The sequence below is a fragment of the Plectropomus leopardus genome, chromosome 18 (genome assembly GCF_026936395.1).
Source record: "Plectropomus leopardus strain MGB_pleo_1.0 chromosome 18, ASM2693639v1, whole genome shotgun sequence".
Taxonomy (NCBI): Eukaryota; Metazoa; Chordata; class Actinopteri; order Perciformes; family Serranidae; genus Plectropomus; species Plectropomus leopardus.
In genome coordinates, this window is record NC_142193.1 from 15,247,585 (window position 1) to 15,383,595 (window position 136,011).

General features: G+C 40.1%; 10 protein-coding genes across 16 annotated transcripts in view; 3 read left to right on the forward strand and 7 right to left on the reverse strand.

Moving 5' to 3' along the window:
- Nucleotides 1-5,928, reverse strand: part of LOC121957085 (medium-chain acyl-CoA ligase ACSF2, mitochondrial-like) — a 7,582-nt gene extending 1,654 nt beyond the window's left edge. Inside the window, exons 1-13 of one of the 2 annotated variants that reach the window (XM_088069108.1) lie at nucleotides 5,900-5,928; nucleotides 4,965-5,024; nucleotides 3,427-3,622; nucleotides 2,843-2,971; nucleotides 2,504-2,557; nucleotides 1,855-1,973; nucleotides 1,547-1,709; nucleotides 1,336-1,431; nucleotides 1,104-1,255; nucleotides 939-1,030; nucleotides 778-854; nucleotides 573-680; nucleotides 345-496 (exon numbers count right to left, since the gene is read on the reverse strand). In XM_088069108.1, coding sequence (XP_087925234.1) covers nucleotides 345-496; nucleotides 573-680; nucleotides 778-854; nucleotides 939-1,030; nucleotides 1,104-1,255; nucleotides 1,336-1,431; nucleotides 1,547-1,709; nucleotides 1,855-1,973; nucleotides 2,504-2,557; nucleotides 2,843-2,971; nucleotides 3,427-3,622; nucleotides 4,965-5,024; nucleotides 5,900-5,913 — 1,412 coding nt within the window. In that variant the 5' untranslated portion in view covers nucleotides 5,914-5,928. Of the gene's footprint in view, nucleotides 1-344; nucleotides 497-572; nucleotides 681-777; nucleotides 855-938; nucleotides 1,031-1,103; nucleotides 1,256-1,335; nucleotides 1,432-1,546; nucleotides 1,710-1,854; nucleotides 1,974-2,503; nucleotides 2,558-2,842; nucleotides 2,972-3,426; nucleotides 3,623-4,964; nucleotides 5,098-5,899 lie in introns of those variants that run through there. The other variant, XM_042505596.2, reaches the window with a different exon arrangement.
- Nucleotides 5,842-11,665, reverse strand: LOC121957086 (medium-chain acyl-CoA ligase ACSF2, mitochondrial-like). Its single transcript, XM_088069107.1, has 16 exons — nucleotides 11,471-11,665; nucleotides 10,357-10,552; nucleotides 9,733-9,861; nucleotides 9,425-9,478; nucleotides 9,016-9,134; nucleotides 8,708-8,870; nucleotides 8,497-8,592; nucleotides 8,265-8,416; nucleotides 8,094-8,185; nucleotides 7,912-7,988; nucleotides 7,717-7,824; nucleotides 7,495-7,646; nucleotides 6,566-6,707; nucleotides 6,236-6,346; nucleotides 6,087-6,155; nucleotides 5,842-5,980 (listed from the first exon to the last, which is right to left on the reverse strand). The coding sequence occupies exons 1-16, from the start codon at nucleotides 11,575-11,577 to the stop codon at nucleotides 5,930-5,932; spliced, it is 1,818 nt and encodes a 605-aa protein (XP_087925233.1). The 5' UTR covers nucleotides 11,578-11,665; the 3' UTR covers nucleotides 5,842-5,929.
- A 13,457-nt stretch (nucleotides 11,666-25,122) lies between these two features.
- On the reverse strand, nucleotides 25,123-33,631 carry metrnla (meteorin like, glial cell differentiation regulator a). Its single transcript, XM_042505775.2, has 4 exons — nucleotides 33,235-33,631; nucleotides 30,715-31,103; nucleotides 26,150-26,209; nucleotides 25,123-26,022 (listed from the first exon to the last, which is right to left on the reverse strand). Exons 1-4 carry the CDS (start codon nucleotides 33,333-33,335, stop codon nucleotides 25,709-25,711), a joined length of 864 nt encoding a protein of 287 aa, XP_042361709.2. The 5' UTR covers nucleotides 33,336-33,631; the 3' UTR covers nucleotides 25,123-25,708.
- Nucleotides 33,632-70,062: 36,431 nt separating this feature from the next.
- On the reverse strand, nucleotides 70,063-99,764 carry tbcd (tubulin folding cofactor D). Of its 3 annotated transcripts, none has more exons than XM_088091249.1 (39): nucleotides 99,260-99,764; nucleotides 98,891-98,941; nucleotides 98,699-98,796; nucleotides 98,407-98,508; nucleotides 98,160-98,306; nucleotides 97,718-97,773; nucleotides 96,551-96,683; nucleotides 95,376-95,421; nucleotides 94,646-94,778; nucleotides 93,696-93,838; nucleotides 93,549-93,609; nucleotides 93,324-93,398; nucleotides 93,055-93,149; nucleotides 88,230-88,386; nucleotides 83,778-83,835; nucleotides 83,668-83,697; nucleotides 83,260-83,345; nucleotides 82,237-82,317; nucleotides 82,061-82,134; nucleotides 81,806-81,923; nucleotides 81,151-81,211; nucleotides 81,037-81,059; nucleotides 80,913-80,944; nucleotides 80,714-80,776; nucleotides 80,540-80,616; nucleotides 80,312-80,393; nucleotides 80,067-80,182; nucleotides 79,855-79,946; nucleotides 78,392-78,532; nucleotides 77,554-77,637; nucleotides 76,096-76,254; nucleotides 75,783-75,921; nucleotides 72,751-72,872; nucleotides 72,250-72,327; nucleotides 72,078-72,164; nucleotides 71,901-71,988; nucleotides 70,528-70,637; nucleotides 70,349-70,433; nucleotides 70,063-70,272 (listed from the first exon to the last, which is right to left on the reverse strand). In XM_088091249.1, the coding sequence occupies exons 1-39, from the start codon at nucleotides 99,435-99,437 to the stop codon at nucleotides 70,249-70,251; spliced, it is 3,585 nt and encodes a 1,194-aa protein (XP_087947375.1). In that variant the 5' UTR covers nucleotides 99,438-99,764; the 3' UTR covers nucleotides 70,063-70,248. The 3 variants fall into 3 exon arrangements, with proteins under 3 accessions (XP_087947375.1, XP_042361024.2, XP_042361023.2); XM_042505090.2 differs by having other exon boundaries at nucleotides 70,063-70,269; nucleotides 80,067-80,185; nucleotides 99,260-99,763; XM_042505089.2 differs by having other exon boundaries at nucleotides 80,067-80,185; nucleotides 99,260-99,763.
- znf750 (zinc finger protein 750) lies at nucleotides 89,104-92,997 on the forward strand. The gene is made up of 3 exons (XM_042505092.2): nucleotides 89,104-89,263; nucleotides 90,717-92,005; nucleotides 92,118-92,997. The coding sequence occupies exons 2-3, from the start codon at nucleotides 90,738-90,740 to the stop codon at nucleotides 92,698-92,700; spliced, it is 1,851 nt and encodes a 616-aa protein (XP_042361026.2). The 5' UTR covers nucleotides 89,104-89,263; nucleotides 90,717-90,737; the 3' UTR covers nucleotides 92,701-92,997.
- Nucleotides 99,765-100,600: 836 nt separating the features above from the next.
- fn3krp (fructosamine 3 kinase related protein) lies at nucleotides 100,601-103,382 on the reverse strand. The gene is made up of 6 exons (XM_042504422.2): nucleotides 103,149-103,382; nucleotides 102,743-102,894; nucleotides 102,543-102,634; nucleotides 102,312-102,388; nucleotides 102,035-102,157; nucleotides 100,601-101,939 (listed from the first exon to the last, which is right to left on the reverse strand). The coding sequence occupies exons 1-6, from the start codon at nucleotides 103,287-103,289 to the stop codon at nucleotides 101,601-101,603; spliced, it is 924 nt and encodes a 307-aa protein (XP_042360356.2). The 5' UTR covers nucleotides 103,290-103,382; the 3' UTR covers nucleotides 100,601-101,600.
- Nucleotides 103,383-103,519: 137 nt separating this feature from the next.
- Nucleotides 103,520-105,860, forward strand: arl16 (ARF like GTPase 16). The gene is made up of 5 exons (XM_042504423.2): nucleotides 103,520-103,660; nucleotides 104,347-104,402; nucleotides 104,502-104,618; nucleotides 104,724-104,839; nucleotides 105,008-105,860. Exons 1-5 carry the CDS (start codon nucleotides 103,585-103,587, stop codon nucleotides 105,171-105,173), a joined length of 531 nt encoding a protein of 176 aa, XP_042360357.1. The 5' UTR covers nucleotides 103,520-103,584; the 3' UTR covers nucleotides 105,174-105,860.
- Nucleotides 105,861-105,866: 6 nt separating this feature from the next.
- epn3a (epsin 3a) lies at nucleotides 105,867-120,421 on the reverse strand. 4 transcript variants are annotated; one of them, XM_042504420.2, is made up of 11 exons: nucleotides 120,121-120,421; nucleotides 116,037-116,784; nucleotides 113,307-113,425; nucleotides 112,630-112,707; nucleotides 112,080-112,169; nucleotides 110,766-110,849; nucleotides 109,823-109,952; nucleotides 109,387-109,542; nucleotides 109,189-109,266; nucleotides 107,587-107,823; nucleotides 105,867-106,976 (listed from the first exon to the last, which is right to left on the reverse strand). In XM_042504420.2, exons 2-11 carry the CDS (start codon nucleotides 116,623-116,625, stop codon nucleotides 106,681-106,683), a joined length of 1,857 nt encoding a protein of 618 aa, XP_042360354.2. In that variant the 5' UTR covers nucleotides 116,626-116,784; nucleotides 120,121-120,421; the 3' UTR covers nucleotides 105,867-106,680. The 4 variants fall into 4 exon arrangements, with proteins under 4 accessions (XP_042360354.2, XP_042360353.2, XP_042360352.2 ...); XM_042504419.2 differs by having other exon boundaries at nucleotides 109,387-109,545; nucleotides 116,037-116,781; nucleotides 120,121-120,420; XM_042504418.2 differs by having other exon boundaries at nucleotides 109,387-109,545; nucleotides 120,121-120,420.
- A 7,316-nt stretch (nucleotides 120,422-127,737) lies between these two features.
- Nucleotides 127,738-136,011, reverse strand: part of rsad1 (radical S-adenosyl methionine domain containing 1) — an 8,946-nt gene continuing 672 nt past the window's right edge. The window contains exons 3-9 of the mRNA XM_042505764.2: nucleotides 135,347-135,551; nucleotides 134,906-135,271; nucleotides 133,605-133,668; nucleotides 133,245-133,392; nucleotides 132,899-132,953; nucleotides 132,656-132,759; nucleotides 127,738-132,299 (exon numbers count right to left, since the gene is read on the reverse strand). Of these exons, the coding sequence (XP_042361698.2) occupies nucleotides 132,149-132,299; nucleotides 132,656-132,759; nucleotides 132,899-132,953; nucleotides 133,245-133,392; nucleotides 133,605-133,668; nucleotides 134,906-135,271; nucleotides 135,347-135,551 (1,093 nt within the window). The 3' untranslated portion in view covers nucleotides 127,738-132,148. The remainder of the gene's footprint in view (nucleotides 132,300-132,655; nucleotides 132,760-132,898; nucleotides 132,954-133,244; nucleotides 133,393-133,604; nucleotides 133,669-134,905; nucleotides 135,272-135,346; nucleotides 135,552-136,011) is intronic.
- Nucleotides 128,607-129,969, forward strand: rasd2a (RASD family member 2a). Its single transcript, XM_042505766.2, has 2 exons — nucleotides 128,607-129,198; nucleotides 129,337-129,969. Exons 1-2 carry the CDS (start codon nucleotides 128,670-128,672, stop codon nucleotides 129,843-129,845), a joined length of 1,038 nt encoding a protein of 345 aa, XP_042361700.2. The 5' UTR covers nucleotides 128,607-128,669; the 3' UTR covers nucleotides 129,846-129,969.

Consider the following 136,011-nt stretch of genomic DNA (forward strand, 5'->3'; position numbering starts at 1 on the left):
TGCCAGACACCATAAAACACAGAAGTAGGCCCCCCCGTGGATCAGATTTGGCTCTGACCTGTTGAGGCATGGACATGCAGGAGCTCTGGGGTTCCAGCACATCCCACAGATGCTCGATTAGATTAGTATCTGAGGAGTTTGGAGGCCAGGCTGATGCCCTGAGCTCTTTGTCACCTTGGTCTGAATGGTGTTTTGGTGGGTTTTGCTTCTCAAGTGATGTCTACATGAATGCTAAGACCCAAGGTCTCCTGGCAGAATACTGCATTGTAATTGTATGATCAATGTTGCTAACTTCACTTGTCAGAGGTTTAAATGTTATGGCTGATCAGTGATTAGTATCTTACCCAGTCCGGTACCAGCGGTCTTGGGAGATTACTTCACTGGTTTTCTCAGGGTCATCCCAGTATCCATGCATCACACAGCTGCCTCTGATCATCAGCTCTCCTGAGGCCCCCAGAGGAACGAGCTCCCCAGTAGTAGGGTCCACCACTTTAGCCTATAGTGAAATTGTGCAGGTATTATCCACAGTGTTGTATGGTTTTGATGAAAATTGTGCAAAAAATGAAGCATACCTCAGTATGGCTCATGATACACCCAACAGTGTTTATCTTCAGCTCTTCATTGTCTTGTGGGAATCCAAGAAATGTAATGGGGCTGTTCTCAGTGGTTCCATAGCCTAACTATTAAAAAATGATACACACATGTTTTTATATGCTGGAGAAACTATACTCAACAACAAAGTGTTATTTGACAAGTGAAGGACATGTAACCTCTCACCACTATCTCTTTCATGTTCATGTTTGTTATCAGTTTTCTCACAATCTCAGGAGGGCACGGAGAACCTGCCATGATACCTAAAATACAGCAGCATATAAACAAAGATGCCTCAAATGCCTAAAATAGGCATTAATTGGGTTTTACTTTTCAAAATCCCTTACCAGCTTCAACTGATGACATATCATACTTGTGTATCTCTTGTTGGCTGAGCATGTCGGCGTACATTGTAGGCGTACCATAGATAGAATTGCACCTTGAGTGAAAAAAACAAAAATCAATTAAAGTGCTTTTTTTAAGTCAGTTAGGTAATGAGCAGCATGACATACCTTTCACTCTGAATGGCCTCTAGGTTGGCTTGGCTGTTGTAGCCAGTGGAAGGGAAGACCAGCGTGATGCCATGGACTGCCATACACATCCCACCCAGCACAGAGCCAAAGCAGTGGTACATGGGTACGGGCACACAAACTCGCACCTGAGGCTGATAGAAATATAAAGAATAATATTATTACATTTCACTTTCTGTGTTTTTTTCAAACTAAGAGTCGAATATGGACTTACCCTCCGTTCATAACCAATTCGGAGACCCATAAAGTAAGCATTGTTTACGATATTGTGGTGGGAAAGACAGGCTGCCTTTGGACTTCCTGTAGTCCCCTGGAACAAATAAACAAGTATCATGGCTGGATCTGAAAAACTGCTCCATCATAATGTCAGTCCAAGATATGTAATATGTCTGTGACAGTGGTAAAGATGCAATACTGAAGGTTACTGATGTGAACTGGATGTTGATGGGCTCATCGAAGGACAGTTTGCTGTGCAGATCCATCAGCTCTTTGTGGTGTCGACTCTCTCCTGCTTGCATCACATCCTCTACGTGAAGCATCCCTGGCTGTCTGCTGTCCGTCACAATCACCATACGCAAGTCTGGCAACCTGCAGAACAAAAAAAAGTTTTTATGTCACATCCACAAAACCATTAATTGCATAAAGTGTGTGAGGTATTTCGATTGTCCTGCTCTTAATGTTATTAGAGTATGTAACGTGTTAGATGTGACACTTTTCACTGGCTCTGTCAAACCTGGAGCTTTTGATCACGCCCTCTGTGGTTTTGTCGATCTCTGGGCAGAGCTCCCTCAGCATCTCGCAGAAATGTTGGGTTTTAAACTGGGTAGGGCAGACCACAGCTTTACACTGGACCTGCATATTGACAAAACAGTCCTGTTCAATTTGTGTTCTTACAATGTTAAAGAATGATTTTTACGATGAATACAATAAACTGTCAGAAGTCATAGTTTTGTATTTTACTTTGCTGTATGTGATTATTAGTGGTGGAAAAAGTACTTAGATTGTTGCTTCAGTAAAAGTAGCAGTGCCAGAGTGAAGATACTAGTTATGCATTCAAACTCTTACTTAAGTAAAAGTATACAAGCATCCAAATATATTAGAAGTACAAAATGCAAAAGTTATCCTGCTGTATGGCCAATTTTATAACAATGTTTGTAATGTTAGTTAACTATGATCATTGATGCATTGATATTAATATGTATATTTCTTCTGTGCCTCAGCTGGTAGAGGTAGGACTTGTTATTTATTTATTTAATTATTTATTTTATTTTATTTTTTTTTTACTATATATACACTGCTACCACGTGTATCTTTTGAATTGAACCAAAGGGGACACCACCACTGGTGGTTATGTAAGTACGCTGTTAGGTAACTCATCTCACCTTCTTTAGAGTAAACTCCACTTCCTTCACCTGATAAGCTGGGTTCAATGACACCTGCACACATAACAACAGTGTAAAGTCAAGTTTATGTGTAAAACCCCTCACCACACATTTTTCACGGGCTTTTTACCATAACATACATATGATATATTCTGAACTACATGGCTGAATACCCTATTACATTATACAGTGTATGGATACCTATTTACATTTTAGATAACAGAATAGCTTTCCAGGGGCCTTGAGAGGGTTCAGTGACACTTGACAGCAGAGTGTTTGGTAACACAGCAGATTTTGTGAGCAGTACTAGAGTGACAATATTTGAAACAGGTGACTGACCAGTACAATTCCAGCTTTGGCTGAAGCAAACTGGAAAAGGATCCACTCATATGTGTTTGGTCCCCAAACTCCTAGTCTGTCACCTCGCTTCAGGCCCAAAGCAAGCAGACCTGCAGCCGCCTTGTCAACCTGCACCAACAAATTCCACAAAATTAGTGAGTTTTTCTCCAGCAGCTGTAGAAATTCTGACATTTTCCTTTCTAGCTGTGATAGAGCTTGATCATTTTTTGTGATTTCTGAGAATTCATTTTAATTCATGTTTAAAAATATCTGACTGGTACTGCTTCATTGACAAACCACACTGATAGTTTTTAGAAGGTAAATTTTGTATCTCAGGATGACCATGTGTGATTACATTGGTGGTTAAAAGGTCAAAAAAAATATTTTATCAATCTAAAAAGTTTACAATGAAAGAAAATAAAAAATAAATAAAAAGTTACACTTAGCAGTGATATGACAACTTCATCTCACTCATTGTTTCAAGGTGTTCCTTATTGAAACAGGAGTCCCACTGGTACAAAATATACCTTGTTTAAGGGTTGATACTGAATGCAGAAGCTGAGGACCCCGAATTCAAAACTCACATCCTGCTGAAACTGTGCAAAGGTTTTCCTGATCCCGTCTTGCAGGAACACAACAGCTTCACGCTCAGGCCAGCGCTCAACTGTGGAGTCCAGGCTCTGGCCCACAGTCAGGGGGAGCAGAGAGAAGGTGGAGGTGCCATGGACATAGCTGCTGCTCAGAGAGGGATTGAGAGGAGGACTGTCCACATGGAGGGACCTGGCATACAAACATTTAGGAAACAGCACAACGGTCAAATATACAACACGGATTATGATTTCAGATTAATTTCGGATAATGATTGAATTAATTTCCAGACACTTTGTAAAGTATGTCAAAAAATGTCATATTATAGCAAGTTGAGAGATTTCACAGTATATTATGCCATAAAAAAGTCATAGTATGGTGTTTTGAAAAATGTCATTTATAGTATATCATAGAAAATGTCATAGTATGTCATAAACAATGTCATAAACACCTCAACATAATGTCAAAAATGTTATTGTATGTCAAAAAATGTCTCAGTAGTGTCATGAAAATTTCCATAGCTGTAGTGTCCTGAAAAATGTCATAGTATGGTGTGTCATACAGTCATAGTGTGATATATAAAAAGTCAGAGTATAGCATGTCCTAAAATGTTATTTAAAAAGTAATAAAAGTCATTGTATAGTGTTTCATAAAAAAATCATATTATAGTATGTTAAAAAATGTTATAGCATGGTGTGCCATATAAAAATGTCATAAAAATATATTATTTTGTCAAATAATCATTTGTCAAAAATGTCCTTGTATACTATGATGAAAAATTTCATTTTATAGTGTCACAGAAAAATCAGTAGTATGTCTTAAAATAAAGTAACAATAGATTCAACAAGTATTGTGCAATAATTAGGTAAAGCAAAGTATAAAAGAGATGAACACACACATTGTGGCTAATTTACACAGGAATTAACAAAGGGAGAAAAGCCTCTATCAGCTAAACTGATTGCACTTGTGAGAGCTGGCCTTTTCCCAGCAGGAGTGTTTGATATATCCACCCTGCCTCTGGTGGGTCAGACGATCTCTCTCTGGGACTTTTAACAGAATACAACATTCAGAGTATTTCTATGATGCTGAGTCTAAATTGAGATTGTCTTTACATAGTTCTCAACATAGAGGTGGCCACCAGCTAGCAGCTACACAAACCAACATCACAAAATATTCAAGAAAATTCAATCCAGTAAGATGCGATTATTAACATGCCAGCAATCAGAAAATGAACAACACAGGCAGTCAAAGGCACACTGAAGGTTAAAAGGTTAAATGGTCTTTGATAACCAGTTTTTAAATTTAACTGTCTCTGGGCTACAGGTAAATAATTCACAGAGACAGAAACTGACCATTATACTGTTCTCTTTGTTTTTTTTTCAATCAATTCCATCAATTTTTCATTGAAAAAATTGATGGAAATCTCACCAAGATCTTTCAATTAATTTTAAAGCAATGTTTTTCTATATTTACAGGAAAACATTACAGACTTGAATGTAACACAAACATTGACCACCGAGGAGTATAAACTTACCGACACCACTGACGCAAACTTGTGCTGCATAATTTCCAAGCCTTGAGTCCATCTGCAGATCTGAGATTGTGAGCACAGGATCTTAGCAGTGCTGACATTGCTCTTAAATATCCCAGTCTGTTTCTGCTGGATCTAAACACTGACTGGTTAGACGTTAAACAAGCCGGGTCTTGCCTGCCTATCTGTGAGTAATGTTTAACCTCCAGTCATCCTGGCTGTGTGAGAGCCAACCTGCCCTTTCAAAAAGATTTTATCACAAGAAAATGTTACCTATGAAGAAACAATATGAATCATTTACCAGTACAGACAAAAACAGACATAAAAGAGTTCCAGCAAGGTGTCACACCAGTCTTTTTCCTGACACATTGCTGGGGTACGCACATAAGATTTATAATGTCTGCACTCAAAAAGCAAGAGACAAGGAGCTGCTGATAAACATGAGCCACCGGAAAAGAAAAAAAAGTTGACATTACAATTGCTTTATATAAATATGTCGATATATTTTACTTATGAAAACTTAATAATCATATTGGAACTGTTAACACTGTCTTGGAGAGTAGTTAAACTTTGTCCCTTACCTACAAGCTAGGGAAGAAGTAACAGAAATATCCCATAATTCCCCACTTCTTTTTCAAAAGCAGAAAAAGAAAATGTGTTGTAGTAGGCCTATATTAAAAAAAATGTCATCCTACTTAAATATTAGATGTTATTCAGTTGAAATGCTGTTTTTAATGTAACTGCCAAAAGATTTACATCAAACGGATTTTAACAATTTTGGTAAAATAAAATGAAATAAAATAAGGATAAAATGTGCACATTTTTGCATACTCAACAAAATAATGGTTTGAATGATTACAGCTTCACATAATGGAGCCTGTGGTGCCACCTAAAGGCTATGAAATACTTTTTACTATAAATAAACAAGGGGAAAACACCTTTTATAACTCATAATTTTTTACTCAAATTTAAAGGCCCAATTTCTTCTCCATGTCCTCCCTCAATATGTTCTTCTTGATCTAGAAAACAGAAAGTAGCAGCCATTTGATTATAGTAACCAAACATAAGTCAGCACTGCCCTCTTGACTGTTCAGTAATGTTGGTGTCAGAGCAGAAGTCTTGTACCTTTCCAGAGGCTGTCAGAGGGTAGCTGTCCACAAAGATCACATAGTGTGGGATCTTGAAGTGAGAAATCTAGAAGAGAGACAACACAAACTGTACAGATGTGCTTTGATTGTGAGCATAATTAGACATATCAAATCACCTACTCTCACCTGGCCTTTGCAGAAGTCTCTTATCTCCTCTGAACTGGAGATCTGGCCCTCTTTCAGTTTGACGCAGGCACACACCTGCTCGCCCAGCCTCTCATCTTTCACTCCGACCACCTGGGAAACACACAGAAATACAACAAGAATGTAGATCTAACATTTCAGCCCATCAGTAAAACTGAAACATATCCTCAAAAAATGCACAATTAACAGAACACTGACAGTTGTCCCTACATTTAGAGACATAAGTTATGGCTTCAAGGTGTATCTTTGCTGTCATTCGTTTGAAGTCAATGTGTCTGATCTTTGCTGCCCTCTAGTGGTTCTGAGTCTCACCTGCACCTCCTGGACTTTGGGATGTGTGAAGAGAAATTGCTCGATCTCTGCAGGGTAAATGTTCTCCCCTCCTCGGATGATCATGTCTTTTAAGCGTCCATCAATGCGGCAGTATCCCAGACTGTTTAGACTGCCGATGTCGCTGTTTAAAACAAAGATCGCACTGCATATTATGTGGTGCTGAACGTAAAAATATGGCTACAATTTTTCAGCTGATATATATTGAATATTTAGCTCTTTTTTCTCATATTTACCTCATTTTTCTCACATTTAAGACAGAAATCAATTTGAATCTAAATGTTAAATATTTATGTTGAATCTAAATCTAAATAGTACATTTAAATATTAAATGTAAATCAAAATGTTAATGTTAAATGTTACATATAAAATGTAGAAGTTCAATTTAAATCTCAATGTAAAATCTTAATATCGAATCTACATCTAAGTATAAGATCTAAATCTACAGGGGAAATCTTACCCTTAGTATTAAATCTTAATATAAAATCAAATTAAGTTTAAATGCTAAATATAAATCTGTGGTGTGGGTTCATTCTAAATAGGTTGGAAAAAATTAAAGATGCAGTGTGGGGTATTTGCATAATTTCCAAGCATTTTAACTTAATATTTATATTTAACATTTATTTCTTAAACATAAGCACATTGTTAACAATTACATTATACATATATTACTTTTACATTCTCGTATTTCTGTCTAATGTGTGAGGAAAAATTGATAAATGTGAAGTGAGTGATCTAAAGATTCAAAAATGTCAGCTAGTAAATTGTAACCTCTAAATTTGGCACTCTTTGGCACTATTGGCATAATATGCCAGATAGCCTAAAATATCTCCCCTGTAAGCATCAGGCTCTGTATTTTCTCTTGTACAGAACAATTCAGTGTAGCCTACATGGTAAATATAGTATCTTACCCAGTCCTGTACCAGCCACCGTGGGAGATAACCTCTCTGGTTTTCTCAGGGTCGTCCCAGTATCCATGCATCACACAGCTGCCTCTGATCATAAACTCTCCTGAGGCCCCCAGAGGGATGATCTCCCCACTAGTAGGGTCCACCACTTTAGCCTATAACCAAGACACAAAGGCATGAGTCACACTGTTCTTATGAGGATGTGCAGATAAAAATGAGGCATACCTCAGTGTGGCTCATGATACATCCAACAGTGTTTATCTTTAGCTCCTCGATATCTTGTGGGAATCCCAGAAATGTAAGAGGGCTGTTCTCAGTTGTTCCATAGCCTAACTATAAAAAAACATTACACACACATGTTGTTATATGCTGGAGAGGATATACTTGTGTAAGTTTAATTCAGCACATGTGACCTCTTACCACTATCTCTTTCATGTTCATGTCTGTTATCAGTTTTCTCACAACCTCAGGAGCACAAGAAGAACCTCCCATTAGGCCTAAAACACAGCAGCACTTAGCCAAGGATGGCTCAAATAGTTGCTGAACATCGCACCAATTTAAATACAACAAAGTAATCATGTTTTAGTCTTCAAATCCCTTACCAGCTTCAACTGATGACAAATCATACTTGTTTATCTCTTGCTGGCTGAGCATGTCAGTGTACATTGTGGGAGTGCCATAGACAAAATTGCACCTTGAGTTAAAAACAAGAATTAAGTCAAAGGCATGATGTTTATTTAAAAGTCAGTTAGGCATTGAGCAGCATGACATACCTTTCACTCTGAATGGCCTCTAGGTTGGCTTGGCTGTTGTAGCCAGTGGAAGGGAAGACCAGCGTGATGCCATGGACTGCCATACACATCCCACCCGCCACAGAGCCAAAGCAGTGGTACATGGGTACGGGCACACAAACCCGCACCTGAGGCTGATAGAAATATAAAGAATAAAATTATTACATTTCACTTTCTGTGTTTTTTTCAAACTATGAGACGAATATGGACTTACCCTCCGTTCATAACCAATTCGAAGACCCATAAAGTAAGCATTGTTTACGATATTGTGGTGGGAAAGACAGGCTGCCTTTGGACTTCCTGTAGTCCCCTGGAACAAATAAACAAGTATCATGGCTGGATCTGAAAAACTGCTCCATCATAATGTCAGTCCAAGATATGTAATATGTCTGTGACAGTGTTAAAGATGCAATACTGAAGGTTACTGATGTGAACTGGATGTTGATGGGCTCATCAAAGGACAGTTTGCTGTGCAGATCCATCAGCTCTTTGTGGTGTCGACTCTCTCCTGCTTGCATCACATCCTCTACGTGAAGCATCCCTGGCTGTCTGCTGTCCATCACAATCACCATACGCAAGTCTGGCAACCTGTAGAACAAAAAAAAAAAGATTTTATGTCACATCCACAAAACCATTAATTGCATAAAGTGTGTGAGGTATTTAGATTGTCCTGCATGTTATTAGAGTATGTAACATGTGTTAGATGTGACACTTTTCACTGGCTCTGTCAAACCTGGAGCTTTTGATCACGCCCTCTGTGGTTTTGTCGATCTCAGAGCAGAGCTCCCTCAGCATCTCGCAGAAATGTTGGGTTTTAAAGCGGGTAGGGCAGACCACAGCTTTACACTGGACCTGCATATTGACAAATCATGTTAATGCTTTAGGACTCATTATATTAGTGATTTAAAATTGTTTGTTTATAATACGTCAAAAATTTGATATTTTATGTTATTAATCCTAACCTGAAAAGTAACTAGAAAATAAAGGTAACAAATATATATAGTAAACAGTACAATATTGTCCTCTGAATTATAATGTGGTAAAAGTATAAAGTAGCAGAAAATTGAAATAATGAAGTACAGTACTAGTACCTCAATATATTATTGATGTACAGTACTTGAGTAAATGTACTTAGTTACTACCTTCTTTAGAGTAAACTCCACTTCCTTCACCTGATAGGCTGGGTTCAATGACACCTGCACACATAGCAACAGTTTAACATCAAGTGTATGAATACAGCCCCTAACTACACATTCATAAGATAATGTATTTATGTAAATGAATGTCCATCAACAGTGTTAAGGTACAACAACAGAAAAACTCTCCAGGGCCCCTGAAAGGGTTCAATGTCCTGCTCACTGACACTTGACAGCAGATATACAGTAGTCTATTTAACTACAAGGCTACATTGCAATGTAATTTTAAAGGGGTTAACAACTCCCAAACTGACCAGTATAATTCCAGCTTTGGCTGAAGCAAACTGGAAAAGGATCCACTCATACGTGTTTGGTCCCCAAACTCCCAGTCTGTCGCCTCGCTTCAGGCCCAAAGCAAGCAGACCTGCAGCCGCCTTGTCAACCTGCACCAACAAATGTCACATGTAAACAATTCCTCACCACCAGTCATAGAAATTCTGAGATAGAAAATAGATCAATACAAAAAAGTTTCATAGCTTTAATTCCTTTCCTAGCATTTAATCAGTTAAGGGGATTTTTGAGAAGGCTGACAACAATTTCTCCCAAAGAATAAAATTAATGTTTAACAAACTCTAATGGGTATTTTTTCATGTCGAATCACAGACACATCAGACTAAAAGCTTTTAGGAGGCACATTTTGTGTCTCAGGGCAGCCATATAGGATTTTGGTCAGGTGTCAAAAGGTCAAATAAATATAACCCTAATCACTTAACATTAAAACAAAAGGTACAAACCATTTACATTTAGCAGAGTTTTGATGATTTTATCTCACTAGTTGTGTCAAAGTGCTCATTATTGAAACAGGAGACTCATTAGTATATCATTAATAGTTTTTTTAGGGTTGATGAATGCATGAAGGCACAAAATGTAAAACTCACATCCTGCTGAAACTGTGCAAAGGTTTTCCTGATGCCGTCCTGCAGGAACACAACAGCTTCACGCTCAGGCCAGCGCTCAACTGTGGAGTCCAGGCTCTGGCCCACAGTCAGGGGGAGCAGAGAGAAGGTGGAGGTGCCATGGACATAGCTGCTGCTCAGAGAGGGTTTGAGAGGAGGACTGTCCACATGGAGGGACCTGGCATACAAAGATTTAGGGAAAAGGACAGGTGTTGCATACCAAGAAAAGTAGGCTTAGTCTTAATGTCCAAGAAAAGTCAAAACATTAGTAGAACAATGTATTGTGAGGAGACTTTTTTAAGTGCACTGGTAGTGACCCTTAAACCTAACAAGCATCATATGGAGAAACAATCAGGTATTCTTGAGATATTATGTTCAAGAGAATGTGGCAAGTTACCCTGACTTTTTTCCACCAAAATCTAATCACTTCATCGGATATTTGTGCCGAATTTTAAGAAATTCCCTCAAGGTGTTCTTGAGATATCGCATTCACGAGAATGGATGAACCTTTAAGTCACAGTGACCTTCAACCACCATAATCCAGTCACTTAGTTGAGTCCTTGTGGACATTTGTGCTAAATTTAATGAAAATTCCTTGAAGGTGTTCTCGAGATATCACACTGAATGGGACAGATGGACTAACGTACAGACAGAAAGCCCGAAAGCAAAATGTCTCCGGCTACAGCTTTTGTTGGCCTGGTGGCATAAAAACTATCCATTGTGAGTCAGTCAGTGTTATAGAACACGATCACTGAATTTCTTGTCAATTAAAAATAGATTGCTTCAATGCAAAATCACTTCAAAATACTTGGTTCTGGAGGATGCATTTTACACCCCTGAAGAGAGAAATTCATTTTGTTAAAATGTTGAATGATAACCAGGTTTTTAGTTTGACCACCTCGAGGCAAAAAGTGAAGGACCCAGTGAGATTAATATTGTCTGTAATACTGTCATTATGTTTTTTGAAATCAGTGACTTAAAACCGATTTTATATCTAACAAAGATCTTTGTAATTTGATTTGAAAGCCTCCTCAATGTTTTTGAAGTAAAACAATGTTGCCATTTGACCAATTAAGGTATAGAGCATTAAACTTACTGACACCACTGGAGCAAACTCGTGCTGCATAATTTCCAAGCCTTTCTGTGTTTGAGTCCATCCACAGATCTGAAACTGTGAGCGCAGGACCTTAGCAGTGCTGACATTTCTCCTAAGTATCACACAGTCTGTTTCAACTTGATCTTAACGGTGACTGCTGAGAAGACACTTGGTCCTGACACCAAATTAGCTGGCTCTTACCTGCCCTTCTCCGCATAAGCTGAAATTTACAATCCATGTATAATCTTTAACTTTGACTCATTCTCAATTGCTAATAGCAAATTGATCCTTTCCTTTCCTTTCTCAAAAAGCAAGAGAAAAGGAGCTGCTAACAAACAAGAGTCACCTGAAGAGAAAAAAATGGCATAACACTCGTTTTACAGTAGCAAATTATATATAAAATCTCAATTATATGTCTAAGACATTGTTTAACCCTACTACAATGTTTAACCCAGGTCAGTATGACCTGGGTTAAACCTGTGTTGTAAATTACAGTTAATGATTACAGCTTCACATGACGGAGCCTGCAGTGCCACCTAAAGGCTATGAGTTACTTCAATCCAAGTCTCAAATATCCAGTCATGTCAGTACTTCCCAAACACAAACTTTGACACTGAGATGAAAATGTAACTAATCTATGCACTCTTTCAGCCAGACAGAATTTTACAAAATTACATGTGTTTGGGAAATACTGAGCATGAATATACGAGACTTGGATCATACTACACGAGTTATATTACAGTTTGTAAGCTTTACTGCTAAACTGTAAATTTTTATATAGTTTTGCTGTTGTTAAAGGCGGTTCCCAATCAATCAGTTAATCAATATGTTCATCTTTTTCCATGGAGAACCTGACCATATTCTATAGTGTATCTTCCACAAAGGAAAACCTCCATCCAGGAGTTTTTAAAAAATGACTAAAATGTTTTTTTCTACCGTAACAACTTCATGAGTAGAGGGCCAAATATGAAATTAGACTTAAATGGTTCCTGGAAGTTAATCATAAAAATGTGGTGCAACTTTCATGCTTTTTGCAATCAGTAAAACAAATTAAAGGTTGTCAGTGTTCACAGGCCTATTATAAACAACCTCGCAGACCCCTCGCAGGCAAACAACTATTATTTTATTACTGAATTTCTTCCCAGGCGTCATGAACTGAACTTGATCTGTTGGGACTTTGTTTTCTTTCTAAATTTGGTATGAAACATCCTCCAACACTCACTGAAAACCCACCCCTGTGGAAACACTGATGACTTTTTAAGTATACACTCTGCCAAATCACTCTCAGCTGAAAGCAGAGTACGGTTTCCCTCACTCACTGGGTCACTGTTGTCTTTGGGACAGTGACTATAGCTGTCAGTTTTCTGCATCAGCAGGGCAGCATCGCTCCTCTCTTTGTTTATTTTCACATATCCGCAGGTAGGCATGGCTTTACTGTGTTGGACGCATCCAGTGTTGCATTAGACAGATTCAAGCCATCCATCAGTGTGTGGACGACCTGTCTGCAGTACAAATGATCATAGCTGCAGCCCTTTGATTATGCAGTGTCAGTCTTGTTCAGGCTTTGTTATGACTACAGCATAAATCTACATTTCACCACTGCTGGAAATATGAGCGGTCTCTTGGGGATTGGAGAGAGATTTTAAACATAAAGCGTACTTTCTGTGCTCTCATTACACTGCTATTATGGGTTTGGTTTGTGGGCTAATACTGTACATAACTCCGTCCAACGGTGCAGACATGATGGTGATGAAGTAGAGGGACATACTCTGGCCTCAAATTTGTCATTGTCTCAGGACTGATAGTATACATCAGTGGGAAGAGACTGTCTTCCTCCAGGGGGCAGCATCTGTCCTTTTGAACGAGAACCTTATTTTTCAACCTGACTGGGACATTCGCCTGAGTTCTTACTACCATCAACTCATTTTTTAAAAATCCATTTATGAAAGGAAAGTGTTTTTCTAAGCAGTTTACATTAAGCTGCTTTTCAATGTGAAAAAATCTGATAAATTGACACCAGACATTTTTAAAACAAACAGGTAAATTTGTAGGTGTTTACTTTTCTTCTTTAAGAAAAATTAGCCTGAGAGGTCATATCTTATATCAGCAGCACGTATTACACAGATGGATAAAGGAAATAAGTTAAATAATATTGTTCCGTCATTTTTTTTCATACATGCAAAAAGCTAAAATAACCCATCTCTATTCACAAAATACTGAAGAAAAACAATATAAAAGAACTCAATAAATGTTGCACATGTGTGTGTGACTTTCATTCCACCCACTGTGGTTTCTCATGTTTTACTTATTGAAATCTTGGATGAAACTGGTACACCAGTATTGTACTTCCACAAAGTTTGGCAATTTTCTAGAATCAGCTTTAAAAAATAAATAGCGGTCAAAATCATAGCAGCAGATATCCTGGTTCAAGCTCCAAAAAACATTGAATCTTACAGTTTCCATAATGCAAATTGACAGTGTGTTTCATGAGACGCTCCTCGCCTGCTGATTGCTCATGTCTTTCAAACTGCACAGCCCTAGTTTTACAAAAAACAAATTGCAGCCTTTAAGCCTAAACCTAGATGACTGTGATGGGATCATGAGGGTTACTTCTTCAGCCAAGGCAAAGGTCATCCAGAGGAGACATAATACAACTGTCTCCACAATCACAGCAGCAGGAGTGGTGGCGTATAAAATATTTCTCTCAGCAGTCTCACATTTTTTAGATGCAAAATCTAACTGTCAGCACATGGTGAGGCTCCTCATCGCAACTTTCTATCTGATTTCTCCACTCAGGCATGCTATGCATTCCACAGTAGAGCAGTGATAATCCCCCCAAAATCTACACATTATGTCATGCCAGCAAGCGCCTGTCTCTTCAGTCTGCAACTGGGTAAGCCTGACGTGACTGTGGTGCAACATGAGCACAGAGCTCCACAACAGCTTCCTCTAAGCACGATACTCTAGATTAAGATGTTAAAAAACTGCAAGTGGGCTGAAACTGGCTGCAAGGTGAAGGGAAGCGATAAAAAGTCTTTATGTTAAAGTGATTTCTCATATTTGTGGTCTAATTTATCAAAAAATGACTTTTTTTTATTCTCTTCATATCCTGTTAAGTCTTTATTCACATACATTCCTATAGCAAAACTGTAATTTGCCTTCAGTTTTTCTTTAGCACTTTGCAGTTGTGGATTACAAACTCAGGGCTAATTAATCAGGCTGACCTTTGACCTTTAGGAGTGCAGGCAGGTTTCTAGCAACATTACAGGGTCCTGAACTCTGATTAAGGGTCACTGACTGTCACCTGTGCCGAGCTATACGTGAAACAGCTTCATGCATGCAGGCAACTGTGTGTGTGTGTGTGTGTGTGTGTGTGTGTGTGTGTGTGTGTGTGTGTGTGTGTGTGTGTGTGTGTGTGTGTGTGTGTGACCCCCTACAGCTATACTTTCCCTGGGCTCAGCCATTCTTTTCCCAGCTGACCATTCAGCTGTTGCCAACACTTGTCCACTTGATAACTGTTGCCGTAACTCAGAACTCAGCACGCTAGTTTACAGCCGATAATGATTTTATCAAACTCCTGTGTGATTTAAACCCAGGATCAATAATTCAACAGAATATCTTATTCTGATGATTGTACAGTGAGACATTAAAAGTTGTTTTTTTTTAAACCAAACCAAAAAATTGGAGGAGTTATAATTCAGATTGATCTTTGTTCAACACTGGGTCGCGTGCTGAGCTGCGCTGTGTGTGACAGACCCTAAATTCCTCTGATGTATCCTGAATTAGGCGATGCTGTTGTTGGGTTGAGTTTCGATTTAGAATGTGCTCGCAATGTTAAAGAAGCACGCTCAATTGATGATTTATTGATCTTGATGTTTTGTTTTTTTTTGGTAAGAAAAAGCCACAAAATGATTGATTCTTTAACAGGAGTTCAGATTTATTCCTCATTATACTGTATGTAGTTGAATTCATTTCAAACTGTAAATAATAAGAGTTGATTTAATAAAATGCTCCTGGTATGATACACAGTCTTCACTGGTACAAAAGTATGGATTTTGTTGGAATCTCCCATAATTATGAGTCAGTTTTGCCCATAAAGAAAGTTTATAATCTGTGTTGTATGCTTGCAGTGTCTCAAGTAACAGTACAACATCTGTAATTTTTTAAATATTTAAATTTGGTCATAGTGGTTGCTGGCTCGTGTCTTTAAACTGTGTTATTTGTGAAACCACTGACAACAAAAACGGAAATAATCTAAAAGCTAAACAGCAGAACGATTTATTTATTTCTTGGTTTGCCGAGTCCTCCTCCCTCAGGAATCGATCCATCATTCTCCGTCCCAAAGGCTAACAACTCACATCCGCTCCTGTGTGAAAATCTAAGTGTTCCCTTCCTACCTATCCATCACACAAGCTATTATGCTCCTCATTTAGACATCCATCAAACGTCACATGTTCCATTACACAATCCATCACGCTCTGCACTTGTCTCGCCATTGGCTGATGATCTTTGTCATCCCACAATGCCCAAAGATGTGTGTTTCCTTTAGAGGCTAGAGGGCACGCCCCCGCCTCCTCCAGATTCTAATGACTGAATTTAGACAGGAACTTTTTTTTACTCTTCTCATCCAAAGGCCATAACCCAGGCCAGAGGTCAGAGGGGGTTGGCCTGGTTGCCAGGGAAGAGTCCACCAACAGGGCAAAGCCACTGGTGCTCATTGGACTGTGCAAACAGCAGATCTGCTAAGTCTGATAGGCCTGAGAGCAGAGGAGCCGGAGCAAATCACATTATCACAAACTGACAAGAAGCAAGCGTTGATGAGTGAGAGGTTGTATAGAGCGCGCAACAAGACGCTCATTCAAAGCCAAGATTAAGTCAAGAGAGCTCTGGTGATGAAACTAGCTTTTGTTATTGTGATCAGTGAACATTTCTGTGATGGTCCGTCCACAACGCACTGAATCACTTAGGGTTGGGTCATGCTGGGAAATCAGTTTGTACAATGTGTTTACAAAAGTGTTTATAGCTGCCAGACTCGAAGGTGGAGTGAAGAGCTAGTTGTCTTTTAGGGCTCAACGTTACATACTGAGACAGAGATGGGTAAAGCCTTCTGTCAGTACTCTGTGTTCATTTCGTCCATCTTTGCGCACCTTTTCTGAAATCTTATGGATACTGATGAAACGAAGCAGTACCACTGGAGATCATGGAGGCAGTGTAGCGTACTCCAGGAGATAGGACCGTAATGATGCTGCAACTAATTTGTAATATATAATATATTGTGAAAAAGTTAAAAGGATTCTCCCTCCACATGTTGCAATGTATTTAATGTCCTCACTGCCGTCTACAACACTGCCTCTGATTAAAGGTACAATGTTACGACCTCCTCTACCATTACCTAATTTGTTTTTGTGTCAAATTTTAACTCTAGTGCCATTTCTTATATGTATCTATGCCAACACAGAGGATACATTCAAGTATGAGGGCAGTGATGCTGATTTGACATGGATGTATCTATTTTGGTATGTAGTGACGCCTCATATACAGAGGATGTATCCTCGCCGCAGCAGCCGTGGGTTCGATTCCGGCCTCGACCCTTTGCTGCATGCCCCCCCCCCTTCCCTTTAACGCTTAAGTGTCCTGTCCATTAAAGGCAATAAAAGCCGAAAATCATAATCTTTAAAACAATAAATAAAAATCCATGTCTTTACTACCACAGTTCAAGGTCAGGCCTTTATGCCAAAATCCAAAATTAATGTGTTTGTAAAAAGAAAATATCAGTTTCATTGGGATCCTTACATCTCAGAGCTTCATCTCTTTGCAACAGACCAATAACCATGACATGGTGACATCATGAGAAAGTTGTCCCCCCGTTGACAAGGCCGACTGTTGCCATGGGGCTCCTGGAAATGGCACTGCGGATCCCAGTAAATGAAGGCTGTTGGGGGCGGGGACGTGAAGGCAAGTAAATAAAAGTGCCATTTGCAGTGTGTTTGCTTGACGTCCACAGAGCCAAATTCTGCTCTGCTCAGTTATTGGGCTGCTGAGCATCGGGGGGCTCCCAGTGGCTCTGTGCAGCAGGACCCCCCACTCCGGAGGACATTGGCGTGTTTACTGAACGAACAGGGCACCCCGACGTGGCCTCTGGGAGCCATGTGAGCCGACAGCAGCCGCGCACATTCATCCATTAAGAAAAGAGGACGATGAGGGGACAAAAGGAAGAAGGAGACAGTCTTGTAGGAGCAGACTGCAGCAGCAAATCACCATTCACAACCAGAAATAATTATTTATAATACAGACATCAGCCAAGAAAGAGGAATTTGCATGATAAAGCTCAGCAGAGTGGAGCTTTCTATTACATGCATGGGGAGTAGTTTCATCAGCAGACTTTGGCTGTTGCTACTGTATGTTCCTGACTGGATGTGATCCCAAGTTTTCTGCCAAAGCAACCCTGATCTCCAAACCATCTGATGAAGACAGTGCCTGGTCTGCTTCATGCACACTACCCATTTACTCAGCCAGAGCACACAATTCCCAGATCCCCTTTGATACCTGATATTTAGACATGCAAGTCCATGCTGTGACCCCGCAATCACTTTTTGCGAGAGACACCCAACACCCGCGTCTTTAATCCTGCCATACCATTGCAGTGCAAGAGGCAGGGCGACAGAGGCGGCTGCAAGGCATTTCATGAGTGGGAAACTCATGACCCACTGGGGATTAATGAGCATTCTGTGAGGGGCCTTATTGGCTTGTTGACCCTCGCTCTCTGATGTGCTCATCACTATCTGGGAATCGCATACATGAGATTGTGACAATACTTTTACATTTATTGTTCAATCAAAATAAAAAATGCCTATATGGCATCTGTCAGTTGGTGTTCCACTTTTATTTAAAGGAGTTCAAAAGAGGAAGTACAAACAATGTCAAAATTCATGTGTTATTCCTGTGGTGCAAAATTATTTGTCAACATTAACAACTTTCTTTCAAGTCCAAAAACTAAAGGGCTAAAACACAAATTTGTGATGTTGCACAGTATAAAGTCTGGAGCTGCTCCACAGACAATGAATTGGGAAAGATGTTGTAGATGACACTCGGAGCACCCAGGGGACGGCCAGCCTGTTCTCATTCTGAAGTTGTCAAATACCACCGCTTTGCCAGTGATTTCAGCGTAAGATACCAAAGCCAAAAGCCACATTTCATGGGCGTTGTCACTTTGTAACACAGCCGGATGGATCCTGTCACAGCCTTATGATATGCTGCCGGTCGGCTGGAGGGCTCCTGACATGGCAATAACATACATGAACAGGCGGTGTCAGTTGTTAACATGGCTGTACGGAACCTGTCGCAGCTGTACGATACACCTCTGGACGGCATCAGGTTGAAATGATGCCAGTGACAAAGCGATATAAGGAGCTAGAAGGCCTCTATATGGCAGGCATTCAAGAGGGGCAGACATAATCAAACTCCAGACTTTCACCTGGGAGCCTGGTGTTTGCTTCCCGTATGAATGTAGAGCTGAGCCATGACGTTTTTTCTAAACCTTACCATGCACTTTTCTTGCCTAAACCTAACCATCTGTGACTTTTTTTACCTAATCCTAACCACATATTTGCCTGTTAATGTTAACAAATAGCTCAAAGTATCACTGTCCTACTCCTACACAGAGCTGCTAACATGACTTTAAAGCCAATTTTGCATAGCGGCCAAACCGTGAAATTACATGTCCATCATGTGATGCCATGAGGCCCAGACAGACTTCTGCCCATAGGCTTAGATTGTGAAAGAGGTGTCTAAGTGGATAATTTCTTGATTTAGCATCCAAACCTCTGAAAAAATGATTTGTTTCACTATCAGGATTTGATCCACTTGTTCCAATAACATTGCGAAAGTCAAGAAGAGTCCCATAATTAAATCATTTTATCCCTTTTTAAGAAGTGTCCAGTGTGCTTACTTTATAAGCGTATGGACTGGGTTTATGCACCGCTGAGCAGCTTTTACAGGAACTAAAAAGGCCCCACATCCAATGCAGTGTCCAGTATTTTGTAACTGGACTTATTTAACTGGTGAAAATGAAATTAATCAGAAATTACTGTAAGATTTTAGGACAGAGACTCCCGAGTAGTGTGATTTGACAAACAAACAGTTAGAGGGAAGCCTGCAATCCTAAACTGAAGTGGGTTGTTGTTAAATAAAATACGTATCACCATAAGAAAAAGAATAATATTGCACATGATTATTTGGTGGAAAAGGTCAGATTTTAAACCTGAAATGTGAGCATGTCAGGGCTGCAACACAGAAGTGTCAGATCGGAGGTGTTGGGACTGCAGCTGCAGGGTGAGCTGCGGCTGAGTGTGGGTGGCAGCTATCTTACTGCTGAGGCGGTGTGTTTATGTGTGCTGGGGTTAGGGCCACGCGCACACTGCAGGCATACACCCTAACACACACACACACACACACAGACACACACAGAAAAACCACAGAGACTCTATTGATTCCAGCTAATCAAGGCAGCAGCGCTGGGGGAAGCTGTGCACGCGTGTGTGTGAAGTCAACACATTCCCCACATTCCAGCACTTCCCAAAGACGCATAAAATATTAGCCACTGACTGCACTGAGCTCGCAGGCCTCTTCGCACTGCTGCGGACCTCCTGCTCTTTCACTACCCGTCTTTCTGCTCAGTCACTGTTGCTGTAGTTTTCAAACATACTTTTTTTTTCTTTCTCTTTTTTAATTCCAGCCACCGTATGACCATGAAGTGACTTCTGGCTGAATCACTCTGACAAAGGCTTCACATATTTATGTCTGGTCCTTTGAAACTGGCAAATTATTCCAATGAAATCTGACCTTGCCTGTAAAGTTGCAGTTGACTGCATGTGCATATATATCAGATTAGTCACATTAATTGAACTACACTCAGTGAAACTAAATCCTTCAGAAAGAAAATTTGATGGTGTGATTCATATATGGAAAACAAATATAATTTAATTCAGAGAGTGTTAATAAACACTTTTTGAATTAAATTAATTTTTTTTTTTTTGTTATCCTGCTTTTCCTGCAATTCAAAGACGGGTCCATTATGTCCAGTTAACAGTTGGTATTGTTTCACCTTGTGACTCTTTAATTGTGTGTGTGTGTGTGTGTATGTGTCATCATGGCAAAATGCGGTCCTCCTGGTGACACCTATTGTAGGAGCAGTGGCATATGTTAGTAATGTTGGTGTAAGCTATTATGACAGGCCCTTGAGCTCCTTAGGTAGGAAGCACACAAGCACACACACACGCACAGACTTGGATATGCACACACAGTCAGGCTCATAAACTACCGGTCACGTGTTTGGGATTTTACATTCGAAATGTTACCTAGGTTAGTGTATTTGCAAAATAAACAGGTCGAAGATAAAATTATAAGACCCGTGGACAGTGCTTTGACATTCAAAGTTCTGAAACATGGCAACAACAGGGATGATAACAATTAATCGACAATCGATTAGTCGGTTGTATGTGAAATCTAATCGATAAACTGATAGGCTATGCAATACTTTCAGAGTATATGCAATATTTTGCTGTGGGCTTTGAGGAAAAATGCATTTGATATAGTTTGAAAAAGGCAAAATTTAGGTTTTTTTTCTTTTTTCAAATAATGATTAATCGATCGTTCATTTTTCCAATGATCAATTGAGGAAGCAAGCACCCCAGAGCAGAGGAACTGTCCATTTCACTCTGGTGCTAAAATGACCGTGGACTTTTTGGGCATGCAAGTACAACTACAAAAAACTACTAAAAACTGGCCAGCCACAGCTGTACGCCATCAGTTTACCCACAAACATACATACACACAATGAAACCGTTGCTCGGTGGCAACCTGACTCCAAAATAATAACCTTTCACACAGGGGCCCGGCAGCCCAAATCCCCTTGAAAGGGCACTTGTACTCACCAATTTGAATGGTTCTGACCCTGTCTCTGACTAGTAACGCCTGCAATGCAAAATATGTAAATATAACATTTAGGGAAGCAGGATAATATTGGCACATCATCTGTATCAGCCGATACACTGACATCTGTCAATATCACAAACCAACATTTTTTTAAATAACTGACAAAGTGAACATGTACAAAACATCAGCCTTAGTTAAACTATTTGTCTTACACTGAGCACTTAATAAATATAAAATTCATTGAATTTTTGGATTTTACGTTTTTATTTTATTTAATGTCGCCGTCTGCTGGTGCACCATCGCGATAAGGGTATGCATAATATGATGTTAATGCCACTAAAGAAGAGACTTAATGATCACTAAAAGTAGGCGGGGGATAAAAGTGGATATATGGTTTTTGGTCAAATGCATTGTTATACATCAGCACATCAGATGGCAAAACATCCTCGTGCATCCATAGTAACGGTTGTCTATTGCCCATAGACTGTATGCTAATGCCAGGTGTAGCTAGCATCGACTTGGCTACTAATTTGCTTATCATAATAATTTATAGGCTGCTATATACCTGCTAGAGACATTAATTTACTAGTAGCACATAACTTAGCCTGCATAATATATTGCCTTGTCTTACAATTTACAAATAATTTTTAGACCAACGTTATCTGCTCGCTCCTCACATTAACCTACCTGCGGCATGTTTGTTGACACGCACTGACGGCAACGGCGAAGGGCTCGTCCGTGGGGTGGCGACTGTTTGTAAAATAATAATAATAACAATAATGATAACAATATTTTTTTAAAATCTAACATAGGCAGTTTTTCTTGCTTTCCTGTCTTGCCTTGCAACCGCTTCTGTGTCTGAACGCTCGCTCGACTCGGCTAGGTGTCCGCAGTTTGACAGTGTTGACAGATTTTGCGTATCAACTACAGGAAGTCGTTTTGTCTTGTCACGTGATCATATAGAGATTTAGGATTGGACATCAGCGTACAGACAATACCCTGAAATCATCACTTTATCTATAAAAGATGTAATTGCAATCTAAATTCCATTATTTCAATAGTTTATTTATGAGGGGTTTGCATGCTTGAGTGTATATATACTAAATGTTTCCCATATGCTCTAGTGAACTTCTATTGTTTATATAAAGTTACGTAAATATTATTATTTATTTATTTATTTATTTATTATCTGAAGAGGTAGTACTTTTGGCTATTTTGCCAAATGGGAACATCTGCTGACAATAACACACTTTCAGTTATTATTATTACATTAGTACTCAAATCTTTTTTGTCCCTGCATTTTGCTGATGGCTGAATGAGCGTTTTTATTTGAGAAACCCTGAAATGAATGCACGAGTCAACTTTTAAACACAGAAAGAAAGTGCTGTATCAATGACAATAGCTTGAAAACAGCGAAAAATGTACATCACAGTTTCCTACAGTTCAAGGAAATGTTATAAAATGTTACCATTTGAGAAGCTGGATCAAATGTTTTCCATTTTTGTTTAAAAAATGAATTAATGTGGTTGCGATGCAGGTATTGATTATGTTGCAGGGGTCACCTGAAGACTTGGTGTATCTGTTAGGAGCAGCTGTTGGTGGCAACATGGTACAAGAGCAAGCCTGGCTGTCCAGAGCGGAAGGAGAGAGGGAGGTCTGACAACCAGGACAGCTGGACCAGAAAAGAACTCACCAGCCAAGTAATGCCCACTGGCCCTCCTCTTCTTCCTCCTCCTCCTCCTCCGAGGCTCCTGGTCTTAAAGCCAGAGCAAAAAGGTTCACAGTAAGGCATCGTTACCATGGAAACTCTGTTTGCATTTCCCAGTGAGCAATTCAGTGACCACTGGCTTTCAGCTGGAATTCTGACATTCAACTCAATGCGCAGTGCTGTCTGGAAAACCAATTGTCTATGTAGGGCAAATTAGTAAAAGACACTCTAGGTGCATTTCCGATTTAAGTGAAAAGGCAGACAGAAAGAGCCTTGGCCATGAGCTTGATGTCATCTCAGGCCTATGTCACAGGTTGCATCCAGTGGTGTGGCACCAGTAACCTCCGTGTTTGATTTGAGGAGATGAAAATGAAAGGCCTTCATTTAAACAGGAAGCCTGAGAAGGACTGTACATGCCAATCAAAATTTGGAGTGCGGTTGGAGAGTGCCGTTTTCTGCTGCGTGCCCAGTCACAGGGCTGTATTCAGGTCTGTCTTCAGTCGTCTCTCTCATACCAGGCTGCTGTGCTGGAACAAAGAGGCCTTTCACGTTGACCTTGACACACGGCCACCCCCATCACCACAGGAACCAACGCAGAGGAATCCACTCCAACTCTCTGATATCAATCTCTCTGTACCCTGGCAGACGGTCCCAGCGCAAGGCTGAGGTGAACCTCGGAGAGGAGGCTAATGCACATGTGGGTGCGTTTTTATTCCAGTGGAGAATATAGAAAAAAAGAACCTGTTAGCACCACTGAGAATATTATTTCTGATCTGAAATTACCCACAATGTCCATCTACGGCCAAATATAAAATACCAAGTTAGGCTTTACAGTGTTGGTGTGTCAAAATAAATCAGATTTAATACGATTAATGCTGCAACCAACTATTTTTTCTGACAATTATTTTCTGAATTTGTTTGGAGTAGATTGTTGAAAAAAAAATGTAAAGCACCCATCAGTTTCCCACAGCCCAAGGACAGTCCAGAACTCCAAAATATTTAATTTACAATGTCATAGAACAGAAAAAGTAGTTATACGCCTAAATCAATAGCTGATAAATTTTCTGTTTATCAACAAATCAGCTTATCCCCAGCCAACATTTTTATGTGGGGCCCATGTAAGTAGTAAATGGGCTGAAAAATGGCCTCTATGAGGCATTGTCAATGGGTTCCATAATGACCCCATGTCAATTGCCTACATGAGTGGGTTTATCCAAGTGGGCCCAGTGTGGGTTATTGTAGGGGTGCCTGGGTAACAAGTGTGTTTGGGCCAAAAATGGGTATCACATCTGGGGCCCTTGAGTAAACTCACCCATTTGGGCAACTGGCATAGGGCCAACAATCTGCCAGTTATTTTCTAAATTATTCAATTGTTTGCAATAAAATGTCAAAAAACTGTTAAATGCACCCATCAGTTTCCCATAGTCCAAGGAGATGTTTTCAAATGTGTTTCTGTCCAACTAACAGTTCAAAATGCCAAAATATTTAGTTTACAATGACATAAAACAGAAAAAAAAGTTGTTTCAGGCTTAATTAATAACCAAGTAGTTTTCTTTTTATCAACTGAGCAACATCTATAATCCCTTGCTATTAGGACTGCGACTAACAATTGTTTTAATTGTAAATAAATCTGCCAATGATTTTCTCAATTAGTTGTTTGGTCTATAAAATGTCAGAAAATGTTTTTTTAAAAAATTCAAACCGTGTTTTACGTACTCAAACATCTTATCACAACCTAAAGATATTCAGTTTGTCATAAAAAGGTAAAATTTGACTCTTATCATCTGTAAAAGAATCACTCAAACCAAATAGTGGATTATCAAATCAGTTTACGATTCCTTTCATAGTCGAAATCTAATCGATAAATCACTGCAGCTCTACTTTCTCTTATACATACTGCATCACAAGTCAAAATCCCGCAAAATGGTCTGCTAAAGTTAAAAATCTGGGGACTGGAGATTTTGCTAATAATTTTTTTAACGTGTAAACACCACAGACATTAACGCTCATCCAGAGAAATAAAAGCTTTTATTCTCAATGGCAAAAAACATTTAGCTTTTTTTTGTTTTTTGGTTCGTTTTTCCTTTACAATTGTTCGGCCTGAAAAAACGTGTGAATTCAGGCATTAAAATTGCGAATCATTTTTTAATCAAAATAAAAATAAAAGGCTTTCACTTTATACATTTCTGTCATAAGAAATAACTTCAAAACTGTACATCAAACTTTTTTTTTTTTTACAAAAGCAGGCAGAGCTTCAAAATATACAATGTTCATTCACATTTTATACAAATAAAAACCAAATGGGGGTTTTGCTACATTTTAAACCTGGGAGTTCCTTGTCTGCGAGAAAGGCAGTCCGGACACATTCCACGTTGCATCATGTTCGACTTTGAGAGCCAAGTCGATCCAGCATGCTGCTTGGCAACATTCAGGAGCTCCAGTCTTTGTCTCCAAAGAGTCACAAGACAGCAGGAGAGGACAGAGGCTCGGGGCCAGTCTGTCAGCCTCTGTCTCTCTTTTGCATGAACTCTTGGTTCAGTGCTCCTCCCCACCCAATGAGGACTTGTCATATTTCCAAGCGTGGGCAGGTAACGCACTCAGTCAGTGTCCACCTGACAGGGGTTTGTCCCCTGCTGCTGCGCCTCATGATACAGCCGCAGGAAGTCTTTGTAGCGTGGGGCGCAACCCATCCAGGCCTCCCCAAACCTCACTGTCCCACTGAAGAGGAACTCGCCCTCCCCAGACTTCACCCCACACTGCAGGGGCATCTTAATGTGACCAGTCCACCTCCGTACTCTCACACCCCCAGATACAAAGACCTGGATCTTCTGTCTGTAGAGGTGGCTGATCTCCACACTGACAGACGAGTGCTCCTCCTCCTGCTCCACTTTCTTAATACTGCCTCGCGCCACTGAAAACACCAAACAGGAAGGCAAGATTTAGATGCTGGTAATGGCTGTATTTCATGCTACACATAATGGTGTTTTCATTGGACATTTCTGCACACCATACAGCAGCAGGAAGGCTGTGATTCTTACCAAAGTCGTTGGTGCAGACTGCTAGAAGCATCTCAGTGTCGCTGCAGGGCTGACAGGGTGCTGAATGGAAATAAAGAGAGAAGGCGGATGAGTTTGGTAGAGCAACAGAAACAGGAAAAGTCTGCTATTTCTTTGGCACCTACACTCTTGCAGCATGATAAAAATCTCCAACGGGTCCACAAATTTCCCAGTTAAGTACCACTTACACAAACACACAACTGTGGTTGGGCCAGGAGTGTGTTCCTCAAACACACACACACGTACAGTTAGGGTCACGGTCATTTCTTTCCCCACAGATTATTATTTATTTACAAAGACAGCAGATCTGGGTTCAGCTGTCGTGAGCTTCTTGTTTGAACACCAAACAGAGCAGAGCATGCTGCTAATGGTAAAGAAAAAGGAAAAAAAGTTGATCACAGTCGTCGAGTTTTTAATGCTCGAGGGGGCTGTTTGCTTCACTGCCTCGAGAGGAACCCCTTGACACTCCATGACAAACAGGGACCAGATGAAAAGGATAAGGAGAGTGCAGGCACGAGGAAAGGCTGCATCTCTGACCCGAGATCTGTTAGCACTTCAGCAGGCCTACTGAGACTGAAACTGTGAGCACAGTCTCAACTATAACATCTAGAAGAGTCAGGGCTCCTACAGCTAAAGGCAAGTTAAGACTTTATATGCTTTTTAAATGCCATTTTGAATGAAATTCAATTTACAAATAACCACAACTGAAAAAAACATGACCCGATGTTAATTACTTAGGTTTAAAGGCAATTTGGCACAAATGTTTACTGTAAAATGTTTTTTGTTTTGTGGTGCAGACAAGGGTATCTAGGAAATACCTGATGTTTACTGACCATTTTTGAGGCTATTTTGTGTGTTTCTCATTCTGCATGTGGGATTTCACTTCCTTATTACCATTGTATGGAGTTTGAAAAACATTTATACAAAGTGCCTCATGATTATGCCTTGTACTGGTTAGAGCTAGGCCACAAAATCTTGGTTTAATAGCCACTTTTCATTGAATTTGCACTTCCCTGCGCAGTTTTGCAATGCAGGCAATTTTGTTTTACTTCAGCAATTGTCAGAGGAGTTTTGAGTCACAGGGCGGATACTTGATCAGTTGATCTGATCGGATTGATAGATGAGAGGACAAGCAGCTTGTGAGTGAAAGCAAACTTTTAGACTCAGCACAAAGACTGGTTAAGTTTCACTTTCACAGCACCTGATGTTTTGCAAGCAAGAGGTTTTTTTTTTTAGATAGATGTAGATTTAACATACTATGTCAGAAACAAATCTTCCGATATCTCACCATGACCACCAAGACATTTGATAGATTGATTAATGAATTCATGCCTTTTAAGAGTTTTTAAGGATCCTCAGGAACTCTTGTTTGTTTGTTGTTGTTTTTAACAAAGGACTTAAGAAAGGAGGCAGATTAGAAAACAAAGCCATCCCACTTTACCATATCTTTTCTTGACCCATAAAAGCAGGCCTTATGAGGGCATGCTCTCATAAGTGGAGGGCAAATTATTGGGTCTAAAAAAAGTGAAATAACCAGAATTTTTAAAGCCTGCCCCAGGCTACATTTCACCTCTGACTGATGGCTGCAGACCAGCAACTCAGCTGGCCCGCCTTCAGAGTGTTTTATAGCAGGAGAAAGGGCCCTAAATGAGAGCAGTCAAGTCAATGATTAGTTGACTCAGGTGGTCCTGTGGCTGGCCTGACCAAAACGCCTTTATTAGCCTTAGATCTGCTGTGGTTTTCCTTTGCGGCAGAGGGGCACACGGGGGCAGGTGGGGAGAGGGAAGGGTGTCGAGTCAGCAAAGGGCTGAGGGTGGGGCAGCAGTGGGTGTCCATCCATTAAATTACAGAAAGAATGATTAAAATGCTTAAATCAGGTGGGTTTTGTGCATTGGAAACCACCCTAGATTACACAGACTGGTCATAAATCTGAAACTTAATCTGGTTTCAGAAATGGAGAAAAAGACGCAGACCATTACCCCGAATTCAGTCCAAAAACAGAGATGTGTGCCCCCAGTCATCTGTAGGAGCTTAATTTTAGCTGGCTTGTCTGAAGTTGAGAGTATGGGGGTGAGGGGTGAGCATGTCTTAGGTCAGCGTGTGTAGCAACACGAGGCGCTGCCGCATTACCAGAGGGATCAGAGGTCAAACAGCCACAAACTCGGACGGCTTAAGAACAGCTGGAGAGCCGGGGGACTTCAGAGCGGCCGACCTCGCCCAGAGCAGAGTGCAAAGGCCCTTTGAAGTGAGCCTGCGTGCTGCCATCACATCAGACAGAGCAGCCCAGAGCCGAGGCCTAAACCCAGGCGTGTTTTTTCTTTCCTCCAAAGCAGAGCCGAGCGGGGCTCACATGTCAGACATGAAACAGAACCACAGGAATGGGCTAAGAGCCGAGTCAGCATCTCTCTCTGGCACGTGCACATGCAGCGCCACTCTGATCAGAACCACTTCACAGGAGAAGAGAGGGATGAGGGATGGGACGCGTGGTTAAAGGAGGGGTGGAGGGGCACGATATGGTGTCCCTGCAACATCTGGGCCCAGATGCATTCCACTGTAATGGAGCACAACTCACTAATACTGCTCGGCACAGACGAAAACCACTTCAAACAGCCAGGAAGAGAGAGGGGGAAGATATATGAAGGGGAGAGGAATGAAGAAGGAAAATACTAGAATGATAAATAGACAAGAAAGAAATTAAGTAGGTAGGAAATAGAGAGAAAAAGGAGTAATTTAAGTGAGCTGAAAGGGAGGCTGAGGGAGTGACAGCAAGAAAAGGAGGAGTGCGGGGAAAAATAAGCCTATATGCTCCGTAAAGTTCCTCCCAACATCTGGTTGGAGATACATTCCAGCTTGACGGTGAGCAACTCAATCCCAGCACAGTGGGTCAGAGAGGAGAGGAAAGAAGGGAAGAGACAGGGAAAAAAAAAGAAGATGAGAGGACACGAAGCAGCAATCAATCCACCAGTCTGGGCTTCAAATGACACGAGACCACTGTCTTTGTGAATCATCCCAGTGCTATCTCAGGCCACATCACACGACCAGATTATACTGCAGAGCCGAGCGCAGCACACGAATGTGGCCAAAACAACTCCACGCTCTCTGCATTTAACCCTCTCCGCTGTGCCAGATAATGACGCAGGATGTGGATATGTGAGCACAGAGAGCCGTAAAAACAGATGTGGGCTCGATACCGCTCATATTTTGCTTCAGGCGGAGAAAAAAAACACAGTTGCTCGCACAGTTGCGCAGCTTGAAACTGTGCAGGTTTGGCAGGTACGCGGCGTGAAAATAGACGGCTGTTTTTCAATGGAGGCCCCCTGTTTGGCTGCGCCTCTCCACACACACACACACACACACAAAAAAAACAATTACAGCTTAGGGCCAAGTCAAATCAAGCGTGAATGCTTGTGAAACGAGCTGAACACTTCATCCTAAAAAAGCTCCATAAAGACTTAAAGGCTCGGGATTTTGACGTCTTGATACTCACAGCGAGAGTTTGATTTTGACAAGAAATTTATTCCCCCCAAAACCAAAATGTACAGACAATGCTACCAGAAAAATAGACTTTGGCTTCAGTATCAGCAGAGTGCTGGAGCAAATGTTGAGTTTCCAACTATTAGAGTCCAACTTAATAAAAGTTTCCACCAGTAGATGGCTGCATTTAGTGCACAGCACACACCACAGCGACAAAGCACAAAGGAAGCCAGGCCTAGAGGGAATCAATAAGAAGTGAGTCTGCAGACCTTTATAATTAGGGCTGGGCAATATGTCAATAGTGTATCAGTATCACTAGATATCGGCTTAGATTTTGGTTATCCTAAGTGTTGCCTTTTCCTGGTTATCTCCGAATTACAGTAAAGTGTTTAAATTTTCTAAACTAACCAGACTGTTCATGCTGTTTTATTATTCTCTTTTACCCACTTTTTATCCAGATTACTGATGATTATTTTTCAAAAACCATACATTTTAGGAAAGCATTAACCCACACATCTGTCCCAATATAAAATTGGTCGGGGTGAGAATCAACAGAGGCCCCATGATATAATATGATCATAATATTTAAGTCACAATGCAAAACTACTGTGATTTTGAACATTTTGCAATATGCTGGGTATTGCTATAACATAATGACATCCCGAAAGAAAAAAGTTCTTAACAGTCTGATTTATCTAATAAGATAAAGTTTTCAGTCTGTTCATCCCACTTCAGAGATTTTTATTGCTGTAGATTGTATCTAGTGTACTGTAAAAGCTACTGATTTTATTATTCTAAACAGCTAACAAAAGTTTTATTTGTAAATGTAATATTAATAACTTTTATAATAAAAAAAAGATACTTGCCATTTTTGTGTATCAATACGATATTGGCACACAAAAATATTGCAATTCTGCTGTATCAATTCCTTCCTAACCCCGAGTATTCTGTAAAAATTATATGATTTTCTCTAAATCGCCCCTTTTAAAGGAAACTTCAGACGAAATTAATTTATCTTCAAGTTTACCATTAATACTGTGCTGTAAAAGTGTCATAATAGAGCTGTATCTTACCACCCACTGAGTGTGCCTCTGGTCCCAGCCTGTCGCTGACCAGCTCATACTGGAACGCCGTGATCCGTCTGCTGATGTCCATGTGCGGGACAGCCTCGATGAAGAGCGCCCCCTCCTGGATACTGAAGCAATGCACCTTGCTTTGAGCTTGGTCCTGTTCACGCAGCAGTAACCGCAGCTTGCCATTACGGTCCAGGTAGATGTTGGTGCCACTGGAGTCTGCGTAGGGTTTGATGCAGACGGAGAGCCGTGCGGCGGCGGGGGAGACCGTGTTGGGTCGGAGGTTGACGATGATGGCCCCCGTGGGATACAGCCACTCCAGGAAGCCTTGGGAGCAACGTAGGTACACCTGCTCCACGTCCCTGGCGTGGCCTTCATGTGTCAGACCGCTGGAAGAAAATAAAGAAAAGTATAAGCAAGTACTCAAGACTCAAAGTGGCAGGCAGTGGTAGGAATTTCTGAAAGTGTGTACAGCTACAAAAAAAGAAACAAGAATTTATCTTTGTGGAGTTGTGTTTCAATGTTGTTTTTCTTTAATTCAGCATAAAGGGATTATTCGGCGCTCTGAAAATGATTTTCTGGTCGTTTATAGCCTGAGTTAACTGACCAGGGTGAAGACCTCTGGCAGACTGTAAGGACATTAGACCACATTCCTCGTGAAGCATTAATGGCCGTCTGTGCGCAAGACTGGCTGCATGACCAGTCACGAGCCGGAGCAGCCAAAATGACCTCAGCTCCAACACACACTCTCACCCATACCGCATTGTTCCTCCCAGAGCTTTGGCAAAATGCACGACTGGCAGGCTGCCTTTGGGAAGAGTTTGGAGGCAGAAATGGATGAATGGAGGGACACAGGGGCTTCTGGGCAGACAACGGCAGCAACAGTAGCTGGGCCTGCTGCATGCAAGTGCAAATGCAGGTCACGCACTGAACCTCCCCTTGCTTTCAAGCCACCAAAGAGACTGGAAGAGACTTGTCCGGGCAGCACTTCGGACTCTGGCGCCAGCATGACCAAATGACTCCCTCCAGAACTTAATGCCTGGTCAGGGTTTGAAAACTTCAGTCTGTCAGTCATTCTGTGGCAAAGCCAGAGGCAGGAAGCCATCAGCAGTCCACCAGCATGCACATGCCAAGCTAGCGGTTTGACTCTGGGGGAGAAACGCCCAGTTTCCTGAAAATGAGATGCTGAAATTCAAATTTGCAATAGATCTTAAGTAACCCATGGCACATGCTGAGCATATGCAGCTGAAGCTCCATAACCAGGCTCTCCTCAGTACGCCTCTAATTAAGTCCTTTCTAACTTCATCACTTCTGCATGCAATTAAAGGAGATTAGTCAAGAGTCGCACTAATGAACAACAGATTATTGGTTAAGGGCTCAAAGTGCTGAATATCGCCTACCCCTCCTGACTAGAGGATGAAAAACAAAACCACACTATTTGAGGCACAGCCTCTCAAGTGCAAAACAGATTTCAGCAGATGTTTGATGGGAGGTGAAATTTTCCAGTATATGCTGCCTGAGGTTTTTCAATCTATATAAACAAAATACTTAAAGGCTCTTTGGAGATCTGAACATGTAATCCTCTAAATATTTCAGTCTGTTGCAGTTTGGAATGTTAACTCTTAAACAAAAGCATGAACTAATGTTAAATTACTTACATCAGAATAATATTTTAACCCCTTGAGACCTGTACAGTGGTTACAGGTTACAAGAGTTACAAGAAAGCTACCTGAAATTTAACAACGAGAGAGAGAGAGAGAGAGAGAGAGAGAGAGAGAAGGGTAAAAACAAGAAAGAAAAATGATATAAAAAAAGAGTAAAATAAATTTAAAAAGTAAATAATTAATCAATGATGAAATCAAAATATCAATGATAAAATAATAATAAATAAAATAAAATAATTAATTATAATAATACAAAATCTAAAAGTATAGTTTTTGGACACTTTCCCATATTTTTAAATAATTAATAACGTAAAAGAATTTCTCCCTTTTTTAAAGTTATACACAAGTAATTTTCTTGTCACATTTTCCTTATTTCTTGTAAAGAAATCAGACCAATTTGTTCATGATTAAATGCATGTGAAAGGCGTCTGAACGCTGCATTTGACACTTAACGTCGTCCCAGATTTCAAAGGGTTAATATGTCATTATGCACTATTGTTATACTCCCAAGTAAGTCATGATAGTGATCTCAAAAGAGAGTAATAACGCTGTCGATTAGTCATTCATAAATTCAGCACCACCCAGACCAAAACTCAAGTGTCTTACATACTTTACATGTCCTTTTACATCCCCAAATTATTTCCTCTATAAGCCGAGGGCAGCCATTCGTTCTGTATTTGTAGTTTGTCTTAATTTATGGCTATTTTTCGTTAAAGTCTGCTGCATTATTTCACATAGCCGCGATTTAAGCCCGAGTTTCGGTTTCTTGAACTTCAGGTCGCTGCAGCTCACTTTAAACTCTTTTTATAATCACGTATTTAACTTAAAATTTAATAAACAGGTTCGTAATCCTCACCTGCCCTTCCAGCTGCACTGGTCGCTTGAATATTGGCAAAAAGAAATCCGACAGAGAAGGAGAAGAGGCAGCAGCAAGGAGGCCAGCATCGGGGTGAGCATGTTTATCTCGCGGCTCACTTCGCCTCCTCTCGAGTGAAACTATGAAGAAGTCCTCCGCCGTGTTTCCAGCGACATTTCGTTTCCATGTGCCCCCGGTCCGCTCCGTGCTGCTCCGTGCTGCTCCCCGGGAATTGCCCTCTGACTCTCGAGAAGCTCAGTTCGGTGACGGCGCCAATTCAGACTGGCTCTGTGGCATCCAGCACCGACAGCCCTCCGGGAAAACTGAGGAGTGAGTTCAGCTCCGACTCCGCTCCTGCAGCCCTGATTGCTCTCCACGTCACACCCCATCCACAGCAGTTTATCACGGGTGGTGCCTTCAGGTGCTCAGCCCAGGCTCCGACATCCGAGCTTCTCAGTATGAAAACGTGCGTGTGTAGCATTAGAGTTTGTTTATTGTGCAGAAAATTGGTTAAAGTTGTAGACCAAGATCACTTTTGTACTCTGTAATGCATTGTTGAAAGAAAAAAGTTGTTTTTTTTTTATCGTTTTAATGATTTTATACAGAAAACATACGTGACAAACAATACAGCTGCATGAGTTCAAATGCTAAAAGAAAGTTTAACAGATTATTCATTGCCTATACAAAAACGACTGGTTGTCATGGTTGCTTGTCTGGTTTTTGTATTGTCTTTGCGGCCTGATTATGACAGTTATGTAGGCAATATACGAACTGTGTCAACTATGTATTATTTATTGTCTTTTATTCTACTTGTTAACCCACAAGAATAGCCTATTTGTTTTGTGATCACACTATCACATTAAAACAAATTCAAGTAATTTCATTAGAAAATTCCAATTTTACAGCTACTCAGTCGAAGACTTTCCTTCATCAGGAGAATGGATATTGACACATTTTACTTGGCTGATACTTGTGGGCCTACATGTAAAAAAAATCAGTATCCATACAAGATACTTGTTTCATCCAAGTATTTTACTCAATCCTAATGGAGAAGTTATGGAAAAGTTTGAAAATTCATCGGTAAAATGTGTTGGAACCCTTGTGTGTTATTGTCAGTAACCCTGATAACCACCACAGATTTATGTAGTGTTGATTCAGTTATTTGTTATGTTTGAATGATGCATGAGAAACATGGATCAAGACATGCCACAGATGCTGTCGAAAGTTAATTTACCATCTTGGAGCATATTGGTTCGTTTATTTATGTTCAGAGGATTTCTAAGCTGGAGAGAAGAAACGACTGAAATTGGAAATCATGGTTTGGGGCTCTGGTTGAACAGCCCCACAAACATCGGCAAATATTGGCCACATCAAGGCATAAATGAATGAAAGTCCTAAGTATTGGTCAAGTAAACACAACTTTCCATATTGTTTTTAAGTGAAATAATGGTGACTCTAGAATAACATCTGAATAATGTCACAGTGGCTCAGAGAATTAAATTTATTCTGCTATAGTTCATTTATAAGATGAGTGGGAGACTGAAAAACCACATTGAGCATTCCAGACAGCTCTCAGGTCAAAGAGTCATGTCAGAACATCCAATGAAAATAATAATCATCATTAATCCCTTAACAATAGATCCTTAACTTTATGACACACAAGTCCCAACCACACTCCTGAGTTTTATGCTTAAGCTCTGTTTCCAAGTGCAACAAAAGCTGCAGGGACTTGTAGAGTGGCGGGGTCCGTTAACCACTGGGTGCATCTGTAAACATAAACTACTCATCACTCAAGTCTTGTATCCTGGGTTACGTTTCCTTATGAAACAAGATATTTTATGTGTGGACGGTGTTTGGCTTGGGAAAGAAACCTGTCTGACGAGGAAAACCAGAGCTGTTTGTAACTGCTACTTTTCCTCTCTGGCTTCTGAGGACTTTAGATAGGTTGGTGAATGACATGTCTGTATCACTGACCTGACACGCAGGGTACATGTCCAAACATGGGTCACATGCCACCAAAGAGCCCCACAAACCTCAGATACATATGTAGATACATTTTTGATTTGATTCTCCTTCTCTGATAAAATTGCTCAACCTCTAGCCATCTTCCAGACTTCACATTGAGAAACTTTTTGGTATCGTTTGTGTAATCTTGTCAGTGGATTAGAAGTCTGGTTTCTGTATGAGCCTTGTTATATTGCAGGCGGTCTGACAACCTCTTGATAAAGTAACAGGCGTGTTCAAACATGATGTCTGAGGAGCCGTCATGATGACACCTGCACTGTTACACTAAAGCTACACCTGTAAGAGTTTCTCAGTTATGTCTGTGAATTACACAATTTCCCTGGTATATTCTTAATTATAGGGGAACTTGTAATTAAAGGGCAAAAACTGTATAAAGCTGTTTATGACTCCTCAATCTAAAATGATGGACGACATGATGGCTCCCCATAAGTGAAGCCAGAACAGCTTGCTCGTCCCCTGATGGCTGGCTGCAGTATAGGTCATAAACCCCGTCTTCTCCATGATAGCGGATTGGATATAGGATAAACTAAAAAAAAGCAGACTTCAAATACATTTTTTCTAAAGATGGTTTCTCTCTTGGTAGTTCTTATCACGCCGCTGTATGTTCAAGTGTTTGTTTTTCTGATAAGTTATAACTAAGTGGTTATAACGAGTTATTTAATGTAAATAAAAGGGCGTGTGACATGACTGATAGCTGTAGGCCTGTGTGTCAATCACCGTGCGATCAATGGCCCTGCTCATAATTGATCATATGGCGAGGATTTGATATTGTGCGGACTCTGTCTCCACATGGAGTCACCACCAGTGCAAGATGGCAGCAGCCAGAATATTTTGGCTTGCCCATCATTATGTACAGTAGTTGGTATGAACAGTTAAGTAGCCCTTATTTTCATTATTACATCCTAAAGGTTGTAAAATTCACTAACAGCCAAATCATGAGAAATTAACTGCCACTCATGTGAGCACAAGACTGAGCTGACAGGCACATTAATGCAGAAAATCCAGGTAATTTTATACTTGGAAATGAACTTTTTTGGCTTTATGCAACACTTTATGGTCTCTTTACACATCCAAGATATTGGGTATTTTGGCTGCTTTTGTTTAACCATCCATGTTGAGTCTGACAGTGTTATCGGAGTGCAATGCTGAATCAATGGTGTACTTAAGAAGAACAGTATATATTTATATTTATAATGGCAGGCAGCATTTTAACAGCCAGAATTCAAGAAATGCACTTCACTGCATTGTACTAGGAAAACATGATTCAACGTGCACTGATGGCCACCAATCAACCTGAGTTTAAAGGAGCTAACTTCACAAATAATGGCCATCAACACAGCAATGGCACCAGCCAAATACTTCACTTTTTCACAGCTTTTATTATTGTATTTTTATCTGTATGAACAAATTTTTTTATTAAGTTCAAGTGAGTTTACTGCATACTCAAAACAAAAATTTTGATATCCTATCGATTGTTTAAATCAAAGCCAAACCAATAAGATTTGAATATTTGCAGCTTTTCTATGTTTCACAACATAGTAAAAGGAAAATTTTGACTTTTGAAGGGCTGACAAGACAAAACATGCCATCTTAAAACCCTGAGCTCTGGGAAATTCACTTATTATTATGATTATTATTATTATTATTGTTATTATTATTATTACTATTATTTTTTACATGTTATAGACTCAACAATTAACCAACAAATATGAGTAGATTAGACTATCATGAAATTAATATGTAGTTTCAGCCTTACTTAAAGCCTTGATAGAATGACTATATATGACCAACATGTTATAATATCACATAAGTAGGACTTAATCTCTTCTAGGACTAGAAATCTATCTTCTCCAAAAGGAGGGAGTCTCTTCCCTCTTCTTGTTTTTCCAGTTGCTTGATCACTGGCTGTCAGTGTTTGTTATTTTCCTCTCATTCTGCAGCCTAAAGGAAGCAGGTTCAGCTCTCACCCTCCACCTGTCAGAGGTTTCACTGGTGGTGGGAGTGCAGTGTGGGGCAGCGGGGTGGGAAAAAACAAATCGATGACAGATTGCAGGAGATTGAGAAACAGACAGTTAATCATACAGTGTGTTCCAGTCTTAGATTGAAACTTGGCAGAGGAATCATGACGTTCAACAGAGAAGCGGTTTGAACTCGAGGATTAGGTGGTAAATATATGTTATGTAGCCTGGGATAGTGGAGTTTAAGGAGTCAGGGAGGAGGAGGCTGCTGGAGTTGGTGGGGGATGGTAGGATTGTTTTCTTTGTCAGGCCTGTTGTCCCAAACTCATGCTGAGTGTGACTCACTTTTATGCCTCGAGCTATCCTCCAGGTGAAAAAGCAGTCATAAAGTAGATTAGGCTGCTGACAGGATGTGATTTTTATGTGTGTTTACGTGTGTGTGTCTTCACTGTCCCCTCTGTCTTCTACTCTTCTGTTTTTTCTTTGATTGATCAACTGTGGGAAATCTAGTGGCTTGTCAATGATTAAAAACCCTTGTTGAGAGAACTTTATTTAGAAGAACAGTGGACTGTGAACAAACACATTTTTTGCATTTCAACTCTTGGTTTTAAAAGATAGTTTTATTGATCCATTTGGCTGAAATATTTGCTGTGGGGGACTGAAAGCTTGTGCTAAATTGTTAACAACTATGTCGCCAGAAGAAAATGTTTACATTGAACATTTCTGCAAACCAGGGATATATTACATTTGTATGTAATTGAAGGGAAAGGGGGCAATGGACGACATGTCACCAAGGAGAGCAGCCTAATCTGTAAACCACTGTTCAAGGCCAACTAAAAATAAAACTTTTTTTTTTTAATTGCAATTTTTTAAATAGTGACCAGTCACTGTGTCACCAGGAATGCAAAAAATGTTGGGTTTTTTTTTGACTGAGACGTTGCATTTCCAGCATTAATTGTGCCACCAAAAGCATGTATTTTAAGCCAAACACAATCTTTCCCTAACCTTTACCAAGTGTTTCGGGGCCTCAACCTTACTACACATTAACCACATAATTGTTGAGATGTTAGGTTTTAACATATCTCTTACATAACATCATACAAATGTTACGTATCCATAGTTTTCAGAATTAACCAATATGTTATGAGAATCATTTTGATAAACGCATAAACCCCTGTTCTTTTTCAAAACCAAACTAGTCTCAACCTGTTTCTTTAAGTCTACTATCTTGGCCAGATAAACTGTAAACTGCAGTCACACAAGCATGTCCGATATCTTGTGGTATGCAAAGGCACATGCTGATATCATCGAGAGGCTGTCTGCCTGTCATCATCCCTCTCTGGCTCCTTTCCAGACTGTCAGAAATGCAGCTGAGCTCAAACCTGCATGAGCGTTTCTCTTTTAGTAAACAGGAACCCTGTCATTATGAAGTGCCTGCAGTATCTGAAGACAGACATGGTGTTTGTATCTCTTCTAACACCTACCATGACTTTGTCAGTCTTACTTAAACATTGTGGCGATGAACATAGTGTTCATTCCAGATCCAGTTTCTCAATCATCAGCATGGGCAACGGTTCTACTGCTGCTAGTAAAGTCCATACATCCAGTCAGTGTGAAAATATGTGGGAGGAAGTGATATATTTGAAGTATGCAGCAACTGGCGCATCTCACTCAAAATTCCCTGAAGTTTTCGCAAGCCTTGGGAAGACAAAGCCTGTCTTTTGTTTCAGCCCTAATGGTGATATGTTGCTTATGTGCATGTACTTGTGGAAAGAGAAAAAACATACTCAAATATGGAGAAAAGAGAGGCCAAAAGGGAAAAAGCCCCAAAAAATATGGTGCCATGCCATTATTCCAAGGGTCCCAAATCCTGGAGCCTCTATCAGTCCAAAAAAATGTTCCATTGGATTGAAAGTCCATTTCTGCAAAAGCCTGTTATATTAAAAAATAAATGTCCATTGCGCAGAAGTCCCGTTTTTCCAAAAACACCCACTCCCTGCAGTTAGTTTTGGTTCAGTGACCACCACCACCGATCCCAGATGTTTTGACTGACCCTTTGCAGCATTTCTCAGCAGTGTTTGAACCAACCATCCTGGGTGTTTTTACCAAAACTTTGCACCACTTTCCAGAGGCGTTTGATCCACCAAACTCGAATGTTTTTCACAGACACATCCCTGCTTTACCATTGTCTTTAGTGCCAACAAATATGGGAATTTTATATCATAACCAAGTGTTGTTTGTGTGGAAACCTAACCAAAAATTCACCAAAGCGTTGTTGACAAATGTAACCTATCTGTGGTTTACAGAGATTTAAAATGCACACAGTTTTTATTCTTGCAATCGGGCTGTCTGATTGCAGGGAGTCTGGATTTACGGATTTTGGAGCAATGGGCATTTGTTTTTGGGCTGTTGCAGAAATGTGCTTTCAGTCCAGTGGGACATTATTTTGGACTGATGGGGCTTCAGAATTTTGGGTAGTCCCTATGTTCCTTGCAGGCCATGCAAAGGGTGGCAGATAAGATTAGATGTTGCCAAGGCCTTGGCACAGAGACATGCTCAAGTCCATGCTGGATTAGCCCTTGATGCCTTCAAGCTGTTCCCAACACCATGCTATCAGCTTCTTCACATCCCTCTCTCAGCAGCACACAGAAATCTGAGGAACTACAGTGCCAAGAGGAATTTGGGTCAGAGCTCATTTTGACAAGGCAGGTGGGCACTCTTATGAAAGCAACATAATAAAAGTGAACCCCACTCTGCTTTGGAATTTCACAGAGATCAGATATGGATTAGTCCTGCAGGTCCAGGTGGCTCTGAGGCCCAAGGATTAGCCAATCAGGCGACCAAACAGGAACATAGCGATGCAACGGCAAAGGAAGACAGGGACCAGTATTGAAGGTAAAATCTGTCTCACTAAGGAAAAGCAGTTGCGCATCTATACAGCACCCTTTTCTCCAGGACGACTTCCGCTCTCTAGATTAGCCTCACTGATCTGATTCTCATGGCTTCCTGTGGAGAAAGAGCTCTGGCCCACGTCCCTCTTTTTTCTCCATGGCCCTGTGACATGAGATGGGTACACTCATTCTTTGATTCGCTCGATCAGTCCAGGATGCTGTACACAAAAAGCTTCAGCCATTAGGCTCCCTGATGCTGGGTGACAGCCATGATAGACTCAGAGACTGGGGGGGGTGGGAGGGAAGAAGCAGGAGCGCCCTCCTTTGTTAATGCCCAAGTTCTCTGGCTCGCACAGCGAGCTCCTATCTACCAAAAGAATCTGGCATCATTCCTGTGCAACACTCTGGCTCTATAAGTCTCTTGAACATTGCTGGAGAACATTTTAATATGTTACAATCCAAATGATATTGATTTCATATAAGCTGTGCCGATCTCTGAAACAAAGTGAAACAGCTTGTTGCAGAGTTTCAGCACTGCAGGAGATGTCGTCTGTCTTCAATCAGAGAAGCCGCGATCTGCCAGTGCTGATGAGGCTGAGTCAGACTCCCTGGGCTTTTTCAGTCTTTATACTTTGCGGAGATCTTTGTGGAGATATCTCTAAGTGTTCCCTGCGTGTGGTTTTCAAGGTTGAAAAGTGAACAAAGAACAATTACCTATACCCACACTTTTTTAGGCCATACATTCACAAAAAGAAAGACAGATACTTTTCATTTTCTACCACTATTTCTATATATCAGAGAGAAATATTGTACATTTTACTACACATTTGACTGGCAGCTTAAGGTACTTTATGGATAATGTGAAATGTCTGCTATTGAGTTCAAAAAGTCTCATTTTCTCAAAACGAGTTAAAAAAAATTCATAGTATGATGGAGTTTTTCCAATGTATCTGCATACAATGGTCTGTATGACATCTTAAAATAATAAATTAGTGCCTCAAAAATGGCATTGTCACGTTATTTACTTAATGTGAAGATATAGTTCACATGGTTTCACGTGCGACACAAACAATGGTCTGCTGGGTATTTGTTTGACCCATCAACCACCTCAATCTGCCTTGCTACATGGCCTTATGCTCATAACACACCTTTCAACGCTTTGGTCATGTGATCATGGCCTACAATAACAATGATTATGCACAAATTCTGGTGCATGGCTTTTCATAGTTAAACGAACAATGCATGAGAACAGCTTAAGTTTTTTTTTTTATAGTGCAAAACATACCAAGAACATCATCTGCTCCATCTTTACCAGCAGCAACAGTAAAATGCTGTTCATATTTATGCACAGGTGATCATGATCTAATAACATGTTGTATGTTAAAACACTCCATTGTGTATAATGAGGTATTTTACTTTTGATTCTTGAATTAGATAGACCTTATAATATATCTACACTTGTAGTTATGTAATGTGCTAATGCAGGATGTTTACTTGTTATGGAGTATTTTCACACTGTGGTAATGATACTTTTACTGAAGTAAAAGACCTGAACATTTCTTCCACCGCTGCACCGCTGACACAGCCAGCCAACAAGTACATCAATTCACATTGCAAGCTCATGTGTTTACACAGGGAGAGAACGAGAAAAGGAAATGCAGGAGAGGAGAACAGTTGGCCTATTGTGTCCATCCACATGCAAAGTTGTACATTAGCACATGGCTTGCCTGGAGAAACAACCAACAAACAATTTAGAACATAACCATCAGTCAAATATGGTATAAACTAACCACGGTGGCTCTTTATGGAAATTTTGACCCGGTGGTTTGGTTCTTGGAGCGCTGATACAGAGGGGTCTTTAAGATCCTCTGGCACCCCTCTGAATGGATCTCATTCTGCCTGTAACGAGAGCAGGATTTCGGAAACCCAGAGTTCTGAACCTGGTCGGTGTTGTGTTCTGCTTTGACGACAACACTCGGCTCATATGCTGATTCACAAGCTGGTGACAGACGTGGTCACAGGTGACGGGAGGTGGCATGTTCATGGGAAAGGTAAGGGTCAGCATAAACCACGAAAGGGTCAGTGAGTAAGAGAAAGAGTTCATGTTTGGGGTTCATACACACAAACTTACTCTGGGTTTTGTTTTTTTTTTGGTTTATTTAGCTCAGTGCTGCTACACAGGAAATCCTGGAACATTTTATTGTCTTTTTTAACATGTTCTGCTCCACTGAAGTGCATCAATATGCTTTGAGTGGCCATACAGCTGTTTAATAGCTTACAGTAAAGCCATGATGGAAACTAAGATAGGCTTATTATAAAGATACATTTCAATGTATAATAAAAAATTAATGATATAGTTATTTTGCTGTTGTAGTATTGTCTCCTAAATGAGGTTGCTGCACATACATGGTTTTATAATGATTCTTCTATTGCATATCCAATGTAGGGGTGTCAGATTTGTTCTATCTTCTTATACTGTCACAAGTGTACGCTCTGTTACCTTAAAATTTCATTGGGCAGACTTAAAGAAATACTTCATTTCCCAAATGACCATTTAATATTAGTTACTCACACAGTCCACATTTAACAACAGCAAAACTATATCATAACATCAGCTCACAAACTGTCACAAAATGTCTCTTAAAAGCCAGACTCCATTGAAAATAACAATAATTTTACCTTTGTAAACACAGGAGCTGCTGGTCTATAGCTGCCTAGACAAGTTAGTTAGTTTGTGTTATTGTGTGACATTGTTGAATCCGAACCCACCCTTTAAAACACAAAAGTCACACAATAACAAAAACAAACTGTTTAATGCAGCGGTAGATCACCTGTGTTCAGTGAGGTAAAATTCTTGTTAATGAGTCTGGCTTTTAAGAGAGAATAGATTCGTTTCACTTTTAGTTTAGTTTTAAGGTTTTAGTGACAATGGATGTTTTTGGGAAGCACTTAGCAGGCAATGAGGCTTGGGTTGTATATCACAAGTTGTGTGAGTTCATAAACGGAGGTTTTGATATAGTTTTTGTGTTTTAAAACACAGCCCCCTTTTGCTTCAATTCATCCAAGTTTTCATCACACATTCAACATTACACGAGGGGAGTAACTGTTATACAAATTGTCACTTTGGGTGAGAAAAGTTTTCTTTTTATTTTTAAGTTTCCTTTTATTTCAAGGTGTCAGAGCCTTATTCAATTTCAGGTGCAGATTTTTCTTTACTATGTCACAACAGCAAAGCTGAACCTTTCAGGTCTGTTTTAAAGGAACTGCCATTTACTAAATCTAACAGAGTGAAAAGGTAATAAATACTTAGCAGACACACTGGAGATCATGTGTTCAAACTTTTTGTAAAGTCTTTACTACAGCTATTCTAGCAGGGAGCGTGCTGTTTGTCCCAGGGTATAAAATGACCCTATTTCATCATCATGTTGTTCCTTGGTGTGCTGTTAAGGGATCGTCTTTTGTATGAGGAAGATTGAAGAAAAAAGCACTGCAGCACTCAGCGCCAAGTCCTTGCTAAATACATCTCTTCTCTATCTCTCTATCAAATCTCTTCTTTGTTTTGAGGTTGCATTTGAGAAAAACAATGCGGACATGCTGAGACACGATGCACGGCATTATTAGAGAATACAGAGTGACGCACAAATAACCTGTTAGGTTTGTATATTGCACTCATCCTGAGGTCACGTCGGGCAGTCCGCCAACAGTGCCTGTGGTGAAATGAAGCGCCATTTTAAGCCAAACAGGTATCCAGAGAGCGTTGATGGAAACAGCCTCTCAGTGGGTAACTAATCTCTGATGTTTACAAAAATACATCTATTTTGTTAAATACTGGAAGTGAGCCTTTAAATGAATCTCTGGGAGAATGAGGCTTGATATACCTTCCATGAAACCACCTGTATTATTACACTTACCCAAAGCGAATACGCTGAAAGATCAGGTCCACATCAGGAGATTATTTTAGGGTTTAAGCAGGTGGCGCTGAATTCAGAGCAAGTCTTAATATTTAGTAACCTGGACGAGGTTGAAAGCGGCTGATGTGCTGACTAAGTGGAACATGGAGGTCGTCGCTGCCAGATCAGCTGTGGGATCAGCTGAGGGATCATGGGAACTGAGCATGGAGGCTGTGCTCTGTGATCTTATTATTATGCTTTGTGTTATTCGGGCACTCTACTCCACACTTTGCCCGCTCAGCTTAGCCCAGCTAAGTAGCTCAGCGTCCGACACTCACAAACACACACCTTTAAGTTGAATCAGCAAGTTGTCTGGCCAATTTGTGTGGTGTCCAACACACACACACACACACACACACACACACACACACACACAGGGAACACTAATCCTCCCACATACTCAAGGCTGGCACACTCCTCACACACTCCCGTGGTCATATGCCCCAGTGTACTGACACGCTTCAGCAGGTCAAAAGTCATGCACAGCTGCACGTGGAAGTGTATTAGATATGCTCACGGCAAAGCACAGAAAGTTCACAATGTTGAGCACAAATGTATGATAGAAGTTACACTGATGGCACGTTTCAGACACAACCTCAACAGCATGTAATTATGGAGATAACAGATTTGGGAAAACAGTTGAAATGTACCCTGTGGTGAATGCTCTAGTTTAGCATGATCCTTTAAAGACTCTCTGTTGTTTGCTGAATATGCCCCCATGTGAAGGAGTTCATATTATTGTGCTGCCTGACACCTGTTGAAACACGGGAGACTCCATCATGACGAGACATGCGTCTATGCAGGTGAATCACAACCAGTTGAAAGATCTGCAGCAGGTGAAAGCACACACACACACACACACACACACACACACACACACACACACACACACACACACACACACACACACACACACACACACACACACACACACACACACACACACACACACATTCCCTTACAAAGGAGGCATGAGGAGAGCTCTGAGTAAAGTGTGTACAGTGTCTATTACAGATCTACAGTGCCGCATCAAGCAACATTCAGTGCCCAGGAAAGCTTCTGCTGCCCCGCACCACCTCCACCCATCCCCCCAATCCCAAAATTAATATTATTATCATGTAATTTTTACCATATTTAGTTCTAACAGGAACAAAAACTAATGAGAAAGTGGCACAAATAAACAACCTAGCTAGGAAACAATAATCACAAACAAACACTAAGAGAATTTGCCAATTTAATTTTTTTGTCTTTGTACTGTGGCCTGGATGGCTTTATGCTTTTTATTTTCGATTACTCTTATGCTCCTCAAATACACTCAAAATAACAATTATATAATACTAATACTACTAATAATAACAATAGTAATGATAATAATAAACGTTAATTTCTTTCACTTATTTTCAAAACTATAGATACTACATAAATAATGGATATAGCGACTGTGACGGCACCCTTTAATATGTGGACTGCCATTCTAAAGCCTAAAGGAGTTTGGCATTTCAGCCATCGCCATCTTGGTTTTTTTGGAGCCAGAAATGACCATATTTGGATGAGAGACTGGCGCTGTGGAGGAGTGAGGGGTGGATCTGACCTGAAGCTGAGGACACTACTGGCATACAGCACATCACCCAAGTGGTCCGCCCTTAATTATTCAAAACTTTGGGCCTTAATAAAATGTAAACGGGTGAGTTATAGAAAAATTCTTCCCCTGTACAGTTATCATGGATGTTGAAAATAGTTATAGAAACCCAAATCATTTGTTGTACCAGGATGTAAACATGTTTTTTCTGTGTAAAGTAGGGCATTCTAACATGAGGGTTTATGGGGATTTATTTAGTTTTGGAGCCAGCATCATGTGGCCATACAATGAACTGCGGTTTTTGGCACTTTTGCATTGGCTACATTTTTCAGCTGCTGCTTGATTACAATGTGCTTCAAATGCAAAAACTAAAGATATAAAGTAAAAAACAAACAAAGAAATCCAATAAAAACTGTGATTTCAAAAAGTGTGAAAAACATTGTGTAAGTGCCAGTCTGTACAGGTGGGATCCCAAAAGCTTTTTCAAAGGAGGCACTAAATGCATGTTGTGTGCCTAAATATAAATCCAGATGCTTTTACCACCAACATATCCACAATATTCATGGTGAGATTAAACATGCCTACACATGTGTGTGTGACAATGTGCAGCCCAGACTACAAGCAAAGCTAAGTAGCTTTGAGCCGCAGTCATTTCAACCGTATGATCAAAATCCCAGGATATGTCTGCAAACAAAGCCGGTGATTCAGTGGTGGACTCGCTCTGTACCTCCACCCCGTCCCGCTCTCTTCTCGCCAAGCCTCAGATCCACCAGCAGCCTGGGGAGTTGTAGGTTGCACAAAGGGCCCATTGTATGTGCTGAGGTAACACCATAATTGTTACAATCTTCCTATTCAGGTGAAAAACACACCCACTTTTGACTCCCAGTGACATTTTGAGAGGTTTGCGGCTTTCACTGATGTTGCATTAATCAGACATAATGGAGAAAAGCGTGGGTGGCTTGCGCACCTGAGGTTGCGGCCGGAGCTTCAATACAGTGAGCTCCTGTTTGTGTGTTCGCGTGTGTCTGTGTAAGCCAAGGTCCGAACCACAAGCTCTGTAGAGCTGGAGTGACAGATTTAATAACATCCTGATATTTCCACGAGGTGATCAGTGATCTGTGGCGACAGCACAGTCCACTGGAGAAGATTAATAACTCCTTGCTGCCAATCTGAAACCCCCAAATGAAAAATAATTTCTAGCACAAGCAGATACATAAAGAAACGTGCTGACAAGAGTACATCTATATTCTCCAAGATTGTGTTTCTCTTTTTTGGTTTTATTTATTTATCTTTCCCTGCACAGCTTCTTATCATGGGGCTTTGCATTTAACGATAGGGATGTCAGCCCCAGCGTCCTCCCCACGCGCCTTACACATCCTGCGGAGATAAATCACAACTATGGGCCTGCGTCTGGGAGGGGCCAGCAGGGAGGAAATAGTATGGAGGCGTGGGTGGTTCCAGCTGGTCGGCTTCCAACTCTTAGTTGAGTCTGATGCAGGCTTGCAAGGAGCTTCCCTGACTTTCATCCGTTTAGGAAACATCTGGAATCATCTGCCGGTTGAATGAGAGCATACTGTGTGTGTGTGTGTGTGTGTGTGTGTGTGTGTGTGTGTGTGTGTGTGTGTGTGTGTGTGTGTGTGTGTATTCCAGGAGGTTTGCCAGGAATGTTATCATTGTGTAAAAGATTAACCTCGCTGTCCAGCAAATAAATTAAGGAAACTCACTGGTGAATTGCCAATAGATATTTGGGCTTTGACATCATCGGCAATGAACAAATTTCTGCTGAAGATCAACAAGTAGTTTTCGATAAATCCCTTCCTTATTACTCATGGAAGAGCAGTTGACCACACAACTGATTGCATGTACAATCACCCAGTTTTCTGTTGCAAGTTACCCTTTAAAATGTGGAGCAACATCCCTTTCCTTGTGCTGTTTACAGACGTCTTTCACAAATATATAAACTTATGAACCCTGAGAAAACTAATGTAATTTCTTTCAAAAACAGGGGGAAAAGGCAAGGAGAATATTTACATATTTAATTTTAGAATAATGTTCAAAAAAATTCTAAATTTTGAGCACATATTCACAAAGTCTTTTTTTTTTGTGGTTTTCTTTTTTCTTTTTTTCCAGTAATTTTCTTGGACTTTTCACTAATTTCTTGCCAAGTTTTGGGTCATTTCTTTCTTTGTTGCTCATCCAAGTTTGTGAAAAAAATCAAGACAATTTGCTCAGGAGTTCAAGGGTTAACTTGTCAAAGACTTCAGAATGCGTACAACAGCTGAATGGTGAAAACCAGTTACAAGCGCGTACTGTTGGCGTTCAGCAGAGTGGATATTGTATCCAGGTGAGCAGACAAAGACAGTAGTGGCGCACGGCGTGTCTGTCCATGCCCGAGCTGGATGTGTTGACAGAGACAGACAGAGGCAGGGTCAGGAGTCACACCTGTCGATAAAACACCTCTTTTCTCCACACACGAGGCATCATCACCTCAAACTGTAGACACACACTCGCAGCAGCCTCCATACCTGCAGTCTGCACACAAAAGTCTTTCATGTCAGGACTGTGTGGTGAAAAACATCAGCGTTTGCTTTGTCACTGTATGGTGAAAACCACATTCTTCCAAGAATGTCTACTTTTAGAAAAATAAGAGTAATGGCACTGCTTTCGCGTATTTTTGAGCACATTTTGTTTGTTTTTACAGTACTCTCTTCAATTAACACAAGAACATGTAATCTTTTTCCGGAGTGAAAATATGAAAATCACTAGTCGAGTGGCTTTCACACCACAACAACATCATAAAAAAATATCATACAAACATCTCTTCCTCCTTCCCCCCTCTTTTTCATTTACACAGTGCGTAAACACAACCTAAAAGATAACAGACCGCCCTCTCAGACATTACAATCCCAACGTTTTTACAGCTGAATTTCCCATTGCAGACTAGGTGTGTAGGGAAGAGAGCTGCTGTGTTTGGACCGGGGAGAGGATGCTCAGGTCTGGCTGCAGTGACACCAGGGGATGTGATTTCTGGGAGTATTGCGGAGGATGTTTTGCCTCCTGTGTGGTGACTCCTGACCTCCACCATCCTCTCCCAACCTGTTTCACCTCTGTCCTATTGTAGCTCTTATCAAAAAGATAAATGTTGTGCATACATTCAGTCCGCTGGCCCGCACAGGAGATAACACTGGCTCACATCAGAGCTGCTGTCATATTTGTGTCGTCAATCATTTGACCCTCCATGCACAGTATCTATCGCATAAGTTTATATGTAGACAACTTCCTATTCCTTCTATCCCTTTCTCCATCCAAATCATCACCTGTCTGTCCCTGCTGCTCTCTTTCCCTGTCCACCTTTGTCTGCCTCATCTCAGCTCCTGTGCCTGGCTGTTTTGTCAGACCTGCGTGACTCTCTCGCCTGCTAAGACAACATGGTGTCGTCCTAAGGGTGCACCGTGGCCCCTGCTGATCACACTCTGCTGACTTGCGCTCGTACCGCGTCTCATCTTCTCTAACACGCACTGACATGGGCCTTTGATGTCATGGGGAGCAGCGTGGACCTGGGACAGGCCCAACAAAAGCAATCTGATCCTGGGCTGATGTGTCCATGATGTGTCCCCCCCGGGCAACAATGGACTAGCACAGCCGGGGCCCCCTTTGCAACTTCTGTGTGTACCTCGGAGTGGACGTGTATGTTGTGGACATGGGACAGAACATGTGAAAGATCTGATTAGAGAAGGCTCTGATTACTTCCTGCATTAAAATGCCTGAAAAAACAACTTGAGGTCTGTTATATGTTTGATTTAGTTGTGTTCTTACACAATATTTCCAACAATGTTCAAACCCAGATAAAGCTGTAATTTTATTCAGGAAAAGATGTGTTTCATTTGGTCGCCAATGGCATCATGTCCCCTTAACCTACTCTAGGTGCTCTTACTTCCAGTGAAACATGGGAAACACCAGATGATGCATCACTGTAATCATATAATGTCACAGAAAGAAATCACATACTATGATGTGCCTAAAGCCAGCCACCGAGCATATGTGTACTGTAACATTATAAAATAACATCATATGGTGTATCCTATAGACTTGTAAAGGCACAATGCCAGCACCTCCACATAGTGACTTTCTATTTTTTTACAATTTAAAATGGACAAGTGCAAAAGAACGTAATCTGGTGGGGAGTCAGAGTGGTCCAGGATACAACCTACAGCTGCTAACTGAAGGTCCATCCCCCCCTCTGTTCAGCTACCACCACAACTACAATCTAATTTTGTGGGAAACACTGTTCAACACGCAGTTACTTTTGGAATAATTGTTTGACAACGGATGACAGCGCTGGGCATCTCTATGCTCAAATACGCCACATAACATTAGCTAGCTGTATGGGTAGGCGTCTCATCTCATGCTAATGCTAAGTTAGCAAGTTAATGTTACATTAATTGTGATACTTTATGAGAATGATATACATGAATGAACAAATGAACAAACGTAATGTGAATAAAAACAAATACACTTCCTTGTCTGTGAACATGATTCACATGAACAATGAAAAAAGCAACTCCTCCAATACTATGCTGCTTCATGATGCGAACCCATCTTTTGTTATTTTTTTGACTGAGAGACAAATGTTATATCCAACAAGGTTAAATGTGTCATATAAAGTTGACTCGTATTCTGCAAAATTAATTAATTCAACCCCTTTCCCCACTCCAATCATGTTTGTACAGTCCCTTACACAGCTCAAAATAAGTTAAATTTACTCTTCCAACACAGGTACGATTTACTACCATTTACTATTTACTGCCAGTATATAATCGGCAAGTGTACTCGAAGGACTATTTTATGAGATGCAGAGTAATCTGACCCAAATACAGAAGACAGCACACAACAGGAGCCAGAAAGAGCAACTGAACATCACACCATCAAATCAAGGACTTAACAAAGACTGAACCCAAAACCCGGGCTTAAATACAAACTAGACTACCAAGGGGATGAAGTGCAGGTGGAGAAAAAAGGCTCAGGTGAGGGGAATAAGGTGATGAGGCAGAAGAACAAGCAGGGAGCTGATTGGCTGGGAGAAACTGAGGAGCAGGAAGATCTAACGAAGTGGATGCAGGAGAGGTGTGACAGCAAAAAGGCGGGAAACAGACAAAGGCAGGGAGTAACACAAGACATGACACAACAAGGAGATAACCTACAAAATAAATTAGAACACAGACAGACCACGATGAATACATAAAACCAGAAAAAAACACAAACAGAAAACCCTAAAACAAAGTCCAAAAGACAACAGAATATTAACAAAACCCAGGATCACGACACTACAGTTTACCCGTTTTCATTCTCACCCTGTGAGGACTCCTATTTCAAAGATTAGTGTTTTTTTGGCTGCATTCAGAGGCCTTTACCATTACTTTTTTTTGTTTAAAACACTGTTTTTTTAATTAGGTGACTCATCCAAGAGGGTAACCTCCACAGCAACCTGCATCTGACCTCAAACCAAAAATCTCTCCACACACATTTGAAAACATAAAATATGCAAAGCTCACCTCAAACAGTATTTGCATACAGACAGGGAGGAACCTTGAGTCGCAAGCCAGACGTGCTTTTTGTTATCGCAACATTCCAGTGTGTGTGTGTGTGTGTGTTAGTGCTGTGTGTTTACATTTGCTGATATGTATGTATCAGACAAGTTAGAACAGCTCAAACCCAGCTGGATGGCTTGTTCTGGTCTCAAGGTCTTGAGTATCTCTTTTCCTTCCTGGAGAGTATGAAGGGAATAAAGTCCTGGCTGCTACCATCTAAAGGTCCTATCTGTATCTGGAACCATTCTGGACACAAGGCCATGCAAAACAATGGCTATGGTTACATCAGTATTCCCCTATTATTCCAAATATGCCAATATTCTGAATTTGATGTGGGTCATATAAACAGCATATTCTGTTTAAATATTCCCAATTAGGCCATTTTCTGAATTTAGCATTTTCTGATTAAGAGATTTGGGATATGCTGGTATTATTTGGGTTCTGTATGAGCGTTATTTGGGCATGCATACAGCCACTTCTGAATATTCGTCTAAACTGGGGTTTTTACCACAGCGTGCGAGACGCTGCCTCTTGTCTGTTTACAGTCTGTGCTGTTTGTTGTCAAGGATATGTAGTACACAAACCGAATCATCAACGGTTTGCAAAGTTTTGGGGTAGAGATGCATGCAAAATAAAATTCCATATTTCTGGTTGGAAGGAGAAACACACCTGCTTTTAAACTTTATGAAAAAAGTGGATATCAACAGGTTTTGGATATGCTCAAATATTGTAGCGCTGACCTTTTCAAGAAGGTGGAGGAAGGAAAGAGGGAGTCCAACAAGTCTGCCACCGGAAGGAAGCTGTGAAAAAATCCTATTTTGAGGCAAAGAAGCAACATGACAAGCGGCTCCAGTTGTTCTACTTTTCCATATTTTGACGTGATATTCTCAGTGCCAAAGGATATCACAGTCTCGCTTACACAGTAACCATCTTTTCTTTGCATGAGCGACTCCTCAGTCTTCGACATCTCAAACATATAATTTATAAATAAGCTATCTATATCCCTACACCAGTGGTGTTTGTGACTGACAGGTTTAAAACACCAGCCTTCAGTGAAGACTCTGGCTGGACTGTATTCATTTACTCTTACTATGAATTTTTCCTCAGAATATGGAGCACACACATGGCTCAAATGTGCCAGTGACTCTGCCAAAAAGACTATATAGAGGAATCAAAGCGTACAATGTAAAATAGGCTCAATTTCACATCATCTTCTCTCACTTTTCAATATTTTTTTTTTTGCTTGTGGATTACACTGACAGGAACTTCTTTCACACCTGCCTCCAAAACACTTCTGTTTGTCTTTAAAGTTTACACCAATACACGCATGCAAATTATATACCATCGCCCAAAACTGAGCCCAAGAATGATCTCAGTGCACAGCAACGCAGCATGTCCCCTCCACTACATCTGTTTCACTTTAGCTTCAGCATCAACAAGTGCTTCCATCTCCACAGCACATGCTTTTTCTCTCTCTTACATACATACAGAGCACATATGAATCACACAGGATGATGTGCTGCAAAAGCTTGAGAGCATAGCACCCAATGTATATTTCATGAGGCATTAGACGCCGTATTATTCATGCTGCTCTGTTTTGTTTGGGAGACAGAGAGCTGGACAATAGATTCACAGCATAGAGATGGAGGATTAGAATACCTCGAGTCTGCAAAAGCCCACAAGCGCTCTTTATTCACTGGAGGGGTCCATTCATAATTGTATTAAGCGATTTTCTATGGAAGAATTCTTGTTAATCATTCGGAGGAATTTCTTTACATAAAAAAATGAGTCATGTTTTGGAGGCGGGGCTGGAAACAGAGAGTGTACTTGTGGACTTTGGATACTGTTGCATGATAAAACGTTTTATGGCAGGGAATCAAACTTCCTCCAGAGGCTACGATGTGTTGGATAATCATCTCAACATCAAAAACGGGTGTGAAACTCACTACCAACAAACCTAACCAAGCACTGTGTATGTTCAGAAGAAAAGAACACATTCACTGAACCACCTTAACATTGACCTAACCCCATCATAAACCTGCTTCTACTACAGTCTCCACGTCCCGAACAACGCTGCCTTTGTTCCCATGTGAGGACGGAAAAATGAAGGAGACTGCGGCCCTGCGCTGTAAATCATTTGAAACAGACGGGGTCACAGGTTTTGGTTGTAGTTTTTAACAGCTAAGCTTACAGTGTATCAGCCCCATGAGCGCTCGCTTCTCAGCCAGCTGCTGCCTTCTGTGGAGCTGACTGCAGGTAGCTCGGCAGGAAGCACACGCTTGCCCCTGTGACACATCAGAGGTATTTATTCAAACACACTAAATAGTTCTCTTTGGAGAATTCAGAGCTGCCATACATCTTCTGATACATTCCAGTGGATGAGCGGCTGATGACAAATTGTGCTCAGGCCAGATATTTTTTGAGGGAATGTTTACATCTTCTGAAACACATAGTTTCTTTTTTGCTATCAAATGAAACATTCAAACAATCTTTTATGAATTCTTAATTGTCCTTGAAGCTGTGAACTTCTATCATGTTTGCTAAAACTATCCCTTTATACACAAGAAAACCATGTTCCTCTGTCTCCTCTAACACTTCTAATAGCATTTTCTATAATCCACAGCAGCTAAAGGAAAAAAACAGAGACGAGGTAACGCAGCAATCTGTCATGTCAATCACTGCTCGTGAGCTGCGGTAAGACCGTCAAACTAGGCAGCACTGAACAATTATGAATCAAGATTCTGTTACTGTGTTGACAATTTCTCGCCTCAAATGGTTTGAGAAACATATTGTTGTTGTCAGGCACAAACCACGCATCTCCACATTGCACTATTTTCATTTTTTTCCTAAATCAATTCTATTGGTCCCCTTTACGTCTATTCGTGGGTTTTACCGTATCTCAACCAATGAAATGTATTTTAAAAAGCGTGTGACTAAACCTCCTGTCGCCATTGGATCATTTTAAAAACTGTATTTTCTAATTCCTGAAAATATAGCAATTTTGGAGACAGGAGATTTGCACCCGGCAGCAGCAGCAGCGATATTTTAGTGTACTGTTTATCTGTAAAATTAACACTATTAGCTCTGTCACCATTCTTGCTGTTATTACCACCAGTCACACTGTTAACACTGTTAGCACTGTTAGCTGTGCAGGGAATCCCAGCTCAGATCCTTGTTAATTAACAATGGATCACAGGACTGCTTGTATGTAAAAGGGATTGTTCGTAGTGATGAACCGACAGAAAATTAACCGTTTTCTGTGTTAAGGTTCGTTCCAGTCTCACCGCTCATAAGCCACATTATAGTAGCACACTGTTGTAAGCTTGATCGATATTGAAATGATATCAATAAAATAAAAGTCTTCTAGATCGCTGTTGCAAAATGTCATTTAAATCTATTTGTCTTTTCTTAGGCCTCCTTTTGCCTCCAATTTCATTTAAAGAAAATATAATGCACTTTCTAAATAAATATTTGTCATTTTTTACAATGTTTCAAGAAGTATCATATCTTATAGATTTGGAGGATTCACAGCAAATCATGTTTTGATACATTTCTTGATACATTCAATTGAGTGGTTGATGACTAATAGTGTTAGGGACAGATTTTTTCACACTGTTTACACCTTCACATATAATTTTTTTCTTTGTTGCCTTTAACCCTCTGAAACCTGAGTAAATTGTTTTGATTTCTTTCAGAAACATGGGAAAATGTTAAAAAGATAAAGTTGGTGTCAGAATTCATAAATAACTGTAAATGTACCCATGATTTTAAAGTTAATGAGACAATTAAGTTGTTAAAAAAAAACATGGGAAAAGGCAATGAGCAACTTAAGAAGCAATGATTTCAAAATTAGTAAAAAAGAAAAGTGCAGGAAATTACCTAAAAATCAGAGGAAAAATATATCTTTAAAAAAGGTTAAACAAACAAACAGGGAAATTACTTTTTTTAAAAGTTTAAAAATAATAAGAAATCTGTTAATATTTTTTATATATAATTATGATAATTATAAATATAGTTTGGGGTACGTTTTTCCCTAGCTTTCTTGTTGTTTTTTTTTTAAATCTAGTAATTCCTTGCAATTTGCAAAACAGTTCTTTCCAAGTTGCTCATTGCATTTTTTTGCAGTGTTTTCAAACAAAAGCAAAACAATTTGATTTTGAAGGTTTAAATACTTGTGAAGGCATCTAAACGCAGCACAAGAGAAGTAATGTGGATCCGAGTTTTTAAGGGTTAAAGCAACATTTAAGGGTCATTTTTGTTTCTTTGGGATACAATAATCACTTTAACTTTTTTTAAACAAATGACAGGTGTTTGTAATCAATCTTCACCATTTTAAAGGTAGACACCTGAGAGGTTAACATGTACTCACAATAGGGCAGAGTGGAAAAAGCAACATGGAGGTCAGAAAGAGAGATAATAAAAAAAGGAATGGGGGAGACGAAGTGAGCAAATTCAATTTAGCCATATGTGATTCTGTCTCCACAGCAACTCTTTGTGTTTGCAGCGAGCAGTTTGTGAGCTTTGGCACAGGCTGACTCCTCTCCCCATGCTAGCCCCCTTCCTAACTGCCATCCCTGAAAAGACGAGCAGGCAGACAGAAAAAGGGACGCGATGAGGGAAAGAGATAAAACGTGGAGCAATGTGGGGAGAAAGTGAGGGAGAAGAGGAAAAATAAAGAGCGAGAGGGGGATAGGGAGGTGATGAAGTGAGTGGAGACTTGAGAGGGGAGTCGCAGGACATTCCTGAGCCAGCTGTGGGTTGGAGGGGGAATTCTCACTGAATGCCTGACAAATAAAACAAGACACAGGCTATTTCAGTATTCCAGGCAAAAACCCACTGGCACATCACAGCGGAATGAGGGGGGAAAGAGAGATTTTGGAAGGAAAAAGAGGCAGGCTAATGAGAGAACCAGCAGGCTGCAAGGTCCTGTAAGGCAGGCCTGAAACCGCAGCAGTCCAGCGGTTAACCTTTCGCTGCCTCTCCCTCTCCTGTCTCCTCCAAAATGGAGGCAGAAACTGGCGGCAGCAGCAGCAGCTCTTGGGCCCTGACAGCACACACATTCCTCTTGCACAGACAGGTGGAGGGGCTGTTTAATAAATACAGGATTTGATGGAGAGAGTCAGCCAGGGAGGGGGGAGAGTCAAAGGCCATCACAGACTGTAAACAGCAGAACTGAGCAGCCATAATATGGCTACTGCTCTTCAGGGGATACAAAACCCCGGACTACTCATAATTCCTTGTTAATGACTCACCCATTCAACTGAAATGCTGCTGACTATCTAAACAACACCATTGTTCCTGTGAAATGACTGACTACACATGGCTCACTATATTAAGTGGTGCTCAACTAAACAGCTTAAGAGTTGAAGAGTAAGTCGTCCAAACAGTGAAGTTCAACACTGTGGCTCAAAAGCTGAAAACTGCATCTGATTTCCTCTAAACTCAGGCCACACAGGAGAGACCAGATAAAACACCACAGCCCTATCACATGAACTTCACCCCTCGCTGATCCATCTTACTGTGTTCATTTCAACTGATTTTTAGAGTGGATATTATCTAACACTATCGTTTAAATAAAAGCAGATATTGTTGCTGTTTTGTTTTTTTAAAGTGGGAACAGGCAACTTTTCAACCATCCTAGCGTTTCCATGAAGTATTATTTTAGTGCTGCTGTTGCAAAGACTTCTGGGTCTACGTTTTCCTCATGCTCAAATAAATGTATCCACGGATTTACAGACCTCTCTTTCACCATTTAAGTCTACGGAAAAAAATGTCTTTTGGAGCCACATAACATCTTGTGATGGAGGGAATTATACTGTTAGGCCACTATGGAAATTGTCTTCAAAGCTGACGCACTTCACAGACCATGTAAAGACCTCACATTAATACTCTTTGTTAACTGGGGGTAGCTAGCAATAGCTTGTGTGATCCTCTTTCTGTTTTGGTTGCGTAATGGTTGACAAACTTTTTTAAAGGTTTTTTTTCATACTCAATGGCAGACAGAACTGTATCGTGAAAAAGGCTAATAGCATCATTATTCTATACCCATTGGGATACATTAAGTAATCAACATGCACTTCATAATGATAAATTAAAGCAAACAACAATAATAACAACAGCAAAAGAGTCTATTTCCACTTCAAGTTGGTTTGGTAAAATTAGCATTTTTTTTAAATTTCAATCATTTATACATTAACTTACTTTTCCATAACTATTTAACCTGTTTTTAGGATTTCTTTTTGTAGACTGCTCACTGGCTAACTAGGTTTCACACACTATCAAAGGCACCATGATGCGTTCAGGTTCAACTGAAGGAAATATGTGGGGCGGTACAGTGACTACGTGATACATTTGGTCAAGCTCAGCATTACGTCAGTTTGTATTCCTATTTTATGACTTCGTCTTGACACAAACATGTTGATACATATGTGTATTTATTTATTTATTTTCAAATGTGTTGAGTTAATACATTTTTTTTACATGTATCCCCTGAGGTACAAGTCCCCCTGGTTTCTTAAATAAACCAGTAAAATCTACTGTAATGAAAGAAACAACAGCCCATTCATAAATAAACCCTAAGTTTAGATGTTGCTGGCATTGTATCAGAGAGACTCTAATGTGACTCTCTGGTTTTTGGATGTAGCATGAAAAGGTGTTTATTATAGAACCAAAAAAATGTTGCTTAAAGCCACAGATAAACACAAAGATAAAAGTGTTTCTTTAAGAAGAAAAACCTCATCTTGAGTGGGATCAGTTTTGACTTAGTCTCATGGAACAGCCAGAGCCTAAAATAACTATAAAAATTCCCTCCTTTGTTTCATGTTACAGTTTTTTTCACACCTACTCTATTTAAGAATCAGTTAGCGCTGTTTCCCAACAATTAGTACCTCTGTAGCATTTAATATTTCACACTTTTTGATGAGTGTCATATAGCACACCCACATTCATGAGCTAAGTAAACTCTCGGTGAACTCAAACTGCTGTCAGGATGTTACTTAGTGTAACTGGATGTCAGAGTTTCTTCAAGACACTGTAAATCATATATTATAAATAATAAAAAAAAAACCCCACAGAGGACCATGCAGTATAACAAAAGACTTATTAGCAAGCCATAAAGTACTGAGGTGTTTACAGTATTGCTTGACAATGTTTATCTTCATGGATTTCTTTCCATCATGACAAACACTTGCTATTGTTCCATCCACATGCAAGGACTTGCCCTTTCAGCACAACCGACACAGAGTGTGTCAGTGTGTGTTGTAGGAGGGGCTGAGCTGACAGCCAGTAATGAGAAATGACAGACTGATTCACTTGGATGAATGTCATGATGTGCAGAGCCAACTGCACCTGTATGACAGCAATGACTAATTTGACTCCAGTGAACAATGGAGTTTAATTTGTGGTCATGGAGTAACCTGTTATACATGTGATTTGTGTCACAGGCCAATCAGCTGGACTGCATTTTCGAGTTTGTCGTCTCGTACTAGATTCAGAGTCCTGCAGCCTGTATCCAAGTAGCTCCAAAGTGGAGGAGACACATCCACTGCTGCCTTTTAAGTACTCTCTGTGTTATGCAGCAGAAGGCCGGGGCTTTCCGATGAGCAGCACTCCACTGTTGCCACCCAGGGACAGAATTAGTGGCCATGTGTGTCAGCGGGTCACCACATCACAGCCACTATCCCGCCAAAGCCCTTGTGATCTTCCCAACAGCGTGCGAGCTCGCCTGTGCCCCTGCACGCGCTTTTTCCTTCCTCTCCTCCCCCCTTAACCACATAGATGAGAGAAGAAGAGGGAAGAGGGGTGATCATTTCATAGGGGGGAATCCCACATCCTGCAATTTTATCTTCTTGCGGAACCTCAGAAAAATATGATAACGTTACTTAAGGGGTGAAGAAAAAAACTGAGGAAAAGTGGATGCAACAGTGACAGTATTGCTACTTTGACTCTAGGCAGTAGGCACATCCACTTTCATGTGCAACTGATAAACAGTTGAGTCGAGAGCAATGTGCACACTTCTTTTACTCTAAACTGTATGTCAAAAGCCACTTCCTAGAGTTAAGTCACTCATTTAGGATGACAGCTGCTGGTAGACCGCTGCAACCGCATCCAATGTCCTTTCTTCCTCCATATACTCATCCCAAATCTTCTCCTTCTCTCTCTCTCTCCCCTCAGTACTAGAATTAGCAGGCACACGCTGCACCGCTCTTGCTGGGGTCAAAGCTTGAGTGACGCACATCATTGACGGTTTCAAAGGCTTTTCTACAAATGGTAGTTGTGCGGTGATCTCGGCTAAACCATTTGAGGACAATAATTTGGATTGTGAATGTGCCTCATGGAAAGAAGCCCTGTAGCAGCAGAAGAGTTTAGTCCTTGCTCTGTATCCCACATCACTGATGGAAATGATTAAGTATATTGGAGTGTAATTCCACCCCCCTTGGTCTGGCTCTTAAAATAGAGAAATAAAGAGAGGAGGGCGGCTGGCCTGGGCGGATGTCTGAATTCCTCTGATTGGAGCAGAGCAGCAAGTTGTTATTAGGCCGATGTCGACCCATGACCGCACCAGCAGGACTGCCATGTGGAGGAGAGGGGCATGGCATCACTCACTCAGAAGTCCCTCTCGCCTGCTCTCTTTGCCTCCTGCATTTCTAGCCTGTGGTTATTTTGTGTGTGTGTGTGTGTGTGTGTATTATTGATTTCAAAGACATTCCTTACATTTGAATGTAAACACAAAAATGCACACATGTGCTCGCAGTGTACCCAGATCATGCTTCCGACATCAGAGGAGCAGCTTTGAGGGTCATGCTTTAGTTGGTTCAGTATCTCTAAACATCATAGAGCTGGTTTATATGAAACATGTGTTGGAGTTCGCTTTCCACAACTGTGAGTGAATGGCAGCACTTTAGCTAGTGTGATATTTATCATGTTAATAACCCACACACGTCTGGCACAGTGTAACTGCTCTGGTTATTGTGTTCACTGGAGGCTGGTGGGAAATGAGGCATGAACAGCTGAAAGATTTCAAAGGAAGCGGAGGTTACATTGAGTATGTAGCCTATACTCCAACCACCTGAAAGTCACAGCATCCAGCCCTGTAATTTAGGCTAAAAGCCAAGGCCATTGCTACAATAACAGCAGAAGTGTTCATAAAAAAATGAACTGGCGCTGTGTCGTTTTTTAAAAGCGGATGCTGTCAGGCTAACAGAGAGACAGGCAAATTTTGAACACGAGACACTGATTTGTCCCGCTGAGGCTAACCAGAAAAGACTAAACAGAGGCCTCAACCACATATCAGATGTTAAAACTTTTGTTACAACGACAAACAAACAATGAATTACAGAGCAGAGAGAAGGTGTGGAAAACATACCAAAAATCTCATCACACCAACAGATGTAGACTTTACAGAAGTCAGCTGTTGAGTCAAATCTGAGTTTTGATGCTACTTAACTAGTACAGTCCAGCCGACGCACCTGACCACAAATGCAATTTGCGTTTGAACTGGCTTGGATCTGTCTATGCCATCCATGTCCTTACTATCAGTCCTTTCAACCCTGCCCATAGGGAAAAGTGATACATGACATATATGCCTCTATATCAAGAGTGATTTTGCCATATATGTTACCAATGAGGCAGTACATTAATATCATTTACATACTCCCTCTAGATATACAGTATCAAGATATACGTTTAAATTCTACAGTATAATATACTGTTTCCATAAACATATACAGTATACACACACAGACAGAGGCACACACAGGCACACACAGGCACACACACACACACACAGAAACACACACACACACACACACAGAGTCTAGAAATGTATGTCAGTGAATATGAAATTGTATTTTTTGTTTCATATGTTGTTTTTTACATATGTGTACATACAGCATATATTTTCACTCTTCTGAACACAACAACTCCAAAGCCCTAAAAGCAAGTATATATCTCACCATAACTTCTATAAAGAACACATGATGCAGCTGTGCATGAAATAAAGCACATATTGAAAGATTACAGCTCCACAGTAATACGGTACCAGCATCTTGCATCACATGACAGGAGACTATAACTGTGAGGAAGCTGTCAAGACAAGACAAAGAGACTATAAATTGCCACCATATCATCTGATTTGAGAGTCCTGTGATGGTCTTTGGGCGCTGCAATTGTAAAGTGTCTGTCTGTTTGCCCGTCACAAGTTCATGACCAGCCACAGTTATTACACTGCCCTGGAGAGAGCAACTGCAGCTAATCAGATGCACTCAGGGCTGCAGCCTTATCACATGCTCCAACCGCAAACTAGTGACTGCCTCTGACCCAGGTCATACTGCTAATTGGTAGCCTTAAAATCTGCCAGGAAAAATTAGAGCCAACTCTATTTGCTCCATGAAAACTGAAAGTTGTCATCTGAGACCACAAGGCTCAGTGCTGCAGATTTGCACATAGATATGCAGGATGTGTGAATGGAAAATGAGTCATATCACCTTAAACTGGAACTGATGCTATCTGATGTGACTCATTTGTTTTTCGAGCAAATGAAAAATCATCATCACTATTTTAGTACCGCTTAATGCATACCCTGTCTCTTGTGTTGTGTCAGATAATTCCTCTGCAGCAAAACTTTTCCACTTTATTTGACATTATTCATGAATTCATTTAACTGAATAAATGCACTAGGACAGACGCCTTATGTTACTTTAGAGCTGTTGATTTTTATTCTCGTATAACGTGGACATTGGAATACTGGGTAACTTTTTTTTTTTTCAACAACTGGGAAAAGAGAAATGAAACGCAAATACCCATTTAAGCCAAAACCTGATGATAAAAAAGTTAGTACTGTCAAACACAATTTTGCAGACGTGGGATGAACTCAATGTGATAAAGTGCACTTCTGGTGGAAAGGTTTGATGATATTGTAGCAATGAGATGCAATCACAGTGTTTCTGACCTCTCTGTCAAGCAGCCAGGTCCCCTGCCAAACGCTGCAAGCAGATCCAACTGGGTCCAGAGCTGACCCATGGGCCCAGAATAGGACCTACACTGAGTGACAGATGTTTTTGATAGCTTTTTTCTGCAAACCACAGCTTTGGCCTACTCTAAGTTGTACCCCATAAGAACGCCTCTTCTTCAGTCTCTTTAAGACCCCCTCTGAATCCTAAATCCCAGCTCCAAACTTACTTGTCCAACTCATGGACTTGGCTAAACACCATATACCTATCCCCCATCCCAAGGCTCTTTTCTTCTGGCCCTGGAGTCTCCAGAGCACCCACCTCCCTACTGCATCAGCCCTCCAACTGGCTGATCCCCGAGAACAGCCGTTAATCTGAGGGGGAACGCTGGAGAACGTCTCCTTTTAATTATCAGAAAACTCGGAGCCGGGTTGGATAATGGATTCCAAATGGTGAGCTTGGGCAGGAGCGCATTGCAGGGTTGGAGGAGAAGGAAATGGAGTGAGCATGAGATCAGGAGGAGGAGGAGGAGCAAAGAGATATGACTCCTGATCAGGTCCTGACCTTTGGCTGCCCCCACGCTCGTGTGCTTTGCCACAGATTGAGACCAGATTGACTGCGTTCGCCGCGGAGATGACTGAGTGACAGAATAATCTCACTGACAGAATGGCACACAGCCCAGTGGAGCTATCTTCTCCCCTGGGGCTATCTATCTGAGCTGTGGATACCTTATATGCTCAGGAGATCTTTAAGTCATGCTGATATTACTGACAGAGCAGCACCTCTCCACTCAGAATAAGTTGCTGGAGCCAGCAGCTCACTCTGTCCTTTAACTAACACAACTTTCCCTCAGGACCAGAAGCCTATCAGCATTTATCTTCACAGAAAAGTTGAATGAGTTAGAATCGTAATCTTTTATGTGCTGTCCTCCTCTCAGTTCCCAGGACACACTGGTGGCTTGACAAAGACAGAGAGATCTTACAGCCCGAAGGCTTAACACAAGGCAAAAATAATAGAATCACACAAAAACAAAACACAAGCTAATCATTATGACTCCAAACACATCACACATACACATACATTCACACACGCACTACAGGACCACCCCTGAGAGCTGACCTGGCCATGCCCCCTGCCGCTCAGTGCTGGCGTGTGTCCAGAACAAACTGGGCCTCTCCGTAGGGAACAGCGGAGGCCTGAGGCCGTGCTGCTTAGCAGGCGCCGAGGGGGCGGCAGGCTGCCAGTGGTCAGTTACTGCCGGAGCTTCTGGGAATGGTGTCACACTCATATTAACCCCCATCCTCACACCAGCCAGCTCCTGGGTTCAGGGCCGGGTGCAGAGGTCGAGAAAGAACAGCAATCCTATGACCGAGCAGCTGGATTCGCTGTCATGGATGAGCTCATTTTGGCCACCGTCCAAACAAGAGGCGAGCCAGGTCCCCCGACATCTGAGCTGTCTCCATGAAGTCACTCGCCGAGCATAGATCACCAGCAGCAGCACACAGTCTCCGCGCACACGGCCACAGACAAAGTCTAAAGACTCTCTGAGGTTCAACCAAGGCCAGAGTGATGACAGGAAGAGGAGGCACATCTTAAAGAAGGGTGGATTGGCAGCAGAAAAAAGGACTGAAACACTTTCGATTAAAAGAAACTGCAAAGAGGGCAAGGAGGCATGCTTTCAAGGCTAAATGTAGTCTTATCATACATATAATCAGGCTACTGTAAAAAAATAACAAATCTTACCTGACAGAAAGACTAACCAAAGTGATACTAAGTAAGCAGCCCTCAACTTCTTTCATCAAACACACACAGCACAAAGGAAGACATTTCCCAGAGGGCCACAGTGAACTCTTAGCAGGCGGCTTGATGTCATTTTAACCCCAACAGACATCCCGATCGCCAGAAAAAATACTGGCATTGTACATTTCTGCAAACCGCAGATATGTAACATTTGTGCGTTATTATGTAGTGGATATGTTGAAATTTTATGTTTTAACAACGCTGTGGTTAACACGTGGTTATGTTTAGGCACAAGATATATTTGGTTACGGTTAGGAGAAGATCATGTTTTGGCTTAAAAATACAATTTTGGTGGCACAATCACAGTTGGAAATGCTGCTGTCTTGTTTGCACTATCACAGCTGGAAATGTCAGCAATGTCTTGCTCAAAAACTACCCTGTTTTAGTGGCATGATTGCCCCTGGAAATGCCACTGATGTCTCTCAAAAACAAAACCCTTTGGTGGCATAATTGATGCTGGAAATCCTGGAAGTCTTGATAAAATAGAACTTTGTTTGGTGGCAAAATCACAGCTGGACTTTCCTCAGATGTCTCGCCAAGCATTTTGCCTCGGTGTCACACCATTAACCATCACTTCCACCTCCCAATGACAAACTCGGCCCATATATACGTCATCAGAACTACGTCACTTTAGAAAATTGATATAATCAAAAAAAAGTAATATGTCCCTGGTTTGCAGAAATGTACAATGCCAATATTTAATTCTGGCGACTGCGCTGCGGCATTCCAGCTGGCTGACAACCTCCTCTCCAGCTCCCTTACACAACAATAACACGAGCTTCAGTCTCAATGTTCCTTGGTGAGACAGACATGATTTACATGTTCCCTCAAATACTGTACATATGAAATGAATGGTTAATGTGGAATGTGAAAGGTGCTGCAGCTGATAATGGCTGTCAGACTCCTGCAGGACAACAGCAATGAGGAAGGAAGGCTAATTGGAGTCTTCCTGGGAAACACAAGCCAAGGAAACTGTTTATCAGGTCTAAATCCCATTTTCTGTTGCACAGGTTACAACACTGCTGCGATAAGGTGGTAAGAACATACACAAAGTGCCCATTGTAAAAAAGGAAGAAAACAATAAGGCTATGAGACATTGTCAGGCTTACTCAAACCACAGTTTTGAAGGATAGTGGCCTTTTGTCGCATAGGGAATGAATAACAAAGTAACAGAGGTCAGCAGCAGATTATTACGTTTCCATTCGATTAAGCAAAATATTTATAAGCACACGTGTGCTGTTGATATAAAAACACACTGCCCATTAGCCAGTGGTCTATAAAAGGACAGAGGCTTTGCAATTAACCCACATTCCCAAATGTATCCAGCTGCCTCCATTTCTAAATGACTATAATTCCAAACAACGTGGTAATTTCCTAGGCAGAGAGCGCATGTCTGGTGTGCTGCTGATTATGGCTTTTTGGAAACTTATAAAGACTGCGGTTTCCTGGAGGGAGACCGCATCAGCTGTCATATTCATAATTATAGCATTTCTGCTATTTCTATCAATCATGTAATTATCGTATCTGCTATTTCTATCAGTCATGTAATTATCATATTCAGTCATTTCTACTAGAAACTTTGTTTTTGAAACTTTCTGAAGTCTTCTTTACAGTTCGAGGCACATGACAGACATAACATTGGGACAGTGTGTGCTGCTTTTCTTTTCCACCTCAATTTCAGCACAAGCTTTGCTCTGAGAGCTTGACTTGATGTTTGTATGGCTAAGCTACGACAAACTTAGGAACACTGATTGTGGAGGAAGGCATGTTTGAGCACATGAGATGTGTGCTGCTGTCTTTATATAAACACTGCATACAAGTCTGGAGCAGACTCCACTGAACACACACAGCAGAAGTCATTGAAGACAAGAGTTGATGCTTTTCTATCACAGCTCTTTAAATCGCACACTTGATAAAAGACAAACACACTCAAAATCAACCTTAAAAACAATGTATAATAATGTGTTTAAACTGCATTTGAGCGGTTGTAAAGAGTCCTACACCCACAGCCAATCTAGTTGTAACAGCTGCTCCACAGCGTACCCACTCCATAAATTAAGGGCAATTAAGGCCTGAGCGCCACTAATGAACCTGACTAACAAGCTGGAGGAGGGTTGCTGCTTCTGCACCAGGTGTTAAGGCCATACACAGGAAGTCCCAGCAGGCGGAACACCTGGGAATAATAAAACTCTCACAACAGACAAACAGCTCCATCTCAAGTTGAGCTACTCTGAAAACACGATAAAAGCTTTAGTATGCAGAATATAGTGAAGCTAAAAGGAATATTTCACTCAGAGAACAATCATTTGCATATCAATTACTGAACCTTGAATTTGTGAAGAAAACTTTGTTTTTCTTCCATACCTCCATGGTGAATAAAGAATCCAGAAAAGGCAACATAGATTATGAATTGAAGTAAATTGAGACCATGTTTCACAACAGCAAAACTATATGGATTCAGGGCTTGCCAAACACATGCATATTTGCTAAAACATTAAGATTCAAAACATGTCAGTGCAAACAGTCTCATACATGGCCGTAGAGGTTCTCTGAGGACAGGGGTGAGCTTATATGAACACACATACTCTTGCACACTCAGGGTGTACCACTCAGAATTGTTTTAAACCACGTTAAGTAAAAACCCATTTTGTGGGGGAGTACTGAGCATACAACTGGATAAATGAGCCTTGGATTATACTGCCAAAGTTGTTTGAGAGTTTGTCAACACATGTTCTGATATAGTTTTGCTGTTGTTAAATGCAGCCCCTGTATACTTCAATGCAAAAAGACTGTTCAACTTTATGAACAGTCTTTATGCACTGAAGTTTTTGTTCTCAAATTCAAGGCAACTGTGTGAGTAACTGACTCATAAATGTTTGGGTGAAGTATTCTTTCAACACAAGAATAGCTAAGTTTAACCGTAATTAGGTGCAATCCAGGAGTACTGTTGAATATTTCAAATTGTCTTCCTTGCACAGTGTTAACTCAAAAGAATAAACATAAGGTTATCTGGAGGGCAATTAGTGTAAAATGTGCCCCTGTGTCCCTGATAGTTGAGTCACCGATTGTGAAGGGGAAATGATTTTAATTGCATATGCATTTGTGATGTTGATACCAATCAGTGGATCATGAGGGAAAATTAGAAACACACTTGTTTTTGTCTAAGCAATGGCAGCAATAAGACTTCTAACAGAGCCTGACTTCATTTACGGTAAAACTGCACAAGCACCCACATTGTCCTCCGGCACAGAACACAAGTGAGGAACCATAATAAAAATCATGAGCTCTGAAACGTCTCTAAAATCTGCTTTATCTTGGGGAAATACTGCAATAATCTAAAATATAAATAAGAATGCAGTCAATGTGCGGAATATTTTTATGTCTTTAATCTCAACACTGGATATGCAGAGATTAAACTATATATAAAACTAAATAAAACTGCAGTATTAATATTAGCAATGCTGAAGACAACTTGACCGTGTTCTATAAGGACACATTTGGCCTCTCCACTCCATAATGGTTCACTTGGGCAAACTGCTATGGGTACCACTTAATCTCATAATAACCAGAACAGTGGAAAGTGCAAAGAGGTCTTTCCTAATATCACACCAAACTGAGTCAATGAAGGAGCAGCCCCCCCTCCTTTCCCCACTCCTCTAAAAGGCCACCATTGTATGTGAAGTATTGCCATGGCTACTGCCGGCGAACTGTAAGCCTTTTAGAATTATTAGCATTCCTGTCTACCCCGAGCACTGTCGCAAAGCTGCTCGCTTTACCATCAATCCGCCTCGAGAGAAACACACCATTTCTTTCATTAGAAACTACAGGAATTTCCATCTGGCTGGGAATTAATTAAAGTCGAATTATGGGCCGCAGCAATATTGGGCGAGCAAGACAAATTCAACAACACCCATGGTGGGTAAGAGTGAATGCGGCCTTGTTAATGAGCATGGTAAGAGGCTAGAAAGGCCACTTGTCAGAGGTATGAACTCTGCGGTTATTAGGCAAGACAACGATAAGACAAATAACAATGGGACCATTGATATATCCATTTTTCTTGGCCACCATTGATCCTTGCTGTGGAGTTATTCAGTAATGTCTCTTTCTATACCAATTTTGTTTTGCAGGAGCATTTATCATGTTAATTTATATAAGAGTAATGGGGACAGCTAAGGCATGCAGGGGTGTAGCTTTAAATTTAAAGTAAAACAAAAAACCTAATGTCCTATTGAGTGTGCCTGCTCTCCAGCAGCTCTTTATCTATCCATCTGGGTAGATCAGATAGATAAGCTTTTTGATGCTGTGTTACATTTTGAGCCAGCTTCCAGAAACACAACCCGAGCAGTGAGAAGTAACTGCTGGTGGGGTGGGTAGCTGATTTGGGCTAAAAGATGGAAAGATACATTTGTGATGGCTATTTTGCTAGTATTTATGATTGTGGCATAAAAGAGTTGTTTATTCATGCAATTCATAGGTTCAAAGAGAAAAGAGAGCTTGTAGAACGTTAACTGGCCGCTTAAACATGAAGCGAACCAAACGCCACTGATACGAAACGCTCTAATGTTAGTTTGCATTTAGTGAGGGAGCGGCTGTGTTACAGACGGCTCCAGTGCGTCATTGAGCCATGATTTCAGACCTGGCCCCAAAAAAACAAAGAACAAGAGAAAAAAAGTTTAACGGACTAACTTCACCGTGCAATATGGTATAGTTTATAGTCTTTTCACATGTATTTAACTAGTACTTTCCAAAAAGTATAATTTGCTGAGAAAGAAACCACTATTTTTGCTTTACCTTTAACCTCAAAATTAGAATCACAAATTAGCACATTTCCTGGGTGTGTTAGTACAGTTAATAAATTACAACATCATTTTAATATTAAGTTTTATGGATCACCACATGACTAAATGAGGACTTTTTGATACTGGCGTGTTTTTGTTTCACAGTGCAGAGTTTCTATAGTGATATTAGTCAAATTAAGTGATCCTTTTAAAATATGTGTTTGGTATTTTAAAACTCGGAGTAAAACCATAAGTTGGTAAAGTTCCATTTCAACAGTGTTTATAATAAAAGTCAATGGCTTCATGATTATCGACAGTTAAAGAAAAACCAGGCCATAATGGCCAGATGTCATTGATGATTTGGCAGCACATACACAATTACATGAGCTGCTGAAGTCCAGAAAGCCAAACACAGGATAAAAATAATAACCATTTTTCAACCCAGTTTAAGAGGGTCCAAATGAACATTAGTTTCCATGGGAAAGGATAAACCTGGTTAAATTAATCATGTTACCGAAAAAAAGTAATGCAATATAGTGAATACTAGCCTGGGGAGTTTCTGCAATGTAGGATAAACAATCAGAAACCACCTAATTAGAAAATGATGCCACAATCGTTATCTTTGTCAGTGTGAGACAGAGAAGCTGGCTGAGACAATGTGGCTTCTATCAGACTCTAATGAGAAAGCCTGGACCAATAGTGCCTCAACAGGCTCTGTTCCACAGGGAACCAGGGAGGCTCCGCTATCAGGCCTGGGACTCCTCCCTCGTTCCTGGCACCTCCACCGATGCAGAAAAAGTAGGTCTGCGTGGGACCCAAGGGGAAGCAGGGCCCCAGTGACATTCCACAATTGGTGCCAAAACGTCTAAATGGCAACCATTTCCCTGGAGTGTACGCAAGCTTCAGTTTCAGTTTCACCTATCTGTGTTGTTCCAAGAACAGGTTACAAGTAAACAGCTCTACTGAAACCATCTCCAAAGTCTCACTAGACTTTGACCTAAATGGGACATGTGAGAAAGAAGCTGTGCACAGAAAACTGCAATAAAAGCTTAATGACACAGATGTGCTTAACGTTTGAATGGTCCAAAAGCAAAAGGGAGAAAAAAGGCACATTCTTTTGACTCACCTTGCTATTGATGTTCAGACTGTCATTATGCAGGGGCCAAAACATTGTTAATAATGAGGGTACAAGTGACTTAGTGTGTGCTGTTTTTTTTAGTTTATCACAGTTTTTGATCTGATGCACCTGTCAAAAAACTTTCTGGCGTGCAAGAACGTTGTGTAATAGTAACAAAACTAGCAGAAATAACTGATGTTTTTCATCCATTTATTGCCATGTAAAACTGTCAGATTGTGATACACTCCATGTGTTGTTTTTTGGCAGATGGTCAGACCAGCAGATGCAGGGCACGTTCAGATGAGCGGATCCATTCTTAACTCTTACAACATGGTGTCTACCTACATGACTTGCAGCTGGTGTTCACAGCAACAGGTGATCAGGAAACCTGGACAGGGCTCTGCTGATGAAAGACAGATTTCAGGTTAACTTAGCCCAACAGGGTAATTACACCTACAACCTACAGATATCCTGGTTACCTTGGTAACCATCTGTGGCTTGGGTACTCCCAACCAATCACAGAGCTGATTCCTGTGGGTTCGTACTGTGGCAAGGTCACTCTCCCTGGAACAGACACCCAACACGACCACATTACATAAAAGCATTTAACAATAAGATAATTTTTAACAACTGCTGATGTTGAAACGTGAACACTAACCAATTAGTATCACTTAGCAGGGTCATGACATCATCCAGCACTTCAGGGTCTATGACATCATCGTAGGTCAGCAGCATCTCGTACATCTGGCTGGCTGTAGTCTTTCTGATCTAGGGTTGTAAGTGACAAAAGGCTTTTTGTTTTTTGTCTATCGTAGCTGTTAAATAAGACTCTACAGCAGGGATATTCAACTTGCTTTGCCGAGAGGCCACTCTTGCAAAATGACAGGTGGTAAGGGGCACATCAAAATAAACATTAATTTAATTAACATTAATAATATTTTTTCAGATAAAATGAATAAACATTAAAAAGGCTCAAAGCTCATCTTTTTACAAATTTAAAATTTACTGACTTGGTGACTTAATTAACTTGGTGCAAGGATTGACACAAAGCCTATAGGACACACAAATCAGATATTTTACAGTCAGTCGCAACAGCCCCGCAGGAATGTTTCTAGACTTTGAGGACACTTGGGGGTTAGCTCTAACGTCAGGAGAGGATCCTCCCCTGGCACTTTGTTTTAACAAACGCCCTCTTTTTTGAAACTTTTTTTAGTACAAAATAATTCCCTTTACAAATCAGATTAATTCTATTTTTAATTAGAAAATGACCTGTAGGTCACCCAGGGCTGAAATGCTAGTTGTTTATGACGCTGCCCTGTACTGACGAAAATGCAAACTGCAGCGTACAAACATGTTTACAATGACAATCCTGACATGCTGATGTTAAACAGGTAAAAAGTTCACCACTTTTACCATCTTAGTTATCATTTGGTAATGAGCACTAAACACAAGGCAAAGCAGAGGCTAATGGGTATATCATATGTTTTGCAGGTATTTGGTCATATGTACTGTAAGTGTTGGACCAATCAAAATTTTTACATGATGATGTTGCTACAAAAAAGCCAGGGATCTATCAAAGTTATTAAAGTCCCCAGAAGGGGAACATAAATGTCCAAACCAAAATTTCATAGAAATTCATCCACTAACTGTTGAGCCGATGCACTTAAAAAGCATAAACGTGAACTTCATTCTTGTGATGAAAGAAAACTCAGGGGATCACCAGTCATTAGGAGTCATCCTCTGAGGACCATGACTGGTGGGGAAATTCACCTAACAATTGTTGCAATATCTCAGTCTGGACCAGAGTGGTGGATAAACCAACCAACTAACAATGTTACACCTAGAGCTACATACTAAACCCAACTGTGCAATAATATCTCGTAATTTCTGCAGGATAAAGACACGTTTCACTGGTATGTGCAGAGCAGAGTGCAGGGCTGAATAGAGTGGATGAATTTTTTTTGTTGGTTCCTTCATACATTTATTTACATATATTAAAAATGGGTGAGCATTACTGTCTTGTGAACTTACCACTGGGAAGGAATGGCAGAGAAGTATCAGCAGCTGGGACAAAACCTTCTTCCTCACTTCACCCTGGAACTGGATCAGCCCACAGAAACTGAGAAAAACAAAGAGCAGCACAGTCAACATGGATGATGTTTTCTGCCTCGGTACAATATACAATGTGTCAATGAGACGGAGACTTACACAGATATACAGGCGCGCAACTTGGAAATGTCTTTGGCCTTCCTGAACTCTTTGCAAAGAGCCAAAAGATCCAAACAGAATGGATGACTTAGAAAACAAAGACAGAAAAACTTTAGCGCTCAGACACATCATCTACATTTTATTTTTTTAACAAGGATGTTGCAACACTTACTTCTCTTGTGTGGTGAATATTTCAAAGCAGCTGTTAGCAAGCATCTGATTAAGCATCTTAAGAAAAGGAACAGACACCCTATAAAAAGGAAAAGAAAACACTGTCACTGAAGTCGAAGATAGAATATTTAATGCTGTTAGTATACTGAACTATTTTTTTTCTGTGACTTTTAAGTTTGTTAAAGATGAATCCCTTAATGTACTGATAGCACTATGAATAAAAATGAGATTGATAAGATAATTTTGCACTTATATAGTACACTTTACAGGTACACTTCCCATCACCAGTAAAAATGAAAAACATACATAATAAAAATAAAAGCAAAGGAAAAATATTGCATCACATATAACCAAAGGTAAAGGACAATTACTCTTAAAAAATCCAACCATTCAATAGTCTGTGACTGAAAGGGCCTGAAGTAATACATCCAACAAGATCAAGAAAATAGAAAGGTTATGTGTGTGTGTGTGTGTGTGTGTGTGTGTGTGTGTGTGTGTGTACCTGTCATTACGGAGATTATCCCTAAAGACGCTTAGCAGTGTATCTCCAAACTGTGTCAGAGTAGCACTGTTGTCCTGGATCCTTCTCAGATAGTCAAACAATGACAGGGAGGAAAAATGTACCTGAATGGAAGCAGTAGACAGTAGAAGTTAAAACAGAGGAAAAAATACACATTTACATTTATTGTTGCTTTGAGGAATAAAAAGTGATGATGTTAGTTGTAGAGTCAGGTACAGAGTAAGGATGGGACCATGAACGATTTTATTGAGGATTGCAATAAAAACACAGTAAACCAAGAGAATGCTTGCCAACCAACACTAGGAGAAACTGAGCAAACACAGGCTATAGATGCACCAACCGGAAAAGATAAAACGTGCAGAAGATCTTAATCAAGCATTGCCACATATCTTATATTGAAAAATATGATGCAGTTTCATATAGATAAAACACCCGGCCTTCTAAGATTGCTTAATTGTTTTGTACAATAACATTGCCATGTTGTAAAATTTTGTACTCTTTTGCATCACAAATATTACTGTAAAAACATATGTAAAAATAGATGTTTTATATATACTGTAACAACAATCTGACTGTGTGCTTATGGGTGAATGAGGGTGAACCTGAGGTAAAGAAAAACACATAAAAATGATGATATCATCAGGCTGCAGTTAACAAAGTGTCAAACCTTGACACTTGCAACATAGCAACATAAAATAGCAACACAACATGTCACAGATAGATAGAGTAATGCGGAAACCGATTTCCTCATCAACACCTACATACAACATTATTTGTGTATTAGATGTATGTGTTTGAATGATTAAATATTATTTTAGGCATTTACAGTTTATAATAGCAAAAATTATGCAAGCAAAAACTGTGAAACACTTGTTAGTATAGAATTATTTTACTCAGTTGTGGGACTCTTGGGACAGATTCTGCTGTTTGACTTTTGCACAGCCTTATGATCTCTCTACACTGAGGCTGGCCTTCAAGGCAGTTCCTGGAAAGTTAGTGGAAGCCTCATCTCTCTGGCCTGTGTGAATATGCGCCTGTGGTGTGAGAATGGTAATCTTGGCACATATATTGATGCAGTATTGGCTCAGTTTCCTGCATGCAACCCTGTACAAATATATCAGTTTTTCCCGTCTCTGAGGATGTATCTATGGCAAAGAAAGGCTGGGAGAGCAGGAGGTAGAAGCAAGACGAGAGCCAGATCATCTCTGAGGGAATATATTTACAGCCTTCATTGGTAGATGAGTTCAACTTGACTGCTGCTATCACAGGCTTTAAACTTGTTTTCTTTTATAACATCCACAAACACTTAAAGCTAAAAATAACCCCACCATCAAAAATCTTTGTGAGCAGGAGCTCCTTTGAATGATTGCTTTTAACAGGTTAGGTCATACTGGAGGAGAACTTGATCAACCCCAGTTTGGGGCCCCTGCTGAACCTCCCACTGATGGTGTTCAAGGGGTCAGGAGTGGAAAGTATCAGGCACGCTTTTTAAGATGTTATTTAGCAGTGAAATGCAAAGGTTCGACTGATGGGAAACTCTCGCTTGCCAGCACCATGAGGGAGCTGTCAGATCAATTTGTTCTGGATAAGTGTGGATCAACGCTTCCAGCACAGGTGGTTGCCACAGTATGTCCAGCAGGGACAGAGTGGAGATAAATCAAAGTGACACTGCCTAATATCTGTGATTTTAAAAATTAATTGAAAGTGAGGCATCAGAGAGAGTAAGGGTGCAGTGGAGTGAGTAGACTACATTAGACACATGGCTCCCCCTGCTGGCCTGAAGTGCTGCGGAAAAATAACAACCTTTAGCTGACTTTGCCAACTCATTCCTGACAGCGAGATTTACCACTGTCCAAAAAAGAACAACAAATCGTCAGGCCTTTCTGTGTAATAAAAATTGAATTTCCACAATGAAATGGGCTGAGGCGGTACAAACCTCCCAGCTTGCTAATGAGCAAAGTCTAACGAAACAGTGTCTCTGTTATATATATATTTCCAAGGTTCTATATGTCCTACTTGCAGTAAAACACTGAAACAACATTTTAAGGGCCATAAAATGTAAAAATTGATTATATTTCTTATTAAACTCAATAAATGTTCTCATTCCAGCATTTTTTTTCCTCTAAGTTTCATCAAAATGTGAATTTCTTATTAATGGTCTTGAAATGTGAATGCAATTACAGACACGTCTACAAACATCTTGTAGGTGAAAGTCAAGCTTTATAATATACAAATGGGTAACAAATTAAAGGAAAAAAATCAAAATTAGGTGTCTTAACAGGGCATAGAGCTGCTCGGGTTGACCCGACCAGCTGGGTTCTGGGCTGTAATTTCTCAAAATTTCCTCAAGCTTCAAGCATCCTGACTCCCTCAAGAGTCAGGATGCTTGAAGTTATTGTTATTTTGTAGTGTGTATGTGTGTGTGTGTGTGTGTGTGTGTGTGTGTGTGTGTGTGCACATGCTTGCCTGTGTGTTTTTATGCAGACCATATAGTCTGTGTAATGTCATAAATATTGTATGGCTGTGCTGCCATTAACCTACAATAACTAATGATAATATTGAGATTTAGAATTAGATGAATGACAAAACATTAGAATTAGGTATCTTTTGCTCACATAGTGTACACAAACACAAAAAAGACACAAAAAACACAAAAAAGAGTGCACAGTAGACACATGAAACTGGTAGTTCTTGTGTGTAACTGGCATAAGTTACATTGGACTGGAGGAAAAAACAAGAGTGAGAGAGAGAGAGAGAATGTAAAGCAACTTTGATTGGAAGTGTTGCCGCCGCTCCCCCAGCAGTCAGAGTAATGTGTGCAACATGTTGTGGAGAGCGGTGATCATCATCTGCAGGCTGTATCACTGACGAACGCCATGCATATTATGATAGGGTCATACCGCCTCATCAAAGCATTAAATGACCCTTAGTTTTTTCATTTTTACTTTAAACTTTGTTTGCACATCATCCTGCTCTGAAGTGACTATGTTAAACTTTCATCATAGTTGACCTACTGTAGACTCGGTGATCCCTCCCACAGACACAGTGAGGCCCAGCAGGGCGTGGTACTGATACTGGGGCAGTCCCAGCAGCTGGGTGATATACTGGAAAGCTTGGGATGGAGCATTCCAGTTTAGACTGGTTGTGGTTTCACTGAAAGACACAGCAAGAGGAGTCAAAGATCGACGAATAACACAAGCTGGCACATAAACAATTGTTCCACATCAAACTTTCATATTTTATGTATATCTGCTAAAAGAGTCGGGCATAATGATTAAAAATCACTGCAGCTTGTACTGCTGCTGGCTGAGGGCGGGGGTGACTCACAATGGAAAAATGCTCAACAGCTCCTCTCTGTGGGGGATGTGAGGTACTACAGGCTCTGTGCTGTGGAGGATGCGCAGGAAGACGTTGCCAGCATGGGCTCTGTAGCGGTCAATCTTCTCAGCTGCCTGCTGGGCCAAGCAGCACATCATACACTTAACCCTGCAGACAGAACAGTGAAAAAAACTTCACTAAGGTATCACCTATTGTTTTCTAACTTATACCAACCTTCTGTACCTTTTTAGCTAGGATTCTCAGGGCTCAAATTATGCACAGCAGTGGATGTAAAAGTTTACAAGTGTACTTCATTCTCAGTTCCACATTCACCTGTGTAAAAAACTTGTTATAGGTGCCAATTCTCACACTGACTGTGAGACTCCCGCAACTGACACTTTGACTTTGGCTGACTAGGGGATCATAACAGTATTACTGTTTAAATAAAACATTTTCTTTTCTCAGTACTTTCATGCTGATTTGCCAAAATTTGAGTAAATTATAATTTTAAAAACATAAACTAACGTTTATTTGTTTTTACACAAATATTTTTTCATTAAGATAATAATAATAGTAGTTTCTCAATAAATTCCATTTAATATGTCCCTGTGACATTACATTAAAATGTATCACTATACCTGACACACAGATCATACCTCTTCATATACAAAATTTAAGTGCTATTTCTACTTTTTACAATTCTTTTTATGAAATATTATAAAGTATATTATGTGATTTTTTTTAACAACTGTCAGTGTCTCATTTAAATTATTTACAAACTGCATTAAAAGCTGTTGTAATTATGAAAAGTTAGTAGTTAGTAATCTTTATTCAATTATATAGATAAATGGTCATAGAAACTAGAAGAAAACAAGTCACAAAAGTAGTCCTTATATGATTACATTATAATAAAAAAATGCTTAAAATGCTCCGTAGCAGTTTCACTGTACACTACTGTAATTACATAACTGTTAAGTGCGATAAATATGGAAAAATACACCAAATGGTAACAAAGATGTTTGCCGATGGTCAAAAAAATGTTGTTAAAAGTTGAATGCACCGGTGAATGTTCAGAGAAAAAAGTATTTCGAGCCCTGGTTCTGGTGATAAATAAATGGTGACAAACAATTATCCAATGACTTAGCCCAAAGGCAACACTAGGTGTGAATTCCATCATGATGTGACTCTTTTTTTAAAGATATCAGCTCATGTCCAATCAATGGTTTAAGTAAATGTTACATAACTTTTTAAACCTCTGTTATTATCATAATACCTACCTGATCCAAGCTGGATTAATTTAGGCTGAGGTTTGTGGCCACACCTTGCGACATCCAAGTAACACTAAAGATTACTCAAGCCGATGAACATACAACAAGTCTATTACGATCAGCTGCTGCTGACGTGACACACAGTGTGAAGTCTCTCTAGATGTATGGTGTTAATGAAACTTCTTTGTTTGCTACTCACAGGTCTGGCAAAAGGATCTCTGGAGCACTGCTGGAAACCAGCAAAGTCACATCCACCAGACTCGTCATGGCCGCCTCTCTCACCCTGGGCACATGACAAAGAGCGTAAAGACTTTGTGCTTGCAATGACATGGGCGTGAGTGTACTTTACACACATTGATCATTATGATTAAAGCGGCAACTCCTTGAAAATATTTTTTTAAAACAAACATGACAAATGGTGCACACATACAAATGAAACACAAGCTGGCACAAGCATGCACACCATCATTTGAAGCTTGCATTTTAGTGTTGCTGTATATGGCAGTTTTATAGTCAAATTAGCTTCATGGCTGCAGGGCACAATTTGTTTATGTGAAATGTTAATCAGGGTATTCATTCAAAAGTCACACCCTGAAACAGGTGCTCAGTGGAGAGAAATCTGTCCGGTGAGGGCTTGAAAAAAAAAGGCAGAAAAGTGTGGTGAAAAAATGAAAACAGTGACAGCAGAGATGAGGACATGCAAACAAGGAGGAAAACAGAATCTAGACAAAGAATGAAGGAAAGAAAAAGATTACTAGACAGTGTGAAAGACACAGCCCATCCCAAGGTTTGAGGACAAGTGACAAGCTCGGTGACATTCCTGGCAAGGCGGTAAGCATGGCCTCGGGCTACTAGTGAGACAGGCATGTATGTCATTGCTTTGTGTCCCTAGGTGGAGGGACAGAAAAACAACAGAGTCCTCAGGCAGGGGAGCATTCCTGATCCCTGAGGCCAATTAAAAGAGCATGTGTACATTTGTCAGCTGTGAGTGTTTGTGTGATTATTTACTTAATGCGTTGAAAAGGAAGTTTACTTACCAGGCCCCTACATCCCCTCTGCTGTCTGTCGTGTAGTCATTCATGCTGTTGAGCAGAACGCCGTACACCTCGGCCACATTCTCCGAGCACAAAGCTGAGTCTGGGGAGCCGTCAGCACAAACACCCACCTTCACACACACTCTGATGGAGGATGAGAAAGATGTACGTATTAACAAAAAAACTAAAAGGGCCACCAGAAGTGATACAGTATCTGATGAACAGAAGAAATAAGAAAAAATTACAATTTTGAGAAAAAATGGTTAAAAAAAGGTTGTAAATAAACAATGGACAGACACGTCATTCAGGTTGTGCAGGTAGAGTCAGTCTACTGTTGATTTTAGCATTACTGCCTTCACAACTACGCGGCTAAACTAACAGACAGGGAAGACAAAGAACAGAAGAGAGACTGAGGGGCCTCCGCAACATAAGCCTAAACCACAACAACTTGAGATAAAAATGCAGAAAACTAGAATTACTGCCTCGTGGTAGTACAAATCCACCATCCAGTCTAGTTGCAGTTTACATCCATGTCTGTCCAGACTCATATTATATATGTAGATGACTTTAAAGGACTTTCATAAAAGGCATTAAGAGTAGTTATTGGAGAAATGTGAATGCCTCACACGCTTCAACCCAGCAGCATAAAGGATCTTTACAGTTTTCAAAGTGTCAGGGTGGGTACCCAAGATTAGTGTCACCATTTCAGTATTAGACCAAATGTCCCCCTTCTATTCCTGAGTACTGAAGGTGAATAATGGCTTAAAATGTGTTTTTTCAGAACATCAGATGGCTGAAAACAAAAGGTGATCGTGTCTTTTAGGTAGAAGCTTTTAAACGATGTAACTCTCTTCCATTTGGCACACGGTCTGCCATCTCTGTAGAGGGCTTAAGAAAGCAACTGATGACCCATATTTTCAAAAAGACTTTGTCCCACCATAAGAGGCGTCGTTCTTGCTTTGTGGTCTTTTCTTTTACTCTTCTCTTGTGGCTTATGTTTGTATTGTTGTGTGCTTTCCCTCTATTAAAGTTCCTTTGTTTTATTGACTGTATTTTTTTATGAACTTATTTTGTGAAGCTCTTTGTGAATGTAATTTTCATGAAAAGTATTATACCAAATAAATGTATTTTTATTACTTTTTTTGTTGAAGTTGACCTTTGACCTTTTGGATACCAAGCGTCATCACCTCATCATTTTATACTATAAAGAGTTTGTGTGAAATTTTGTCATAATAAGCGTATGAATTCTTGAGTTAAAAACATGTGGGGTCAAAGTGACCTTTGACCACCAAAGCCTAATCAATTCAATTTTGAGTCCATTTCCTTCGAGGCGTTCCTGAAATATCGCATTCACGAGAATGGGACAGACATCCCAAGAACATAATGCCTCCGGCCGCGGATGTTGCTTGCGCTGAGACATAAAAAAACAACAGAAGGAATAAATAGAAGTGTAAATGTATACTCACTGAGCAATTGCTGTGACTGCATCTCTCCTCGCCTCTGTAAAAGTCCCCTCCTTCTGGCTGACAGTGCACATCTGCTGGAGGCCTTCAACGATCTAAAACATGCATGCACACACACGCGCGCACACACACACACACACACACACAGACACATCTAAATTCTGACGCAGTGAGATGTAAAACAGCTTGAAAATACACATTCTCTCAACACACACCTGCTTCAGTTTGCTGTGGATCATAAATCTTGGCAGACAGCCGAGGGCCAGAGCAGATCCACAACGAGTGAGCATCTGTGGACTCTTGAGCCCTTCAGTGTACTGAGATACCAGGACTTCTATACACACACACACACACACACACACACACACACACACACACACACACACACACACACAGATATGACCTTCAAATTCAGACATACAGTAGAAGTATTGGAAAAAGGAAATAATATTCAACTCACCCTGCATTTGAGACTCAGCCTGGCCTAGCTTGACCTGGTAGTACTCCTCACACAAGGCAGATAAGGCCGATACCACAGCAACCTGCAGACAGGAGGATGAAGATCATTGAGTGGTAAATGACAAATATCACGTTACTGTGGAAATCAAGACTGCCACTATTTGTTTATAAAATACTAGTCTTGATTCAGAAAAACTACGTTACTTTGATTCAATTAAGCAAAGCTTACCAAAATGGCATCCTTAACACCACTAGAAACAAGATGAAGAGTCTTTATGCTGTCATCAATAAGCCACTGCCAGCCAGCTGAAACACACATGTATCACAACATTAGGGACTGTGAGATATGATGTTAAATGAAATAAAAATGTGTAAAAGCACATCAGCAAACAAATTAACTTACTGATTACAGGATCATTCTTAAAAGGCATTTTGGACAGGGACAGCTTTTCAATAAGGACGCACACTGCAGAAAAGATACAGCTGATTACATCTACTGTTGAGAAAATAGCACTGCATGTCTTTCATAATGTTTCTTGCAACAACTTATTAAAACCAATGAATTGCTTTGTGAGAGATGTGCTATTTGCTGTTTGACTTACTGGCTGGCCTCATTAGCTCTCCACCAAACCCCCTACAAAAAAGCAGAATTTACATGAAACCAAAACAACTTTCATGTTTTTTAAAACATACAGCTAAAAAAATAAACAGATCCCCTCAGCCTACCTGTACTGTTTTCTGTCATGCAGCTGAAAATAAGTCAACACATAGTTATCAGCTACAAAGGATGGTTTCACCAGTTCATTCAATTTGAAACAATTTTGAAACGTTTTCACCTACCATCTGATGAATGTTTTTTAATGCATCCACACATTCAGAAGAAATGATGTCCACCACAGTCCTGTAGGACAAATGCAAGAGGACAACATGTGACAATCATTCATGTTCACAGCTTTGAATGTCTGTCTTCATATTTTATGTCATTGCCCTAAAAAAATGAAAAGAATACTCAAAAAAGTTTCACTTTGAATTAAGTGATTCATCGGATAAAATGTGTCTTTTTGTTATTGTGACAATATAAATTTAATATATGATCTTATTAGATTGCTGCCCGTTAATACAGGTGCATGCCTTGCCCAAAATTGTGCAGCAAGCAGGAGAGCAAACACTTTTTAACCACAGTGAAAATGTTGTTTTTGGAACTCTAAATGCCTACAAATATTGACGCAGAGAAACGTCAATGCTGTGTATGAAGCTTCAAACTATCAGTACAGCATTAACATTACCATTACTTATTACCTCAGGGTGCAGTTCAGATATAAGTGTTCTAATTTGTTGAGCCACAAAGTTTCACATTTCACATCACATCATGACAAATGATTATCGTCACAGTATATTAACATTGTACGGGTGGTTAAAAAGAAAAAAAAAAACAACACATGCCAGAAGTCCAGACTATGACATCTTGCTCCACTGACTTGCTATTAAAGTCTACCTGTTGGTCTGAAGGCCCAGTTTGTATAGAGCGTGTGTAATCTCTGCACATGCCAGGATGGCTCCATGGCGACCGTGGAGGTCAAGACCGACTGCCATGGGCAACAGCTGTGGCAAAACTGAAACCAACCAAGAAGAAAGAGTGTATATACTCAGGACAAATAATTATAGGTTTCAGTCGATTTCCAAAAGGCATTTTTCTTAAGCAATTTACTTTCTCCGTTGCCTGTGGAACAGGTAAGGTGACATTGTTTACCTGTTGTTGCCATATAATCAGGTGCTTGAGGCGTCAGGTTGTGGAGTGCTTTGGTGGAAAGCTCACGGATGACGCTAGAAAACATGCAAAGAATAAAGGGTTGTCCTCAAAAATAAAAATGCTTATACAATCATAGTTGGTGACAATTATGAAGACAGGAAGATGCAAGCACTTACCCATCCCAGTGGTTAATCTTCATTGCCATCAAATGATCTATCATGGCCTTGGTGTACTCTGGGAAACTAGCTATATAGACACTTTGAGGACAAAAAAGAAAGCTTTAGCTGCAAAAAACCCAACAAACACAACAATAAAAAAATATTTCAGCCACCATACATTATGTTCCACTTCTTTTGTCTATTTTTACATTGTAACGTGCTTTTCTATTTTCAGTCATGCCCAAAGGCTAGCATCTTCCTCCATTTTTCTGCTTGAATGTTTACTCTGCAGGTGATGACATATTTCTGCCAGGAGGTGACAACTCCTGTAAGGGTATTGGAGCTTTTCTGTGTTGGCTTCATTGCACACAGTTCATTCCTTACAAGCCACGTGTGTGTGTACAAAGATGGCAGGGTCATATTGGAACACATTCTTTACAGGCTAACCAAGTTAAAGACATGTATGCGGGGCATCTAGGTTAAGCTCATTTGCAGCTAACCTTTCCGATTAGGGTTCAGCTAAACAAAAAAGTAGATAAAACTGCATTTTCACAGCAAGGAAAGGGGGGAATTTTCTCTCATATATTTGTCCACCTTGGTGACGGCACAAGACTTCAGTCTAGGCAGCACTGTCATCTTATCATCATTGCTCATAATCTAACCCCCCAATGCCAGAGTATTATATTTAATATATAGTTTGAACCGTTTAACTGATAAAAAGCTGCACATTTCTATGCACTTAACCAACCATAAATCATGTAATGGTGTCTGCAAAGAAGTCTTCTTAGACCTGAGTGACTTCCTCTAGTTGGCCAGTGGGACGGGAGAGGAGGAGAAGAATCTTTGGTCACAAGTTCAGCTGTGAAGTTGGACTGGTTTCTATCTGTCACTTCCTTTGTCAGTGAGGAAGGATGGGACACTACCTCTTACCACCCCGCTTAATTATTAAATGCACTGTCCTAAACATTTGTCCAAGCGCAGCTTAACTTTAGTATTGTGTGACTGAGAAAGCATGGCTGTAATTGCTAGAGGGTTTCTTACCTGATGTTCAGATAGCAGTTGTTGAGATTACCAACAGCAAAGTAGTCTGCTGCAGTTAAGATGTCAATACCATGAGGAAATGTCCCCTGTTGACACATAATCAAGCAACAAACAGCTGAAATGTTTTCAGTGCATTAAGAAAGAATGGCCCATGTTGTTCAATATTAACAAAATCAGTGATTTGGTCCCGATTTCAAATAATGATCTAAGATTTTAAGAGAGATTTATGGCTCAAATGCTGCAGGTAAATCAAACGTTTGCCGGTGCCCTGTAGCTGTGCTTGCTTCAAAAGCTTTTGCTACCAAGGCAAGTTTGAGCAAGACCTGAATGTTTGGTAGCAAATAAACATCAAATCACTGTGGTTCTATTACTCATAATACACAAGTAGTTAATACAGTGGTCACAAACCTGTCTGCCGACATTTTCCTGGAAGGCAGCCTAGGACAAAATGAGACATTAAATTTAACTGAGGTCATGTAACTGAAAATCTTTAGTCGGATGTCGACCGGAGGACTTACAGAAGCAGCTCTGCGGCAGTTGACATTTCGGTCGAACACAGCTGTGATCAGCAAAGCACTGCAGAGAGAAACACAACGTGTGCAATGGAGTGTATTGATAATCTGATGAAAAGACTTACCTAGAAGTGTGCACCTGATCTGATGAAGATTTCTTCAGTAATTAAGGGTTTTCACAGTCAAAAAATAATGACTAAACAACTCAACTTGATTGCAATCAAATAAAAAAAAGTCAGCACCCATGAGTCTTCCACTATAGCTGTTTGAGTGTAAAATGTACTGCCATGTGTCTTGTCCTTACAGGATACCCACACATTTTGACCAATCTGCTTTAAAAACTTTTCCATATTTTACCCCATGCCATCACTGAGTTTAGAATGGATAAGCCTACATAGCGATGAAACCATACATTATAACACACACACTTCCCGGGCATTTGCAGTCAAGCAAACTGCTAGCAAATGTTCACTTCACTTAGATATTTCTGTTGCCAACTAGCTGCCAACGCCCACTGCCAATAGACCAGGCCAGCATAAACAGGGCCTTTGCCATGGCCACGCCCCTTTCTGGGGGATCGAAAACCACAGATTGCATAGATGTCAATGCAATTTGATGCGAGTTTGGATTTGACTTTTATCACGTTCCTGTACCTTTATTTCTTGCTAAACAAAAGTTTGTTTAATAGCCATGTATATGATTGTTTTGTGATTTTGCCTGAACCTGAGGGAAAGCAATACCTCCATAAATGAAGGCTGATCAACATCATGTCCCTGCAGTCTTTCCTCATCCAAATGAATGAATGACCTGACACAGTGGCCAGATATTTCATGTACAAATATCCAGACCAAAATACCTGATGATTCAATCAAATACGTACATTCGATTAAATCAGAAGGCATTGTTAGTCAAAGTGTTGTCTGTAAATAACCAACCTGTTGATAGCCAGCAAACGGACTGAGATTTAGCTGGAGACGACAGTCTGATGCTGCTGTATGACTGTCCTGCAGCAGCCACCCACTCAAATTAGCGTTGGCTATCTATTAGTAGTGTCATCAGCTTCATTTAGCAATTTACCACACTGACAGAGAATATATACATAGCTTATGTGCCTCAGATTTCAGTGTGAAAGCCTCAGTTAACCTCTTAAACAACGGCTTTTCAGCATTTTCCTGTTTCTCTTTACCTAAAAAGGGGGCGCAGCCTAGCAATGACGCAATGCCAGCCTGGTGACATTTCAATCAGTCATGCAACACATTCAGTAATAAATCAGTAACATGAGGAAAGGATTTCGTGTAATGTTAGACATGTTTTGGTGATTTTTATAAACACATTTTAAATAAAAGCCTAAAAATCGAACGAATCTTCAGAACTTTTTAAATTCCAACATTTCCAAACCATTTGTAGGCCTGGAAAACAGCTTTTAAAATGTCATTAGTTTTCCAGACATGCCATGACTGCGGGAACCCCCCAGTCTTGTGTACTTGTGTACTTGTGTATCATCACTTTTTACAAACCTTTTACAGCTTGAAAAATTGGCACATATTTCCCATAGTGTCTCTGTCTTGCAACATTTCCTTTACTAAGTTAATAACCTTGTAATCCTCTGCCCTGTTACAGTGTCTCAACATCAGTTGTTATGATTCAGTGACTGAGATTTACTTATGTCTAAATCTAGATTACATCACCACATTGAAACTGCCTTGGGTTGAGGTGCACAGGTTCCTGGAACAGTGTATATGTAAACGAAGCCACGACATGATTAACCATGACTCTGCTGCAATACTGGAAGTTGTATCTGATCATTTTTTTGACCTCATTATCCCTGCACTCTACACTGCCTCTACAAGTCTCGGGAGGGTGTGTGTGAATGTCAGTTGTTGAAGGGGGCCACCTACTTAAACATCACAAAGTGACAGCCTGAGACTAACCGCTGTTGCCTTGTTTGCTCTCCTCCCAAGTTCTCTGCCTCCTAACAGCAAGCTTCAGGCCTGGAGCTTTACTTACTGCCCCGACTTGGCTTTACTAACTGCCCCTGCCCCGAGGGCTTGGAAACAAAACAGTCCTGATTGCACTCATGATTGCACTACCTGAAGGGTATTCTGAATTATGTCTGCGGCTGCTAGAATTAATAAGTACACAGTGTAACTGCAACTGTGTAAGCAGAGATACAGTTGTGTGTGTGTGCATGTGTGTGCCCCCAAGTCACTTCGTCGCACATTCAGAAAAGTGAGTTTTCTGTAAATGTCATCAAGTGGTGATGAATAGAGCAGGAACCAGCTTGTCTGAGCACTGCTGCCAAACAGCGACCGAAACCTACAGCAACAGGCGAAACCTGGCAATCCTGTAGGCTAGGGAAAGGGAGGGTGTTGTCACGACTGCTGATGATAATGGTAGTCGCAGGGGTTCAAACTGACACTGCAGAGCTGGTCTGCACAGTCAGAGGCCGCAGGTTTGTACATGCACACCGAGAGACAAGAGATCAAGGTGGAGGCAAACCGTTACTATTGACAAAGACTGAGTGTACGTCATTGGATGATATTACTCTCTTGTTTCTCTACACTGGCTGCCGATCAGATGTGGAAGTTTGAAAAAAAGTTACTCATCATTGTTAAGGCTGGCTGCAGCTTCTGATACTGGAACAACGCCTTCTTAGCAATTTTGCATTCTATCCTGTAAACCAAAAGAGGCCATTTCTGTCCAGTCCCTACTGTCGGTAAAACTGCAACTCTAACATTGAACATGTCAGTCTCAGGTCTGAATACAACCTGGTCACTTTTGTGCAAAATTCTTCATAGCAATCATGTTACATGAATGAATGGATAAACATCCAGCAAAATGTTTTACATCAAGCAAATACGAGTAAAACCAAAGTCCCGGTTTCATGTCTTCTATTTGATGCTTGTGCATGATCAGACATTAGAAAACAGTAAGACAAATTCACTCTTTAATAAAGTTAGACGATGAAGCTGATACAAATCTCCTCCTCTCTCTTCCAAATATATCGTAAGCATGTAGCTCTTTTCTTGTCATGTCTGAAGAAAGCCATAAGGAACATTTATGTAAAAGTCACTTGTCTTACTGACAAAAAGGCAGTTACATGTTGCATGTTGAAAAAGAGGACTATCCATTTTAAATATTATGTTTTATTTTCTCTTTCACTGCCCCCTATGCATTTGTTTAAATTTATTGTTTACTAGCCGGTAAAGTGCAAAAAGGTGATGTTTTCAAATATTGTTATGTTTTATTCGACCAACAGTTTAGAAGTCCAAAGCGGTTCAGTTTATTGTCATATATGACAAAGAAAAGCATTTAATTCACACATTTAAGAGGTGTGAAACCTGCAAATGTTTCGCTTTTTTTTCTTAAAAAGTTACCATAACTATTATCTGATTTTCAAAAAAAGTTGCCAATTAATTTTCTGTCGATGGAATAACCATTGCAGCTCTACCTTTAATACACAGACTTTAACTATAGAAACCAGGAGTTTCAGGGGCAAGAGAACATAAAAACAATTGAGTTGCACAACTAGATCTTCTTATGTATTCATGCAATCACCACACATAGACCTTAGAGACACTTCCTGGAGATTATAATGCCAAAAAATGCCTATCAATCCCCAAACATCCTCACTACTGATATTCTAAAACTCAACATATATCTTTGGGGATATGAGGGCTCTATGAAATCATGTAGTGTATCTTTACTGTGTCGACAGGGCACACAGGGTCATGTGTAAACGAACAGCTGGCACTGTGCCACAACATGATCAACTTCACATACCATTTGGCAGCAGTAGCAGTTTCATAGGAAATCATTCATCAGTGCCATTGCTATTAATAACCTCAAGACGATATGTGATGATCACCTTCTGATACCACAATCTTAGAATGACAAATTTTGTGATATCAAGCTACAGCCTACTTCGATATGAAGGCATGAAAGCAGCACACAAGTATATCTGCTGGTTATGTGGGGACATGCAAGATTACTGTGGCACAGAAAAACTGGTTTGAGGCAGTAAATAACTGCCTGGAGACAAATCATGCATTTTCTATGCAAATTAAAAAAGAACATAATTCACAATGAGTAGCAACTCACAAAAAATCTTACAGATTATTAAACCGGTTCATTTGGCTTTCATCTCTTGATTGCCTAAATGAAACTGTCTGGTTTGCAAATACTCTCTCATTCCATCTACACTGTGTTCAGCCTCAGAGTTGATAGTTATGTTGATGCTGGTAACCTGTGTAGCCCTACTTTTTGTTCCAAACAGAAAATTGATAAGGAATGAATGAGAGAATCGATAAAGAATTTGACTAATAAGCAGAACTGATTATTGCATTGGTATCAATAAAATCTTAAAAATCCTCATCCCTAAATTTGACTGATTAAAATGTGCTTTTAGTTTGATTTTGTAGCAAGATTCTATGGCAAAGTAAAGACGAGGAAGATTACCTGGCAATCTGAGGGACAAAAGGCTCGAGCTCTTTGGGTTCATAAGCCCTGGCGAAAGACCAGCACACGTAGCAGGCCGCATCACGCACATTGGAGCCAACACTGCATGCTCCCCTTTTTTCCTCGTAGGTCAGGGATTTCACAATGAGTGGCACAACTGCAAGCAGACAACAGAAATGGATAAGAGGTTTTATCATAAAATTAAAAAAAACCATTAAGCTCAAACAATTAAAGCAATGTATGTTGCATATACTATATACAATGTTTGTGGTAAGGAGAGTTCAAATGTTAATACTTCAGCTTCACAACTGATACCAAAGAACCAGAAACCAGTAAGAACTAGCTGAATTACAGGTTAAGTATGCTTTATTTGCAGTAATGAACAGAGATGATCATTTTAATTTTCCATACACTAAGCATTTCAGATGTATTGATGTTAATATTTGACATTTGAAGCAACCATGTGGCAGCACATAAAAAAATGAAGAAAGGAAAGTGCTGCAATTTGTGGTGGTCTTCCTGATTTTTTATAGAATTTATGAAAAACAGGTTGAGTTTAAAGTGACATCCATTAGAAAAATATGTCTTTTATGTGTGAAGTGCGATGGAATGGCTGATTATCAATTTCCAGTGTAAAATTTCAAAATGAGTCCGGTGTGGTCATTTCTACAAAAGATGAGAGATGGAGCAGTTAAGCAGGAAGAAGAAATGAGAGCCCCCACCCCACCCCATCATGTAAATCATCGCTTGAGGCTTGACTAATACCAGGTACATCAATGTTGCCTGAGGGCCCTGCTGTTTGGGCCTAAGCTCCACCCACTAGTGAGACAACATCTCAGAGAAAGGAACTCACCACACAACTAACATTACCAAATACAGCACACACATGCTGCATCACACACATTCACAAACACGCTTGGAACTTTTCGCACATAGTGGAGCGATTGTCCTGACTGATGCTGGCTGTGGATGGTGGAGCGGCTCTCTGCAGGCTGAATATTTAGGAGAGGACACTGTTGCTACAACCAGAGCAGGTATATTTTTTTGTTATTGCCCTTTTCTTAACAAGGAAGCGCAGTATAAAGTTGCATTTACTTTTTTACAGCACTCAGTCAAAGCCTTTCTGTGTTATCGTAAAAAGACTGTCTTTGTAAAGGTGTTGTTGCTAGGTTGTATTGTGTATTGTTTAGGGTAGGTATTTGCTCTGTATGCACCTGTTACCTATGGATTTAAATTAGTCCCTACTTGCACTGTAATGATTGCTGCACAGCTAATGCAAAAAGTATCCAACTTCTGCAGAGGAAAGTTCAAGACAACTAGTTCAATAATGTTGCTTTTTTTTATCTTGCAAAAACAATTCCATAACATATACAGGCTTATTTGACAATTTAAAAAAAACATGCCACCTGAGTTTATGGAAATCTTCTCATTTTATTATTATTAAGGAAAAAACAAAAAACAACAGGTAGTGACTGGATTATTTTCACAGAGAGACACACTGTTAAAAAGTGGTTTTCGAATGAATTTCAGTTCCTAAGAAAGGAGTGGCTTTGCGTGCTAAAACAGTTGGACAAAAACTTGAGTGACAACTTCTTGCGACAGCGCATGACAAGCAGGTTCCTCGACACGGCACCCAGCAACACTTAACTCACAGCTTTAGGTGATGTTTCATTCTAAAGGCAAATCTGAAGTGTTTGAGATGCCACCAAACATCACAGTTTTACCAGAATGGTTGGTTTTAATTATTGCTCATGCTAGCTGGTACATTCCATATATTTCTCATACTCATGTATCCCAGAGCTGGTGAGCTCATCAAATACAGATTGGGAGCTGAGCGCATCCCGCAGGTGTAGTCATGGGAAGCAGGTGGCTTGTGGTTCCCACGCCAACAGCGCAGTTTAGTAAGGTTGAGATAGAAAGCAAGTCTCTGCATGCCCTCCAGGTCTGTGTTAGTAAGCGCCTTGTCTACCCAACACCTGCCTACTTAGTGCTGTAGCAGTGCTCTAACTTTATGGGAGAGATGAGTGGAGTGATTTCGGAACAGATAGACGGGTGAACAGGCAGCTAGAGGCGTTTGTAGGCTGCTGCCAATCAACCAAAACCAAACAGACACGAGTGCACCTATGCAAACATGTGGGTACACTTTCCCACACAGTAGACCTTTTTTTCTTATTTACCTTTGTCTGTTTCGTGTTCAACCCAGTGTGAATTAACAGTTGCAGAAATACATTAGCCTGAGGGTGCAGTGTTTTGTACAGCTAGAGATTTTTCTGTGCAAGCAGCTAAAGAAACCTTCCAATGAGAGCCACTCTCCACCTGAACCAGTCAAGCAACTCTCTTAGCGTCATTACAGTCAGCTTGGTGGGAATCCGGTACAATGATTCATGAGTTTCTCTTATATGCTTTGGTGCCACACTCCTAAAATCTTCAGAGACATGAGAACTTCAACTAATTCCTCAGCTGCAATGTGCTGTATTTTTTTTTCAGACAACATCCATTAGAATCAAGATGGAAATGGCTCAGGAACGCAAGCCAAAAAGGCCCCACTACATTCCCCGCCCGCCAGGCAAGCCTTACAAGTACCAGTGTTTCCAGTGTCCTTTCACCTGCAATGAAAAGTCCCATCTCTTCAACCACATGAAATACAACTTGTGTAAAAACTCAATTTCCCTGATGTCACAGAAGAATGGGCAAACTGCCAGACAGGTTAAGGCTGCAGTAAAGGGAGTCTCCGTCAGATCTAAGGACTGTCCAAGCCCCAAGCCAGCAGTTCAGAACAACAGTCTCGAGAAACAGGGAACTGAGGAGAACACAGCTGAGAGCAGAGATGACACTGAAGAAATAGACGTTGGCTGTGACAGTCCGGCCTTTGAGGACAACCAGAGTGTGACAAAATTAAATACAGTAACAGAGAAAGAGAACAGGGAGAGCACCGAGGCCAAGTCTCTGCCGCGCCCATCTGCCTTCTACCCCGTCACACCCAAAATTGACGGAGCAGAAGCCTTCGAGTCACCTGTGCAGCATTCAGAGGATTCGCAAGCTCCTGTTCCAACATTCAGTCACCCAGGCTTCCCATGGGGCACAATTTCATCATCCATTCCCTTGAAACCATTCCCCCCTCCCATGGTTCCTGAATACTCTCCATATCTCCTGCCTGACCGGCCTCTCTACCCACCGTACTACCTGCCAGCAAACAATGCAAATGAGCCAAATTCTCATTCTTTCCGGCCAGAGTTTATGGATCCCCAGAGGCCTGTAGTGGCACAACCCATTGCCCCACCCCACACTTCCCTCTTTCCCCCATACCCATACAGATACTGCCACCCTCTTCATGCGGGCCCCCCTCTACATTACACTCTGTACAGACCCCATGAGCTCCCCATGGCAATTACAGGATCAAGATATCGTCCTTTGGATGTATATGGCCCGACCCTTTGGCCCAAGGATTATGACTTGTACATGCATCCACGTCCCAGTCACAACAGCCTGGACACATCTACACATGAGGAGAGCAAGGACGGGCAAAGTGGAGACAAAGAAACCAGGCTGAGCCCAAAAGAGGGCTGTTCTGCCTTGGGCTCCCCTGACAGACCCAGCCATGCACACATCACTCAGAGAGACACAGAGGCCCCACACTACACCAACAAGGGTGACTCAGAAACAACCACCCAATTAGGAAGCACAGCTACAGCCATGCAGTCCACCATAACTGACTCAAGACTTGAGGAGTCTGCAGAAAGCCTGCTGCAGTTAAGAAATTTGCATGTGGATGGAGGGTAAGTCAAAATTCTTCCATCTATCTTTCTTGGCTTGAGTTGTAGTATATTGTATTTGCAATTACTGGTAACTTATTTCCTTTAACACTTTATTCTGGCCTATCTTTTTCAGATCAGCTGAGAGCAGCAGATATTCCTCTATGTCTGTGTCTGAGCCCTGTCCTCAGCCTACACCAGAAAATTTTGATGAGGACAACAGAGAAGATCTGGCCCCACTCAACCTCTCAACAAGGAGCCAGGACAAAGAAAAAAGTCCACCTGACTTCAGACTGCAGTGCTCAGACGCAGAGAAATCAAAGGGGGAAGAGTTGCCTCTGAACCTCAGCCTGCGAGCACCTTATAACAGCCCTGTGCACAGCTCTGCCCCGAGCACTTCAGGGGATCTCCAGCAGAATCTAGACACTGACCTGGAAGAAGAACCATTTGACCAAAGGCAGACTGCAGCACTGGCACTCTGTCAGCTTGCCACTGCAAACTCCGCTGGCTCTTCATATGACTTCAGCACTTCAGATAGACCCATGGAGGACTTCACAGACAATACAACTTCTACTAAGAAGACCAAACACCCAGCCAAGGCTAAGAGAACTGGCATGAAGAGAGCAAACAGTGGCCAGGCTGAAAACAAGTGCCATAAACCAAATAAGAAAGCAAAAACTACAGGGCGGGCTCTGAGGAGGAGGGCTCGTTGCTGCTAAACTCTGACTGTAATATTTGTGAAGAAGGTATCTATAGCCTTCACAACTACAAGCCTCAACTTGAAAAGATCAACTTATTGAACATAATTAAACTGTTTATAGCACTGCCACAAGGTCAACTGTAAAAAGAACTGATGAATGTCTGTATTATGTCTTGTTCTCACACTTGATTGGAAAAGGTGGAAAGCTATTTTTATAGGGGATGTTTATATTTAAATTTGGACCATTTTTTGCAATGTAGAGAATTGACAATATTGTATATGTAAATATATTGAATAAAGAAATTACAAAAACTGACTTGCTTACAATAGTATGTTAAGATAACTATTTCAATGTGAATTTGTGGTCACATACCATCTGTCAACCTGGAAGGAAGCAGCAGTCCTCGCCTACCGAGTTCTGCCAGTGCCAGGCAGCCTCCATGCCAAGCATTGTCTGTTTCCTGGAAGCTTGAAAATAAAATAACAGAACACGGGTCAAAACATAGAACATGTTAGTGCAATATGGAGCTGCTTGAAAAACTGCCACTTTGTGACAGGTATTTTGAAAACAATAAAAATAGATGATAAATGGCATAGCATGACTGATGGAGAGAGCCAATATCCCCCCAAGCAGGAACAAACCTGAAGCAGTCCAGCACTGATCCAACCACCTCATCTGCCAGCTCCTTGGGAAGCCTCCCAGTCACCCGCCCAATGCTGAGGGGTTAAACAAAACAGATAGCTATTGTGACACATAAACTGTTTCAAAGGAACTGTCTTTAATATAGAGAATACCAGAGACAAGTAGCAACAAGGACAACTTGTCATCAGCAGTTCAAGTTAGGTGACATCTGAACCGATTGTTACCCCTTTGCTGCAGACCAGCGCACAATTGTTTCCTTATCCTTCAATCCCACCAGCAGATGCTCTGTAAAACAACACGCAAGTTAGGTTTCCTGAGCAGAGGTATTGCAACAACTAAAATATTTAAACAGAACGGAGGCTGAAACTGACCAATAACAGTCTCCACCTCCTCAGGAATGTCATAGTCCTCCTCCAGTTCTTGTGTCTCCACTTCAGGAGTCACGGCTGCAGTATCTGTAGTCGACTGGGACATGGAAAGGTTTGCTGCTAGGGAGCGGCTGCCTCTCTGGTACCTGAAAAACATTAATATACTTTTTTTTCATCACTTCTGTGCTTCTGTCTGATCGAGCCACCTCTCAAAAATGATACAAAATGTGTTGTCATGCATGACATTACTCATTATGAAAAACGTATCATTATCTCAATTCAAATAACGATATTATTGAATATGTATAGAAAGATTTACATAATCATAATTAAGTTATCAGTCATACTCATCTTTAACTTTGTGTGTTTTGGCTCTTATTTTTGGTAAATTAATTAGCACATTCAAAACATGATTGGAGGAAGGCAGAGAGGGAGACAAAGCGAGAACAAAAGAAATGCTAAGTATTTGTGAGGTTCTGGATTATGTACATATTATCATATCTGAACTATTAACAAGACAATAATATTATATTTTAAGTATTACAGTTAATTCCAGTATATCACGACAATCCTGGTTTCAATATTATTTACACTGATGTGACCCACATTTTTGATCGAACAGACTGTAAACGCACACTGCATTTTTATATATACAATAAAGATTCAAATGAAGGTCGTGTTAGCTGTCTTTGGACTTCCAACACTCCCAACATTAGATATACGGCAATAACCACCCTGAACAAATTGAATAGACACTCCGCTACATATTTTTATCTGCTGCTGCTTTCTAATGTCTGTACTTTATGAGTTTGAATGTGTCTTAAGTGTGTTTAATAATGTGATGTATTTTTTTTGTTGCAGCCTTGTCAAAAGGTAATTTCTGTCGCTGACTGGGACAGACAATAAAGTTTATAAAGTTCAGTTTATTATAATTAGTTGGTATTACGTCTGACCTCCAAGTGGCCAAACGGGGCTTCAGGAAGGTGAGTCCAAGCCTCTGGATGAGTTTGACACTGAGTTTACTCAGCATGGCTTGGTTGCTCTCTGAAAGACGTTTCTGCTCCAGACACTTCAGAACTGTAGGAGCTAGTAAAAAATAAGGACATCAGTATCATCTGTTATTATACTGTTAAAGCAAATACATTGATAAATACATACAGAATGAACATATTTTTGGAGGTATCTGGCTAGAGGCTAAGGAAAATACATGTGCCTTTTGGTCAGAAAAAAAATGTCACTATGTTGACAATTCAAAGATGTGAGTATTTACAGAGTGTGTTTGCATGTCACAGGAACGCCAAGAAGTATTCCCTAGCAGCCATTGACGGGATACACATGTCAGCTACGACTGGACTGTCTGTGCATTTGATAGCATGTCAGAGAAGATGATATTCATGTACAAGAAGGGCTCTGTCATTATACTTTTAAATAAAATATTGCTTCATGTTTACATTTAAATCTCTCCCTTCGGCATAAGACATTTAAATAATGATTTGTTAACACAAATAATTCTGTTACCACAGGCAAAAGCAACTGAACAAATACTACAAATGTGACAATGATATACTTCAGTAAGTACAGTTCTGGAAATTCTATTTTTGCTTTGGCCTCCACATCGATATTTAAGAGCAAACTCTTGATTCATTACTTTACTATGAACATAACAGGGCAACCGGAACTTACCATACTGCAGGAGATCATCTCTTTTCCCATGTTTGAAAAGTTTTGCCTAGGACACAAATAAGATGACCAAATCAATCCAAGATACTGCAGAGGACACATTTTGATAGCAGGGTTAGTGTAAAAAGGGGGTTGAGCACTTGACTTCAAATGTAAAAAGAAAAACAAACAAAAAAACTTCAATAGTTCTGAGGTGGGGGGACTTATGAAAAAACTGAATGCTGAACAAGATGTCATATTTAGTAGCATCACGAGTGGATATAAAATAACACACAAAAAGATACACGGCATGCTAAAAATAGGTGCTTATCACCCAGTCAAACCAATATAAACCTATGTTATACAACCATAGAATTGAAGAAAATGCCTTAACCAATTATTTTTTTACAAATACGTCAGCACATGATGTGTTTAGGTGTGCTCTTCAGTGTTGTAGATTCTGTTCTAACCTAAGAATAAATCTTAAATAAGAAAATATTGATGAATGTCAGAGTATTGGTGAAAGTTGCAAAAGTGGGTTTTTAAAAATAATATTCTTAAGAACAGTTGGTAAATGAGCATTTTACCCTCAATCTAAAAACAAAAAGATGCAAGTTAGGCTCATGTAGGCTTGTTGACAGAACACAGAGCCAGTTTTGAACGCCCTAAGCACCACATAGGCTGGAACCAGGTTCATTTCACAGACATTAAGTACAAAGAGACACTTTCTAAACATGTTATGCAAGTTTATGTGCCAATGATATGAATGTAATGTACTTGCTTGAGGGCTGTATTTAATAACCTTAGCTGACAGGAAGTGATTTCAAAATACCCTCCATCATTTAGATTTCCAGTGAAAACAGGTGTAATGTGAGACGCATTGGGGTGGAAAAGTGGATTTCATTGGAACTGAGAACCATCAGTGCTGTTCTCATTTGATGAAGAACCGTTTAGCTTAGAGCAGTGGATTAAACTGACATTAGTCACTTGAAACAGCAGATCCCACACACGCAGCAGGTGCATTACACACCTGCTAAAACCACATTAGGCGTTGTGTGAGACATACCAGTCATGTCAGCTCTTGTAAACTACCCTCTGCAGGTTTTAATACAGCGATGCACACAGATTACACTGGTTTCAAGCATATGCAGACAGGTGCCGTGCAGGTCTAAGTGGGATCTGTGAGTGTGTATGTTTACCAGAGACTGAAGGGCACCATCCAGCACCATAATGTCTCTCACTGACTGGTCACTGGTCTGGGATATAGTGGTCAGACTCCAGTCCAAAAAGTCTCCGAGGCACTTCTGTTTCACATCAGGGCGTGTCATGAACCTGTACGGTCATGTACAAAAAGACAAGAAAGCAATAAAAATTTCCATGGGGATAAACAGACAGACAGTAAAGACAGTCAAAGAACAACCGTGCCCTCTATTGGCTGGAAAACAAAGTGCAGTTATTGACTTGATCAAAATTGTAATTTGTGTTTACGGGCAGTGTATTGAAACCTTTTAACGCCACCCCTGAAAAAAGGTGGAAGAAAAACCTTTTGATTACACCACAGGATATTGGACATTATATGAACTTCTTAACATAAAAGCAAATAAAATGCGCATCACTATCATCAAGCCAATGTACAGTTAAAATGTCTTTATCAATTTAGGTCATATAAAAGTTAAAGTAAAAAAGAAGAACACTACAGTCTAAGAACAGTCTATGACTGGAAAAAGGAGTCAACTAGAGTGGAAAGTCGTAATACCTTAAATGATCAACTACGAGACAGGAGTCTAAATTACAACAGCAAATAATACAGTACATGTACCACAAGTAGGCTATGTGAAACAAAGTTAATGTTTCCTGTATAAATTATAAATATAAAAATAAATGTAATAATTTAAATGACCTCAAACACACCAACAACAATAAATGTATGGCTGCAAAATGTATTGAAATAGTAGCGAAATTACATTATGGCCAAGTGCTAGATCCAAATCACAGGGGCTGCAGTTTTTAGATAAAAGAAAAAACTGTCAAAGCATACCATTATAAACGAAGCACTGTGGTGCTACAGAGATTCTCTGACCTACAAAAAATATTTTGGGAAAAAGGGGAACATGCCTGTTTGTTACAGACCCTGAAAAAATTACATCATCCTTTTTTTCAGTGAAAATGAAAAGCAAAAATTACATTCTCACTAATTTTTATATTATATTCATATATATATATATATATATATATATATATATATATAAAATATTTATATTTTATTATGCATAGTGTTGAGTTTAAATTGTTAAACTGTGATATGTTTGGAGACAACCACAAATTAAAGTAAAATGTACTTACGTGCATGGCGTTTGTGTACTTACTTTGATACCAGTACAGATGCAGCATCCCTGGGACTATCACTGACTTGCAGATAAGACTGGAAAAAAAGGTAAAAATGTTGATCATACTGTATAATAACATGACTATAGACATTCAGATATTAAGCTTCTGGATTCTCCTCTTAATAGGTTCTCTTAAGTTGCCTCAGTTTTCATGGAGAGACATATTGATGTTTCTTTCGTGGCTGCAATTATGGATATATCACAGACTCTGAAACAGCAGCTAGAGTACTCTGTTGTAAGTCACTCTGTGGCATTACTGTCAGAGAATTAATGCTGTCAAACAGTTACACATTTTTTTTTGAGGGTCTAAAAATCCTGATAACAGAGATAATCCATTATGGGGAGTGAGACCTGGACACACAGATCAACCTCTATTACATAAAGCAGAAAAAAAAGTTGATATATCATATATATAACTTGCCTTTGCAATAGCTAGAATACGGTCCATGATGGGCTCTTTTGCCTTGCCACAGTCTGACTCTAGCTGACCGTCCAGACGATAAAGATCGAAGGGTATGAGGCAGGTCATGGACAGCCACAGCAACAACATGTAGCGAGTTTCCCAAGTCTAGAATAAGTAGAAGAAAGATCATGAATACAAGTGCAGATAGTGTAAGTGTGAAGGTCTCGAATATCTTTTTCCCTTTAAGAAATAATGCTAGTCTCACCTCAGAGTCTTTGGGATCCTGCCTGGACAGCAGGTCAAGGACTGGCTGGACATCTGCCACCTCATGTGGAAAAAGCTGCATGAAGATTTTATAGCCTCTGACCTGCCAAGGAAAAAATAATTAAATACAAACACCCTGGGGACTGTCTCAGAAACGAGGACTTCTAACTTAGCAGGATAATTTTGCTGTGTCAGTACAATAAGTGTTCCAGGTTTTACTTGATGTAGTGCAGTCTAGTGAGTTTTCACTGACATATCAGCTAATGTGAACTGGAGTGCTGTTTGTGACTGACCTTACAGATGACATAGAGAAACTTGAAGCTCAAATGAACCAGTGAAGGAGGAGACTTCTCACTCCTCACAAACTCAAGTATCATGTTCAGCATCCATTCTGAAACAAAATGAGAAAAATTGTAATCACATCCACCATCATGCAGAATATACATATAGTAACACATTCATTTTTTATACTTATTATATTGTACCTAAATGAGGATCCAGTAGATGAGGCTGCTCTTGATATCTGTTCATTATCACTGCAGGAGGAAATGGGAAGTGTGATGAATTGATTATTTTACAATTATGTTACAGGAAAAACATGTAATTAGAATTATCAAATAAAAACATAAATTACATATTTTTTACAAGTGATGTTCTTGTTTGTTTGTTTGCTTTTTTTATATACTTTTTTTCCTTTTCTTCAGGGGATTTTATTGTAATATCTTTACTTTTTTGTTGCTTTTTTTTTGGCCATGTCTTGTTCAGTTGCTTGCTGCCGCCTTCTCCTGTTTTTGGAAGAAATCAAACCAATTTGCTTAGTTTTCAAATGGTTAAAATATTCATTATTATCTCACCCAGGAATCTCTGTGTGGCGGACTCGCTTGTCACCAAGTCCCCGTCGATCTGCGGCAGGCTGGAGAGGAGAGCTTTGGTCTCGCTGCTCTCACTGAAGCCCCCCAACACACACGTCTTCACAATGGACTCTGCTCCTTCCCCACCAACACACCCATTATCCGTCTCCGATAAGACCATTCTGCCAGGTTACTACCTGCTATGCGTATCTTTGTTGCAGAGGCTAACGCTAGCGTTGGTTGTTATAAGTTATGGACCAGTTAGCTAATATTAGCATTCATTCTTAGCAATAGGATGTGGATTAAAAATTATCTTACGGAACGATGGAATATATTGAACAGGTACGACACAGACTTAGTAGTTGTATTGGCGTGTAAAAAGACTGTACGCAAACTGAAAATAACTTTTAGAAAACAAAACCGAGACACTGGTCTTTCAGATTTTTCTGTTTTGATGCACCAGTGAGTTGCAGTTGAGCTCGCGCCCCACCCCGCTTCGGTACGGTAAGAGAGAAGGCTCAGAACAGAGCCGCGCTCAGGTCATGTGACAGAGCTGTCTATCAACGCAAGAGCTCCTGTTTCTGAAAATAAGAATAATTTATTAATGGTTACTGTGTTTGTATGGGTTTATTAACACTTTACCAATAATGGAACATTGTACAATCACGTAAGCAGTTTTGAGGCAAAATATTATACTTTTTGCTTCACTTCATGTATTTGTCAGCTATAAGTAGCCATGGTTATTAGTTTTTAATTAAAGGCTTTGCTCCGTTATACCTTTCAAAGTATGGAAAACATCTGAAATTGTTTCACCTCAAACAGCTATAATATTGAAATACTGTTTTACATGTTAATGCATCAATAATGGTCCAGTAAAATAATAATATAATGCTGAGAGGGCCTATTCTGACGAGCAAATCAATTACTCTTTTTTTTTTTTTTTTACATTTTACTTTTTGAGTAGGCCTATGCTGCATTTTGTTGTTAATACTTGTATACTTTCACATGAGTAAACCTTTGAATGCAAGACTTTTACTTGGTATTGAGTATTTCTAGTGTGACATCTTACTATTTTTTTACTTACTAAATTTGAAAACTTACTTCTTCCACCACATAGCATGTGTTACTATGCCACAAAGTACTATTGTGACATCAGTTTAAGTCAAGTTTATATAAAACTGTGATTCTCTACCTGAAAAAAAACATTAAAGAATAAAAAACATTAAACAACTTAACTTACAACTTGTTGTACTACTTACAACTTACTTACATAAGTGCTTTAATACCTACAACATAGTCATGCTCATATAAGCAAAGTAATAACACAACAGAACATAAGACAGCTAGATTTATATGTGTATGTTTATTTTACTAGGTTGCATGTGCACAACAAACTGGGAGAAGAAGCTTCTGTTTATTCTGGTGGCAGAAGGTCAAAGAGTCACTAAGAAGGGTTACGAGGTATTTATGATGCTGGAGGTCTTAAGTGTGATTCACTACTGTTTTCTACCTGATAGATAACAAATACAGCAGGTTAGGACAAACATTTTAGTCTATTGCAGGATTTATTGTTGGCTTAGCAGTGGATATGGAGTATTGCAAGGATTAATTAAAACACAGCAAGTTCTTGTAAGTGCATTTAGTGTTTCAGTCTGCTTGACATCAACATTAAGTCTGGTATTATGTAGAGAAAATATAAAGTATCATATCACTGGGAAAAATCTGATATCCTTTGCGAAGCAGTACACTTTAGTGTGGTGCTGGTCAAATGCAAGCAATGAAAAAATAATTAAAAAAAATAAATTCTTCACAGTATACCAAAGCATACTCAGGTTCAGACCATCTTCAAACCTTTGGTATTTGTTCTTTTAACTGAAAAGCGACATAAACTAAGAACAGCTGCAATGCAAGGTGTCTTAAGTTGGTCCAGAGCTCAGTTTTTTTGGTGTGTGGTACACCCTTCCTTCTTAAAGAGGACTGCATGTTAAAATTTATGTTTGCAAACATATACACAAGTCAGTGCAGAAAATAAAGAATTTAAAAATACTTACAGATTATTCATACAAACATTCTCCTTCAAATATACAATTCAAGATAGGAACTGAAAGATGCAGATTCTGTTATTTTTACATTTTGGAAGCAGGTTGTTATAGGTGTAGCAGGCAGGGCAGCATTACTCTGTTATGCTCAGTGCGTATTGTCTACACACATAACAATGTTATAATGTCACTTTTCGTCTTTCAGTGGTTAGCCACACTATTTTTGGTCAGATAAGCATTTGTCAATATAGACATAACACTTGGTTTGAGCTTAAGACTGTGAAGCGTTCTACAAGTTAGTGTGATTATTTCAGCAGGCTCCTCATAACACTTAATGAAGAGCCCCTGTAGCCACCACCAAAGTGGTTCCAGTGATTGAGATAATTGTAAAGCTGGTAAAGCTGGTTTCTCTGTGCAAAGCCCGGTGCTTTAGGTATCTTTTCATGGTAAGCAGAGTAAAAAGACCTGTTGAAGCCTCCAAACATCCCCGCAATACCCAGCTCAAACTCTGAATGGCCATAGAAAGAGGATGGGTCAAAGATGACAGGGCCGTCTGCACACTCTGCCACGTTGCCTCCCCATAAGTCTCCATGCAGCAGAGCAGGGACAATTTCCACATCTGTGAAAAACTGAGAGATCTTCAGCTGTAAATAACAGACACAATATCGAAGTCAGATTATTGATACATTATTAAAAATGTGTGTAAAGTATGTCTTATGGAGTCAAAGGGAGTGTGCACCTGTAGCCTGGCCCATAGTTCTCTGGCTTCTCTGTCTCCATAGGATTTCTCCACCAAGTTAAGCTGGTGCTGCAGCCTCTGCCTTGAAAAAAATGTCACCCAGTCGTCCTGCCACTCATTGTTCTGGGGAAGGAAGGGAAAAATAAAAGATGAAGTGATATTTCTAAGAGATTCTATAACATCTCAGTGAATTTAAGACCAAATATATGTACTACAAATGTACAACACCTTATAGACAACAATAAAGTATTATAGAGATGCAATATTTTGTTAATACCTGTGGTAGATATCCACAGCATGTCTGTACACCGAAGCCAAATTTTTCAACAACGTCCGATTGTCCAGCTCCTTTTCCTGTGTACAGTCAAATAAATACAGTGAATCTTAATTATTCGGCAATAAACTCTCATTTAAATTTCAAGTTATTATTCAGTGTAGTTATAGCAAAAGAGAGAAAGATGTTTTGGTTTTTCTTTAAAGATTTGCACATGAGATTAGGGTGAACTACCTATTGTCTGCTGCTCTTTATTAACTTTTTCCAACTTTCTCTTGTTGTGAAGATGCATATCTGCCAGCTGCTCTCCAAGGTGCCTTGAGTACCTACACATTGGATATGGAAACAAAGTATTTAGAAAAAAAACATTATTTTCATGTTGCTCTCTACTCAAGTAATACAGTATCAAACAAATTGTTTGAGAGACCTCTTACTTGCTAAGACCTCTCATGTCCAGATGTTCCATCACAAATGCACAGCCTCCTGTGTCAAGTTCAATCACCTTCAAAGGCTTGGGGACTCTCACAGTTTCTGTCTTTAAAATGGCTTCCAAACTGGCCATCTCCCCATCAAACATCAATTTCGCCTGAATAAAACAATATAAAAAGGACTTTAGTCAGTAGGCAGTGCAGTAGCATAGATCTGCACCAGTTTGCATGTGCACAATACATTGTGAGGTTCGTCTACATTTTGCAGTGTGTGCACAAAGTTCAGCGATAATCAACGCCGTCCAGCTTCGAGAAGATTCTGCAGCTAGTGGGCATAAAAACACCAACATAATATGGAATTATGTCATTATGATGATTTAGAATATTTTTTAAAAAAGCATTGCTAAAATACCTCGTTCTTGTGATTTATCTTCACAAACACTTTCCCATGGTCAGTGTCGTAACTCTGGCCCTCGCTGATACATCCACCTCCCGCATGACCAGCTGGCCTCAGCATGGCTGTCCCCAGCTCTTTCTTTAACTTAGCCTCCATGCTTTTTTCCCACAACCAGTTCTTACGGGATTGTGTTGGTACTGATATAAACAACGCAGTGCAACCACACACCAGGTAATGTCATGGGGCGTTTTTGACTGTTTCCGTCATATGGACCAACGGGGACTCTAGATTAGACATGTGACCAATCAGAAGCAAGACGGAAATGACCGATTTCTACCTCGTCCTATCACAGAGACGTTTCACGGTCATGTGAGCGTCGCCATGGTGTCAATGAAGCTACCTTAGCTCCGTGCTAACAGTACCTTTGCTATGCTTCTGATGGAAAAACGACATGAGTAGCAATGAAATCTGTCTGCTTCTCGGAGCGACAGGTGTTGGGAAAACGTTGTTGCTGAAACGTCTACAAAATATCCTTTGTACCCAGCTGAATGTTTTTAACGATAACTTGAAAAAAACCCAGTACTTTTAGTTACAGAAGCTTAATTTAAAAGCGTTGTTAAGCTAGCTAGCAGCTAGTGTAGTAACGTTGGTAGTAGCCGTAAATTAACTACTTAAAATAAAAATATACACTAGCTAGCTATGTATGATATTTGCCCTTTCTCCACTGTTAAAAGTCAATTCCTTAATGTTACTTTGTTATAGTTTGACAACAAATGCAGTTGCAAAACGCTTTTCGTAGACGTGCATACGAGATAACTACGTGACTAAGGCACTGTTCGTTATTTATGAAAGGGGAAGTAGTGATGGGGGAGATAATGTTTTTAGCACTGGGGGAGTGAGTTATGTTTTTTTGATTTGGCTTAGGGACGAAACGTTCAACTTTAAATAGTTTTATTTTTAATTAATTCAAAATACCTCTGAACGCTAACCTTGCAAGTGTTTTAGTGGCATGTTGGTTTTTGTAAACACACCATTTATAATAGCCAAAAACTCTGAAATTTTGTTATTTATGGTGAAGTGGGGTGTCCTGCATTTTCCTCCAGTCTCTCCAGGGAGAGTTGTATTACAATACATGATATATTGAACTACTTTTGGCTTTTATGAAGTCACAGCAGTAACTCCTGTGATTTTTTTCCTTACAAGTTTTGTTTACAGCTCAGTTTGCATGGATTGGATGAACTGGGGGGACCTCCTTCTACTTTGCCTACAGTAAGTAATTTTAAAGGTTGTAGTATTACATCTGCAGGCTCAGTTTTGACGGAGACAGCTCATCCTTATAATGCCTTCAATCTCTGTAAACCTCTGCAGGTAGGCACCAACCTGACAGACCTGACAGTGAAGAAGAAGAAGGTGACATTAAGAGAGCTGGGAGGCTGTATGGGCCCCATATGGCCGAGTTACTTCAAAGACTGCTCGTCTGTCATTGTACGTTTTTTTTTAAAAACATGCTGCATTTATTTGCAATAGTTGGTGTAAGTAAACACACTGTGGGAATTATTTGAATGAATATGTTTCTTTGTGCTGTTATAGTTTGTGGTGGACTCAGCCAACATTGCTCAGATATCCTCCTCATGTATCCAGCTGCTCTCAGTTCTCTCTGCTGAGCCTCTGCACAGCACATCTGTGCTTATTCTCTTCAACAAAAGGTGACGCTCACAAATACACTAATTCCTACATCCGCTTTCCATACCTGCAGGATGTCAGTGTTAGCAGGTTCAATACAATATGTATTCAGTATCATAATCCTCTTATGATGAAAGCTGCTCATGTCATTGTGTGTTTTTATTTTTTTGTATTTTTCCATCCTTTTCCAGGGACATCCCCTGCACTATGAGTCTGATAGAGATGAAGTCACTGTTCAGAATGGATGATATCATTGCATCTGCTACTCAGTCAATCACAACACTGGAAATTAGTGCTCGCTCTGGACAGGGACTTCAGGAGGTGCTAAGCTGGCTGGAGTCTATTGTAGTCAAGTGAACTATCATACGTTTGTTCCTTTTCAAATTATGCTACTGTCACAGGACTTTGAATGATGACTTCAAGCTTTTCGGCAAGAGATGTCAGTTTCCTCAGTGCCCAAAGACTCCTAATACACAATTTTACAGATGTGTGTAACATAAGACCCATTGAGAAATGTTTGCTGTATCTTTGGTACCATATAATATGGCATCAGACTGTTTGTAAGGGTGAACTGGGAAGAAGGTATGGTAGTGATATCATGGCAGGATGGAATGATTGTAGGGTTGACCATTTTTACATTTGTTAAATTAACACTACTGTAGGTCTTACTTTCAGTTAATCATTTAAACTGGTCATTTTTACTATTTAAATTACACACAGTCGACTGCCAGGATTCGTGATGATCCTCATGCTACTTTTAGTAAGGACTAGTTTTATTTTGGAATAAAATATGCTCCCGCAATTTAGTTTTAATGACCAGGTGAGTGTGAGAAATACGTCAGAAGAGCCTGGCTCGTCAGAGAAATTACTGAAAATGATGCAGCATAGTGGTAATGAGTCACTACCAGCAGGGGGCATAAAGAGCACAACAAATGGTGTGACTAATTCTGGGTGTGTGCATGAGTTGTGATGATTTCATATTAAAGGCATTGATATTACAGGGAATGAGAACATACAAAACAATAAAAGCAACTGAAGAATGAAGCAGTATTCAAATTTTACCCTTATATTTGATGAGAGTCAGTGGTTCACAAGCAATGAATAAAACTCATGAATCATACATTTTCTAATGTTGCCTTGGGTATAGTGAATTCTGAAACTCTTCCAGTCCTCCCAAACTATGATTTCATTAAGTTAATCGCAGTCATTCATTCAACTAATAGTAAAATCATGTACACACTGATGTTTCTCACCAGTTCTGGTCCAACAGAGGCTCCACAAAGTCTGCTTGTGTTGTGTTAACTGTGTTGATGCAGCATCATTTCAAGACAGATCTCGAAATCATGTCTCTTATTGGAAATCTATCTTTTTTTATATTTATATATGACAGCAGCAGTAGCCAGCTAAGCCAATCACACAAACAGCTGAGTGAGCAGGAGACTTGTTGACTACTTAAAAAAAGCAGTAATACATTTGCTTGGTAACTGTGGCTGAGTGAAGTGACAACAAAATATTATCAAACTGTGCTTTTGTGTGTTTTTCTGAATGCAGTTTGCAATAGGTTATGGCCTCAAAGTAGGTTTACATGACATTAATGGTTTCTGATACAAAGGTGTTAGCTATTTTATATCCTGTTACTGCATTCATGACGAGAGGACAGAGTGTCGCAGTGAGGAGCAGAACCAGCTTGCATCAGTCTAAGGGTTACTGTTTTATAATACAATATAAAAACAACTAAGAATAGGGTTTTCATACAAGTCCATGGGGCTGAAGTTCAGTCTGCGGTTAGAATTATAATTCAAGAGCATGACCTAATGGCATTCCCCTTTTTTTCTAAGATATTTTTTTCCAGTTAAGTTGGTCCTCACAAGAAAGGGTTCTGACTGCTTTGTGCAGCCTGTGATCCGTCAGTGCTGGCTGAGGAGAAGGGCAATAAGGGCTCAGGGAGAGCCCCCGGCAGGCCCAGACCCGGCTGGGTGGGATGAGTGAGTGACGAGGGGAGGCTGGCAGGCTGGTGGCTCATAGGCAGGGGTAAGGAGGCGCTGTATGGAAGAGAAGCGCCCTGGGGACCCGAAGAGGTGGAGCTGGAGCCCATTTGATTCAGACTTAGTTTGGGCTGCTCAGATTGGAATGGATTGTTGGGTGACGGAGCACTTAGACCTAGACAGAAAGAAAGAAACAAATTAAAAAAATATATATATTAGGTTTGCTTCAACAAATAACCGTACAACTTCAAATATAAGCCTAGTCCCAATTAGACACCAAAGTCCCCTTTTTCTAGCCCAGTGTAGCTACACATTTTGATAAATAAAGGCCTCTCTCAATCTGAGGCAAGGTTACCATGCAGTTCATTTTTATAGAGGTTCTTTCGATGTATAACACTGGGTTGTTGGCTACCTGCTGGAGATGATGTTAGTTAGCTGCTTAGATAGCGCATGCATATAGAAATGTTTAAACTTTTGTCAATATGGATATGCTAAACATATGGATAGTTTGGTAAGATTCTGTACTTTTCAATTATTCTGTTCATTTTACTGAAACCATGATCCATGAGCACCAAAAAATTAGTAATACCAGCAGAGTAAACAAGAGAAATGCCAAAAAGAGGTTTAATGAAACAATTTAACTGTATTCCTATCTTGCTTGGCAACAGTTTTATGTAAAAGGAATTAAAAGCTTGTCCCATATAGATGCCTGTCCCAAACAAAAGCCTGGCCCAAAGGTCTTTCCCTCTGAGTGTTGTATCTACAGCAAATGATACTATAAATACCTGATAGGAAAGGGTTCAGGGTCTTGGGTGGAGGATTCGCTGGGATCAAGCTGTCCAGGTTTACCAAGGAAGCCGCAGTGGGGCCCAGGAAGGACTCAGGTGTCCGGCATTTGCGAGGGCTGGGGGCAGCCAGGCTTTCTCCGAGACGTGACATGTCAAAAAGCTCAGGACTGCCCTCTCCTCGCCCATTTACCTTCACCTGACCTCCATCCATGGCCTCATCAAACAGATCCCCATCTGACAGGAAGAAAAAGAGCAGGTTCTGACATTGCAAGTGTGTTGGATGGACAAAACCACCATTACTATGTTTACACACACAAAATATTGTGATTTTTAACCCTTATTCCCAAAAGACAATATTCCTGCTAAGCTATTTGCATGGCTAATGAAAATGAATGTTCCACAAAAAAAATCTTGTTTTACGTGCAGCTGTGCATACTCAGATTAAGCTGTTCTAACATGACGTTTACCATCTCAAAATACAGAAAAGTGGAAAGACCGAAACTGCTTGTCATTTTGCGTCTTTGCATTAAAACCGGTTTTATTTTCAAAGTTTTCCAATGGTGGCCGACTTGTCGAATTGTGCAAGCACAGCCTTCCTCTTTCATTCCTTCAACCACCTTCTTGAAAAGGGCTGGCGTTGTGATATTTGCGCATGTCCAAAAACCTGATGATATTCACCTCATTCATAATATTTAAAAGCCGGTGTGTATGTTCTTGTGACCAAAAATGTTGGCTTTTCTTTTGGGCATGCATTTCTACCCTAGCCTTGCAAACTGTTATTGAGCTGGTTTGAGTACAATGCATCCATGATGATGAGAAGACCATTAATGTGCAAGAAGCCATGTGTTGCAAACTGGGGTAAAAAATCCCAATTAAGATGCATAATATAATTGGACTGTGTCCAAAGAATGCTCTTAAAACAAATATATTCCCTGATCATTTATTTATTTACCTTTATTTGTTATAGAGGGACAATGTACATTAATGAACATTTTAAAAATAAAATGTAAATGCACCCAATTGTAGCCAAAAGGCCAATTTCCATTGGCAGTCCCCCTGCCTGAGGGAACATGGCAAAGTGACCTGGTAATAAAAGCTACAGATTACAGTAAAAACATAAAACAATACATGTTATAGGTACAACATTTAGAAAATAGCAACATTACACATAACTACCCCCAACGTCCCCCAACCAGACACGGCATATTTATATCAACAACAACAACAAATTCAGTTAAAAACAAACAGTTAAATCATGTACTACAGGGGATTCAGGGACTAATATTGACAAATTTGGTTGTCAATTAGCCATTTCTTTACATTTCTTGTAAATGAGCTGTATGAGATGGACTCTCTTATGTTTTGTGGGATTGTATTCCACTCATTAGCTGCCCTATAGGAAAAAACTGATTGACCCACATGTCTTAATTGGAAAATGCTTTATGCAGAAAAAGGCCTAATTTGGAATATCAAAACAGAATAGGCTGTTTACGCAGACCGAATTGAAGTGAGAATATTGTCATATTCAGAATAATAGTGGAATGTTAATGTGCATGTTAAGATAGTCAATGAGGACAGTAAAAGAATTGTCTTGTATACCTGAGGGGCTTCCAGTGCGGGGAGAGGGCTCCCTGACAGCTCCCTTGAGTGCTGAGAATGGATCAACCCCTGAGGAGCCTATAACACCAAAATACAATTGAATTCATTTATTTTTGAAACATCTTACCTATGTGATTTATCTGATTATGTCTGGCTTACTGAGCTTTATCGTGCATACATGTATCATGCATGTATCACCTGAGTCAGCGGGGAAGGCCCATTCTCGGCCTGTGGACGTGAGCGTGCTCTGCGGGCCATCCCAGGGGTCGGCCGGAGGCTCCCATGGTGGCGGGGGGCTGTTGGAAGGTGGCGGTGCCATCCAGGGAGGATCTACTCTCGAGGTGTTGGTGCTGCCTTCTTTGGTAACAGAGAGTTGAATTAGAAATACAGACTGCAGTTCTAGCATGTAAGCAGAACAAACTGTACTGTAAACGTGAAAAATTAGGAGATTTATTTCAAACACAACACTGTACGGTATATCTGAAATGTATATCTGACACCTGAAATGAATCACTACAGATGTTTTTTTCTCAAAGGACAAACATTTTAGGACTAGAATGCACCACATATTTCCAACTTGGTGCTTAAACACTAAGGCTTTGGTCATGCCACGGTAACATTACACAATGCTCACCCAAGGAGTCCCAGGGGTCTGTGCCCCCCAGAGGAGCAGCTGCCTGGTGTGGGGCATTATTCCATCGAAGGCCACTAGGAGGCGGATCTGCTGGCACTGCAAATACATCTACCAAGTCCATGAAGGCGGTCTGACCACAAAACCAAGAAAAAAATCTGTGTCAGTTCAGTATTGCTTTAAAATTCACCTTAGCTCTCTAATCCTTAAAGCTACAGGTGCTAACTTTTATATAACAAATAACTTTTGTTATATTTGCTGAAACTGTCACTACATCCACACAGTGGCACTTAAGACTGACAATCTGTGAAAAAAAATCACGTTCCTCCTCCTCGTCATGCCTCTAATGGCATTTTCAAGAATCTACTGAACGTGAACAAAAACAACCAAGGCGAGGAGTCTCCCTAAATCATGTCAATCACTGCTTGTGAACTGCAGTCAAACTGTCAATTGTGAATCAAAATTCTGTTACAAATGTTTTTACAAACATTGTTTAGTGTACTGTTCAGCTGTAAAATGAGACAATTTGTTCTGGCCATTGAGTGGTGCTTCAGTTTTGGCTCAACTGTTTTCAACTTGGTGACCAGGTGACAAACTTTCTAATTTTACAGCTAAACAGTACACTAAAAGGTGTTTCTGAAAACATTTGAGGTGAGAAATAAGCATTGCAATAAGACAACAATAACAGCAGATAACAACAGCTTCATTGACAAAGTGATTAATTATTTATGAATTTTGAAAAACCTAAAACAAAAACACGTTTTAGATTTTCACTTTGTATTTAATGGTTAAGATCTGATCAGACCCTATAATCCTGGCTATCACTATCATACAGCATCATAATTAAGATTTTGGTCCTTAGTCCTCCTCGTTGCACTGTAAATTAAAATATGCAGTTAGACTGCATTGCCCCCATTGAGATATTCCATACCCCAATATTTCATACCCCGCCTTTAGACTCCATCTCACGTTTGCTTTCCTCCAGAGCTTTCTTCAGCATCGACTCATCTCCTTGGCGAGTGAGTTGCTCCTGCCAACAGATACAGACACATGGTTGCCTTTGAGCATGACAGCTTCAGGCCAAATTCACATATTGTCACATCATACTATATTTATGACTCAGCGACTGCTCACAAGCATAAAAGCCAGCTTTTATTTTTCCTGGACTATGTATGGCCCAGCGATAACTGAGTGCAATGGGCACAAACCAGAATATTCTGTGGTCAAAGAGAGAGAGCAGAGCATTACGACAGCTCTATTGTATCATAGTGAGAGAGCAAAAAAGGGTGGAAAAAGACAAAGAGAGTGAGACAGGAAGAGAGAGGGGGAGTAAAAAGGTTGCCAGAGATAATACAACGGTGCGATAGATATAAAACTTAAAAAAGAACCCAAAACAATTAGAATTACAAGTATTCCTTGGCTAAAAAATTGCAGTTTACATCCATGTTCATCCAGATTCACATGTAGCCATGACAGTTGACAATGCTTCAAATGTAGATATGTATAGATGTTGCTTTAAAGAAGCTGGAAATTCTAAAACAAAGAGGCTTTACAAACATCTTCAACCTGGCAGCACAGAAGACCTATACAATCAGCACAATTTCAAGGTGGACACTTAAAATTAGTGTCTCCAGTTCAGTATCTGACCAAATTTCCCCCCTTCTGTTCCTGAGTTATGGCGTTGAGTAATGGCCAGACAAGTGTTTTTGCAGAGTGTTATAATGTCAGAGTGAAGTTGACCTTCTGGATATAAAATTCACTTCACTTCATCATCTATCCTATTAGACATTAGTGTAGCATTTATCATAATCAGCGTATAAATTCTTAAATTACTGTCAAAAACGTTACTTTTTGAGGTCACAGTGACCTTGACCTTTGACCACCACAGACAAATCAGTTAGTACTCGAGTCCAAATAGACATTTGTGCTAAATTTAAAGAAACTTTCTTCAAGCGTTCCTCAGATATCACATTTACTCAAAATGAGACAGTGAGCTCACCGTGACCATGACCATAAAACCTCCAAAATCTAATCAGTTCATCTTGAGTCCAGGTGGACATATATGTCAAATTTGTTTAAATTTCATCAACATGTTCTTGAGATATCACACTCATAAGAATGGGACGGACAACCTGAAACATGGTGCCTCCGGCCATGGCTATCACCAGCTCCGAGGCACAAAACGAAGAAGTAAAAGAAGCAGAGGGTGCGAAAATAAGTTTAACATTTTATAGTGGGTGAGTAAAAACAGTGGCCCTACCTGCTGGTGCTCCTCTTTGCTCAGGCTCAGGGCTAACTGGAGCTGGGTGTCCTCGTCCATATCCAGTGCGGCAGGTGCTGGTTGGACTGGCTGTGGGAGGGTCAGCCAGGGAGGAAATGGCAATCAGTATTTGGTCAACAAAAGTGTAAATAATACTTGGGCTAACTCCCTTTTATTGCATGCAATTGTACGGGTGTCACAGGCAGAGTAAAGGGGTCAAACCATTTGCCCTGCCCTGACACCACACAAGAAGAGTGTTTGACATGGGTGTCTCACACTACTGAGCTAAAAGGAGAGATTTAATAGTTAGTGGAACAGAAGGATGAAGCCTTGTTTGATTAGTCGCTGGAGAAAGTTACATGTCCTTTTGCTGTTCAGGGTGGCCACAGTACACATGTAGGGAGGAGAGAGTGAGCAGTACATGCAGCTGCCTCTCAGAGGGGCCCAGACTGGGCAGTGAGGTTGGCTTCAGTGCACAGAGCAACAGGAGATGTGCTATAGGGCAAAGGATGCAAAGGAAAAGTCATCCCTGGTCCCAGCATACTTGTACCTTCTTGCTCTCCTCCTTGCTGAGATTCATAGCGATCTGGAGCTGGGTCTGTTCATCAATATCCACTGTAGGAGGTGACTAGGGTCAAGCAGGAAGGATTAGGAGGAAGACTAATCAAAGGGAATGGTAAAAGCTTGATTCTGTTTGAGTAATCTTTAAGGAAATATAACATTTTAAGTTGATTTAGAGGAGAGTAGTATTACAGAAAGTGCTATAATATATTCCCACAGTAGGCGTCACAGGGGGCAATGGCTGCCCTTGTCATGGAGACTAGGATGGGCTGTGGACGGTTAGAAGTGGATCAATACACACATCCTGTCTGGCTTCTCACTCTTCAGCACTGCTCACACCGATTCGCTAGAGACAGAGTTGATGATATCACTTTCTGCTAAAGATTCTGGGAAATGGTGACCTCATAGAGACAGGCAGTGGGAATGCTGCATCGCCATGACAAACAGTGTCCAAGCAAGTGTGTGTGTGGGAGACTTTTAACGTTTTACGTCAGTGTTACAACACAACATGTCAGCAGCAGGGTGGCTAAGAAGCCTCTTTCTGTCAGGCGCATGTGCTGTAGGGACGAGAGGTTTGTGTGAGTGCTCAGTGTGTGTGTGCTCAGTGTGTGTGTGTGTGTGTGTGTGTGTGTGTGTGTGTGTGTGCATTATCTTAGTAAGAGGTACCTTTTCACTTTCTTCTCGGCTCATAGCCAGGGCCAGCTGCAGCTGCAGCTCCTCTTCTCCACTGGTCGCGGGTCGAGCTTGCTCCAGGTCTGGAGCCAGTCGAGGAGAGGAAGAGGAGGCTACAGAAGAAGAGGAAGAGCAGAGAGGATTGTGTGTTAAGCGAGGAATGGAAAGCACAGGGGTGTAGACAAAAACATTAACAGATGGAAATAAATGGAAAACAAAGAAAGAAACACTTTAAGCTGATTTTTAAGGCCAGAAAAGAGCTGGCACTGTGCGTGCATGTTAATTTTTCTTTCCACTGCCCGTTGTTTAGGGCCTTTGCTGGCATTGCTTGCCACGGCCTGCCTAACTCTGCCTGCACTGAGAACAATGGTGCGCCTGTGTGGAGAGTTAGGGTGGTGGAGGGGCAGAGGAATGGACGGGTTGGAGTGGGGCCCACCTTATTACCCTGAATCCATTGGGTGGGTTCCAGGACTCAGGTCCAGGTTTGGAGGAGGGGATGGGGTGGATAGAGGGCTGGCAGAATACCAGTCTGGGTGTCAGGCTGTGGGTCATGGGGCTAAAAGAGGGCAGCAGGCCACACGTTGGCAAAGTCAGGTCTCAGAAACCAATCATTTCCACTGTGCTGCCCCTCAATATCCTCCGTCTGAGCTGGAATGCTTTCTGCCAATTAGCTGCTGCCAACCTCTTGACCCCCACCCACGCCATCCATCAGCATTTTGTGCAACCATCCACATGCACCAAGTCCTGGAATCGCTAAGAGATCCACCACTGTGCTCACGTTTTATTACTGCATTTAGACAGGCCGGCAGCTCACATGTAGGGTTTCTATTGAAGCATTCCTCTCTGGACAAAGACCAACTAATTTTAATTACTTGCTATGATTGTCAGAGTGTGAAATTGTTATGGTTATCCAGCATGAAAGCAAGTCTCCGTGAATTAAAACTCAGCATTAATTGATGTTATCAGATGAACATGTTTCTTCTAAATATTGCAAACCATGCTCTTATTGTAGCTTCACTGAACCACAGACTGGGGCTTGGAGGTGGTAACTGTTTCGGCCACATGTTTCCGCTGGCACACATTCTGGGCTGGAAAAATATGAGAGGAACGTGAATCAACTGGAAAATGTATTGTAGTAAAAGGACTTTTGAGGGAGAAATAAAACAGATGCCATCTGTGGGCATGTCTCTGTTTACACCGTAAAACAGGCCTCAGACATCAAAGTAACTGTTTCCTTTATTATGCCACAGTTCTGCTACTGGTTAACACCTTTTAATTGACACCATACAGACCACACAAATGCCAAAGTATTTGGTACATACCAGTAGAGCTGGGAGGAAATCCATACAGCAAATATTGCAAGATTTTGTGTGGCAATACTGTATTAATACATGGATGCCAAGTAATGATATTTTATTATTAAATTATTAATGTGACAAATACTAAAGCCTGACTGATGCTGGATTTTTGGGGCTGATACCAATACTGATATTGATATATTGGCCAATATGAAAGAGGCAGGATATTTTAGAGTTGAACAGTGACATCAGTGCACTGAAAAGTGAACTTCATTTGGGAATTTGATAATTCTGATCATATTTTGATTATTCTTTAAAAAATAATCTTTTCATGTGGTGTACATCAGCCAACAAATAATACAATATCGATATATCTGTGATGGGCCAAAGTCAGTCAATAAAGTCGGCTTACCAATACACTGATCAGGCTCTAACAAATACAAATTAAAATTTTGGTGGCCTGCTGGAATTATAAAATCAGGTGCTTTTTTGGTCTCCACATGATACATTTTGCTTCAATAAAAATCTTAATAGATTGAAAACAGATGTTGACAATGTTTTTTATGTAATATATTGCACTATATGTTATTGCAATACTAAACATATAAACTGGTTTAACAATACAATAATCGCATTGTGACCAAAGTATTGTTATAATATCGCGATTCCCACTTCTACACACCATGCATACCACATTTACAAATGCTACACACAGCTACTTTATACTTTTCCACTTAGATTTTTCAAATTAGAGCTGTTTACAGTAGCTGATATGTGAGTGGCATCAAATGTCCTAACTCCTACACACTAACAGAGGGATCACTTAGGTCTTATATTATCCAACCACCTAACCAAAATCTCTGTGGCAGCGTTAACAAATCATAAGATCATTAAGTTAACATGGTATCTAGTTGTGGTTTTAACGTTAGTTTGAGACAAGCGCAAACAGGGCCTCCTCTCTTTGAAAATCCAGTTTAGCTGACGTGACTGTAAACAAGAGAATGAAAGGAATGCAGATGTCCATTCATCAGGAGAGAGCAAAACTGAAACACCGGTGGACAGAAAAAACATTAATACTCATCAAAGCTTCACTGTTGGAATGAGCTGCTGGTATTAAAATAGCATTGACTTCTGTGAGAAATCACAGGTGAGAACTGATTGATGTACAGATCTCACACACTGGGCAGAGAGTAGGAATATATACCTGACAGTGCTCCATAAATTGCCTTTTTCGTGTTTATGTCATCAAATGGACAGGTAGAGATGAGGAATGCTGTTAGTCTGTCACATCAACTATAAGATCATATTTAAAGTTATCTGAAGTCGTGACCTGTCATGCGCACATTCCTAACAGGTGACAGGTGACATGCCAGAGAAAATATTCAGGCGTCATTCAAATAATTGTGTCGATGTCGCTGCTACTCACAGTGAAAGGAGGACGGTGAGCCTCTGCACCGGCCATCATCCCCGTAGACACCCGCCGAACCAGGCTGGCTTGTGCGACGCCCCGGGTACGGAGGAGGCATGGACCCAGAGCCTAATCCACTACTCGTCATGCGGGTCTTGGTCTTCAGTGCCTGGGTCCTCTCCTTCTTCAGCTTTTCCTCGTCCCTCAGCAGAGCCACCAGATGCTTGGCCTTTTCCCGCACGTTGATACCCTGGTCACGTCCATCTCGATCTATGTACTGGAAGTCTCTCAGTGTCTGGATGGTGTGAATGTTTTCCCTGCACTCCTGGGCCACGCGCTCAGAGCCTGTTTTGATCAGGTAGTCCAGCAGGGTCAGCGCCTTATAAACATGGCGCCAGTTTTTACCGTGGTCATTGAGTCGCTTCCAGATCATGCCCATAACCTCGGTAAAAGCCACAACATTGAAGGTCAGGTCTGCTATTTCAGACATGAGCGAGCTGGGAGGACCCCAGGGATCGTTGGAGGTGGCCTCTCGGACCTTGATCTCGGCTTCTGTGTAGTTGTTGACCATGTTTTTCATCTGTCGGCGGAGCGATGAGGTCTGCATGATGGCGGTGGTGTTTCACAGGTAGCAAAAGACAGTCTGACAGCAGGCCAGCCCACTGTGTTGCCTCAGGCGAGGTGACTTGTAAGAGATCAGTTCAGTGGAAATATGCAATAAGGTCGACCTCCTATGGAGAACTTAGTGCCCAAAAGGAAGTTCCTGCTGGAAAGGAACAAATTAAATGTACAGAAAGATAAAATTATTATGTCAAATATCAATGGAGAGGACTTATTTACACATAAAACATCACTATTTCCAGTATTGATGCTTTTGCATACTCTAGGTTGACTCTCTTTTTTTGTTCTTTTTTGCTTCTTTTTTGTGTCCTTTTTTGTTATTTTTTGTTTTCCCCCTTTTTTTCTGTTCTTATTTTTTTATTTTAAAAGAATGGAGGAGAGGAGCATATGTACTAGTTATATAAATGCACTAATTGTGTACATGCTGCATTTTGTACATTTACCAACAATGTCTATGTTTGTGTATATTTGCCAACAATTTGTGCAAAGCGACCCCACTCTCAACAAAATGCTTTAAACGCAGGCTGACTAACAGCACTGGTGACCAGAGCTGAACTCTCGCACATTTTTTTAACTCTGTAATTGTGTTTGGAAGGAGAGAGAAACAACTCACCACCTCCCAGCGATATGAAACACAACACCTGGGCTCAGTTTTCTCTGAAACAACTCTGAGATCTGTGTGAGTGCATTCAGTGCAGTGCTCCTGAGTAAACAATGACCAGCTTGACACCTATTTCCTAAATTCAATTTTGCTAAATATTTTTCCATCCCTAAAAAGCAAACATTTGTTTTGTGCCGAGGGACTTCAAACACGACCTGCCAGTGCAGAAATCTGTTTTACCTTGGAGTGATACTGAGAGGGGGCTGGGACTCCACCTCACCTGTTTTTCTGACTGGATTACATCACCACAGCAGCAGGAGGCCTTCAAAGATTTCAAAGACTCACAAAACTGTAACTCCGACACAGACACAGACACAATAGTCCAGCAAAATCACTTATGGTTTGTTGGGTTTTCTTTTTTAAATATTTTACTTTAATAATCAAGACATTTTGAATTCACAGTAGATTGTCTAAGCGTTCACTTTGCCCTGGACATTGGACTGTTTTTTCTTGTGTGGTTAGGGCAGTGAGTGAGTTTAACCAATAACTTTCCTCTCTCATATCTGCCTTATCTATTTAACTAAAAACTAAGATGCATGAACATGAAGGATCAATCGCCTTCACTTAAGAGTCACGTGCTGTCATGAGTAAGCATTTCCAAAATAGTAAAAAGGGAGCGTCAAGATGGGCTTTAAAAAAATCAATATCTGTCCCTTGAGTGGGAGAAATATTAAATGTCACTGCTTTATAATAAGTGTAAAATAAAGCCAAAATGATACTTAAATAAAGAACGCAAACTCAAAAAATATACTATTAGCAACCTCTGCAGGCGGTTGTCAAACTATGAATAATTAGGTGACGGCACTACGTTGGCCTTCAATATGTGTCATAGTATGAGAGAGCTTTCTGTGCCGTAAATAGATGGTGAAGTGGTAGTAAGAGACAAAATGCTTGTGGCTCAACTGACCACCGGTTAAATCTAAAGAGATCAATGCGTGTCTTTCCCTCCCATTATGTCCTGATCGCTGGTGTCACTTAGCTGGAGACTGTATGAGGAAGAACTACTGCAGATAATCAGTTAAATTATGCCCTTCCTGTAAAGCAAGATGGTAAAGTGGAGGTTTTAATGTAGCCAATGAGAGAGGAGTGCTGTAACAGGAGAGCTCAAAGAGTCGCAATTAAACCCTCCTTCTGGCCAGATTTTCTAAACCAATCTGGATGCCTTCATTACTGTTGTGCTTACAACCATAATGAAGATTAATTCTTTTTGTGACTAATCTGACAAATTACTATTGCATAAATCAGACTGATAGTAGTGAGGCAGGACCAGCGTCCCATCATCGCCACTACACACATAAATATTCCTTCTAGGGCTGGGCAATATGTCTTTACTATATCAACATTGTCATATGAGACTAGATATTGTCTTAGATTTTTGGACATTGTTTGTGTTTTTTCTGGTTTTCACAGTAGAGTTTTTACAGTAAAGTGATTCCATTTACTAGACTGTTCTGTTTTATAATGTCCCTTTACTTATTCACATCACTTTAAGGTTGGGCGATAAAGAGGAAATTAAATATCACAACATGTTTGATCAAATATTACGATATATACGTATATTGTGACAATATTGTCGGCTAGACAGCTGGTGCTTTCACGAAATATTTACACAATAAAATTATTGATAAATAATCTGTAATTATTTATCAAAAATCCCATGTGGATGTAAGGACTAATAGAGCTATTGCAATAATTAATCCATAAATTTTGCACTATGAAATTAATCACCAACTAATCGGATGCATTACTCAATTTGAGTCATTCTTTTTCCACAAAAGAAAAATCTAAATTCTTTCCCTTCAGCTTCTTACTGTGAGTATTTTCTGTTTCCTTTAACTACTATGACATTTAACTGACTATCTTTGGGTTTTGGACAAAACAAGACATTTGATTACAGGCTCTGGCAAACACTGATTGACATTATTTGTTTTAACATTTTCTTTTTATAGACCACACAAATAGCCTAATTTATTAAACCTAGAACATGACTGACTGACTGATCAACAACAAAAATAATTATTTGTTGCATCCTTAATGACTCAGTAGGTAAAGACAAATAAAAGAACAACGACAGTATGGTAAGTTCATAAAACTACATCACTTTACTGCAGACCTTTCTATTCACTTATGATATTATTAGTCTAAATCCAAATCTACAAGATGATAGCTAGTCTCAGATCATGAAAGAGACATAGTGTCCGGCAAATATGTAAATATGTTGTGTATGCAGCAATAGTCAACCCTGCAATAGCGTTGCTATATTGACACCGCGGTATATTGTTGTATTTATTTTCTCCACATCGCCCAGTCCTACTTCGATAAAACACATATCTTGTCTTCCTAAGAAAATGAAGCTTTCTCAAACTATAACTTGTGACCTTGACATGAAATTCTGGAATTAACTCACAAAGTATTCACTTTGTTTGTTTCCCACTTCTGGGTTTTTCAATTCATCTGTCAAGCACATTTTTTCTTGCTCTGAGTGAGCCCATCTTTTTACTGACACTCCGTCTAAACTGTTTCCAGATCAGGCCTATATACCCGCCCAGGTATGTTTTATTGTGCTCCACGGATGTGCTTAAAAAACGCCGGATGAAAACACAACTCTCGATTCAACTTATGCCCTTTTTGTCCCAAACTAGGACGACAGGAGCCATTATCATGCACGTTGCGTCAAATGGGATGATCGGGTAGGTGAAGTATGCGACCGTGACTCAGCTATGCTTTCGAGTTTAAAAGTTAAAACCTCGACATGAATGAGAAGAAAACAGTAAATCGCAACGACCCCGATTCCCCCTCCGCTTCCACTTTCCCTCTTACCTTCATGTCATAGCGCGTCAGTGGGGTCCCAACTTGGGGAGGCTTTGGGTGGAAGAAGAAACGCCTCCGCCTCTCGACATATCCCGTAGCTTTCAGAGAGAGAAAGGAACTAGAGTAAATACAACAAAAAGAGAGAAAATATACAAAGCGCAGAGCGGAAAGCCGTGTGCGCTCAAAACGAATCCAAAACTAAAGCGCAGCGGTGCTGTTTTATTAGCAAACTTAGTTGTGTGTGCATATCACAAACCAGGGCTTGCAGATAGCACAGCCCCCCCTAAAAAAAACCCCAACACACACACACACACAGTAAAAATGGATGGAGAGGGAGAAGGGAGGGAGGGAGGCCTGCTCGGTGCATGCAGAGTCAGACTTAACCCTTTCACTGCCTGGTGAAAAAACATCTGAGCTTATTGGAGCAGGTGATCTGGGTATATTTAGATATTACTTGCAGTGATTTTCGCACAATGATCCGCTGAAAATGTAATATAGGAACAATGTTGCTTTTTTAAGGATAGCCTATAAGATAACATATAGGCTAATTTTCCCAAACAGTGTGTTACAAAAAACAGTCCCACAAATTGCAAGAATTTAGTATATCTAGAAAATTATTTTAAAATAGTCAGAGGATGATGTCTATGTGAAAAAGAAAGTTGGGGGAAAACTATATTTATAATTATCATAATCACATACTAAAATGATGTTACAGACTCTGTAACATCTAATACTGACTGTAATACAGAGTCAGTATATTAGTTTTAAGCATATTTTCTGGGTCATTTTTGTTTCTTTTTTTTAAACTTTCGTTTTTTTCATTTACTTACTTTTACATACATACATTTACTTACTGACTTACTTTTCTTTCTGTCTTTCTTTCTTTCTTTTTTACCAATTTCAAGCAATTTTCTTGAACTTTTTGTTACTGATTTATTTTCTCATTCTTGGGTCATTTCTTCTTTTGTTGCTCATTGCCTTCTTCTCATGTTTATGAAAGAAACCAAGATAATTTGCTCAGCTTTCAAAGGATTAAGTAAAATAGGTGTATCTCAAAGCGGACACTTTGAGTTGTCAAAGGAAGAGCACAGGTGTTTATTATTGATGATTATTATTGTTAAAACAATGAAAAAAAGGCAAAACAAAGAAAGATAGAAATGAACTGAAAAGGTACTTAAATAATAACCAAAATGGTGTAAAAAAATATAAAAAGATAAAAAATATATAATTCTGTTATATTTATACAATTCTAATTATATATAGCATTTTTTGGATATTTTTTCTTGGCTTTAATGAAGTAACAATGTCCTAAATCCTCTGAGTCTGAGCAATTTGCAGAACACATCTTGCCAAATTGCTCGTTAACTTTTCCCCATGGTTTCAAAAGAAAGCAAACCTATTTTAATAATTAAAGTTAAAGTTAAGTAATTAAACCTTCAGGGTTTAAAGGTTTAATTACTTGTGAAAGGCATCTTTCACAGGCAAAAAAATATTTTTTGACTGGAGCACAGCAGAGATATATTTGGATAGTTTTGCACTAAGGGGTTAAAGCAAATTGTGATGGATCTAAATCTATATGTGAATACCACAGACCCTTTATTTTCACATAGAGTGATGCTGGTAACTCTTCCTTGCAGAGAGAATGAACATCCCAGAGGGACCACATTTCCTTTTCAGCAACTTCATCATTGCATTTCGGCTCTTTACTTATTTATCACAGCTAATGGGATGTTGTCTGGAGTCACATCCCGTGTATGCATTATACAAGGCTTAAATCTTGTATGTATTTACCTTGGCTTGGATTCAGTTAAAATGTGCAGCGTAATCTCTACCTGCTACAGTTCGTCTGTATGAGAGTACAGAGGGATCATAACGTGACGTTGAGTGGGTCATGATTACCTAACTGAGGGAGACGTAGGAGAAGAGAGCAGTGGGCCTTGTGACTGGTTGACTGAGCAGGATATACAGGAAATACCAGCTCCACCTTGAAACAACAAAGGCACGACTCTTGGAGACAACACAAGGGCAAAGTGTACAGAAATCAGAAGTTTGTCAAGCAGTGAAACTGGCTCTTGAGCAAGAGGGTTGGGTTCAAATAAGTTTGTAGTGTGGGAGTTTACCCCCATTTTACTTGTTGCCACTGGCTGTTTGATTTCTATGTGATTCTCACTCATCAGATCGGTTGAGCTTAACTTCATACACCTCCTCTGGCCCTCCTCCTCTCTGTCTTGGTACCCTATGTCTTTATTTCTCCTGAAAACAGATGCCTGAACACTCTTTGTTTCCCAACAAAGGCGTGATGAGGTCAGTGCGGGGGGGACATGTAGGCGAGGTCTGGGAAAACAGAGGGGGAGGAGAGAGGACTGATAAATGCCACCAGCCCTCTCCTGTATGGCAGTGACGTCACACAGGAGAGGAAATTTGTCTTCTTTTGTGTTCGCGCCAAAAACTAACATGGATTTCTGTTATCACTGATCACTTTCACTAGAGAAACTTCACTGAGAAAAAAATGCCTCTCTTTGCTGCCCTCTAGTGGTGTCCATTATTACTGAGGCTGCTCCAGGCCCCAGGTTCACTCCATATCAGTTTGTCCTACACTTTTTGATGAAACTAATACACAATGTCAACTATCAGGTGTCCACTTGACTCTGTCAAAACATTATATTTTGTGTATCAAGTAAATAACACTTGGTGGTATTATTCCGTTTATAGCAACGCTGAACCAATGATTATAATCATTATCATTCACTGACTGGCAAACATACTTTAACCAGATCTGCCCCAGAGGTGTTGTTAGTCCCAGAATGGATCTACAAACCAGTTCAAATGAGGATCACGGATGCAGACCAGATCCGGTCCAGTCCGTGTCCACACATGAAGCAGCTAATCTGGCCCAGATCTGATTTGGAGCCATTTAGGAAGTGGATCATTCGGTCCAAAACTGCTCCAGATCCCTGCTACAAATTGGCTCATCTGGCCAAAACTAGCTATAGAAATATCTCAAATCTAGCTGACCAACATCTAGTTACTCTATAAAAGATCTAACAGTTATTTTCTCTAATAATCAGTCTATTGTTTAGTGTATAAACAATCAGAAAATATATCATTATTAGCCCCATCATTATTCCTCAAAAGCCAGTCAAACACATTCACGTCTTTTTTGTCTGACCAACACTTAAAACCAGAAGATGTTTAGCTTACTATCCTAAAACAAAAAAAGCAAATGTTCACATTTTAAAAGTGGATGCCAGTGATTTTTTTGCTTAACAAATGACTTAAACATTCAATTATCAGTATTGTTGCTTAATCATTTCAGCTTTAGAGCACTGGTTGGTTTCTCTGTGTCTTTGGATATAATAAGTAGAAAGCAGTTCATTTGTCACACCACATATGTGTGGTTTTTGAAAGAGCATCACATATTTCCCAAGCATACTGAAGACAATGTAACTGCATGGAATCAAACCACACACACATTTTTTAAGAGTTGCATTAAAATATAACCTTACTGAGATGATACACATTCTGTTCTGTCTGAGGTACTGGGCAACAAAACCCAAACTTGTCTTGCTCACTAGAGACATGAGGAAAGACTTGTGCATGTAAGAGACCTATACATGGTGAAGGTCCTCTTCGCTGCACAAAGACAGCTATCACTAACACTGACTTAAGACTTAAGCACCAGATAACAAATGGCTGAACATTTTTGCTGATGTTCTAGTGATGGAGAATCTCAGAATCAGAATCCGGTTTTATTGCCAAGTATGTTTACATATACAAGGAATGTGACTTGGTGTTTTTGTGCAAAACAATTAACTTAACGGAAGAATAAAAAAATACATAATAAATACAGAAGCAATTTAAAAATATAAAATGAAAAAACAGAAAACAAAGAACACAAAATGTATGTACAAAAGGTGCAATGGAGGAAGTAGAAAAAGAATGTGCAGAAGTTGGTTTCACAGTGCAAATATCTACAGTCTAAATAAATAAGTTAACTGACAGTGTGCATGTAAAGAAATCCAGTCCAGTGTGCCTTAATGCAATGCATAAAAACGTATTTAGCCTAACATTAATGTATTGTTTTCTGGGGCTGGGTGAGAGCCTTTATCATGTGGGCAGTGGGGGAGGGGGTATCTCACATATAAGTTAAAATGACATTCTATTCATTTACAAAAAGCTTGGAAATGGTAAGTATATAAATTGAAAAACTGGTTAATTAAGACGTTGTCAAACAGATTGTGTCTCTCTGCAGGTTTCATTCACCCTTTGCCATGTTGTTATTTTTCTTGGCCTCTTACTCTGTAACAGTTCATTGAAAAGAAAAAGCACCTCAGAGAAACCAACAGTTGCTCTGCATGTACAAACAAAACCGACAAAATACAGTCGAGTGGTGAGGTGAGGTGTGAACCTGCCTCTGGATCAAACAGATGGTGTGTTCATTGTGTGGGTTAGTGATCCAGTCTAATGACTTCTATAAATACAAACCTAGCTATACATATGAAAATGGTTTCTTTATTTACCATTGTGGGTGTGAGCAAATGAATGACGTTGTGAGTCAGTGACAGTTGACAGCTATCAACCCAGTCTGACGTTGTACTGTGACTAACAGTTTAGCAAAAATAACAATACATGACTCAGCCCTTCATCAAATAATATTACAATAGACGCATTAACCCATGTGTTTTTGTAAACATTAGCTATATTTCCTCATTGTTTGGGGACCCAATATCCATAAATATTAGAGTCTAGTTTGCCACAAACTGGACAAAATATGGAAAATATCATATAATAGTGTGCTTACATCAAATATAGAAACATTTCACATTTTGATATGGTATGGCTATACCTGAGCAAATATTCCTTCTGTTTCCAAAAAGTCATCACACAATAGCCTTTGTGGGAAAGACCAGCATCAATTGTAACATCTTAAATTGCACCATCAGAAACAAGACAGAACCATGAAACTCATTCTGGTCTCTGATGATCCCTCTCTGCCCACCAAAGGACAAACTGATGGCATGTACTTGTCATAGATTTTGTGCCAAGACTCATTTTTGAAGTACGTTAGTAGTTTCTCTACACTATTTTTCTCATAATCCTTTAGTGTCTATGAATATAAATCTGTCAAGTTTTGATGACTATTCTGCTGTCGAACATTTGGTATCTTTGTCAGAAGTTAACTTGGTTGTTTTATAGCCAGCTTGTGTCATGGGTGGTGCGGTTGCTGTTACAATTGACTCGCACACCATCAAAATGGTGTGCTGCTCGGTAACAACATAAAAAAAAGAGTAATTCTTCCATCTAATAATACAAAAAGTGTTTTGTTTTCAGTTATAATGTCTGTGTATGCTATATTTATAATATATTTTGAGTCATAATCCAATGTTTAAGTGTTTTGCCTCTTAATCTGGAAACTCCAATTCTCAGCAGGAGCCAATTTCTCATGCTTCGACAGTCTTCGGTGTCAATGAATTAGAAGTTATCTAAACTTTGCCATATTGGCTGAAAATCACATTTTAAACTATTACTTTTGGTTTGTAATTGTAGCCTAGCTTTGAAACTCGGCAGTTTTCCATCAGGGCTCCTCCACTGTGGAACTCCACACCTGAGGAACTTACAAAACCGAATACCTTCTTTGCCTGTTTTTATTTATGTTTTAAATTTTACTATCTTGATGGTATATACTATTTCATCTTTTTCTTTAAGAACTTTGGAACTGTGTTTTGAAATGTGCTACACAAAAAATGCATTATCATTATTTAATTTTCAAAAAAAAAATATAAAGGGAATTTGTAACACTGCATTATGCCCTGTGGTATGGTGCTAAGGTGCCCATAGATTTGCACTTTTGCAGAAAAAGACAAGGCATCCCTCTTGACACACATTTTACAAACAACACTGTGGCAACCTCCCATGAGTGAATATACTCTTTTACTTAAATTGAAATTCATTTTTCAATGGATATAAAAATGTCTTAACCATATCTATAGGAGTTTATCATGGTGCTTGATATTTATATAAAAGGCATTACGTGTGTTGTTAGAATCACTCCTGCATGTGGGGGCAGACATAACATTTGGCTTATAGTATTTCAATCAATATTGTACATTGCTAAAATAAAAACACGACTGTTAATGCGTAGAACACACGCAAGAGTTACCTGCCTAAAAACTGTACCTGAATACTTATAGAGATTTTTGAGTAATGACATCAAAACAAATAAATGTTACAATCGCCCCCAGTCTCCCCTTTTTTTGAAGCAGCTACACCGGAGGTTCATCAGTAAACCATTATGACAGGTCAGATCTCTATAACACATTCAAGCACAACATTTCTGCTGTTTTTCTGTTTCCCTTGAACTGCACTTTTTGAAACGAGATTGCATTCTCTCTGGCAATCAGCCTTTCCTTTCAGTGAGATTGCATATACCACCCACTCCTCAGGTTTCCAGAAAGGAACCATTATGTAGACTGTTCATTCAGAGTGGCCTTGGCTTGTGCAAAGGATGGTTTGACGGAGAGAAAAGCTGCAGTTATTCAGTACGTTCTGGCTCCCTGCAATCAACTGATAAAGTACTGTTTAAATGTTCAGTTCAGTAAAGTCAGGTCAGGTTTGACACTTTGTTTCCTGACTGAAACTTCTCTCTCAAATACCAGATTTATTGATGCAAACAAATGCATTCATGTTCTTCAGCAAAGCACAAAGGTATGAGTCATGCCCTTAAAGCAGGGCCGTAAACACTTCGTTGACACCGGAGGGGACCAGTTTCAACTGACACCTTCAGTGACCCAACCCTCAACAGGGAGTCTGGAAGGATTCACCTAACAGGAGAAATATTTAGAAACAGCTAAACTGACTAATTTGAGAGCATTTTCAAACAAAAATCTTAGATCAGGTTTTTTTTTTTTTAAAGTTTTCATGACTGATTTACATTTTAGGGAACCAACATCTGATTGAGGGCCGCACAGTTTAAGTGCACACTATATGACTTTTTGTGACATTTTTATGACATACTAATACTTTACAAAAACTATAGCAGCTGACAGTGCTATAGTTGATATAATGCTCATATTATGTTCTAGTTTTCCGCTTTTTAATACAACTGAAAGTGATGAAATAGAGAGCCAGTACAGTGTTTGACAGATATCTACAGCACGCGAACAGCGGTTTCTGCTGCAGCAACACTAGATGCCGTAGCAACACAGTGCACAGTATTAGAATCAGTGTTAAGCAATTCATGAAGTTTATTTATGATATGGAGATTCTCCTATCCCATATAATTTAATGGTTGTCAATTTTGGCAATTTTCATCACACTAGCATTATATTAGACCATGTGGTTTACCAATCCTGTCTCTCAAATCCTTTTTTTTCTCTCCCTTCTCCTCTCTCTGCACTGCTCTACTTAATTTTGATTTGATACATTTTTTTGTTTAAATTGATACATGCTAATTTATTTTATTAATTTATTTCTGAGGGAGGCATTAGTACTATAAAGTAGGTGTTTTTGTACTGTCAATTTGTGGCTGCATGGTTTGCGTATTTTGAAAAACCAAAATAAAATACTCGAAGTTCATTTCTGATTGTGATTCACATGCTTGTGATTATTTTGGACAGTGGTGTGTGGTTTTCTTTTTGTCAGTATATTGGGAAGCATATTTTAAACATATTTGAAAAATGGGCTACTATAAGGTTACGGTCTAGCCATATAGTGATTTTTAAAAATGACTTCATACAATGTAAAATCAAACCAGAGGCGTCATGAATCCCTGAGCAGAGGGTGAGCTGTTTCTCCAGTCTTGACTCTTAAAGCGTCGTGATCGATGCAGAAACCAGAGAGGGTTGCAAGTAGTACTGCTCATAACAGCCTCATGAATAACTAAATCTCAGATGCAGTGATGTCAGGCTGCACAGGCACATATTTCCAAGTGGATTCTGTTAGAACACTGTGTGATCATTATACAGTATAAAAATAAAAATACATCAAAGAAACAGACCACAAAGGACTGAAAACACACCAAATGACACTGTCAGCATTTTAAACGAATAGAGCGAAAACAGTTATTATTGGTCACATCTGCAGTGTCCATGACAACAACAACTTGGGCAATTATCTGTCCATCTGTTTAGCCATCCATTTATCCATTAAGAAACATGAAACACCTGTACGTGAAGGGCTAAAAGTAGAATACAAATTAGGATCAGAATGCTATTTTTGACAAGGGTTTGTCTCATGACAAATTGTTCAGAAGCATAATTTAAGTCTCATTTAGATCATTTTAAACACATTTAGAAAACTCCTGATTTCATTTCTTTAAAGGAAAAAAAAATCCATTGTAGTTTCATGTGGAGATCTTGTGCGCTGTTTCTTTTTGGGGGGCTACTTCTATAAAAGGAGTGAGTTCTCTGGATGAGACGGTGACGCAGACACTGCGCCTTGCTGTGGGTGTATAAGAGGAGCCACTCGGCTCTATTTCGGCGCTCACATGGGGAAGCAACAGGGTTGTCAGATTCATGATAGCCTCTCGGTGACTGGAGAAACTTGAGAAAAACGTGGAGATGAACGCAACTGAGAAGATTTACCTTCCCGTTGATGGCATCCTCGAAATGTTCAACTCTCTCACCGGGCATCACCATGCAGCGATTACGCATTCAGCTCTTCAGGGCGCAGCTCTTACTCCAGTAGCTCCTAAAGTCTCACACATATCAAAGACAGGCATGGGCATCATTAAAACGGTAAAAGGGCGCTGGAGGGAACAAGACAAAAGAGCAAGTAGGTCCTCGAGCTCTAGCAACAGGCACGTTTCGACTGATCCACTTCCAAAAAGGTCTGTGGATCTGCTGGAGCTGGGTTTCACCAAGCCCAAGAACTGTCACAGAATAGTTGTGCTTGGCGCACCCAGAGTAGGTAAAACCAACATCCTGCAGCGGTTCTTGGGGAAAGGATTTGATGAGCATTATGAACCAACAACGGAGGACTTCCACAGAAAGCTGTTCCACATAGGAGGGGAGGCATATCAGATTGATCTGCTGGATGCCGCAAGTGAGAGGGACTTCCCAGCAAAAAGGAGGCTATCCATACTGACAGGTAAGCCCTCTGATTGTTATGATTGTTTTCTTAATAATCAATATGTTTAGAGATAAATGAATAATTAAAAATCCATGACAACTTCACTACAAATGTAGCATGGTTATTAATTTGAGTGATGCTTTCCCTCCCCTCCAGGTGACACATTCCTGCTTGTGTTCAGTTTGGATGATAGAGAGTCCTTCAATGAAATCTGTGAGCTGCTCAACGAGATAAAGGCTGCTAAGGCAAAGTTACTGAAATTAAAACATCCCGCGAGAGTACCAGTCGTTATCTGCGGGAATAAAGCGGACCTGGAGGCGCAGAGAGCCGTCGGACGCTCAGAGGTGACGGACATCCTCGGCAAGGACGTCGCATTCTTCGAAACCTCCGCTAAAGACGGTACCGGACTGGAGGGTGTGTTCAGAGCCCTTGCGGCACTGGGAGGACTGCCTGACGAGACCAGCCCGTCACGGCATCAGATCATATCCATCCTCACATACCAGTCCATGTGCATCGGCCAGCGAGGCAGGGGAGGGAGCCGGGGAGCCGGTGCGCCCTGTGCCGCTCTGGACCCTCTGGCGCGCCGCCCGAGCTTCACCAGCGACCTGCGGCTGGTGCTGAGATCCAGCAAACACAACAAACCCGAGAAGTGTCACATTCAATGAATCGTGAGCCTTCTCGATAAAACCAATTGTAGTAGTATGCTGCAATGTCCTATTATGTAAGGAGTTATACTCTGTAGCACTTGGCTGGACCAGTGCATTCATATTTCTTTTGTATGTAACTATATTGTCCTATAATAAAAAAAATATATTTCTAAGGGACTGTTTGTTATTTATGAGGGTGAAGTGGGTGGTACAAAAAAGGGGAGATATGTCGAATAATTTTCTGACCACTGGGGAGGGACTTTTTGGGGGTTTAGTGGAGGGGTAAATGAATGGTTGTATTTTGTGTAACCGGCATTTTTTAGTAACATGCCTTCAAAATCCACAGAGGGATATTTTTGTGAAAAATCACCTAAATCACACCAATTATCATATCCACAATCTGAAAAAAAAATATTGTGAGATTTTCGAATTTCAGATCCTCCTTGGTCAAATCATATGCAACAAACACTTCCATTAGGTAGATGAAAACAAAATCTTGCTTAAAATTTTTATATTTCATCAAAATGTTTCTATGCTGCTGAACTGGAACCTGGAAACCATTTTTTAACTGCGTCAGGCCAGTTTGAATTGTAACACACCTGATGTTACTTTTAATTAATTTCCTGTATAAATAAATAAATGAAATGAAAATTACTTTAATCTACGTCTCATCTAAAATTTGGCAAAAAATAAACCATTTGAACAAACTAAACAGTATGCATAACAAGAGTGAAAAAAACAAGGCTTTTTTTGATCGCATGGATTTTGTCTTCAACTTTTAACTTTCAGACATCAAAGGGTACATTTTTAAAATCTTATTAGCCTACTAATTTGTGGTGAAGACAGGGTAATGCATTTTTCCCAAGTCACTAAGGGAGGCCCAAGGAAAAATGTTTTCAGCTTTGGGGAAAAAAATAAAGTCACAAACCAGCCACCCCCTCCTCTGATAAATAAAGAGCAGTCTCTAATTGTCACATGGGCTTCTGTTCTATCACTTTTTCAGAAGTGCAAAGAAACAAGTCAATAAGACGGAGGTATTGTTAGTGTTTTCGTCAGCAATCAATTGTACTCAGTGATGGCACAAAACATGACCATAAGTGTGTGGGAGGAAGGAGATGACTCACACCGACCTTAAACATCTCCTGTTTGTTACGAGACACCCGAGACTGTTCACATTTGAAATCCTCCCACGATGTTGTGAATGGCATTAAGGGTCGAGGTGTTACACTGCTTGGTTAATCAGTGCTAATAGCCTACACACTCATGTGTCACCATGGTGTTTCGAAACACAAAGAGTAGGAGCATCATCTACTGAAGAGGGGGAGGTGAGAGACACATTGAACTCAGTGAAATCAGCACCATGGAGAGAGCCCACACCAGGCTCCGCTCTGCTGCCGAGGACAAAATCAATTTATAGCCTTTTCTTTCTTACAACCCACTCTTCAGGTTTCTGAGAAGAAATGGTTGTGTGGGCTGCTGATTCAGAGTGGCCTTGGTTTGTGAAAAGGATGGTCAGATGGGACCACTGTTATTGAGTTCCCTGCACTGAAGCAACAAATACTTGGTGCTGCTTGGATGTTAATGTTCAGTACTTTGAAGTTGGTATGTCCTTCACTCTGTTCTCTTTATAAAAACTCCTCTCTCAAATGCCAAACTTATTGACGCAAATGAATGCATTTTGTAAAGCAAAGGTAACGATTTACGCCATCATACTGATGTTAACAGCATTTTCAAACACCTAAATAAAATCCGACGGCAGTTACCGAGGCTGACGATACTGAAGAGGACTCATCATTCCTGAATCATAGAGCAGAGAGTGAGGTGCAGTTATGACAGAGCGTCGTGATCAAAATCCCACATGTACAGTTATGTCCGGCTGTGCAGGCACGTATTGTTTTATGTAGCCACCGTTAGGAGGACACTGTGTGATGGTTGCATGGACACAAAAATTCAAAATTCAAATGTTTTGTTTCTTTTGTTTTAGCTCCTATTAGAAAGTGACAGTGCATTCAGCATGTGTGTTTTTGATTTATTTCCTCTCATACAAGATCTCTTGTTGGTATTCCAGCCAGCTCCTATAAACTGAGGGTGTGCTGAGTAACATAATGTAATACAATGACTATGCATAACAGTCTCGTATTACCCTGTATTTAAAAAAAATGAACTGATCTCTTTAAATAATGCATTTCAATATTGAAGATAAAATATAAATAAGTCAAATTTGCCTATAGATAGCTGCCACTTACAGGATATGTTTTATATTTACTCTCAGCCTTACCAACAAACCTTTTCTATAGAGATGTGCTCTATTAACATTACTGTCATCGTGGGTTGGAGGTCCTCTTTGTTGGTCCATCAGCACAGTGATGGTCCCTTTGTGACCTCTGACTGATTTGTCTTTCCAGCTCCACCAGTAGAGCTGGTAGCATGCTGTCCAGTAAGGCCAGTCCATCCCAGGAGCAGCGCAGGCCTCTGATAATAAGGAAAGAAGGAAAAACACAGTTAGAGTTAGTGTAGAGCTGCAATGAATGTTCAGTTATTTCGTTTAATTGTTTTTGTCATTTTTTTAACCAAAAAATGCAAAACATTTCCTGGTTTTACCCTCTCAGATATAATGATTTGAGGCTTTTATTTGTGCTATATAACATTTAAGTGAATAATTTAGACTGCTGGTCAAGTAAAACAAGCTACAAGAATATATCAACATTGTTATGTTGCAAATTATTAGTTAATCAAGATAAAGCCCTAAACAAGTGGGTCATCTCTTTCCTTGCCAGCGAATGTAAAACTTTGAATTCAAGTATTATTAAATCTTAGTTATGAGTCACCTGTCATCAAGAATGAGTTGTCCGCTCTGTAGCAACTCTTGGACGTCGCTGGATTTCCCAAAGACGTCATGGAGGCCAAGTTGAGGGCTAAAGATCCCCCAGTGCTGATAAATACCAGAAAATGAACACATGATGTCCTGAATACTGAACCTCACCTGAACTGACAGAGAAGGTCACACAGAAGCTTTGCTGAATATAATATTGTATCTATTAGTGTATTTCATGTAGGAATAAAGAATTCACCTTGTGATAAATGCCCTCGGTCATTCTCAGTCCCATCACCAACACCTCCTCCAACCTGCCAAAGAAACAGCTTTCATAAGAACTCGCAGTGATGAGACTTTGATAATGACAAGGACAGGACAGTGAGTGAGTGGACGAGTCTGATAACAGCGTTTCACAAGGACAGATTGTCTGCAAAAACAGGCACATGTACGGCAACCTCCAACACTATGTTTCTCACACTGTGAGATCGGCTACACGATTGTTACATTTCACATGGAAACAGCAGCTGCCTCCATGTGTGCATAATAACTAATCATACTCATTTCAACACACAACAGCTCTGCCTGTAAGTGAAACAGCTCACAGTTCAAGATGGCTGAGTTGTATCCGCCTCCGTGTCCCGTGTCCCCTCTGCTGGACTTCGCGGATCCAGACGTCAGGCTCTAGAGTCTGGGTCCGCGCCTCCCGAACGACACCTCCCTCCCCGACAGGAACAAATCGGCCATGTGCTCCTGTCACAGAAGAAAATGTTCACTTTTTTCCTTTGTCTGACTGTGGATCCATTTATATAATTACACCATATAATGTGTATTTGTGTATGAAGTCTAAAAGTCAGTTTATTTAAATGTTGTCAAAATAAATAAAAATAAGTAAAATTTGAATGACAAAATAAACAACTTAGCCACAAGGACTATCACTGCCTTCACTAATAATTACAGCTCACCTGGGCCGACCCCGATGTACTGACTCCCTCTCCAGTAACTCATATTGTGATGACTCACGGCGTTCTGGGAAACAAAACAACGTGAGGCGTTAAAGTGTTGTCGTGACTGTTCCTCTCACACATGTTAATGAGACAATATGGTGCACAATGGAGCACACTTGTTGATGGAGGCATTTTATCAGAATATGAGGAATGATATGAGGAAAATAAGCACTATGTGATAACATTGTTAAATATCAACAGACCTTAAAAAGCCTGTTTACTCCTGATATTAACACATGTTTCGGGGATCAAAACACTTATACACTTGTATTTAACACTTGTGTTTACTTCACCCACATATGTAAACAAAAAGAGTAAACAGGCTCAAATGTGACTCAGTTCTGCCTTTCTGCAGCTTTCAGTATACTGCTAAAATACAACTAATTGGTTGTTGAATTAAGGAAATTAAAGGAAATTATTTCCAACATTCTTTCACTCAACAAATTGAACACATAAGTTAACTCAAAAGACACAAATAAAAACATTTTAAAGTGCAGTTTGCTACTGATACTCTCTTTCACCTAACTCAAAAAAAAGCCTGACCGCAATATTGCAGTCTGTCTTGATGTGTTCATAACACAAAGTGGCATTGCAATGATGATAAAAAAACAAAATAATATGTCGTGCAGCTGCAAGTCAGGATTATCTCTCAAAATTATATTTTGTTTTAGAAGCAATGTTACTTTAACTCTTGCTCTTTAACCTGAGGAACAATGTAAATAATAAATATATATAAAGTGTTTGTCTTCCTAAAACCCCTACTTACCTTTCCTCTGATATTCTCTGTTCTTTCATATTCACATTTACATTGTGTTTTCTTTTTTGAAGTTAGTTTTCTTATTGTGTTTTGGACATAATCATGAACGTTCCGTATGAACCGTGCGCTCTTGAACTTTATACTAGCTACCTCAGATTTGACATTGTACAAACATATTTATAAGCAACCTGTTTATATTTATCATCCATACTGGTAATCTGTTTTTGGTTTTCATATACAGAATTTCACCTTATTTGCACCTTACTGTTATCTAGTTTATATTTTGCACCTACTGTTATGTTATTTACGTCTTCCAACCTTTTATTGCAACTGTTGTTGCACCATAACAGCAATTTCCCTTAAGATAAGTTACGTCCTCTCATCTTATCTTATGCATTTTTATTCATTTTATCAAGCAATTTGTATCTTTTCATTAAAAAAAAACCTTCCTGTGATATTTATAAAAAGAATCAGTGTGGTTCGATTTCTGCTTACGACTTACATGTCTGGCAAAGTTGGACACCTCGTACTGCACAAAGCCCTGCTGGTGGAGAGTCCTCCTGGCACACTGGTACATTTCCGCTGTCACGTCCTCAGCGGGCACAGTCACCTCTCCTCTTTGCACCTGTTTGAACAGCTGGGTGCCTCGCTCCAAGGTCAGCTGGTATAGAGACACGTGGTCATCGGACACCCTCAGCAGCTCAGACAACTCATTTTCCCAGGATTCAACGCTCTGTTTTGGCCGACCAAACATGACATCAACAGAAACCCTCCCGGGACACAGCCTCCTGGCCTCTTCGATAGTCTGCAAAGCCTGATGAGGGCTGTGGTCTCTTCCCAAAATCTTTAAATCTTCATCTTGTAAAGACTGAAGGATAGAAAATGTGATACATGAACAGTTCATTTCTATTCTGTAATCAGTTTTCTGTAAGATAATATTCACCTGCACGCCGATGGAGAAACGGTTCACCCCTGCACAGCAGTAGTCCTCTAACCTCGACTTTCCCACAGGAGTAGGGTTGACCTCAAGCGTGACCTCTGCTTTATCTGGGAGATACGCCTGCCTGGAAACTGTTTCAAGGACTGCAGCAATGGTTGAGGGGGGAGCCAGGCTTGGAGTCCCGCCACCAAAAAATACTGAAGTAATGCTGTCGGGATAAATCGAAATTAAAGGCAGGTGAATGCAGTGGTGGATGAAGGCCCTGAGAGTCATACTTTAATAAAAGTACTGATATGTTAACAAAAAATGACTTTGGTAGAAGTTAAAGTCACCTATTAGAATATTACTTGTGTAAAAGTCTTAAAGTATCTGATATTTATTGTACTTAAGTATTATAAATATATATAAATATATTTTTACAAATTTAAGAATTTTAAGAATTATTAAGTTTATTTATTTCTTTCCTTTTTTTTTACAACTCAAAGATTTTTGTAGTAAATAACTAACTAGGGGAAAAGAAGTGAAGTAAAAGTGAAAGTTCATAGAAATATAAAAATCGAGTTGAATGCAGATACTCCCAAAAAGTACTTAGGTACTTCAACAAAGTATTATTACTTCGTTCCATTACACCACTGGATGAAAGCATGTGTTGGAGGTGATTTCGTGTG

Excerpts from the sequence above, each read along its gene's own strand:
- LOC121957086 (XM_088069107.1), bottom strand. The coding sequence starts at position 11,577 with ATGTCAGCACTGCTAAGGTCCTGCGCTCACAGTTTCAGATCTGTGGAT. Across the intron at positions 9,135-9,424 it reads TGGAGTTTACTCTAAAGAAG|GTCCAGTGTAAAGCTGTGGT; the intron begins GTAGTAACTAAG and ends GTCAATATGCAG. Across the intron at positions 6,347-6,565 it reads CCAAAGTCCAGGAGGTGCAG|GTGGTCGGAGTGAAAGATGA; the intron begins GTGAGACTCAGA and ends TGTGTTTCCCAG.
- metrnla (XM_042505775.2), bottom strand. The coding sequence starts at position 33,335 with ATGCTCACCCCGATGCTGGCCTCCTTGCTGCTGCCTCTTCTCCTTCTC. Across the intron at positions 31,104-33,234 it reads CAGTGCAGCTGGAAGGGCAG|CGGTCTGACACATGAAGGCC; the intron begins GTGAGGATTACG and ends ATTTTCTTCCAG. Across the intron at positions 26,210-30,714 it reads AGAGGCACACTCAGTGGGTG|CACCCTGTCAGCCCTGCAGC; the intron begins GTAAGATACAGC and ends ATTTCCATTCAG.
- znf750 (XM_042505092.2), top strand. The coding sequence starts at position 90,738 with ATGGAAATGGCTCAGGAACGCAAGCCAAAAAGGCCCCACTACATTCCC. Across the intron at positions 92,006-92,117 it reads AATTTGCATGTGGATGGAGG|ATCAGCTGAGAGCAGCAGAT; the intron begins GTAAGTCAAAAT and ends TATCTTTTTCAG.
- tbcd (XM_042505089.2), bottom strand. The coding sequence starts at position 99,437 with ATGGTCTTATCGGAGACGGATAATGGGTGTGTTGGTGGGGAAGGAGCA. Across the intron at positions 82,318-83,259 it reads AACTGCTATCTGAACATCAG|TGTCTATATAGCTAGTTTCC; the intron begins GTAAGAAACCCT and ends TTGTCCTCAAAG. Across the intron at positions 70,273-70,348 it reads AGCCACAGATGGTTACCAAG|CAGAGCCCTGTCCAGGTTTC; the intron begins GTAACCAGGATA and ends GTCTTTCATCAG.
- fn3krp (XM_042504422.2), bottom strand. The coding sequence starts at position 103,289 with ATGGAGGCTAAGTTAAAGAAAGAGCTGGGGACAGCCATGCTGAGGCCA. Across the intron at positions 102,895-103,148 it reads AGATAAATCACAAGAACGAG|GCGAAATTGATGTTTGATGG; the intron begins GTATTTTAGCAA and ends TGTTTTATTCAG. Across the intron at positions 102,635-102,742 it reads GACATGAGAGGTCTTAGCAA|GTACTCAAGGCACCTTGGAG; the intron begins GTAAGAGGTCTC and ends TCCAATGTGTAG.
- arl16 (XM_042504423.2), top strand. The coding sequence starts at position 103,585 with ATGAGTAGCAATGAAATCTGTCTGCTTCTCGGAGCGACAGGTGTTGGG. Across the intron at positions 104,619-104,723 it reads AAGACTGCTCGTCTGTCATT|TTTGTGGTGGACTCAGCCAA; the intron begins GTACGTTTTTTT and ends GTGCTGTTATAG. Across the intron at positions 104,840-105,007 it reads CTTATTCTCTTCAACAAAAG|GGACATCCCCTGCACTATGA; the intron begins GTGACGCTCACA and ends ATCCTTTTCCAG.
- epn3a (XM_042504419.2), bottom strand. The coding sequence starts at position 116,625 with ATGCAGACCTCATCGCTCCGCCGACAGATGAAAAACATGGTCAACAAC. Across the intron at positions 109,267-109,386 it reads GGCCTTCCCCGCTGACTCAG|GCTCCTCAGGGGTTGATCCA; the intron begins GTGATACATGCA and ends TTGGTGTTATAG. Across the intron at positions 107,824-109,188 it reads CCGCACTGGAAGCCCCTCAG|ATGGGGATCTGTTTGATGAG; the intron begins GTATACAAGACA and ends TCTTCCTGTCAG.
- rasd2a (XM_042505766.2), top strand. The coding sequence starts at position 128,670 with ATGAACGCAACTGAGAAGATTTACCTTCCCGTTGATGGCATCCTCGAA. Across the intron at positions 129,199-129,336 it reads GAGGCTATCCATACTGACAG|GTGACACATTCCTGCTTGTG; the intron begins GTAAGCCCTCTG and ends CCTCCCCTCCAG.